We start from the raw sequence: 144,179 nt of genomic DNA, 5'->3' as shown, positions 1-144,179 counted from the left end.
TCAATGCAGCTAGCTATCAGGAGATTTTGGAGCACTTCATGCTTCCATCTGCTGAAAAGCTTTATGGAGATTAAGATTTCATTTTTCAGCACGACCTGGCACCTGCTCACAGTGCCAAAACCACTGGTAAATGGTTTACTGACCATGGTATCACTGTGCTCAATTGGCCTGACAACTCTCCTGACCTGAACCCCATAGAGAATCTGTGGGATATTGTGAAGAGAACGTTGAGAGACTCAAGACCCAACACTCTGGATGAGCTAAAGGCCGCTATCGAAGCATCCTGGGCCTCCATAAGACCTCAGCAGTGCCACAGGCTGATTGCCTCCATGCCACGCCGCATTGAAGCAGTCATTTCTGCAAAAGGATTCCCGACCAAGTATCGAGTGCATAACTGTACATGATTATTTGAAGGTTGACGTTTTTTTGTATTAAAAACACTTTTCTTTTATTGGTCGGATGAAATATGCTAATTTTGTGAGATAGGAATTTTGGGTTTTCATGAGCTGTAATCATCCGTATTAAGACAATAAAAGACCTGAAATATTTCAGTTAGTGTGCAATGAATCTAAAATACATGAATGTTAAATTTTCATCATTACATTATAGAAAATAATGAACTTTATCACAATATGCTAATATTTTGAGAAGGACCCGTATGTTCTGAATCAGTTGGATTTATAAAGAGTAGAAATCTAAAGAGACATGAAACCACACATCAGAACTTCAACCAAACTATCATCACTGTGAGTACAGTGGATTTTAGGTAAACACATAAAGCCTTTCACTGACTGGGAAATGATCAGAGTGCGTGGAAGCTGTGGTAGAAACTCCTTTAGATGGAAAATGAGGATAACTTAAGGTAAAGGTTAAGCAAATTACCATGCCTGCCACAAGCACAACAAGGAAAGCAGAACTGTTCTACCAAGATGTACAGACCCAGCTCCACTGTAGTATAAAGAGCATTGGTAGCTAAATTGGATTGCACCTTTCTGTTCAGCATAGGATTTCATGGGCGTATGAATGATTGATCCGTTGTTAAAAAAACATAAATTCTAGTGTATTTCTAATTTTTATGTTAAATTTAAAAAAAGAAAATATTTTTGTCAGTTGATTTAAAATGTTCGGACCCCAAAGTTTTTGGATGAGGGAGGTAGTGGACCTCCTGCTATTTTAGTTTGGGATCCCTGCTCTAGAAGCAGCACCCTCCAGAAACATATAGCGCATTCTCATAATGGTACACCTAATAAACTAACACTCATGAAGCCGATTCTGAATTACCTCCCATATCCTGTAAAAATGGCTCATTCGCTCCCAGCGTGCAGGCTGATGTAATGGCAATGAAAATAGATGCAGACTGAAGGCTGAGCACAGATAATGGGTTTAATGTTATTCAGGTGTACCGGCAGGACATTTCCTTTAGCCCAACATTCTTTATGTGGGTCCACCGGCCCTCCCACGCAGATCAGCTGAGAACCTATTTACAGACATCGGAACCTCAAGCTTTTCTCGCCATGCTAAAACAAATCTGAGCCAAGACCCAGTCATGCATAAACATGAGACCTCAAAGTGCTGCCACATTTTTTACGCATTGATACTGGAGTGGTGGAAAAACAACATCCCTCTGAGAGCTCCCCCCACCGTTTCTGACAGTTAGCCTGCGCGTGTCAGACATACAGAATGTGGTATATAGCATGGCGAGAGCTGGAGGTTAGTACGCTCCGATCCTAGACTTATGGGGAGGGTTATTCTAACTGTAATCATCTCATTCTAAACTTTGGAAATTTCCCTAGGTCACCATTTACATATAGGTCAGTTTAAGTGCACAAGTCAGAACTTCACAGGGGGAATAATATTACAACTCAAATAATCCTGAAATTAAGAATTTGACCCTCATTAACTTGCTGCTGTAGAATGCTGCAGTTCCTGTCAGTATTCTATTACCAGTCCCACATCACCACGAACAAAAGCTGCAAAACGGTTCCTTGAAAGTGGTATGAGTCAAAAGCAGCTTAGTGAGAGTAATTACAGGTATTGATTCCCAGCCCAATTACAGAGGGAAAATCTGACCCATGCATACTATGCTGCTTTTCTATTAATTCCCTCTCAGAGTTTGCTATTCCACAATATAAATGATTCATGAAGCAGTCACTAAACATTAGGCAAAGGCTTATTTTTATTGTCTCCTTTTACTTACTGTGAGAAATGCAACAAATCCTATACAACCTGAGCAAAAATATGAAATGACTACACTTAGAGGATCATCAGTCAGATGTTTTTTTTGTAGCTAGTAAAAAAAATCTTATATGCGACAAAAAACAATTTCCTTTATCAGCAGAATATTCTGGCTATGCAAAACTTCACTCAAAGATTACTTTACATTTTTGTAATTACTGCCTTGCAAATTCCTGAGACCTATTTACATTTTGTCATCTAACCAAAACAAAGCTCAATGTATTTGGGGGATGTTATGTGACAAGCAATATTAGGGCATCTTTATAAAATGTTTTCTTTTTCTTATTTTTTTTTACACTGAAAATCTGGAATGTGGCATGCATTTGTATTCAATCACCTTTACACTGATGAGCCTAATAAAATCAGGCACTACCAGTTGTTTTCTTAAGGACCCAAACAGAGTCCAACTATGTGTAATTTAATATCAGTATAAATGTAGCTGTTCTGTTAAGGGAGAAAGTTGTGGACAAGTTTAAAGCATGGTTAGGCTGGAAAACAAAATTCCCATCTGTGAACAGCTCACATGGCACAACTACAAGCTTACAAGACATGACTGTCCCCCTATACCAACAGGCAGGCAAGGAGAGCATTTATCACAAGAGCAACCAAGACAAAACGTGAAAAAGATGGATAAAACTATATCCACCGATGCTCACCCTCCAATCTGCCTGATCTTGAGTTATTTTGCACAGAACAATAGAGGAACATTTGTTTAAAGCTGGTAGAAGCCTGCCCCAATCCATTCTTAAATTGTCTTCACTTATCAGATTACCAGATTATCAGATTACAACTAAAAGCTGTAATCAGTTAGCAGTTTCAAAATTGTCATTATTAAAACAATTTTAAAAAGTTATATGTGGAAAGCTAAGTGCACCCTTGATGTTTCCACTACATTTAAGAGGGACAGAGGCAACAGGTGCTGCTGATCAAAGGCATATGGTTAACCAATCCTCATTGTGAGTACCTCTATTAAAGCAGCACTTTCAGCAGTTTACTGGTGTGGAAGGAAAAAGACTGTTGCAATGGCCCAGTCAAAGTCCAGACCTTAGTCTGATTGGAAAGCTAAGGCAGAACCTGATGACTGTGTCCACAACTCAATAAACTGAAACAAGGCTGAAAAGAGGAATGGGACAAAATTTCACCTCAACAAAATGAAAGAAATTTATTAAGAAAACAGCTAAGATTTGTAGCTACTAAATGTGTTTCCACAAGCTGTTGGATCAAGGGGTGTACTTACTTTTTAACTCATAGCTTTTTACAGTGTGAAATCTAAGGTGTATTTTTCTACACTTAAGGTTAGATTTAAATTGTTGTAGAAGCTGATAAAGACCAGAACAAAAAGGGTTGTACTTTCTTTCTGCTCAGCATATCCAGTGAGCGGCAGTTCTGTGGGCGCAAATGCCCTGTTGATGCCAGAGGTCAGAGGTGAATGGCCAGACTGGTTCGAACTGATAGAAAGGCAACAGTAACTCAAATAACCACTCGTCACAAGCAAGGCATGCAGAAGAGCATCTCTGAACGCGCAACACATCTAGCTTGAGGCGGATGTGCTACAGCAGCAGAAGACCACACCGGGTGCCACTCCTGTCAACTACAGGAAACTGAGGCTACAATTGTCAAGTCTCATCTGACCAACAAAATTGCTCACATGTGCATTAAAGATTTAAGAGCCTTTGCCACAGTAGAGGGGAAAGGCTTCATCAAGAGAAGATATTAAATAAATACGTTGTGAAATAGAAAAGAAATTGAATGTACCATTAAATGTACTATTTAATAAATACATCATTAAATATTAAGTGTACCACTAATTACGTCATGTCGTTTTTAAAATTATACTTAATTATTCAGTGGCACATTTAATTGCATAATAGTCCATTTCATGATATAATGATACATTTGTTGTTTCTAATGATGTATTAAATAAATAAATGGTACCTTTAATTTAATGGCACATTTAATGTTACATTTCTTTCATGTTACATTTACTTCACTTATGGGACATTCACAACATTTATTTATTTAACGATGATTTTATTGTTTTCATTTTGTCCAGTTTGACCCTCCATTCTTGATGCCTGTATAGGAGGTTATGTCAGAATTTGAATCAGGTGTTCTGGAGCAGACACACATCTAAAACTTGCAGGGAAGAGGTCCCTGAAGACCAGGGCTGTGAACCATTGAGGTACAGTTTCTAAATTGTGAAGGTAATGCCTTTTTGCACTTTTGTTCACCAAGTACAGTTCTCTAGGTGCATTTTTCTTTCGTTTCAGCAATTTGAAACATAAACGTAATGTCGTTGTTCAAAGGAAACAATCACTTAATAACTGAGTAAAATACAACTGTGTACATTTTGTTTATTCAACTAAGACAGGCATGGTCTGTTTCCTTGTTTGATATTTTATTATTTCTTAATTTCTTCATTATTATTCTTTTTACTTTAACTGGCCTTTACTACAGCTAAAACCAGGGAAACTAACTGGTCCTTCAAAGAAATTGCCAAAAGACTAAATGAAGAAAACAAAAATGGGAGTGGCACAGGAGAGTGGGAGTGGGAGTCCATTTACCAGGAGTGGGATGGGACAGGATTTTTTTTTATGCTGGCCTGGGATTGGAATGGACAAGACATTTTTCTCAGGGAGCAGGATGGGACAGGAGAGAAAATCCACCCTCTACATCGTACCTGAGTATTGTTGCTTATGACCACAGTGTACCCATCTTCTGATGGTTACTTCTAGCAGTACTATAACATGTCATGATATAAAGCACGAATCATCTCAGTCTGGTTTGTTGAACATGACAATGTACTCAAATGACCTCCACAGTCACCAGATCTCAATCCAATAGAAGCACCTTTGGGATGTGGTGGAACGGGAGATTCGCATCATGGATGTACAGCCGGCAGCATCTGTGTGATGCTATCATGTCAATACGGACCAAACTCTCAGAGGAATGTTTTCAGTACCTTGTTGAATCGTTGAATCTATGCCACGAAGGATTAAGACAGTTCTGAAGGCAAAAGGGGGTCCAACCTGGTGCTAGCAAGTTGTACCTAATAAAGTGGCCGGTGAATGTGTGTGTGTGTGTGTGTGTGTGTGTGTGTGTGTGTGTGTATGTATATATATATATATATATATATATATATATATATATATATATATATATATATATATAATATATACACACTCTCTTATATATGTATATATACACACATATATACACTCTCTTCAGATCTTGACATAATCTGAAGAGAGTGTGTTGTCACCTCTCATAATTTTGGAGAAATAAATTCCTGAAATTGACACAAAAGCATATACTGGATGAGCATTAGTAGGTACTTTGACCCGTCATTTCTTCAAAAATCGACAGTAAAATAATTGATTTTTTTTTTTTTTTTACATAAAACATGTATGTGAAAATTGTAAATAAGTCATTATTATAAATGTTCAGAAGGTTACTTTTGTTTTCCTCTTAATTTCTCAACCGTTGCCTGGATCGGCACCCCGCAGCAAAGTGTATAGCTCTGCCACCTGTGCTCCGTTGTGTTGCTTCCATGCTGGGAGAAGGAAAAACGCACTCCATTTGGGATACGTTTTCCACTCCGCTCATGAGACCGATTGTGGCAATTAATAACGCAACAACCATTTGCCATTGTATCGTTTTTTTAGAATGTTTAATCAAAACAAAACCGCACCGCTCCAACTCAATGCCTGCCTCTATTGGCGTCTTACACCAAAAAACCCGAAATGGATTGCGCTGTGGACGTCACATTCCCAAGCCCTATGATTAAAAATCCGACATTATTATTAAAACAAGAAATTACAGGCGCATATGATATTTTTAAATAAATGTTCCTCTAAAAATTCTAATATAGTGTCTTTAGATCTTGAATCATCCATTGTGTCTGCTGCTGCTGCTCCATGCTGCTCACTCAGCCTCCGGTTATTTCACTGTGCCATTTACTGTAACCTTGGATTTACACGGTATCTGGTCTAGTCCGATCCAGTCCGCTGCGTAGCCCATAGGAGCTCAAAGAACCATACGCAGATTTGGCACTAATTGCTGGTGATAAATGCGGTAGCTAGTCCAAAACAACTCATTCTGTGGAAGTTAAACTGCTTAATCTTTCATTTTATGCATCCAGATATTTTCATGTGTTTTGTTCCCTGAGTTCATTTGTTGCTCAATTTTTAATTTTCAGAAAGGTTAAATCATTGGCGTGCATCAAGCAGAGAAAACATCTAAGGAGATTGCAGAAACTACCAAAGTTGGGTTAAGAACTGTCCAACGCATTATTAAAAACTGGAAGGATAGTGGGGACCCTTCATCTTCGAAGAAGAAATGTGGCCGAATGATCATGTTCGGCGATCACTTAAACATTTGATGAAATCAAATCGAAGAAAACCAACAGTAGAACTCCAGGCTATGTTTAATAGTGAAAGTAAGAGCATTTCCACATGCACAATGCGGAGGGAACTCAAGGGATTGGGACTCAACAGCTGTGTAGCCTTAAGAAAACCACTAATCAGTGAGGCTAACCAGAAAAAAGGTTTCAATTTGCTAGGGTGCATAAAGATTGGACTCTGGAGCAATGGAAGAAGGTCAGATGGTCTGATGAGTCCAGATTTACCCTGTTCCAGAGTGATGGGCGCATCAGGGTAAGAAGAGAGCCAGGTGAAGTGATGCACCCATCATGCCTAGCGCCTACTGTACAAGCCTGTGGGGGCAGAGCTATGATCTGGGGTTGCTGCAGTTGGTCAGGTCTGGGTTCAGCAACAATATGTGTTCAAAGAATGAGGTCAGCTGACTCCCTTATTATATTGAATGACCAGGTTATTCCATCAATGGATTTTTTCTTCCCTGATGGCACGGCATATTCCAAGATGACAATGCCAGGATTTATTGGGCTCGAACTGTGAAAGAGTGGTTCAGGGAGTCTGAGACATCATTCTCACACATGGATTAGCCACCACAGTCCAGACCTTAACCCTATTGAGAATCTTTGGGATATGCTGGAGAAGGCTGTGCGCAGCGGTCAGACTACCATCATCAATGCAAGATCTTGGTGAAAAATTATTGCAACACTTGGTGGAAATAAATATTCTGACATTGGAGAAGCTTATCAAAACAATGCCACAGCGAATGAGTGCCGTAATCAAAGCTAAAGGCGGTCCAACGAAATATTAGAGTGTGTGACCTTTTTTTTTGGTGGCAACTTTTTCTTTGTCAGGCAGTATATGTGTGTATTTACTAATATAGCCAGATCTGGTCAGTCTTTAGTGAATTATTTAGAAAATCTGGATGTTGTGCTGGTTCTGTTTCCTCCTGATGTGGTATGATTCATGCAGATTGACTCTGGCCATGCTCCGGCATCCAATAGACTTTGGTCGACGTCCGCACGCCGCAGCGCTTGTGCTCTGCCATCTGATGAAAGCTGAAGTTTCTTCTCCTGACTCAACTGCGTCTCTTTGTGATAGTGACTGAAATCTATCTAAAGAAATATCAGATTCTTGCTGCTGTCTGTGTTGCTGCCATTGTAGCAGCAGTCAGTTTACCTTCAGGGTTCCTCTCTGACGTCATAAAAAAGCGCAACAAAAGTAGTCTGGAAATGCCTTTTTAGTGAAATTTATAACCATATATCTCAACAACCGTTCATTTTAGTGACATGCATTTACTTTTTAAAATATAGTATCAATGTTTCCTTTCCATAAATGTATTTGGATTTATCATGAAAATTTGATATCACAGGCACTTTAAGGCAGCATAAGGAAAAGGAAAATACTTTACAGGCATTTACCTGGTGCTGTAAGGGTAAATCAGCACAAGAACAGAAACAATCTAAAGAGACTTTATTGAGATTGTTATTGTCATAATGCTGACTTTACCAACTCTGAGTGTGGACACAATTACGGAGAACAACTAGCCGTTAAACGGTTTATTTGGTATATTTACAAAACAAGGTAGAAAACAGACTGGAGCTGTTGTTACTGAGGAGGAGAGGAGAATCTATCGGGCTGAAGAAGCAGGCCTTTAGGGCTCGGTTGTCCTTAAGGACACCTGAAGTAGCTGACAGGTACCAGGTGGCCTGAAGGCCAGCAACGTTTGTGGTTGTGGAGGCGAAAACTCAGGCATTGGAGGAATTTCTGGAAAACTGTTAGGTGACTTTGAAAGGGGAAACAGGGACCTGTGTATGCTGTAGGGGGGGAAACAATGGACTGAGGACATTATCAGGTGGTAGAAAGAGCACTTTGAGGATCTCCACAATCTGGTCACTTTTTCCTCCGCAGAGGAGGCAGAGCCTGAAGACTCGGGAGAATGCGATTCCATCACTGTTGCAGAGGTCATTGAGGTAGAGCATCAGGTGTGGATGAGATTCAGCCTGAGATTCTGAAGGCTCTGGACATTGTAGGGCTGTCATGGTTGACTCACTTCTTCAATGTTGCATGGACAACAAGGACAACACAGTTGGAGTGGCAGACTGGGGTGGTGGTCCCGATTTTTGAGAAAGAGAACTGGTGCGTGTGTTTCAATTAGAGAGGGATCACACTACTCAGCCTTCCCGGGAAAGCTATCTTTGCCATGTTTGAGAGGAAGCTCCAACTTATAGTCAAACCTCGGATCCAGGAGGTGCAACGAGGCTTTCGTCCAGGCCGTGGAACAATGGACCAGATCTGGTCTACATGGGTTTTGTGGATTTGGAGAGAGCCTATAACCGTGTCCTCCGAGGTATTTTGTGAGGGGTGATGCAAAAGTATGGGGTTTCTGGGTGGCTTTTAAGGGCTAACCAATCCTTGTATTCCCAAAGCAATAGCCGTGTTCGCATTCTCATCTCCTCATGAGTGTGCACTGGAGAGGTTTGCTGCTGAGTGTGAAGCAGACGGGATGAGAGTCAGCTCCTTTAGGTTTGAGGCCAGAGTTCTCAGACGGAAAAAGGTAAACTGCCCCTTCTGGGTTGGGGGCCCCTCTTTGCCTCAGGCAGTGTCCCCAAGGATGAGCCGGAGGATGTTGTTGGGGAGAGCAATGCCTTGGGATAAGCGCATGACGATGGATGGATGGATGGATGGATGGATGGATGGATGGATGGATGGATGGATTTAATGTGTGAAACTCCAAGTCATTATACACATTTTACAGTTCTTTCTTAGTGTTTTTATTTTCAGGAAGGTAAAAATGAAAATGGTTGTCCAGAATAAAAATATGACTATATTACAGAGTTTTTCAAACATAACAGATTCTTTCAGCTAAACAATACAATGATGGAGGCTGACAAGTGCAGCTTTTTCTTTTTTAGATTCATGGAAACATTAAAACATTGCTTTGACAAATTAGAACTAGAACCTTGATATGGTTCAATGGATACATTTTGAGCAGAACTGAGTCTGTACCCATAGAGTTATGTGAAATATACATCCAGAAATCACTAATGGTGATAGGCTGTGTTGTAAAAGAAAATACATATTCATTTAGAAATTATGGACTGTCTCATTATAAAATAGTTGTTTCAGACTAAGAGGTTGTTTTGGGCTTTTAAAATATTACTTTTAATTTGTATGTATTTTTATGTTAATTCAATCTGATTTACAGCAGATTTGAAATACTGATCTGGTTCTGTTGGTTTTTAGTAGAGTGCATGCTCCTTTATGTTCCTGTGTTTTTATTGGTTAATTACCATTTATCAGGAGCAGATAGTTTCAGTCCACTGATATTCTTGCTTTCTTCAAGCAGTTTCTTCTCTTTGCTTTAAACTTGCTATCTAGAAGGCCATATATGTGCCTGAATAAAATGCACCAATCATTCTAAGTCCCAAACCCACAAAAGTACCATGACGTCTGCTGATGGAATTTGTACCCTCTCTGGGCTGACTCATCCAAGCAATCTGTAGCCCCAGGACATGGGATGTAGAAGTTGCTATGGGGAGATGATGGACTCGTCCTCTCATGAATGAGGACTGAATGGACAAATCACATTTGAAACGGGATCCTGTGCTCTCAGAAGGAACTAAAAAAATCCAACATCTGCATATCTCTTAAAGGTCTGGGTGAAGAATCATAGAAAAGCACCATGAGACTCCAGAGACTCTCACAATAATCTACATTCAACTCTAAAGCCATCTATAATTGTGTGCTTCATTTTCTTTCTTTTTGTCTGTTAGACAACATAAGAAATGGGTGCTGAAGAAGTCTTGAAGCTGTTTTCATAGAAAGGCTTGTGGAGTGGATTGGTCCTTTGTGTCCACTGGATATTATGAACTTCTAAGAGCCACTTTTGCTCTTTGTTAAAGGGTCACGCAGTGTTTCTAATTAGCATCAAGCTTTTTTATGATGCTGAGTGGACTACTGGTCAGTGTGTAGCACTCCTATCCGACTTGGCAGCAACACCTTACCCATAATATTCTCCAGTAAGAAGAACTTGGACAGATTTCCTTTTCCTACTCCTCTCTCACATATTGTCTGGCTCACTTAAGCAGGCTGCTTCTCTTGCCAGCTACGGCTACCGCTTTGTCTGATTCATCATATTAACAAAGCAATAATTTAGCTAATTATACAGTATTTTTTCTGTTTATATATGGAACCTTAACATACCATTTTAAGTCTGTAATAATAACCCAAGGCTAAAGGCTCTCTGAGGGAGGTTGAATTGTTTTCAAACTCCAAACTGTCCTAACTTTGCTGTGTAGCCTTGGGGTAGCAAAATTTAGCATGGTGCTTTGAAGCTTATTAATGTGCCTAGATTTTTTTTAGGAATGACCCAAGGTTCTTATTAAAAAATAGGTTTTACAGAGGATTGCTCTTCATTGTTTTTTACTGAGTTTGTTCTGACTGCTTGGCTCAATAAACAAGTTCCACCTCCGTGTGGCCACCAACCGCTCTAATAACTGTCAGGGAGCCACTGTCACCTCCTACATCCACCCCCAGGAATCAGAGAGGGGTGAGGACTGAGGTGTTAGCAACGTTGGAAGGCAGGGAAAGTCAGAGAACCCTCCTGGAGCTGTCTGGTGTCAGTATCAGGCCCCATGCTAGCTCTACTTCTGTGTCTGCTGTATTTTTAGAAGGAGAAAAACAGGGCGTAGAATCAGTCAGATTAAACTCTCACTGCTTAACTGAACAGCCACTCACATTTTAAATGTGTTTATCTGTGTTCATTTACTGGAAACTAACTGAGGTTTAATTATTTTACTGACATTGTTAAAAACGGCTTGTCAGCAGTCTAAAATGCTGTGTCCTATGGTCCTGATGTTTAAACTAAAGAAGGAAGGCAGACATACTCCATAATGTCAAAACAATAGTGTACATAATCTTGATGACATCCCATTTTTAATACAAATGCTCTAATATGGCACTGGCCCAATCTTTGTTGCTTCAACTCCTCACGGAAGGCTTTTCACAAAGTTTAGGAATGTGTTTATGGGAATTTGGGACCATCTCCTAGGAAAGCATTTTTAAGGTCAAGCACTAATGTTGAACAAGATGGCTGGGCTCTCAGTCTGCACATTATTCATCTTAATGATGCTCTTTTAGGTTGAGTTCAGGGCTCTATGCGAGTCAGTCAAGTTCTTCCCCAACTGACTTGCTCATTTATTACCTTATGGATCTTGGAAGAATGGGCCGTCTTCAAACTGTTACCACAGAACCAAGAGCATGAACCTGGCCAAAATGTTTGGTAAGTCTTTGGAGTTTCATTTACTGGAACTATGGAGTCATGCTCAACTCCTGGAAAACAGTTCCACATTATAAGTGTGTCCAAATTCACCCATGAGGCAAGTGCCATTCTCCTTGCCAAAACCAGACTTGTCCACTGGATTGGCAGATACAGAGGCATGTTTTGTCATTCAAGAGAACATATCTCCGGTGCTCTAGAGTCCAGCAACAGTGTGCTTTACACTATTCCATCTGACGCTTTGTATTGCACTTGGTAATGTAAGGCTAGGATGCAGTGGACCAGCCTTGGAAACCCATTCAGAGGGTTTAGCGAATACTTTTGGCAACATAGAGGTAACCTCAAAACAGTCAATGATGTTGATCAACTTGGATCAAACACTTTTTATGGGTCCAGATATCCAAACTGCAGAGGGAAAAGGTCTATGCTGTATTTTGTTTTCTTTTAATGAAACATGAACAATGTCTGTAGGTAGGTAAATGTATGTGTTAGGGTTTGAAAACTTTTGTATTGTTTATCACTCATGTCTGCTCTAAGTGTCACAGAAAGGGAGATGGGGAGAGGAGTGAGTTATGCTTTTATCAGCAGCATCTGGGGGCTATTCGTAAGAGGTCCCCACTCTCCCTCTTTGTTTATAATCAAGACACATGAACCCTAACCTTTCTAACACCCCCCCCCCCCCCACACACACACACACACCCTGAATGTTTGTTGAATTGTGTGTGAACCAGCATGTATAAATAAAGAGAGAGGGGTGCCAACACTTTGTAGTCTGCACTGCAGAGTGTGAGCTACCCTTGCCGCAAGTAAAACTGACTCTGTATCGTTCCTTGCCTCTGAGTTGATTAAATAATACCTAACAGTATGCAACAGCCTCTTTCGCCGTAGGACAGCTACGTTTATTTCTAAATCAGTATTTCCAGTTTTTAATGGAGATAAGGGTAGCAATTCATGCTTGATGGAGGATGTTGAATGACTTGTTTTAGAAAACAGACAGAACAAGTGACTGTTGAGAGTACAGCCCAGTGCAAGAACAAACAGAATCCAGCAAGCTTAGATTAAGAGGTCAGGCAGCAGAGTAACAGAGCTTAGAATCAACCTCCAGGAACCAATGCTGCTTTTCACTGCCATTTTTTTCCCTTGGATAGCAGGATGGATTATTTATAGCTTAGAACATGCAATAAGCGAAGGCTGTATTTATATAAACTGTCACCAAAGCAGTATGTCTGAATCTAGCCAGAGTTACGAGCAGAAAGGCAGGTGACATCTATGTGCTGAGTTTACAATGAGATAGGACTCCTGTATAACCCATATCCTGACGCTGTGGTGCAAACTAATGAAAACTCAATGCAGTAATGGAAAAAGTGGAGACAACACCCACCCATCAGCAAGTACAACAACTGGGTACCTAGGAGAATAATTACAGGTGGACAGACATTGATAGCCAAAGAGTTATACAAGTTTCTTTGGCAACTTCTCTGCTGCTTGGGCATAAAGGGATGTGGCAGGTATTTCCCCCTTTCTAAGTCCTGTTTGATCTTCTACATCTGAATGAAGACTTCATCAAAATCCTCCGGACAAGAAAATCCCAATTTAATTTCAAACTGTTTTCACAGATATGAATGACAACAAATTAGATATTACTGATGAACCAGGTTTTTGAAAGAACACTTGAAATACAGGTCCTTCTCAAAAAATTAGCATATTGTGATAAAGTTCATTATTTTCTATAATGTAATGATGAAAATTTAACATTCATATATTTTAGATTCATTGCACACTAACTGAAATATTTCAGGTCTTTTATTGTCTTAATACAGATGATTTTGGCATACAGCTCATGAAAACCCAAAATTCCTATCTCACAAAATTAGCATATTTCATCCGACCAATAAAAGAAAAGTGTTTTTAATACAAACAACGTCAACCTTCAAATAATCATGTACAGTTATGCACTCAATACTTGGTCGGGAATCCTTTTGCAGAAATGACTGCTTCAATGCGGCGTGGCATGGAGGCAATCAGTCTGTGGCACTGCTGAGGTCTTATGGAGGCCCAGGATGCTTCGATAGCGGCCTTTAGCTCATCCAGAGTGTTGGGTCTTGAGTCTCTCAACGTTCTCTTCACAATATCCCACAGATTCTCTATGGGGTTCAGGTCAGGAGAGTTGTCAGGCAAATTGAGCACAGTGATACCATGGTCAGTAAACAATTTACCAGTGGTTTTGGCACTGTGAGCAGGTGCCAGGTCGTGCTGAAAAATGAAATCTTCATCTCCATAAAGCTTTTCAGCAGATGGAAGCATGAAGTGCTCCAAAATCTCCTGATAGCTAGCTGCATTGACCCTGCCCTTGATAAAACACAGTGGACCAACACCAGCAGCTGACACAGCACCCCAGACCATCACTGATTGTGGGTACTTGACACTAGACTTCTGGCATTTTGGCATTTCCTTCTCCCCAGTCTTCCTCCAGACTCTGGCACCTTGATTTCCGAATGACATGCAGAATTTGCTTTCATCCGAAAAAAGTACTTTGGACCACTGAGCAACAGTCCAGTGCTGCTTCTCTGTAGCCCAGGTCTGGGGAATGCGGCACCAGTAGCCCATTTCCTGCACACGCCTGTTCACGGTGGCTCTGTATGTTTCTACTCCAGACTCAGTCCACTGCTTCCGCAGGTCCCCCAAGGTCTGGAATCGGCCCTTCTCCACAATCTTCCTCAGGGTCCGGTCACCTCTTCTCGTTGTGCAGTGTTTTCTGCCACACTTTTTCCTTCCCACAGACTTCCCACTGAGGTGCCTTGATACAGCACTCTGGGAACAGCCTATTCGTTCAGAAATGTCTTTCTGTGTCTTACCCTCTTGCTTGAGGGTGTCAATAGTGGCCTTCTGGTCAGCAGTCAGGTCGGCAGTCTTACCCATGATTGGGGTTTTGAGTGATGAACCAGGCTGGGAGTTTTAAAGGCCTCAGGAATCTTTTGCAGGTGTTTAGAGTTAACTTGTTGATTCAGATGATTAGGTTCATAGCTCGTTTAGAGACCCTTTTAATGATATGCTAATTTTGTGAGATAGGAATTTTGGGTTTTCATGAGCTGTATGCCACAATCATCCGTATTAAGACAATAAAAGACCTGAAATATTTCAGTTAGTGTGCAATGAATCTAAAATATATGAATGTTAAATTTTCATCATGACATTATGGAAAATAATGAACTTTATCACAATATGCTAATATTTTGAGAAGGACCTGTAGATTGACCACACACCTAGTCTTTAAAGATAGTAGTGCAATACAAAAGTTAGTTCTTCAGGATATCAGGGTATAAATTTAGTTGGAGTATCCATGTTGACTCACTGTATGGTAGGCTGGCTAAAATATCTGAAGGTGAGTGTTATACAAGCAGCCTACTCTGAGTGGTAAATCAAATCCATAATAATCCTTGAGACATGTTGTTCTCTGAATCTGAACTGTTAGTTTCAGGCAGACAATGCAGAGCCAGGTCTAAAACCCAATGTCTCAAGCTTTCTTTCATTACCATTTCAATTATTTTATTCAATAAGATCAACCCTGGTTCCCCCATTTCCTCATCTTCCATGACTGAAAACTGTTTTCTTCTTCCTTTTGTTTTCAATTTTAGGAATGTTGTAATTTTATTTGCCTTACTTTTTTTCTTAATATTATTTGATAATGTTACTGTTTTGTTTATTATGTGCATGGTGTTTTTTCACACTTTTTTGCCCCAGAACAATTTCACTATAGGGAATAGAAAGTATCTTTGCTTTGATTTGATTTAAATTCATGAGCTGTCAGTGTTATCTAACAGGGCCCTATTTGGAGCTTTGTGTGATGGAATGGTGGTTGTTTTTAACTCCAGTATGTGACTTCAACAGGAAGCTGGCATTTATTTGCTCTTTTGCTTTACATGCCCCTTTTCTAACTTTAAGTAAGATTCCTCATCACCTTTTTTTGGTTTAGAAAATGATTTGTTTAAATAAAACCTGGTTCAAGATACTAAACCAAAGATTTGAATATGTTTTTTAAGAGAAAGTGCTGGATTAATTGGACTTTACTCCAACTGTAGCAGACACAAAAGGGTAACACACGCTAGCAATATAAGGTACGTACATCAAAAAGTACACCCCAATTATTTTCAATGAAAACAACCCACACCGGTAGCCTCTAGGAGGTGGAGTAAAATGTAAACACAAATGGCACAATGATTTTGTTCACGTAGCTGCTATTCTTCTGTGGTTGTTTAGTAATTATCATTTAATTGTATTGTTTCTGGTGGGAAATAGATGAAAACAAATGAGGTAAGATTATTTTTGAGGGTGAAATATATTTAGATTTTACTTTTAGTTCTGAAACTTTCCTGAAGGGAGGCGACTGTGGCTCAGTAGGAATCGTAGTTGTCTTGCAATCAGAAGGTTGTGGGTTTGTTTCCAGCTTACTCCTGCCATAGGTCAATGTGCCCCTGGGTAAGGCACTTAACCTCAAGTTGCCTACCGATCTGCATATAGGTGTATGAATGTGTGAGTGCAATTGGGTGAATGTGGCGCTAGTGTAAAGCGCTTTGAGCGGTCTGTATGACTGGAAAAGCGCTACATAAGTTCAGTCCATTTACCATTTATTTACCATCAGTTGAGCTATATAACTTCATGTTCTGCTTCTACAGATAATACACTTGGCCATGTCTTTCTGTGTTTAACCTTATCTCTGCCCTAGTCAGAGCCATTGGCTGAACGTTTACTGTGACTAAATGTATGTGCTCTTTTTCTTCTAATAGACTGGCAAACTGGCTCTGAGTTCACCTGCTTAGCTGTTTTTCTTTCCTAGAGGAAGCCACTTGAGGAGCTACTGCTGCCATTAACTCTTTACTTTTCTTTAACATACAAAGTACTCCTGCTCGGTGCTCAGTGTGTTTTCTATGTGTATGCTCTGTTCTCTCAAACCCCCAGTCGGTCGGGGCAGATGGATACTCACACTGAGCCTGGTTCTGGTTCTGCTGGAGGTTTCTTCCAGTTAAAGGTAAGTTTTCCTTTCCACTGTGATGACATGCATGCTCAGTGATGAGGGATTGCTGCAAAGTCAACCACACAATGCAGTCCAGTCTAGTGGACTGGGAGGAAAATGACTATACTGTAATCAACTGTCCTTTGGTTGCATATAGTTCTGGGCCATGGAGTCACATTTTCCATAATGGATGCAAAGTTCAAAATATACCAGCTTTAGTTAGCAAAGACAGACTTTTCAGTACAGTTAAATAGTTGTACAGCATTTTTTGAAGTGTAAGCCAGCATAACAAGAAACTAAAAATATGTTTTATTGAATAAATGATTATTATTTTTATGGGGTAAAATGGTGATGAGTTAGTCAACATTCACAACAAGATGGTGTTCATTTTGCTGTAAAAGCTTGTAAACAACACATTTCAACTCTTTAATTAGCCTAAGACAAACAGCTGCAACAAAACTGAACAAAGTCAGTTGTGTATATGAATTATATATGAATTATATGGCAAGGTAGTTGTTAGTGAACGACCACATGCTGACTTGAAGCAAACAATAGGGTCCTGTGTTCTTCCTTTTAGCATTAACATAGTATAAATTGTTCCATTTAGAAAGCAAAAAATGATTATTCTTAACAATCAGCAACAGTATCATAAGTTCAACTGTTTGAGATCACAAGGGAGAAGCGCTTGCTGCCACTGAGACAAGCATGTTTACTCACAGGCTTCAACTTGATTATTATTCATAGAGGCAGCCTCACAATGCTTATTCACTGTGGAAATGTGACCTAAATTTTGTCAGGGAAGCTGTGCTTTGAAGTTCGAAATTAGACCGGGGAACTTTTATTCTTCCTTTTAGATGGAGGCGTCTCATCAAACAAATTTTTTCCACTTAATTCTAAGTATCAAAGCTTTTTGAAGACTCAATTAGCTACATCTTGACTGTTGTCACAACACTGCTGGGGTCTTAGATTTAATAGAGGGTATAAGGGCCCCTGACATAAACAAGCTACTGGAGTTGTTTCACACAGCAGCATATTTCATGTATACACTCTCGCCTGTTTGTTAAGCTTTGCCGCTCTGTGAATGTCAAAACATGGCAACATAAAATGTAGAGTATTTTGTGGTTGGGAGCTGCAGAAAACCAATTTGTTAAAGGTAGAGCAGGGGCGGATAGATCTAGGCTCAGAAGAATGAAAGAAAAACCCAGCAGTAATAGTTTCAGATGTGATCTGTGCAAATAACCATTTTTGAAATTTGCAGCTACAACTAAACCAATTTAAAAAACTTTTATTTGAAAATATTATAGTCTGAAATCTATTATTTAGACTCTTGTGAACAATATTTAACCCCTCAAGTAGTAAGTAGTAATAAGTAAAGATTGTTAATTTAAATATAGCACCTCCAATAGATATAAATGTAGGTTGTAAGCATGTAAAATATCAAAATTGGGCACAATTGGGTCATAACTGTGTACATTATATGGCAGCAAAGTGTTCTAAGTGGGATCCTTGTTATGTGTGGGAACATGCATATACTGGCATTAGGCATCATTAACACTAAAAGTGGTTTGAGGCAAATTCACAACAATAGACTAAAAGAGGTTAAGATGTAGTTTGTCATTTATGAAACAACATGCCACAGTCATTTTTTCTACTGGCTTTGCAATTTTGTCCGCAATTGTTATTTAGTTGTGATAATATTACCCCATACAAGAACGTTTCGAATTCATCTGGTGATGTAACACGACAAAGTCGACTGAGAGAAGTATTGCTAACTAACTGAATTTGTTTTTTTCTCTGCTTTTTAAATCAAATTCATTGTCCAGCAGGATTAACTTCTACAGTATTCTGCAGGCTTCTCAGTGATATGTGAGGATGCTGATTTGATTTGTGTATATCTTGGCAACAAGAAACACATTGACGCAGACTGTAAGAAGGACTAGGGCAGATTGGAATGGCTGGATTTCTATATTTAACATCAGCAACAATTATTTCTGTTCACGTTGTTAACAGAACCATGTGGATTGACTGAAACATCCTATCATCAAGCTAAAACAGAAAGATAATGTTTATGTCTTAATGATATTCCCTACCTGGCTGTGGACCTCCTGCATCACCCATCACAACCACCACATGAGGCAGAGATTAGCATCTAATTCCCAGGTTCCGACTGAGCACTTGAGAAAGGAGCAGTTTAGGGTTATGTGACATAATGCAGTCAGTTTTAAGCAATGATAAACTTGTGATTATCTCAATCCTGACAGTTCACCCCCCTATGCCTCCACCTGCAGCATAGTCTGTCCTAACTGCCATACTTTCACTCAACACCATAAGGAAGAAGTAAGAAAATAAATCACCAGTAGAATTAGTCTGTCCCGGATTAAATTTGTATGTTTTTTAAAGCTGCATACACATAGCCACTGCACTGAAATGTTGCAGTACAAACAGAATATACAATTTACAAGTGACATACATGCAAAGAACACACCAAATGGTAAAATTCAAAAGTTAATATGATTAAACTTAAGTCCAACCTATGTCTTTCTTAGCCTCAGCATTACCATTCATATTATTGTCCATCACAGCTCGGAAATTGCAGAATAAAACTCTTACTAAACAAGTAAGTTGAACCCTTACAGCTTTATATGTTTTTTTCCTAAATTGGAGTTGTTTTCCTAAGGGAATAAGCTTGACAGACTACATGAAGTTACTACAGAATCTACTTTAGAAACTTAGACTTTGCTACCTATTGTTATTGATCAATATCTGCTGATCATCCTGCTTCTTACTGCATATTCGGACTGCTTACTGCTGATCCTTGCTGGCTAAGTCAATCCTAGCTGCACACGATCAAACTTTGCTTCTAACTGTGAACCTCAGTTCTTTACTGTTGATCCTTGCTGCAATTTTTTACCTTCTCTTGGCAAAACTCTGTCTACTGTTGATCCTTGTAGCCCAGTGTCAGTCTTTTCCGCCTACTGTCAAATATTAATGCCTACTGTCAAATATCATTGCCTATTGTCAATTTTCATTGCTTACTTTCAATATCGACTGCCTAATGTGTACCCCAGCAGCCTACATTCAAATATCGGTGCTTACTGGTAATCTCACTGCTTCCTGGCAAATATCACTGCCTAATGTCAGTTCTTGTAGATTACTGTTAATCCTTGCAGCATAAAGTAAATGCCTGATGCCTTCTTTCAATTCTCATTGCATACCGTCGATCCTCACTGCTGTTATTCCTGGCAGTTTACTGTTCAAATTTCACTTCCTACTGTAAATTCCCGTTGCATGCGATGAATCCCTTCTGCCTAATGTCAATCCTTGCTGCTAACTGTTGAACCTTACCGACAACAGCTTTTTGTCTTCGTCCTTGATACTTACTTTTTAAATTTTGTCTGAGGGAAATAATGAATTGTGTCATCTGGACGCCAAGCTGTCTGAAAGGTTTGTTGTCTGAACATACACTGTTCAAAAATTAAATGAAACCTTGCAAACACATCAGATCTCAAGTGAAAAAAAAAATCATACTGGATATCCATACAGATATGGAATTGGTAATGTTAGGTACAAAAGGTCGCTACATCATTTGATGAAAATGATGAACCTACAGAGAACTTAATCCAAAGTCACAGGTAACTCAAAACCTGATGCAGCAGGCTAGTCCATTTCGCTAAAATGTTATTGCAGCAATTTAAAATGGTGCTCAGTAGTTTGTATGACCTCCACGTGCTTGTATGCATGCCTGACAACATGGGGGCATGCTCCTTATTGTCGGGGCTGGAGTTTCTGTTGTATGTTTTTGTCTGTGTTTTTTGACTCCTAGTAGGCGCTAGTGCTCAGCAGTGGCAGAGACAGGTGTTTTCCATCTCGGTGATTGAGTCCTGGAGTACTTAAGCAGGAAGCAGCCAGCATCTCGTCGCTCGAGTATGCCTTCGACGTTTAACTTGTTCTTTGTTCTTCTTAGTGAACTGAACCGGCGACTACCTGGAGGTTACCCAGGCTGGCCCCGGTGGCTTCGTTCAGACACTAACTACGTTTTCAAGGACCTTCCAAGGATTATACCGACGACTACCTGGAGATTACCCAGGCTGGCCCTGGTGGCTTCGCAGACCCAGAGAAGGTTAAGGCTGTGCTGGAGTGGCCTGTTCCGGACTCACGGAAACAATTACAGATGTTTCTCGGCTTCGCCAATTTCTACCACTTCATCCGGAACTAGAGCCAGATGGCAGCACCTTTAATTTCCACTAAAGTGCACTTCCTTTGGAACTCCGCTGCGAATCAAGCCGTCCGTGTTCTTCAGGAGAAGTTCGCCCAGGCACCCATCTTAAAACATCCAGATCCCTCCAGACAATTCATTTTGGAAGTTGACGCCTCCGACACTGGGGTGGGAGCAGTACTCTCACAACGTTCCTCTGACAATGACAAACTGCACCCTTGTGGGTATTTTTTGCATCGGCTGAGCCAAGCCGAGCGGAATTATGATGTGGGTGACAGGGAACTCCTTGCTATTAAGCTAGCCTTAGGGGAGTGGAGACACTGGTTAGAGGGTGCTGTTCAGCCTATTTTAGTCTGGACCGACCACAAGAACTTGGCTTATTTACAGACTGCTAAAAGACTTAACCCAAGACAAGCCCGTTGGTCTCTTTATTTTTCTCGGTTTAATCTAACCATGTCTTTCAGACCTGGGATTAAGAACTCCAAGCCTGATGCTCTTTCCCAGCAGTTCGCACCAGATGACTGTGAGAAGCTACCTGAACCTATTGTGCCCCCTGCCTGGACCATCGGATATGTGTCTTGGGAGATTGAGGACCGAGGGCCCCAGTTTATTTCAAAGGTTTGGCAACAGTTTTGCTCAGTTTTAGGAGCCAAGGTATCACTGACTTCAGGCCACCATCCCCAATCTAACAATTAGAGAGACTCAACCAACAGCTCGAGTCCACACTTAGGTGTGTGACCCACTCTGCCCCGTTAGACTGGGCCAAGCATCTCCCTTGGGTTGAGTATGCTATCAACTCACAGGTCTCGTCTGCTACAGGAGTTTCCACCTTTGAAGCCTCATTAGGGTACCAGCCACCTCTGTTCGCGGCTGACGAGGTCGACGTGGCTGTACCCTCTGTTCGCCATCGTGTTCGCCGATGTGAACTGATGTGGAGACAAACAGGCGCTCAATCGGAATCGGGTAATGTCGGGGCTGGAGTTTCTGTTGTATGTTTTTGTCTGTATTTTTTGACTCCTAGTAGGCGCTAGTGCTCAGCAGTGGTGAAGACAGGTCTTTTCCATCTCGGTGATTGAGTCCTGGAGTACTTAAACAGGAAGCAGCCAGCATCTCGTCGCTCGAGTATTAGCCTCTGTGGTAGCTACTCAGCCAGCCTCATATTAATTAAGTTTATGTGTACTTTGCCTTCGACTACGTTTAACTTGTTCTTTGTTCTTCTTAGTGAACTGCACTGACGCTTCGCCTGCACTCCAAGCTCTAACCCAAGTAATTAAGAAATCATCGGACTTACCACTGTCTCCATATTCACTTCTTCTCCAGTCCAAATCCCTCTCCTCCCGGCAGATTGCCTACTCCCTCCTAGTAAGAGACATTTCACATTTAAGTTCCGGTTTTGTTTACTGTGCCACTTACCTGTCGTTTTTCCTTACAGTTGTTCCTGCACGCCATACCGATCCATTCCCCTTAAATGAACCTTTTTCAAACTTGTACCCATTTCTCTTGAGCGTGATTCTGCATGTGGGTCAGAGCCATACGTAACACTATGAGACGATAAATGGTGTCCTGGGGAATCTCCTCCCAGATCCTGACCAAGGTATCGCTGAGCTCCTGGACAGTCTTAGGTGCGAACTGGTAGCGTTGGATGGAACTAAACATGATGTCCCAGAGATGTTCTATTGAATTTAGGTTAGGGGAGCATGGAAGCCAGTCAATGGTAGCAGTTCCTTCATCTTCCAGAAACTGCCTGCATATTCTTGCCACATGAGGCCAGGCATTATCATGTACCAGGAGGAACCCAGGACCCCCTGCACCAGCAAAGGGTCTAACAGTGGGTCTAAGGATTGTATCCTGGTACATAGCAGTCAGTGTGCCATTGTTTTTCCTGTGCAGGTCTGTCCGTCCCTCCATGGATATGCTTCCCCATACCAACACTGAGCTACAACCAAACTAATCATGGTAAATAGTAGATGGCCTGAACATGTATAGCACTTAATCAAGTCCCCAGAGACCCGCGCTTTACACTGCAATCAGTCATTCACACACTGACAGTGGTGAGCTACAATGTAACCACAGCTGGCCTGGGCACACTGACAGAGGTGAGGCTGCCATACACAGTCACCACTGAGCCCTCTGACCACCATCAGAATGGTGCACAATGTTTCAGGCAGCATGACCTTCATCACAGCGTCTCCAGACCCTTTCACATGGGTCAAATGGGCTCAGAGTGAACATGTTCTCATGTGTCAAAAGACCAGTGTATCTTTCAGTGTTCTCTGGCAAATGCCAGTCAAGCTCTACAGTGCAAGGCAGTGAGCTCAGGGCATACTAGAGGACTTTGGGCCCTCAGGTTTCCCTCATGAAGTCTGTTTCTAATGATTTGGCCTGCTGGCCTGCTGGAGGCCACTTTGTAAGGTTCTTGTAGTACTCATCCTGTTCCTTCTTGCACAAAGGAGAAGATACTGGTCCTGCTGACGGGTTAAGGACCTCCAATGGCTCTGTCCAGCTCTCCTGGAGTAACTGCCTGTCTCCTGGAATCTTTTTCATGTTCTTGAGACCATGCAGGGAGAAACTGCAAACCTTTGTATTATTGTACCATCCTGGTGGAGTTGGACTGACTGTGCAACCTCTGTAGGGTTCAGGTATCGCCTCATGCTACCAGTAGGGACACTGATCAAGGTCAAATGCAAAACTACAGAAAAGATGTCAAAAAAGGCGGAGAGAAAAAATGTCTGTGGTCTCCACCTGCACACCCATTTCTACTTGTGAGGTCGTCTCATTGTCGCCCCTTTAGTTCAATTGTTAATTTCATTAACACCAAAACAGCTGACACTGATTAACAACCCCTTCTACTACAGCAGTGTACAACAACAGCAGCATCGTTTTGCCAAAAGTGGTGAAACTGCTTTGAAGATTCTTAAAGTAAATTACAACCAGGCACTTTTCACTATTCTTTCACATTCTGACATTTTTGGAAAGCTAATTCTGCATCGCGTTGTTTTTTTTCCTGTTTTTTGCCCTGCATCAAAGTTACCACCAGCTTACAGGAAATGGGAAATATAATACGCAAACCAAAGGTCACAACCAGCTGGCCTTTGATATGTTGGATCAGTTATATTAGAACACAGGTCCTTGAGTGAGTACGCCCTAGTATCAACATAAACTCAGTTGCCTTCTATGCCACCATTTAAAATGCATGACAATCACTGCAGCTCTACTTAAATATAGATGAATAGAAAATATGGATCCGTTGAAAAAGTATTATCTTAAGAATCATAGAGGAAGTAGATTCCTCATATTCTACCCTCACTGTACAGTTTGACCTTATAGCTTTTATGGTTTTTAAAGTTTATGTGATACAAGCATGCAGTACAAATATGTTTTTCACCTACATTCAGCTTCAAAACATAATCTGCTGTTCTTTTGGTTTGACCGTGCATTATTCTCTCAAATGTGACAATCTTACAAAAATGTGGATGCTCACAACTAGCTGAAATAACAGAGTTAGGGAGTTCTGTTGAACTCCCCGAACTCCAAAGTATGCATGTGTCAATGCAGAGAAACATTTTACTTGGCAACATAATCTTTTATGGCCTCAGCATAGGCCATAAGATGGTCAGGCAAACTGAGGGACACAGGAAGAATGTCCTTACAGCTTCCTAAATATATTACCAATCAATTGCCTAGCCTGTATAGCCATCAGAACCAACATAGTGATTAACTGAACAGATTGTTTCTGTACACGGTTTGGGCATTCCCTACCTAAAATACCAGGTGTGGGTTTAATGCCTGCACTGAGATGCTGAAGGGAGATGCTTATTAATCATCTGTATACACTGGGTCAAACATGCTCACAGTTGTTTAGACATTTCCATTAAGGGCTCCAACAGATATACTGTAAATGGTCTTTAAAAATTATTTAATATTCCAGTGATTCACAGGAGGACTTTTCCAGCACTCTTTTCTTAATATATAGGAAGACTGTATTCAACACACGCTTCAATGAAACCAGTGGGAAAAAAACTTTCTTTCCTTTGAGTGTTCACTCAAATCTCCTTTAAAGGGAGACAATATAAGCAGAGAGTAAAAAGCAGTAAAATAACATCAGCTGAAGTTTGAACAAATGTATTTAGAACTTTTTTCTCAAACTCAGCTTGAGGCTCCAGTTTAGATTCACCCACACCCATCATTGTCATCTAGCAACATCAAACTGGCAGATTAGGCTGCTGCAGTCTCGCTGTACGGTGACATACAGCATGAGCTTATGGATGTCTTATTATAAAAAACAAAAAGGGATGGCTGTCAACAAACACTTACCTTGTTGAATAAAACATTAATAAACACAATGAATTTTTAAAAAGCCTCCCATACTCCAAACTGTTCCACACAGAGAATAAATGACGTACAGTGGAGCTGCAGTATTTAACTCCTCACAGGTCTTCGCCCACAGGATGGAGTGCTTGATAAAAGAAACAGCACCATCTGCTATGCTTCTAATTAATGTTCTTCATGGCTTACTGTCTGCTGCTCTCAAGAGGTTAGAAGTTTGTATTACAACCTGTGCTTGTTCTATTGGCTTTGATTTTTATTTCACTGTACATAAAAGGCACAGTGACCCCTTTTGTCATTAAATATATACTATTTCCAGATTTTCCAACACACGGTGCCTTGCAAAAGATTTCATACCACTTGAACTCATTTACATTACAACCCCAAGCGTCAATTACCTTTAACTGGGATTTTATGTGTCCAATCAACACAAAGATGGAAGAAAAAGGAAACATGATATTTAGAATGTTTTACAAATAAAAATGTTTGTCATGAATACCACCTTCATCCAAACAACATGATGCTACCACCACCATGTTTTATTGTAGGGATGGTTTGTTCAGGGTTATGTACACTAATAATATCCCACCACACATAGTGCCTGATCTTCAAAGATCCCAAGTAGCAGGTGCTAATTTGCGTGTACTATAAATAAATTGCACGTGCAATAACAGGGCGTGTTGCATGCAGTTTTCGAAAATCCATTGCGCTCAGGCACAAAAGAGGTACAGACGGCCCTATTTAAATGAGGACATTGCATGTGCTCCTAGCTGGAACAAGAGGAAAAGCAAACAGATCCTCTGTTGTGTTGCTAGACATATGCAGGGATTGTTACGCTGCATCATTTAAAATGATCCAGTCACTGATTTTTTTCTTCTGCTCCATTCAGCCCTTGTTTTTCTGGAATTTTACAGTTAGTCATTTGTGCTGCTCACAGCAGCACAACAAATGACAAGATCAGGCCCATAGATCAGGCCCATATTGTTTTACACGTAGGCCAAAAAGTTCACTTTAGGTCTCATCTGACCCCAGCACTTTCTTCAGCATTGATGTGACCCCTGAATGGCTTGTGACAAACTGCTAATAAGACTCCTCATGGCAAGAGCTCTTTTTGTATTTGCTTTCTCCTGTAAAAACATCTGTAAAGAGCAGATTTGTGGAGTGTATAAGCAATTATTGTCTGGTCAGCTCAATTTCCCACATGAGCTGTAGAATTCTGAACCTCCTCCAGAGTTACTATGGGCCTGTTGGTTGCCTCTCTGTTTAATTGACTGTGTGACTGATTCCGTTCCCAACCTTTCAGTTTGGATTGATAATCATCACTGGTTAGGTTTGCAGCTGCGTCATATATTTTCCATTTTTAAATTGTGGATTAAACAGAGCTCTGTGAGATGTTCAAAGCTGGCGATTTTGCTATATAATCTAACCCGCTTTAAACTTCTCAACATCCTATTCCTCGACCTGTTTTTCATGTTCCTTGGTCTTCGTGATGTTGGTTGTTCACTAATGTTTTCTAACAAACCTCTAAGGTCTTCACAGAACAGCTGAATTAATACTGACATTAAATTACATAAAAATGTTTTTTTTAGAAAAAATGCCACAGAAAGCGAACGTGAGCATACTGTCTTTGAACGCACCATTCTGGGTGGTGAAAAAGAACATTTACCTAGTCACTGAACACTGCTCCACATTGAGGCTTCAGTTTCATTAGTGTGCATCTACTGAGAGAGTGGCAACATCTACATTGCCTCCAATTGTTCTGTTTTTTTGCACCAATGCTGGTGGAGCAGCAGAGTAGTTAGTGCCTACACTTAGGCCCTATTTGCATTATTGATCCATTGAAAGTGGGATTTTTTTTATGTGGAACAGCTAAATAAGGGCATGGATTTCCAGCTGATTTGCATAACCGTCATTTTTATTTCTCGCTGCAATTGTGTAGTCCAAACTCAAGTGGGCCTATGCTGAAAGAGGATAAATTTGGTTCGGTTGTTGGGTGTATTAACCCATACAATTAATTACACTGTCCCCCAGCATCAGAACCTCTTCAAAGTGCCGAATCGAAGTGAGTCAACAGTATTTAAAGAGACAGCACCAAAACGAGATGTTCTCAGATGCACCTCAGAACAGGGGTAAAAGAATTCAGACCAAAGCATTGCAGTTATACTTTATATAGACCTCAACTAAATGATTTAAGTGTGAAAAGGAGGAATTCAAAAGTATGATACAGTATTTCCCCTAAAGTCCCCAGAGTCTGGGTGAGGCTGGGTCGCATAAGGGATTCCACAAAAAACGTTGTTAAAACATATCCTCAAAAGTCATCAACAGTTAATGATTTCTCCAATACATGAACTGTTATGAAGACATGAATGGAACATTGAATGAAGATCATGAAAAGTTCCTCACAACATGGCTTCTCCAACTAACTCCTTGCTGCCAGAGACTAGACAACACTTCCTCTCACATATCTGAGCCACATTTGGCTTCAGAGAGGAGGCACTTAAGACTCTCGGTATGGCTCGAAGATGATCATCAGTAAGTCTGGACCTATACTTGGACTTGTTAAAGTTCATGGTGGAGAAGAACTTTTCGCACAAATATGTGCTCCCAAAAAGGCACATGGTCCGCTTAAACATTCAGGAAAGCTCAGGGAAGCTGTGGGACAATTCTCTCAAAAATTGCCCATGCTTGTCTGCTTTTCCACTCACCTCCCTAAATTTGGCCTTGAGGTCAGAGTTGCATTGCAGGTCAATAAGCTCCATTTGAAGCACATGAGGGGTATCTTGCACATCGAAGGTGAAGGGGTCTGCAAAAATTTGAAAAGTGGCTCTGTGCGTCTTGAAGTCTGCAAATCTGTGATCAAATTCCTTCTGCAACTTCAAAATAGCATCAACATACTTCTCATCACTGAATGGTGTGCTTGCATCCACAAGTGCCTTGCATGCTGGGAAATGGCAAGGTTTGTCTGAGAGAGCTGGGCTTTCCATAACACAAGTTTTGTGGAGAATGCTCTTATGTTGTCATAGGCAGCACAGAGAAGCTGCCCCTGGCCTTGTAACGTCTTGTTCAGTACATTCAGCTCATGTGTGATGTCGACAAGAAAAGTTAAGTCCATGAGTCATTTCTGATCATTCAACTCTGGAACAGCCATCCCATCCTTCTCCATGAAGGCTTTCACTTCTTCTCTCTGTTCAAAAAAATCTTTTCAAGACATTCCCCCTGCTGAGCCAACGTACCACAGTAAAATAGAGCACATCTTCATATTCTGACTCCATTTCCTCTAAAAAAGCATGGAACCTCCTATGCTTTAAGCCCCTGGATCTGATGTTGTTGATGCATTTCACAACAACAGCAATCACGTTGTCACACTTCAGGCATTTGCTGCCAAGGGCCTGCTGAGGGATAATGCAGTACAGAGCAATGGCCTCTTCTACACCCTCCTCCTCAAATTTTCTCTGAACAAATGCCACCAGTCCATTTTTCCTCCCCATCATTGATGGCGCTCCGTCGGTTGTTATTCCAACAAACCTATTCCATGGCAAACCGGCATTCTCAATGGCATCACACAGCTGGCGAAATATCTCATGAGCGGTGGTCTGGCCATGCATTGGAATTACTCTGAGCAACTCCTCTGTCACTTCAAAATTGCGATCAACACCACGGACATAAATTGAGAGCTGAGCAGTTATGTCTGTGCTCTCATTGAGAGCAACAGAATATGCATCAAAACATCTTTCTGCCACTGTGTTGGCAGAAAGGCTGATTTTGCTGAACTGGCTTTTCTTTTCCAGACAATCTTTACTTGCAGCCTGTAATATGCAATTTTTTACAAACTCTCCCTCTGTGAAGGGTTTTCCCGCCTTAGCAATCATCTTACTAACCATATAGCTAGCTTCGACTGCTGCAGCATTCTCTTTGGTTGCCTTCTTGAAGAAATCTTGTTGCCTCACTAGACTTGTTTTAAGGCTGGAAACCCGGTTGGCTCTCTCATTCCCCTGGTATTTTGCACATTCCTCAGCATGTTTAGTTGAATAATAACGTTTCAGGTTGTATTCCCTGGGCACTGCAACTTTTTCAATGCACATAAGGCATGTCGGGATGCCCCTATGCCCAACAAAGAAATACTGTGTCTCCCACCTTTGCTGAAATTGTCTGTGCTTGTCATCTATCTTTCTCTTCACTACAGGCTTTGGCTTTGACAAAGACATGATGAGGGTGTGACAAAATGTAGTTTATTCCACCTATTGTCGCTCTTGTTCCACGTTTTATAGAAGCCTTTAGCCAGCTAGCGACGCATGGGGTACGTCTCGACACGTGATGTCATTTCCGCTTCTACTTGTCACAACAGCGCGCCGGATGACAAACAGCCCGGTAGCAGTCGCCTTTCTACGCGTTTGATCGTACCATTTGTTGATGGTAGAATGTACCTGAATGGCGACTTCAAAAAAAGGTGACTGCTACCGGACTGTTCATCATCCGCCACACTGTTGTTACCAGCGTAATGTGCATAAAGTTGGTGTAGCTTAGCCTAGCACCGAATGTCAGCCACGACGAGGAACGGCAGGCGGGACTTCCTTCAGAGGTCCACTCCCCCTGTGGGCTGCACTAATATTATACTTTCATATCACGGTGGGGGCCACAAGATATCGTCCTGCGGGCGGCAATTGGCCACAAGAATGAGACCTCTGTTCTAAAGTAAAATATTATTCTTTTATGGTGCGTTCAGACTGCGATTTGAGCATCAGGGGAAACTGGTTTTCATGTAAAGTCAAGGTGGCCGCACGTGTCGGGGCCTTTCACGTGTCTCACGTGGCGTGCTTTCATGCATTTCGCTTAGGGGGCTGTGGGTTTTGAGATTTCAAGACACACAAAACAATACCACCATGAAACAATGTCTTTGGTTCAGAAATGTATTGACTGTCCTGCAGTGTCTGTAGGAGGAGGGAGCAGGCAGAGAGCAGCTGCCCGTAATCAGACTGTCTGCCTCGGATCAAACGGGAGGAAGACCCCACTGTATGTATCCAACTAACCTCAAAGCTGTCAAATGTCTGCAGTTTTGGCTTTAAAGTCCTTGTCCATATTATTGCCATGCCTGAAACAAAAATGTCCTTATAAAGTTTGACCAGAATATGGTCAAATGGTATGAAGTACATATCCTTTCCACCTCCTTTTGGATAGAATCGTGTGTTGGGCCTATGAGGGTGGAAAAACTCCACTTCCACATCTTGATGATGAGCGTCCACAGTGAAAGCCTTTGCTAACCACCTGTTCTGGTCATAAATGACTGCAATCCAATCTCTGCAATGAACAATGAACAATCTGCAGTGAATTACAGCAGAAAAATCCAAGCTCTTTACAATAAGCAAAATAGGACAGCCCCTCCTATAACAGATGTGGGGCCCGACGCAGGAGGGCTGCTTGGAGGATCCAAATTAAGAGAAGTAGAGCAATATCCCTTGTATAGGGATAGAGATTCTGAAACAAAAAAAACACAACTTAAGTTCCAGTACAATCAGCGTATCTGGGTTTACAGTGTAGCTGCTGATATCTGTGGGCAGGAAGGATCTCCTGTGCACAGAATGATTATGCATTGAGGTCCAGAATAGGTAAAAAAAAGAAAAAGAAAACCACTACATTCTAAAATGTGTTCTCTATATAATATTTTAAGTATATCAAAAAATACTAGACATCTAGTACAAGACGAATCTCAATCAAAATGAACAACAAAACAAACGGCAACAATTAGTGTAATGTCTTAATCCAAACAAGGATGAATTGTCCCATGAGCATAAATGTGTGTCACACACCAAGCTCATTTTTCAGCTTTTGAACCTTTGGTGGTAGCTCACCTAAATTTAGCATTATCTGCTGAATGAAGGTAAAAGTCTTCATCAAGCACTTACTGCAGGTGGTATGCATAGGTAAAATCAAACAAGAGGCACATTGCTTGAAGTAGGTTGGTGAGCATGTCCATTACAAGGCTGCCCTCAAGAATGATCCCCACTCTGGAGGGGTTTAGTTGTGGTGATGCTCGACTTGCAGCTCTATCACAAATCTGGTTTTCAGCTTATTTCAGCCTATTTCAAATATTTAAATAGGACTCCCAATGGAGTAGTGCGAGAAGGAAGAAGAAAAAGAGGATTTTTAAGTTAAAGTCAATTTGTCTATCAACTGTATGGCCACTTTACAAACCCTTAGAATTTTGTCCAAAGTACCCAGCTGCTCTACTTCACCCTGACCTTTATGAGGTACAGTGCCTTGCGAAAGTACTCGGCGACTTGAACTGGTCAACCTCTTGCCACATTTCAGGTTTCAAACATAAAGATATAAAAATTACAATTTTTTGTGAAGAATCAACAACAAGTGGGACACAATTGTGAAGTGGAATTAAATTTATTGGATGTGTCAAACTTTTTTAACAAATAAAAAACTGAAAAGGGGGGCGTGCAATATTATTCGGCCCCTTTACTTTGAGTGCAGCAAACTCAGTCCAGAAGTTCAGTGAGGATCTCTGAATGATCCAATGTTGTCACAAATGACTGATGATGATAAATAGAATCCACCTGTGTGTAATCAAGTCTCCGTATAAATGCACCTGCTTTGTGATAGTCTCAGGGTTCTGTTCAAAGCACAGAGAGCATCATGAAGACCAAGGAACACACCAGGCAGGTTCGAGATACTGTTGTGGAGAAGTTTAAAGCTGGATTTGGATACAAAAAGATTTCCCAAGCTTTAAACATCCCAAGGAGTACTGTGCAACCAATCATATTGAAATGGAAGGAGTATCAGACCACTGCAAATCTACCAAGACCCGGCCGTCCCTCTAAACTTTCATCTCGAACAAGGAGAAGACTGATCAGAGATGCAGCCAAGAGGCCCATGATCACTCTGGATGAACTGCAGAGATCAACAGCTGAGGTGGGAGAGTCTGTCCATAGGACAACAATCAGTCGTACACTGCACAAATCTGGCCTTTATGGAAGAGTGGCACAAAGAAAGCCATTTCTCTGAGATATCCATAAAAAGTCTCGTTTAACGTTTGCCACAAGCCACCTGGGAGATACACTAAACATGTGGAAGAAGGTGCTCTGGTCAGATGAAACCAAAATCAAACTGTTTGGCCACAATGCAAAACGATATGCTTGGCATAAAGCAACACAGCTCATCACCCTGAACACACCATCCCCACTGTCAAACATGGTGGTGGCAGCATTATGGTTTGGGCCTGCTTTTCGTCAGCAGGGACAGGGAAGATGGACAGGGACACTTCCAGCTGTTCAGAGCGGATCGCAGCGCGGAGCTATCGAGGAAGAGGCGAGGAGGCGGAATCTGCTTTTATATAAATGAAGGTTGGTGCAGAGACATAAAAGTGCTGGGGAAAACATGTAGTCCTGATCTGGAGTCATTTTCCATAAACTGTAAACCGTTTTATTCACCGAGAGTTTTCCTCGTTTAAAATAATTGGCTCATATTTTCCACTGCATGGCTGCACTTCTGCTGCGAAAAAACATCTTGCTGAGCTGATTACAGATGTGGAGAAAAAACACACAGACTCTTTCATCATAATACTGGGAAATTTTAACAGAGCAAACCTCTCCAATGAACTCCCCAAATACAGACAGCATATTAAGTGTACCACCAGAGACAAAAACAAACTGGACCATTGCTACACAGCTTTAAAGGACTCATATCATGCTGTTACCAGGGCTGCTCTGGGATTTTCGGATCATTCTCTTATCCACCTCATCCCAACCTACAGACAAAGACTAAGAGCTTCCAAACCCAAGGTTCACACTGTTAAGAAGTGGACTGAAGAATCAAAGCAGATGCTACAGGCCTGCTTTGAATGCACACACTGGACTGTTTTTGAAACTTCAGCCACTGACTTAAACCAACTAACTGATGTGGTGACATCATACATCAGTTTCTGTGAGGACATGTGTGTGCAGACCGAGACCTTCTGCACCTTTGGGAACAACAAGCCATGGTTTACTCCACATCTCAGGAATCTGAGCGAAGACAAGGAAGAAGCTCATAGCAGTGGAGATCGGGCGCGGTACAGGCAGGCCAGGAACAGACTAACAAAGGAGATCAAAGTAGCCAAGAGAAGCTTCAGTGAGAAGCTGAAGAACAGCTTTCTACTGGTGATACTTCGGCTGTATGGACTGGTCGGAGAAACCTGACTGCCTACAGGAGCCCCCCCCACCCATCCTGAACAGAACCCTCACCTGGCCAACCGTCTGAATGGCTTCTACTGCAGATATGACAGGAAGCCGTTCACGCCTCAAATCATCTCCTCCATATCCCATTAAGGAACAAGTTCCTCCCACAAAGCTACCAACCCCCTACCTTCAGATCCTCTGCCTGCACTAAAGATCTCCGAGGAAGATGTAAATAGGCTCTTTCAGCGCATGAAAACAAAGAAAGCTGGAGGACCTGATAACGTCTCCCCATCATGCCTGAAAGCCTGTGCAAATCAACTCGCTCTGATCTTCACCCAGATCTTCAACAAGTCACTGGAGACATGTGAGGTCCCCTCCTGCCTCAAATGATCCACCATCATCCCAGTGCCCAAGAAACCCACCATCCTAGGATTAAATGACTACAGGCCTGTAGCCCTGACGTCTGTGGTCATGAAATCCTTTGAGCAGCTGGTGTTGAAGCACCTGAAAGACATCACAGGCCCCCTGCTGGACCCCCTGCAGTTTACTTACCAAGCAAACTGGTCGGCAGATGATGTGTCAACTTAGGCCTACACTTCATCCTGCAACACTTCGACCGTCCAGGGACGTACGCCAGGATCCTGTTTGTAGACTTCAGCTCGGCCTTCAACACCATCATATCAGACATCCTCCACCAGACGCTCACCCAGCTCAACGTCCCAGCCTCCACCTGTCAGTGGATCAACAGCTTCCTGACAGAGCGACAGCAGCAGGTGAGACTGGGGAGCATCATCTCCCAAACCAGATCCATAAGTACTGGTGCCCCCCAGGGGTGTGTTCTATCCCCACTCCTCTTCTCCTTGTACACAAATGACTGCACCTCAGTGAGTCATGTGAAACTCCTGAAGTTTGCAGACGACAACACTGTCATTGGACTGATCCAGGACGGTGATGAGTCTGCATACAGACAGGAGGTGGATTCGCTGATACACTGGTTTAGTCAGAACTACCTTGAACTCAACCCACTCAAGACTGTGGAAATGGTGGTGGACTTTTGGAGAACACCACCCCCATACACCCCCCTCACCTTCCTCAACAACACCGTGCCGGCTGTGGAACACTTCAGGTTCTTAGGAACCACCATCTCTGAGGACATAGACACTGTTCGAAAGAAGGCTCAGCAGAGACTGTACTTCCTGAGGCAACTCAAGAAGTACAACCTTCCACAGGAGCTACTGGTCATCTTCTACACTGCCATCATTCAGTCTGTCCTGTCTTCATCCATCTCAGTGTGGTTTGGCTCATCCACAAAACAGGACAGGTCCAGAATGCAACGAATAATCAGGAATGCAGAGAGAATAATCAGGGCTGACCTTCCCTCCATCCGGGACTTATACAGGTCTAGGGTCAGGAAAATATCTGCTAAAATCTCTGCAGACCCAACACACCCTGCACATAAACTGTTTAGAGTTTTACCTTCAGGCCGCCGCTACAGAGCAGTGTTCACTAAAACCAGCCGCCACAGAGACAGTTTCTTCCCCCAGGCTGTTGAACATTTAATAGAGTACCAAACAACAGCATACATATGTTGCAAATGCACATTTTTATTTATATATGTGTATATTTGTATATTGTATATATGTATATTATTTAATGCAAAAAACAAAAACCAGAGAGCAAAGTGTACCGGACTCAGATTCCTTGTTTGTATGTACTGTACGATACAGCAATAAAGCTGATTCTGATTCTGATTCTGAACATAGGCCGCTAGGCATACGGAGGTCTCAACCCAAATGCCGGCCTCCACCCAAACAAAGTTCACACTAACACAAGCAACTGCTAAAATAAATATGTAAATATAAGCAATAGGAAAAACTGTCCAAAAAACCTAAAATCACCTGAAAAACATCCCAAAAAATAAATAAATAAATAAATAATTTTAAAAAAGACAAAAAACTGTTTAGAAACAGATATGCAAAAAAAACTTTGAAAAAAATCCAATACAAGAGGGGAAAAAAGAAGAGGAAAACAACAAAATGCAAACATAGAAAATGAAACAGCCCAACAAGACAAAAAAAAATAATTATTGTTTAATAATAATAATTCTTGCACTTACTTGCAACCATCATCACCCAGATCCTCAGGTTAGAGCTACACCTCAGCCCGTATCCAGAAATCAGAGGATGTACTTCCTGCAGCAGCTGAACAAATTTACCTTGCCAATAGAAATGATAGTATGTTTTTACAAGACCACCATTACTGTAGGTCCTTCTGCAAGTTCCTTACTTCTGATCCTCTAAATCTCTGTCAAGCACAATAGGACACTCCAGTGGGTCATTCAACCTGCAGAGAAGGTGACTGGCTGCAATATAACAGGCCATTGATGTCTTTCAGACTTGTAAACTGGACAGGAAAGATTGTGGTTAATCCCTTCCACCCTAGATGTAAAGTGTTCATCATCTTTCCAGATTGCCATGACAGGTTCATGGTCTCTTCCGGGATCCTTGGAACCTGGATCCTGGTCTAGGAGCATCACATAATGGTTAGGCACCATCCCTGCACAGAAACCACAAAGTCCTCCAGAGAATTACCAAAGCAGTCAAACATGGCATCAGATCTGATCTGTCCTCCCTGCAGGACAGCTATGATGGTTCCGCAGACTCAGTAGGAGCTTTTAACCTTACCGTATAAGGCTCCTCAAACAGGACATAACGCAGTATCTACTTTTGCTCCAGTAATCAACACAATGTTACTTTCACTAACATATAAGCTAGTTTCAACTTCCTTCTTACCTTACTTCTGTGTATATCTTTCATTACAGACATACGTATATACATATGAAAATGTTTCCTTCACTGACTCGTTTTTTCTTGTCCTCCGTGGAGAGGCAGCATTGGAGGTACAACCTGATACAATCTGATCTGTGTTTTGACAGTTTTATGCAGTTTAGATTTCTGAGTTATTAGTGTCATCTAAATCTTCAACCTGTAAGTTAGACCCAATCTTAACCAAATTATTTAAGGAAGTGTTCCGTTTGATTACCAGCCCCATTCTAGATATGATTAATCTATCCTTACTAAATGGATATGCACCACAGGCTTTTAGGGTAGCTGTAAGAAACCTTCTCTTGATCAAAATGACAGAATAAATTGTAGACCTATATCCAATCTTCCTTTCTTATCTAAAATTCTAGAGATAATAGATACTAATCAAGTGTGTGAGCATTTCTACAGTAATGATCTGTTTGAGGAGTTTCAGTCAGGTTTCAGAGCTCATTAGGTTTGTTTAAATCTTATTTGTTTGACAGATTCCAGTTTGTTCACATAAATAATAATACATTTTCTTTTCACAGTCCAGGGTTACTTGTGGAGTACCACAGGGTTCAGTGCTCGGGCCAGTTGTCTTTACCATATATATGTTTCCAATTGGTAAAATTATCAGGCAGCATGGGATAAATTTCCACTGTTATGCTGATGATACTCAGCTTTATTTATCCATAAATACTAATGAATCAAACTAGTTAGACAGACTATACCTTGACCTGGATAATTTAAATTTGTTGCTTTTAAATTCAGACAAGACAGAAGTTGACATCTTCAGACTAGTCTTTAAGAAAGAAACTAAAGAACATGGATGTTATCTTTGACATGAAGATGTCATTAAAATCCCATAGTGAACAGGTTTGTAGGATTTCCTTCCTTCACTGCTGGAATATAGTCAAAATTATTGTTAACCGAGTGTGTTAACTGTGTGTGTGTGTGTGTGTGTGTGTGTGTGTGTGTGTGTGTGTGTGTGTGTGTGTGTGTGTGTGTGTGTGTGTGTGTGTGTTCCTGTCTTGGCATCACAGTGAGAACCATTTTCCCGATTTCACCATCAAATTGAGGACCGTTTGTACCAAAGTGAGGACATTTTGCTGGTCCTCACGACCTATTTTGCTAACGGTTAGGTTTAAGACTAAGGTGTGAATTGACTTTAGGTTAAGCTTAGAGTTAGGCATGCACTGGTAATGGTTAGGTTTAGGGTTATTGTCAGGGTTAGGGCATAGAAAGGGTTGAAAATGACTGAAAATCAATGGAAGTCAATGGGAGTCAACACATGGTCGTCACTACATATAGCAAAACAAGAGTGTGTGTGTGTGTGTGTGTGTGTGTGTGTGTGTGTGACACTGTCAGGTGTTATAAATAATAACTTGTAACTTGAGGTGTTTTATTTACCTTAAAGCGATATCTGGCACTCGGAAGAGGATGCTAATTTGTCATGGTCAGGTGTGTAGCTGCTGGTGGCAAGTCTCAAGCTGGCAGAAAGATGCTCACCAAAAAGAGATGATAGGCAGTAGGCACACCTTATGTTACAGTACTTCTCTTCAGAAAGCAGGAACCAGAATGTCCCCTTGATGTTCGCAGATGCTCTGGCCTTGATCTGAATATCATTTTGGAGAGTGAGAATTTCATTCTCCATCGCAGCAGTATCCAGGAGAAAAAGTCCAGCCATTTTTGAAGCAATGTCATCCACATCAATGTGTGGGCCAAATGGGAAATGGGAAACACTTGAGAAAAGCCAAGTCCATCAGCCATTGTTCATCACACAGGCAGTTGTGCAAGACATCGTTACTCTGACTGAGAAAATCTTTCACTTCTGGCTGCAGCTAAAAAAATTGTGCCAAAAACTTGCCTCTGCTCAGCCCCCTTACATCAGTATGCAGCAATAATTCCGTGTGCTCCGTGTCACTCTTCTCTACATGTTCACGGAACATCCACCACCGAAATCTCTTTGCGCAGATAGAGTGAACAGTCCTTGTACTGACATTCATAATATCATCCATGTTCACTGCACAAAGCTTGTTGATAGACAATGCAGTGGTAGTGGATGAAGTTGGGGAAAGCATCATGTTTCTTACATAATGCTATGAAGCCATTTGTGCGACCCGCCATGGCTGGGGCTCCATCACTGGTAATAGAAACCAGTTTACAAACAGGCAGACCTATTCTGTCCACCAAACCTATAAATGATTAGAAAATATCCTCTCTTCTTAACTGCCCCTTTAAAGGCAAAGTTGCAAGTATCTTAAACACCATCCTGATGAAAATGCACAGTTTCAGTCACCTGAAATGGTTTTCACTTCACAGGTGTGCCCTGTCAGGTTTAATAAGTGGGATTTCAAACCATATAAATGGGGTTGGGACCATCAGTTGTGTTGTGCAGGAGGTGGATACAGTACACAGCTGATAGTCATACTGAAATAGACTGTTAGAATTTGTGTTATGGCAAGAAAAAAGCAGCTAAGGAAAGAAAAACGAGTGGCCATCATTACTTTAAGAAATGAAGGTTAGTCAGTCCGAACAATTGGGAAAACTTCCAAAGTGTCCCCAAGTGCAGTCGCAAAAACCATCAATCGCTACAAAGAAACTGGCTCACATGAGGACCGCCCCAGGAAGGGAAGACCAAGAGTCACCTCTGCTGCGGACAATAAGTTCATCCGAGTCACCAGCCTCAGAAATCGCAGGTTAACAGCAGCTCAGATTAGAGAACAGGTCAATGCCACACAGAGTTCTAGCAGCAGACACATCTCTAGAACAACTGTTAAGAGGAGACTGTGTGAATCAGGTCTTCATGGTAAAATAGCTGCTAGGAAACCACTGCTGAAGACAGGCAACAAGCAGAAGAGACTTGTTTGGGCTAAAGAACACAAGGAATGGACATTAGACCAGTGGAAATCTGTGCTTTGGTCTGATGAGTCCAAGTTTGAGATCTTTGGTTCCAACCACCATGTCTTTGTGCGGTGCAGAAGAGGTGAACAGATGGACTCTACATGCCTGGTTCCCACCGTGAAGCATGGAGGTGTGATGGTGTGGGGTTGCTTTGCTGGTGAAACTGTTGGGGATTTATTCAAACTTGAAGGCATACTGAACCAGCATGGCTACCACAGCATCTTGCAGCGGCATGCTATTCCATTCGGTTTGCGTTTAGTTGGACCATCATTTATTTTTCAACAGGACAATGACCCCAAATGCACCTCCAGGCTGTGTAAGGGCTATTTGACCAAGAAGGAGAGTGATGGGGTGCTGCGCCATATGACCTGGCCTCCACAGTCACCTAAACCCAATCGAGATGGTTTGGGGTGAGCTGGACCGCTGAGTGAAGGCAAAAGGGTCAACAAGTGCTAAGCATCTCTGGGAACTCCTTCAAGACTGTTGGAAAGCCATTTCAGGTGACTACCTCCTGAAGCTCATCAACAGAATGCCAAGAGTGTGCGGAGCAGTAATCAAAGCAAAAGGTGGCTACTTTGAAGAACCTAGAATATAAGAAATATTTTCAGTTGTTTCACACTTTTTTGTTCAGTATATAATTCCACGTGTTAATTCGTAGTTTTGATATCTTCAGTGTGAAGCTACAATATTTGTTGTCATGAAAATAGAGACAACTCTTTGGATGAGAAGGTGTGTCCAAACCTTTGGCCTGTACTGTATATATTACTCATAACTAAGAAATTGATTTATTTTGTTTTAGGACTTATAGGTTAAGAAATATATTTGGTTGTTAATTTCCTAATGTCTGATTTGGGAAAAGTGGCTTGATAGAGTTTCTGTTTGATTGTACAGGAAAGAGAATTTTATTAATTCAGGTATGCGTAACCTTGTTCTAACAAACCTTATCTAGAAAAATGAACGTCACTAATGTGAAGTGTAGGTTACACAGAAATATCTGAGTGTGAATTGGAGTGTTGGATTAACCTTATTACAGCATCGGGAATACCTCTGATTACCTCATTAAGTTGGCCTTGTGTGGAGACAATATTATATTTTTAGCAAAAGTCGTGGCAAGAGAGCCATGGTGTCCATGGTCAATTATAAAGTGGGTAATGGACCAGATATTTTTATCCATCCAATGTCGTAAAAAAAAGGGACTTTCTATTGCAGTTATCTGTTATTCTACATTGGGGTACAGTGAGGAGTAAAATTATGTGAGTACATGACTTTTCAAAATAATTGAGTCATTTCACAATGGGCCAAAGATTCCATCTTAGTTAAGTATTTCTTCCAAACACTGTCAGGTCTCTTTGTAGCCAGATATTTAGTTTGGATTTACATTTAAAAATTTGGTTTTATAAATTTAATATTTCACAATTCGCTTGATCCTTGGTTATATAGACCCCAAGATATTTCACAGACTGTTTGATGGGGATGTTATAGGCATTTCCTATGCTACGGTAATGTATTCACATTTATTACAGTTAAGAGATAGTACTGATACTTTGGTAAATGTATCAAGGAGATCGGAGATTTTTGGAAGTTCTAAGTTTTTTAGGAAAATAGTGGTGTCATCTGCTAGCTGACTTATAATGATCTGTTCATCAAAAACATCTAGTTTGGGAATATCTGAGTTTTTTTTTTACATAGGTTGCAAGCATTTCTACTGCCATAATGAACAAAAAATGGGAGATTTTACTGACACTTTTGTGGGTTTGGAGGCAAGACCAGAGCGCAGAACATGGCGAGGAGGCTGCATGGTGAATAGATGAAATTGTAATGATGAAGATCAGAATCAGAATCAGCTTTATTGCTACAAGTACACTCCGGTACACTTTGCTCTCTGTTTTTTGTTTTTTGCATTAAGAATATACATATAGTATACAATATACAAATATATAAATTAAAGGTGCATTTGCAAAATCTGTATGCTGTTGTTCTGTACTCTATTAAATGTTCAACAGAGAAACAACCTGCTCTGTTTTAGTAAACAGTGCTCTGTAGCGGCGGCCTGAAGGTAAAACTCTAAAACGTTTTTGTGCCCAGTGTGTGGGGTCTGCAGAGATTTATGCAGCTCTTTTTCTGACCCTAGACCTGCATAAGTCCTGGATGGAGGGAAGGTCAGCTCTGATTATTCTCTGTGCAGTCCTGATTATTTGTTGCAGTCTGGACCGGTCCTGTTTTGTGGATGAGACAAACCACACTGAGATGGATGAAGATGAACAGAGGCTACAGGCAGGCAGATTACAGAGCACGAAGCAAACAATCTTCTCAGACCAGGACCAGTAGAACAAAACCGGACTTGACAACTAGCAAACTCGCGGAGAACAGAGGGTAGTTAGTCACGAGGAACCAGCAGTGAACAATGAAAACAAACCAGCTTAAATACAAACGAGTACAGGGAATACAGGGAGAACCATAGAACAGAGGGACAGAGTAATCATGGGGAACAAGGAACAGGTGTGGAACAGGCTGCAGGGAGACAGAGGGGAATGTGTCTAATTAATGAGTATGAGTAACTGAGCAGCAAAGAAGACCAGACTAAATACCAAAACTAAAGGAAAGCAGGAGAACCAAGAACCAGAAAACAAAAACATAAAACTACCCAACCAGGGCAAGAACAAGAGTTCAGGTCGTTCATTGACTAAAAAGTCCAGGAGGCCAGCGACAAAGGAGCAGGCAGTCTGGAGGGCGGCGACGAAGGAGTTGGTGTTCTGGAGGCCAGAGACAGGACCAGGAGAACCTAAAAAGAGGCCTGTCAGGAGGCCGGTGGTGGCTGAGCAGAGTAGAGGACCCTCGGAGCAGACATTCTGGAGGTCTGCCTCAGTGGAGCTCGGGAGACTTGGAACCTCGGTGGAGCTCGGGAGACTTGGAACCTCGGTGGAGCTCGGGAGAGTTGGAACCTCGGAGGAGCTTGGGAGACTTGGCACCCCGGTGGGTCCCTGGAGACTTGGACTCTCGGTGAGGCCTTGTAAGGCAGTGCAGGAACTCTGGAGAGTGGTGCAGGAACTGCTGGAACCCTGGACGAGGCCATGAAGAGTCCTGAAGATCTGCGGCGGAGCCCTTGAGGTTCTAGGGAAGGGTGTAGTTCAGTCTCGAACCTCTCACGAAACTTTAAAACAGGAACTAGAGGCGATTCACCCTCGAACCTCTCACGAAACTTGGAAACAGGAGCTGGAGGCAGTTCACCCCCGAACCCCTCTCGGAACTCGGGAATAGGAACTGGAGCCAGTTGACCTTCAGCGAAGACTGGAGCCGAACTCTTTCGGCAGCGTCTTCTACACTGAGTGGAAGGGGTTTCAGTAGAGACTGAAGCAGGTGTTGAGGCATCTGGCTAATCTTCAGTGGAGACTGGAGCAGAGACTGAAGCTTCTGGTTGACCTTCAGCAGAGACAGAGACTGAAGCGTCTGGCTGACCTTCATCGGAGACTGGAGGTGAAGCACCTGGTCGACCTTCAGTGGAGACTGAAACTGAAGCATATGCAGAACCCACAGTGGAAGCTGAAGCTGGAGGTGATGATGAGGATGATGGCTGAGCAGCGGAAGACCATAACAGAGATTATGGCTGGCCTTCAGAGGATGGTCGACCCACCGAGACAGGAGCAGGAACACTGAAGATCTCTTAAAGGATCCCCTAGAGAAACCCAAGGAGATGTGCGGGGAGAAGAGGGTGAGCTGTTGTAACTGGTGGCTGAACTGGAAAGGCTGAAGCTGGCACAGAGGTGTCTGGCTGACCTCCAGCGAAGACAGGAGCTGGATTGTCCGACTGACCTCCAGCGGAGACAGAAGCTGGAGCGTCGGCAGAACCGTCAGAGAGGTCTGTAACAGGAGTTGAGGTGGCTGATGGACCTCCAGTGGAGACTGGAGCTGGAGAGTCGGTAGATCCCTCAATAAAAGCTGAGGTAGAAGCTGAAGCTAAAGCTGAAGCACGAGGCTGAGCTTCAGTGGATGCAAAGGCTGCTGATGTAGGTTTCTCCATACTGATTTGTAGAGCTGAAGCTAGACACACTACAGTCTCCTGGGATCGGGCTTCTAGATAAGCACAGAGGGAGCAGAGAGTGCCTCATTCTTACGCCAGGAGCCACTAGGGGGCGCTGAGTGATCGCTGGGACAAGGCGGGTTACTAGGAAACGAAGTTGGAGATGCCAGGGCCCTCCGGGAAGGACAAGCATCTCAACAATGGGGCGAAGAGAGTCCTTACGGCGGTGGCGTCTTCGGCAGGAGTTATTATTTTCTGGCGACACGGAGTCGGAAGGCTGGCAGAAAGGCTGTGGTGGAGGCATAGAGCTGTCCCGAACTGGGCCAACACAGGTTCCCATGATGAGGAGGAAGCTGTATGCCGGCCTGTGGACAGAGAGGAAGTATAGCGTCGCAGGCCGGTACCAAGTGGAGGGATTGCCAGTCTCGAGCCCAACAGCAATTGCATCTCCTCCGCTTCCTTGGCTTGGCGAGCGCTTCTCACCGCTGGACCAGAGATACACCCACAGAGTGATCATTTCCTCACCCACTGGTTGGTCCTTTTCTTGGCTGGTTCCTATTGACACGTTTGAGGGTTTGGCTGCAGGACCAGAGCGCAAAACATGGTGAGGAGGCTACATGGTGAGTAGATGAAAATGTAATGATGAGATGAACTAAGGCTTACAAGCAGGCAGAGTACAAACGGAAGTATAAAATCTCCTCCGAGCTTTGCTACTTCCGTTTGAACAATCTTCTTCGACCCGCCATGAATCATGGGATAGGGTGGGCCACGGAGGATACACCGGACCCATCCTTCAAATCTGAGGAAAAGAAGGACGCATTTGTCGGCCTCATTTGAAGGAACCTTCGATGTTGGATAGCCTTTGTTGCTTCACCATGGCATAATTGGCCTACAAATGCGACCTTCAAAGGATGCAGCCCCTGAATTTGAACACAGCAATAGTGAATGACATCCGATCAGTAAATCTGTGTTTGATTAAGCTGTTGCTATCCTCAAGGACCTGGATGTGTGGCACAAAAAAGATGAATTTTGGAACTGAAATTGAATTATAGAACTGAAAGTGAAAGTAATCAAAATGAATACAAAGCAAAGCCATTTTCAAAACAAACAAATTCAGTTTCAAACCAATGCATTTAATATTCAAATTACACGAATGCAGATTCAGTCTGAGCACTTCAAATTCAGTTTCTGATGGCAAAAGTTTCTTCCCATACAAGTCTGTTTTCTTTTAATTTAACAGCAATGGTTAACATCATCTCGCTGCAAAATAGTATGTTTACAGCACACAAAAATATATTCTCCTGGTGTAAAGCAGTTAAAACTGAAAGAAAATGGAATCTGAAAAAAACAGATATGATATTGCAATAGCGGACTAATGACAAAATGCATTTTTAATGGAAGTACATTTTGATGCAGGCCAGCTGAGGACATTTGGCCCGCTGTTTGATATTTGGACCTCAAGAGTTGCCGTCTTACGTCATTGTATGTTGACGTGTTGTTTTGGGCTAGAGCTAATTGTCAGTTAGCTGACGTCTGTGGACAGTGCGTGGTGAAGTGAAGCGCTGACAGCCGACTGTCTCCGTCCGCTCGTGTTTGGAGAATAATGGCGGCTGACTGGGAGGAAATCCGCCGGCTGGCCGCTGACTTCCAGCGGGCTCAGTTTGCGGACACCGTGCAGAGGTGAGACAGTTAGCTGCACAGCTAACAGGAGCTAACTCAGCTTGCCAGAGCAGCTCAGTGTGGAGACTAGTTTGATCTAATTGATAAATGTGTTAGTTTCTAAAGTCACTGCTGTGTTTCTAAACCTGTTTCCAGGCTGTCGGAGAGGAACTGCATAGAAATCATCACAAAGCTGGTTCAGGACAAGAAGCTGGATGTGGTGCACACCCTGGATGGGAAAGAGTACATCACTCCAGCTCAGATCAGCAGGGAAATCCGGGACGAGCTGTACGTCCATGGAGGTCGGTACAACACAGAAGGGTCTATTTGAACTATTTAGAATGAAATGTTACAGTCAGATAGCTTGGAAGCGCTGGAGATGGTGACTACATTTCCCTGTGTTCTGCAGGAAGAATCAACATTGTGGATCTCCAGCAGGTCTGTACTGTAACCTGTCTGCTCCATCCCTTATTAGTTCCTGGGACACCAGTTGCTTGTCGAGATGTCCTTTAAATAATGCAATGTTGTTCTTTCCTTTCAGATCATAAACGTGGATTGGGTCCATGTGGAAAACAGAGCTAGCGATATAGCGAAGTCAGATAAGGGGGTCCAGCTTGTCCTGGGACAGCTGATTGATGAGTGAGTGGGAGCTTTTTCCTCAGCAGGAGCAGAGCTCACATCTGATCGCTCTGAAAACACAAGCAGTGTAAGATGGCTTGCATACAGTGGGAGATGTTTGGTCTGATCCAGGATACTCATCTCCCTTAGTGTCAGTTTATCCTTCTGTGGGCGCTGTTCTTTAGGCTGTCAAAAGAGTTGACTGTAAATAAAATTATTTAGTTTTAGTTTTCAGTTATTTATGTATGAAATATTGTTATTGTCTTAAATCTTAAATTAGGCTTACTGAAACTACCACAAACTTGTCCTGGTTCTTCACAACATATTTTGTTGTTTCACTAAACTGTGATTTAGCCTAAACTATGTGAGAATGCAGAAGCAGTGTGTTAAAAAACAGTCCTGCTCATTTCAGAAGCCATTTCAAAGCAAGGTGAAGCCCATGATTCTGCACAGAAAAAACAATATTTACAAGTAGAAAACATTCAGACAGCTGCCAGTCTTCCCAGGAGTGGACATACCAGAGGGTTCGGTTACAGATCCTGGGGAAGTCATGGAGGTATGAGGAGATTCCTGGGAGGAAGCCTCTGAAAAGGCAGCACTGAATGAATGACCAATGAGCTGATGAGATCCAAGTTGAGATATGTATGGCTTAGAAACAAAGTGTTGCAGTAGACCTGTTGGAGTACACACCTAATATGTTGAAATGAAAAGCGTATCCCCCAAAAATCTCAAGGAAGTCCCAAATTATGTGAGAGACTGAAGCAGCTGCTGACAGTTACAGCTGCAACTGAAGAGGCTCCATGTTAAAATGAACAAAATATTGATTAATTGGGACTAAATATATATTTCATGAGAACTGGACTTGATCTTAGAGGGATTTGTTCACATTTTTTCTATAAATAAACCTGAAAGGCAGAAGTTAGAATAAACAGGACATGCAGGGATTGAGATGGTTTACACATCCTGTGTGCTCTGCAGCGCGTACCTGGACCGCTTGGCTGAGGAGGTGAATGACAAACTACAGGAGGCCGGGTTGATCACCATTGCAGAACTGTGTAAAAGCTACGACCTCCCAGGAGACTTCTTAACCGAGGTGAGTCCCTCTCCATGATGATTCATGCCTCTCCCCAGTCTTGTACTTAAGCCACGGTGGGTTTATTCCCGACTCAACCATTTGGGAAAAAAACTCACCAGGTTATGTTTTCTCACGTTTCAGGAACTGTTAAAGCGCCTCGGAAAACTCATCCAGGGAGAGATGGACCACTACAACAGAGGTGTCATCTTTACCAGAGCTTTTGTTGCACGCCACAAAGCCAGAATAAGAGGGCTGTTCAGTGCAGTCACAAGGTACACACACTGTCCTTGTCATAACAGTTAAAACCTACCACACTCAGAACCTTGTTTTCGTGTCAGAATCACATTCTGGCGTTTTGTTCTGTTCTGCAGGCCAACACCAGTCAGCAGCATGATTGCAGCATTTGGATTTCAGGAACACCTCCTGTATAGTAAGGAGACATTCTATGGATTGTTTAACGTCACAGCCAGATGCCGTGTTGCAGTGTGTCTTCATCTTCCTCCCAGCTGTGTTGGAGGAGTTGGTGAACAGCGGACGTCTGAAAGGAAGCGTGGTCGGAGGGCGACAGGACAAAGCCGTGTACATCCCCGACATCTACGCCAGAACGCAGAACGCCTGGGTGGACTCTTTCCTTCGGCAAAACGGCTACTTAGGTCTATGGTTTTCTCTTACTGTTGAAAGTCACCAGTTTTCAGTGCTAACTTTGCTTTGCTTGATGAAATCATCTGTCTGCAGCTAAGTGAAGGAGGAAAAGATCTCCATCATTTCCTCAAAGTTCATTCCCACTTTGGGACCTGATTTTGGTTTTTTTTAAGCACTAACAAGGAAACTGCCAGAGCTGGTGCTGTCTGTAGATGGAGGTCTCACCCACACTTAGTTACTTCTCTTAAGCCTTTTTCCTCGTGTTCCAGCTTTATCTTTGCAGATGTTTTGGGATTTTTGCTGCAGTGTTCTCTGACCATGCCCTCTGCAATGCGATACATCTGCTGCACACTCCAAGTTGAACTATGTTCTGATCTTCCTCCTGCAGAGTTTGATGCGCTGCTCAGGCTTGGGATCCCTGACCCTTCCAGCTACATTAAGAAGCGCTTCAAGTCCAATAAGCTGCTGTTCCTCCGAGCGGCCTGCGTGGGTCAGGCTCTGGTGGACCAGGTGGAGGCCTCTGTGGAGGAAGCTGTTAACTCCGCCACATGGACTGACCTCCAGGTTATCAGCCCAGCAACCCTGCTAATAGCTCAGATCAGCTGTAACATTATGAGAACACACCTACCAGCTTGTTCCAGTTAGAAACTGATGTTTTAAAAGAGGGAATAATTATATACTATATCTCTGTAAGGAGTTTCAAAAACAAGAATGAATACACTAGTTTGAGTTTATTCTGGATATTTTTCTCGCAGCAGTATCTGTACACCCCCTGAGCTGAGGTCAGGGGGTGTTTGGAAGCTAGTTTCACGCCAGGAGCTAAGTGGTGTTTCAATGTCTTCTGTAGAAACGTTTTATGGTCAAATAAGAAAGAATCAAGGTGAGGATTTTTAAACCGGATTTTTAAACATCTGTCAACCATGGTGGTGGCAGTGTCATGCTTTGGGGCTGTTTTGCTAGCTGTTGTACAGGTGCTTTCCACAAAGTAGATGGAACACTAAAGGATTACAGCCACCCAAGTTAAAAGAACTCCACCACTTTTTACCTAGAAGATTTACTAAACATTTAGTCAGGATTTGACCAGAAGCTTGTTGATGGGAACAAATATTGTGCAGACAAGCTAAATATAGTTATGGGTTTATGTAAATGTTCCGTTCGAATGTGTAATGTTGGTTGTGTGGATTAATGATTCAAACCTGTAGCTCCCACTTCTTATTTTAAGTCAATCAAATTATGACATAATTATTCAACAATAAGGTAGAAAGTAAATGAACTTATATAGCGCTTCTCCAGTCATGCAGACCACTCAAAGCACTTTACACGAGAGCCACATTCACCCAATCGCACTCATGCATTCATACTCCGATATGCAGATCGGTAGGCAACTTGAGGTTAAGTGCGACATATGGCAGGAGGAAGCTGGAATCAAACCCACAACCTTCTGATTGCAAGACGACTACTCTTCCTACTGAGCCACAGTCGCCTAAAGTGTTTCCAATAAATCGTTAGAAATGACTGACTTCTGCTCATCCTGTATTATTGTGTTGGTCTCCATTTTGCTGCTGAAATAAGACACAAAATAATGAAGGTTCCTCACCATCATCACAGGATGAGGAGTCTTCTTCATTTCAGCTGTCTGTGATGTCAGAGTTAGAGCTGATCAATATTAGATAATTATTACTGAAATGATTGAACGTAAATGCTTCGGCTGTTGTTGTTTCTCATTGGCTATTTCCGCTTTTGTTCCAGTCGGTTCTGCCCAGCTGTCTGTCCATGGAGGACATCGGGATGCTCATCAACCAGGCAATGAGGAACGCTAATGTCCAGTCCCGTGCCAGAGTGCTCGGAGGCACTGTGGTCGTCAGTGAGAAGTTCATCAGTAACTGCCAGTCGTTATTTGAAGAAGCGATGCAGCAGAAAGCTCAGAAGGTACAGTTTCCTTCCTCACTCCTCTGTTTTCCCACTCAGTGGAAAACCCCCGGGCCAATGTAGTTTTTGGTTATGTGCTTCTCAGGAGGTGAAAAACAACCCAGTGTTTCTGATAACTGAGGAGGATCTGAAGCAGGCATTCATTCTGACTGAGAGCTCTGCACCGTCCAAAAGGGAAAAGAGAGAAGCAGAGCGCAGGAAGAAGGCTACAGGTGTGTTTGCTGTCAGTACCAGTCGTATCTGTTGGTGTGCGATCTGCTGTCAGATCAGCTGTGATCTGTTGTCTCCCAGAGGGCAGTGGCAGCAGTAAATCAGGAGGAGGCAACGCCAGGGAGATCCGCATTCGGAAAACCAAGAAGAAGGGGAGGAGAGATGAGGACAGCGACGAGGAGACCGGATCTTCACAGCAAAGTACACCATGGCTGCAAAGCCGTTGTCTCTTTACAAGAATGTAACTGTGTCTCTGTGTGCACATTAAACCTGCTCTGTGAGGTTTATTGGCTGCTTGGCAAGGAGCTTTTCCCCCGGGTTGTTAAGCTTTTCTTTCTTTATGGATGAAGAAGTATCCCAGCGAGGCTCATTAGCTTGTGTTTTACCTTTGCCAAGATCGCAGCAAACAGAGCGAGGCTCCCTTTATGGCCCAGGAGGAGATAGCTGCTGTTATAGAGGAGAGAGTGAGTGACTGCCCTGAAGAAATCCTCTCTGAGCTGGCAGAGCAGTTAGTAAGGTAACACCAAGAGTTCTGTCTGAACTTAGTTTCCCTGTCTGACACTTTGCCCTGAAAAGTTTCCCAGCTCTCTTACTGTCGCTGCAGGCCTCTGACTAAAGCTTACCAGGAGGTGCTGCGGACAGTCTTCATGTCCTCTGGCAGCTCATCATCAGGGACCAACAAGAAGAAAAGCATGAAGGATCTGCAGGAGGAGATCACCAACCTGTACAACAACATCCGGCTGTTTGAGAAAGGCACCAAGATGTTCTCAGGTATGCTTCAGGGTTAAAGTGACACCATCTATAAATGATGCTGAAGGACGTCTATCAGTGTGAAAGCATTGCTAACATTTTTCATCAGGTCTGAATTAAGGAACCAGTGCAGAAAAGTCTGGAATTCCCTTTGAGAATGTTCAAGTAATAATGGAAAAAAGCAGAAATGAGTTGAAAAACATTTGTGTCTAAATATGGTTACTTATTCAATTCTATTGAATGATTAAAATAAACAATTTATTTTGTTTACAGGCATACTTCAAATACCTTGCAGTAGGTTTGATATTCCACCTCACAGCTTCGGTTAATATTTTTATGTATCAGAAGTTTTTCTGCTGAGTAATAAAACACATTTAAAAATCCAAAGAAGAATATTTACTTCCTTTTGACTTTTCTCCAACCTTAAACTCAACCTGTGCTTTTAAACTGAACATGATCAAAGGTAACTGAGGGAAGCATCAGAACGTTTTTATTTTTACTGACAGTAAAAAGGAATCAAAAATGGAAAATGAATCCTAGAATCAGCATCAGGTACCAGTTCTACTTAAATATCATTGGTGCAGATGAAACCCAGGTCCAGATCACCAAGCATGTCCTGAAGACTGTGTGTACTGATGTGACCAACATCTTGGTGAACTTCCTGGCTGCTGACCTGATGATGTCTGTGGAGAATCCCACCACCATCACCAATGAGGTCTGTTTCTGTATGTGTGAGATTCCCACTAGAACCACCCGTGGTTCTTATTGGTCATGGTCTGGTTCCTTCCTGTGTCGCTTCAGGTCAGAGTGAAGATTCTGGGCAAACTGTCAGAAGAGACCAAAGGGCCTCTCATGAAGCTGCACAACTGCCTGAATGGCAAAGTAAGTTGGAATTCCTGCTGATATCATTTTTCTGCCGCCTGAAGAATCTTCCTGAGCTCCTCTATTAACCAATCAGCTTGTAGGGTTGAATTTCCGATCACATTCCTTAGGTTTTATTATTTAGGAATTCAGTTAAATTCAGGTGTAGGTCACCCTAACACGCGGGCTTCAAACTGAAGCATTTTATTCTAGCTTATTCTGTATGGTCCAGGTGGTTGTCCTGCTGGAAGGTACATCTCCACTCAGCATCAGGTGTTCTGCAGCCTCTAACAGGTTTTCTCCCAGGATGTAGTTCCATCAACTCTGACCAGCCTATCCCTGCTGAATAAAAGCATCCCCACAGCACGATGCGGCCACCTTTCACTGTGAGGATGGTGTGTTAGGGTATTAGTTTTCCTCACACACATTGCAGTTTGCATGTAGGTCATAAAGTGAAGTTCTGGACTCATGTGACCAGAGCTCGTTCATCCACACGTTTGCTCGGTCCTCTGCGAGGGTTGTAGCAAACTGGGGGGAATTTTCTTGGCTTTCCTTCAGCCATTCAGTCTTGCCACTATTTCACAGAGGACACCATTTTCAGTTTGTCTCATCTGAGTTGTGCAGCTCCTCCAAAGTTATCATGAGCACCTGGGATTTGTTAGAGCACTGATCAGAATGGAATCCATCCATATCTCTGAACATTGGCTTTCAGCGCCTGTCCGTTTTCAGGGAATGTTTTTTGTTAAGCCACCTCTACCAAAAGCCACTTCCTTGATTGAACCTAAGCTGAACCAGTGAAATCCCACTTAAATAAAATCTGGAAACCATGTGTGAGGTTTTAAGGAACAGAATTATATACAGTAAATTGTGTAAGATGCCTTTGAATTTAGTGTTTAATGGTAAATTTAACCAGGATTTTGTCTCTCTGGACACAAGGAAGCAGGCAGTTGGGGGGTTTTAGAGAAGCTCAGCTGAATCCTTTCTATCATTGATCTTTAGTTAGAGTTCCATTTTTATATCAAGGTTTTCAGAAACATTCTGAGAACTGAAGGATTTGAGATGTCCCATCTTTTTTTTTTTTTTCCATTAGAGATTATGGTGATTATGGTGATGAAATACAATGCAGTGACCTAACCTCCTTCACTGTGTTTATTACAGACTGTTGAAGACTTTCTGAGCAACCTGGAAACCTGTGCAGAGGTCTGTGGGTTCATGCTCAAGAAAGGAGACAAGAAAAGGGAAAGGTGATGGGAACACTGGTTTATTACTGAGTTTGTGAACTGTATTTCCAGTTTATCAGAATCCCAGCCTGGATACTTTTAAAAATCAAAGGTGTGTAAATGTGTGCCATGCAGACAGGCTCAGTTCTTGCACTGCCAGGCTCTCACGGAGCAGCTGAAGGAGGTGGAGGATCCAGCTCTGGTGCTCCATCTGACCAGCGTGCTGCTGTTTCAGGCCAGCACCCACTGCATGCTGCACGCCCCGGGTCGCTGCGTCCCACAGATAATCGGCACGCTCACGGGCCGAATCCCCACGGTACGCCTAACACAGGTTGCTGGTACGATGCCACCATAGGGAACCAGCGATGGTTTTATAACTGGTTTCAAACACAGTGGCTGATGATGCTGTAGTTAGAGCTGCTTGGTGTGTGTGTGTGTTTACAGGAACAACAGCAGCTGTTGTCTGCCTACCAGGGCCTGGTGGTGAAGCAGCTGGTGAGTCAGAACCAGGGCAGGAAGCAGGAGGAGGCTGAAGGTGACGAGGCCGTGGAGCTGGATGAGGAGGCGAAGAATGTCCGCTCACAGCTCCTTGTCCTGACCCCCCAGGTGAAGGAGCTGGTGCTGTCCCAGAGGAAGACATCGGTCAATGAGGACTGAACGGTTCAAAAATATGGTCTTACATCTTCACATTAGAATAGAGTATAAGCTACTGATCCTGCATTTCATGATTTATAAATGTGGGCAAAATGTTTAATTATTAAATGAAATTCCTGTGTGGGATGTGCCTGGTAAACACCTAGGTTACATGGAAGGTCCTCAGTGAGGTTCTAATTTTCATACATTAATTAAACTGCTTGCTTTATCCTCGTGTGATCTGTTTATTCTGTGGCTGTCATCTGTGTGACGGATGCATGTTGAAGAGCAGGTACTTTATATAAAAACTTGTTTTACGTTACTCGGTTTTAATGTTCAACATGAGTAAAGACTGAAAGAAATGGCTTCACATGTATGCTTACATGAAAATGGATCCTAGTTTAAAACGAATCTTAGTGTTTGCAGTCCTTTTTAATGTTGGCTAAAATTATTCAAGAGTTATTAAATTAGAAATTTGAGTCTCACTTCTCTCCCAGCAACTCGGATAAAGGTTTCAGAAATGTTTAAGGAATGATTTGTCTCCCCCTGCTGGCAACCGATTGAAACATCAAACAACTATTAGACTAACGATGCATGTAAATCCTTTTGTAAGCACGTGGGGGCAGCAGAAGCAAACAAAACGTTTAGACCAAAGCTTCAAACATTAAACATGAATTGACCTTTCAACTAAATCCAGTATGCTGGTTGAACTTCACTACCAGACGTTGAAACCTACCAGCAGAATTTTGCCTGTAATTTCAGTTGAAGAGAAAGGGAAAGAAAATGAACCCTGTTGGCTCTCTGGCTTTCATTACAGCTTAAGGTTTTTATTTTCCTGGATTGAATGATTGCAAAGCAGCAAGTTTCTATAATTAAAAAATTATATTTTTTCAATTTATTGTGGATTTTATTAATTCACTCAGCATCAAAATTATACATACTCCCAACATTTGGTTAAATGTTTCTTAGGATGTTGCACCAACAGCACACAGATGTTATCTCCAACAACAAGCTCTTTCACATAGTTCTGCACAGATATTGAACTCAGAAATGATGAAGTGATTTCCTAGCAGGGGACGCGTTTTATAGCCAGGTCGGAGGTTTTTTGAAGGTCATTCCCAAAGCTGAATATAAACCGGTTTCATCTGTTCCAAAACCAGTCTGGATTTGTGTTTGGGATCATTGTCTGGTTGGAACCGGGTCCATGTACCAACAATCAAACTGAGGGGAACCTTCTGCCATGATCTCTGGCAGCAGAATAGCCACACATCATGATGCTACCACCATGTTTGACAGCTGGCACAATGTTCTTAGGTTTCAAAGCCTCCCGTTGACTCCTCCATATATATGTCTTGTTCTTGTTGTCAAACCACAAAATCTTTGTCATGTCTGGCAGTGAAGCCTTCATCCTGAGGGCATTTAGCTTGTCAATGGGGGAAGCTACCGTTTTGAAGGAGCGGCTTTTTTTTTTGTTCGTCCCCTCCATGTTGTTTCATTCTAGCAGTTTTCAGATGTGATAAAGCATGAATGGTGACCTGTAAAATGTTGTGCTTTTTGTGGCACTAGTGGCTTTTATTTTGCAAGTTGACTGACAGGAAATGGGTTGGTGAGAGAGAGAAGGGAAGACATGCAGCAAAAGTCAACGGGCTGGTACTTGGACCCGTGACAGCTGCATCGAGCACCGTAGCCCTCATTATGTGGGTTGCACGCTTTACCCCCGTGTCCCTGGCGCACCCAAAATGTTGCCCCTTGAAAACAAAAAAAATGCTCATAATATTCCTGTAGAAATTCCGCTATGATTGTTTGGAATATGAAGGAATCTTCATGTTGGAAAATGAGACTGTAATCTGCAATCCATGATAACAGAACATTGCAGCGAACAGAATACCTGAGTCAAATAGTAGGCAAGTAGCACACTGTTCTACTACAGGTTTTAATAACCCTGTTGTTTGAGTAAAGAAAAAGCTCCAGATGATGGTTCAGTTTAATGTAATTAAATCCCATGTTAACTGGAGCAGGTTTCCCAACACGAAGCTCAGCTCGACATGTGACTACAGCGCGTTTAGTGTGGAGGCAGACACATCGCATCCATGCAGAGGAGGAGGAAAAAGAGGAGGCAGTACAGAGCAGGGGTATGCATCCGTGAGGTCATTATACACAGGAGCACGTGCTCCAGATTGCCATGGAAACAAGCATCTCTCGTTGAAGGCCTTTTTCCCCTATCTCTTGCGGTTTGTTCTTTGACATCAAGTGAAAAATGTCTAAGGAGGAATTTCAATCTAAAAAAGATGAGTGGTTTAAAAACAGAGCCACCTACTCTCAGAATATGATTCATATACTAAAAACATCTGCAAACTATCCAGACTTTTCAAATGCAAGGATATTCTTCTGTTGATCTTTTTTCTTCAGATCCTAAAATGTACACAGAGCAGCACTCTAAGCCTTCATAATTACTTGTAAAAATCCTCAGATATATCAGAGGAGTTTAGGTGGTGGTCTTATTTAACAAATAAATAGTAAAACTCAGTGAACAGTGCCTGGCTAGTAGAGTCATATTCCCTCAAACGTTTACACATTGTGTTACATTGTTGAGATGTAGCCAATAATAAAGTGGAAGGGATTTTATTTTCTTTCACATTTGATCAGCCTCCTTTACTCTGATAACTTATAATTAAAGTCCGGTGCAATGAATGGCCTTCAGAAGTCTTCAGATTAGTAAATAGTCTAACTCTGTTTTTCTTATTATTGGTTGAAATGCAACTGTTCTGTTTCTGGCCTCATAGGTTTTTAGAGAACAAACATCATCATGAAGACCAAGGAACACACCAGACAAGTCAGAGAGAATGTTTAGGAGATGTTTAAAGGAGTGTAAGGTTATAAAACAACATCCCAAACTTTGGGCATCTCCCAGAGCTCTGTTCAATCCATCATTTGAAAATGGAAAGAGAATTCCAGACATACCAAGACATGGGTCTCCACTCAAACTTAGAGGTCCTTGGTAACTGGAGGAGCTGCAGGGATTCACAGCTCAGGATTGGGAGTTCTATTGAGCAGACAACTATTAGATGTGCACTCCACAAAACTGGCCTCAAGAGAGAAGTTGTGAGAAGAAACCATGTGATTGGAGTTTCTCATAAGCCATATAGAGGATACAGCAAACATGTCGATCTAGGTAATCTGGTCAGGTGAGGCTGAAATTAAGCTTTTTGCTCTACACATGCAGCAGTGAAAAATGAACCACATACTTTCATTCAATCTGGCTGAGCTTGAGCTACATTGCAATGAAAAAGGGGCAGAACTTCGGTACACATGTGCAAAGCAGGTAGACGTCTATAGCCAAAAGACTTGGAGCTGTAATTGCAGCAAAAGATTGTTCTACAAAGTAGGGACTCCTGTAAAATAAAAGGAGTATTTCAACTTTTGCACAGCCACTTTACACACCAGAGTCATGCTGAAATTTGACCCCTGGTCACTCATTTCTCATCAGTTTTTGTTGATGAAATTAAAAAAAAATTTGCCTTTCATGTCTTTCCTGTGGCAGCCTTCAGCGCTTGGAAATGAGATATCCCTCATTGCCTTTTGGTCTTGCATGCAGAACAGAAATCCAACTGCTATAAACCCCTTTGTTTGCTTCACTGTTGGGAGTCTTAACACCGTTTTGATCACATTTAGCCCCAGTGGGAATCATCCATTAGTAATAATAGCCCGTCACATTAAACTGCCCCCTTTTAATTAAACATGACTGTGTATGCGACTCATATATTCAGTATAATCTGTTTATCCAGTCAACAGAGCCAATGTTGTTTTTCAATAAAACCCTAAAAAGCCCCTTCAATGCTCGACTTTATACACAATGTACTAACGATTCTAGAAACACTGAATGACTTAGCCTGAGCATGGCAACAACATTATAAGTTACAATCATGCCTAAATGTTCTCACTGATTTAGGAGCTAACAGACATTTGTTCATATTGTGGAACCTTCATTTTTTTTGGCTTTAATGGATAATTAGGACCCTGCTAGACTGCCAGCAGGGTACCAAGATGAGGACTCAGCCGCTCCTACAGAGAGGAAACATAACTGTGTGAAGGAGCACCCAACATCCCCCAGGAATCCAAGTCCTTTTCTTCAACTGCAGTCTCTTGACACAGCGGGTGAGCACAGCCATAAGCAGCTTTCTTGTGAAACATCGCAGTCTGTGAGACAGCTTCAGGTTACAGTGGAAATGTGTCTGCAAGTTAGATGCTAACATGGCTCTACTTCTCACTCAATCAAGGTGTAAAAACTTTCTTGTTCCAGAACAAATGGAAAGAAAATAAGGAAGAGAAATAAATGGCAAATTATGTAAAATATTTATGTTGCTCACACATCTAAATGCATGTTTTAGATGGGTCTAATGATGAAGAAATAAAACATGTCTTGTGAAACAATGTTTCTGTCAATTCTGATCACATACATAACGTACGTCACTGCTGATGCGTCCCTGTTTTGTATGGGTGTATATTTTGATGAAGGTTAAGTAATAATTAGCTGAAATAATCAGAGTAGGTCGGGCTACAGTCAGTTGTGGTCACTTCAAGCATGCGTCATGTCAATGTGAGTGAATCTTCAACAGTGCCGACAGAGCATGTACATAGCATGAGATTATGTACCACATGCATAAATCCTGTAACAGTTGTGCGTATATTCAGTATAATTAGCATTTCTAAGTAGTTGCGCTCATACCATAGAATTGATCAACATGTACAACATGTATAAATATATATATATATATATATATATATACAAATATATATAAATGAGGTGGGGACCACAGACCACTTCTCAGTACCTATGATTTCTGGCTGATGTTTTGGTCACTTTTGAATGTTGGTGGTGCTTTCACACTCGTGGTAGCATGAGACGGACTCTACAACCCACACAACTGGCTCAGGTAGTGCAGCTCATCCAGGATGGCACATCAATGCGAGCTGTGGCAAGAAGGTTTGCTGTGTCTATCAGCGTAGTGTCCAGAGCCTGGAGCGCTACCAGGAGACAGGCCAGTACACCAGGAGACGTGGAGGAGACCGTAGGAGGACAATAACCCAGCAGCGGGACCGCTACCTCCGCCTTTGTGCGAGGAGGAACAGGAGGAGCACTGCCAGAGCCCTGCAAAATGACCTCCAGCAGACCACAAATGTGCATGTGTCTGCACAAACGGTTAGAAACCGACTCCATGAGGATGGTATGAGGGCTCGACGTCCACAAATGGGGGTTGTACTCACAGCCCAACACCGTGCAGGACGCTTGGCATTTATCAGAGACCACCAGGATTGGCAAATTGGCCACTGGCACCCTGTGCTCTTCACAGATGAAAGCAGGTTCACACTGAGCACATGTGACAGATGTGACAGAGTCTGGAGACACCGTGGAGAGCGATCTGCTGCCTGCAACATCCTTCAGCATGACCGGTTTGGCAGTGGGTCAGTAATGGTGTGGGATGGCATTTCTTTGGAGGGCCACAGAGCCCTCCATGTGCTCACCAGAGGTAGCCTGACTGCCATTAGGTACTGAGATAAGATCCTCAGACCCCTTGTGAGACCATATGCTGGTGCGGTTGCCCCTGGGTTCTTCCTAATGCAGGACAATGCTAGACCTCATGTGGCAGGGAGTGTGTCAGCAGTTCTTGCAAGATGAAGACATTGAAGCTATGGACTGGCCCGCCCGTTCCCCAGACCTGAATCCAATTGAGCACATCTGGGACATCATGTCTCGCTCCATCCACCAACGTCACGTTGCACCACAGACTGTCCAGGAGTTGGCGGATGCCTTAGTCCAGGTCTCTGAGGAGATCCCTCAGGAGACCATCCACCGTCTCATCAGAAGCATGCCCAGGCGTTGTAGGGAGGTCATACAGACACATGGAGGCCACACACAATACTGAGCCTCATTTTGACTTGATTTAGGGACATTACATCAAAGTTGGATCAGCCTGTAGTGTGTTTTTCTACTTTAATTTTGTGTGTGACTCCAAATCCAGGCCTCCATTGGTTAATAAATTTGAGAGGCAGGGTACACCCTGGACAGGTCGCCAGTCCCTAAAAGCCAAAAAGAAAGCGGTTATGCCATGATAAAGGTAAGCAGACAGTGGTGAATACAAAATGTCCCTGATTTCAGGATTGGAAGTTTTTAATTCACAACATTCAGAATGCTGATAGTAAAGCTATATGGGGAGATGAGAATCTCTTTGACTTTATCTGCGTGGTTAACATCACTCCACCAACCGTCACCTTGCATCCTCTGGAGACATCTGCAAGTTCCTGTTGCTTAGTAATCATCTTCAGAGCTCTGATTAAAGTGAGCTTCAAAGCTCAGGACACGCTCATTACTCTCTGCCGGGTGCATAATGAGTCCCACGGAGGAAAATGATTAACAACGCTATCCTTTCTAATCAGAAGTTAGGTGCAAATCAAACTCAGCTCAACTCTGTTCTGCCTCTTTCTTCCCCAACTTTCTGCAGCAGGTCACACAGGTCATGCAGGCTTCGGCCAATCAGGACTGTGACGGTATAAAAAGACATTTTCAACATGGGCTCTGTTCTCCATGGGATGCTATAAGCAGGCAGGCATCTCATTTGCCTGGCTTTCATGTCTCATAGTTCACACAGATTAACTTCTCTTTGATGTGTCTTTGGGATGACATTAAAGGTGGGGAGCTTTTAAAAGTGTTCTGCTTTAAATTAAATGCTGACTACAGAACAAGATGATGTAGGTGCCACCTGACTTTTTAAGTTGGTATTTATAAAAGTGTTGTTCTTTTCTGTTTTTCTTTTACCTAAATTCTTTTAAACTATCACATAGAATAGAAACTTAGAATGACAATAATATTCACAACACGGTTTGACATTCTGTGTATGCTAGTTCTGATAACTGTAGAGTACTTTTTCTTATGTTGTAAATGTGCCTTTACTGGACAGTCTCTTACATGAATTATGTCACTGTGGGACAATAAATGATATTTCTATTGTATTCTATTCTGTTCTAGTCTTTTAGGGACAGATGACATTTGCAGATCTGTGAAAAAAATAAAAACCTTTATCCAGCACTTTGCCATAACCATTTGGTAGCAGTCATCAATGTCAAGTCTTTATCACGTGGTTTTTAGTGAAGTAACAGACATAAGACAATATATCAGGGGAACCTATTCATTATGGTCTGTAGCGAATCAGAAGCAGACTAAGACACATTCTTGTAAGAATTTGTGTCATGGTTTTCTTTACAGAGTTGACCCACATGCAGAATGACACTCAGGAAGCAGGAGAAAAGTTTAACAAGTTTATTTTGACAGGTAATGGATGTTGAACTGGAACCAGGACTGGAGGCACAGCACTGTACAGCACTGAAAGGAGGACAGGTAAGTTCTCTGGAGACAAATGGGGGTTACTGGGAACTGGAGCAAGATATTTTGCTTACTGTTTGATGAAAGGTGGTTGGAGAGGAGGAATGATGTAGAGCCTGGGAGGACTGAACGGATGCTGCTGTGGAAACAATGAGTAATCCAGGATGATGGTGAGTACTCTGCTGAGGCTTTGGGTGAGTATTTGACAGTTGAATAATCCAGATCAATTTTACTGAGAAGAGGTTACCTGGTGAGGTTTTGGTGAACAATTGGTGGAGGGTGAGCAGGGTTCGCTTGCCTGGCGGAGTCGGTATTGAGCATTCAGCTGGAGCTTGAACCAAACTGGGTTTCTTCTGAGGCTTGAGTTCTTAGGCTGAGGCAGGATCCAAACTGAGGACTTAGAGCCAGAGCTGAAGGTCGCAGGGACGTGAGACCAGGACCTGAGGTTTCCTAGAAAGGAGGACAAAAAGGTAAGAAACTATGAACTTTAACTTTAGGCTGAGAACTCATAGCTTGGCCATTAGGAGTTACCACAGAGGTTAACACTCAGGCACTGGAGTGTTGACAGCTCCACCTTCTTATACTCCGGGTTGATGGAAGTGAGGAACACCTGCTACCCTCCAGACCAGAGGATCTTGGCAGCATCTAGTGGTGAGTAAGCGTTAGCAGCAGGCAAAAATCAATACATGAAAACTTCCCAGACTCCGACATCATCCCCCCCTCAACGGTCGCCTCCTGGCGGCCGAAAAGAGGAAGAAGGCAGAGAAGCAAGATAATCAGCAATTAAAGTGCTGGTGAAGACAGGCTTCAATTGGGAGACATGAAAGGTTGGATGAATGCGGAGGCTGGCAGGGAGACGGAAGTGGACTGAAGTGGGACTGACTATGGACTCAATCTGATAAGGGCCAATGTATCTGGGTGACAATTTTCTCGGCATGGATTTCAAGGGGATGTCTTTGGAGGATAGCCAAACCTTCTGTCCGGGTAGATACTGAGGAGCTGGTGATCGTTTTCTGTCTGCGTATACCTTGTATTGTTGGGCGGAGCGGTGGAGTGCTCGGATGGTTTATTGCCAGACCTGTTTACAACGGCGGATGTGATGATTAACAGAAGTGACTGCAATGTCCTTTTCGTCGGCAGGAAACAAAGGGGGCTGGTAACCTAGAGAGATTTCAAAAGGTTAAAATCCATTGGAAGAGGAGATGTGAGAATTGTGAGCGTATTCTACCCAAGGTAAGTATTTGTTGCATTCTGAAGGGTTAACGGATGTAAGGCATCTGAAGGTTGACTCAAGTTCCTGATTCATGCGTTCAGTTTGACCATTGGATTGTGGGTGGTAACCTGACGTGAGAGATACCTTGGCATTCAGCGCTGTACAAAAGTGTTTCCATCCTTGTGAAGTAAACTGTGGGCCACAATCTGAGAGGATCTCTTGAGGAATGCCGTGCAGACGAAAGACATGCTTGACCAGCAGCTGGGCCGTTTGGAGCGCAGAGGGGAATTTCCTGAGAGGCACAAGGTGACAGGATTTGGTGAAACGGTCTATAATGGTTAGGATGGTTGTCATACCTTGAGATCTTGGGAGGCCGGTGACAAAATCCAACGCGATGTAGAACCAAGGTCATTTTGGGATGCTGAGAGGTTGGAGCAAGCCAGCTGGGGGTTGGTTATTGGATTTGTTACGAGCACAAACAGAACAAGCTTTGACATACTCCTTCACATCTTTATGTACAGAGGGCCACCAAAACCAAAACTTTGGATGAATGAAACCAGTGGATGAGTTTTGAACGGACTGCAGAGGGGACATAGGTGCGGTTAGGTGGACCGGTTCCGGGGTCAAGTTCTGATCATTGGGCGTGGGTGACAATGCTCTCAATCTCCCAAGTTAGGGAACCAACTATGCAACTGGGGGGAAGTATAGTGGTTGGTTGTTTACCCGAGTCATCTGGTGAGTACTGGCGAGACAAGGCGTCAGGCTTCACATTTTTATCTCCAGGTCTGTATGAAATTGATAGGTTAAACCGGGAGAAGAACATAGACCAGCGAGCATGACAGGAGTTTAAACGTTTGGCTGATTGGATATAAGCAATTTTTTTGTGATCGGTCCATACCAGCACCGGGTGAACTGCACCCTCCAGTCAGCTGTGCCACTCTTCCAAAGCCAGCTTAATGGCTTGGAGTTCACGGTCCCCAACATCGTAGTTTTGCTCTGCATGGGACAGTCTGCGGGAAAAAAAAGCAAATGGGTGAATCTTGCCATCCAGATCTGAACATTGTGATATTACGGCCCCTATACCTGTGTCTGAGGCGTCCACCTCTAAGGTGAACTGTTTAGGGGAATCAGGGTGAACCAGAATGGGTGCCTGGGAGAAGCTTTCTTTGAGACGGGAAAAATCTGTGTCGGCTTCTGGAGTCCACTTGAATTGTGTTTGGTAGATGTAAGGGTGGTTAGAGGTGCTGCGACCAGGCTGAATTTTGTTATAAAATGTCAATAGAAGTTTGCAAATCCAAGAAAATGCTGAAGCTGTTTGCGAGAATCTGGAGTGGGCCATTCAAGTACTGCCTTGATTTTTTTCTGGATTAGACGGGAGTACGGAAGTTGTGAGACTGGAGGAGAAACTGGCGACACGACGGCTCCCTCTGGTGTCTGGGTGTCTGGGATGTCTGGATCTTCAGGGTGTGTTGCAGGAGTGAGGCCATCTGATCTAGCTGTTGACTTGAATGTCGTTGTTGTTCCAGGAGGGTCTGAAGTGTGGATCCGTGTGATTGTATCCTCCTGAGTGTCTCTGCCGGGTCAGATTGGCCTGAGTGTTCTGTCATAGTTTTCTTTACAGATTTGACCCACAGGCAGAATGACACTCAGGAGGCAGGAGAAAAGTTTAACAAGTTTATTTTGACAGGTAATGGATGTTGAACTGGAACCAGGACTGGAGGCACAGGAAAGGAGGACAGAAGACAAATGGGGGTTATTGGGAACTGGAGCAAGATCTTTTGCTTACTGTTTGATGAAAGGTGGTTTGAATGGTGGAATGATGTAGAGCCTGGGAGGACTGAACGGACGCTGCTGTGGAAATGGTGAGTTTTCCAGGATGACGGTGAGTACTCTGCTGAGGCTTTGGGTGAGTATTTGGCAGTTGAATAATCCAGATAAAATTTAGTGAGAAGAGGTTACCTGGTGAGGTTTTGGTGAACAATTCGTGGAGGGTGAGCAGGGTGAGCTTGCCTGGCAGAGTCCGTATTGAGCATTCAGCTGGAGCTTGAACTAAACTGGGTTTCTTCTGAGGCTTGAGTTCTTAGGCTATGAACTTTAACTTTAGGCTGAGAACTCATAGCTTGGCCATTAGGAGATACCACAGAGGTTAACACTTGGGCACTGGAGTGCTGACAGCTCCACCTTCTTATACTCCTCCAGGTTGATGGAAATGAGGAACACCTGCTCCCCTCCAGACCACAGGATCTTGGCGACATCTAGTGGTGAGTAAGTGTTAGCAGCAGGCAAAAAACAATACATGAAAACTTCTCAGACTCCGACAATTTGTAAGAAAAGTCAAAGTAGGTCATAATGAGATTTTAGAAGTACAGACCCATTCAGTAAATTAGAATATTGTTGAAAAGTTAATTTATTTTAGTAACTTAGCTGACTAAATGAAATGCATTATATAGATTAACTGTACGCAAACTGGTGTTATCAAGCCTTTATTTCTGTTAATTATGAGGATTCTCTGCTTACAACTAATGAAATCACGATATTTAAGATTACAATATTACATCAGACCAATAAAAAAACCTTTTTGATGTCAAATGTGAGCTTTTTCAAAGGTATGTTTTATACCTGCTTAAAGATAGTTATTTTCAAAAAATACTCTTAATCTGACAAACAATCCTCATTGGAGCACATATTCTAATTTATTAAATATGACTATATAGTTAAACAGGAACAGCAAAATATTTGTTTTTGGAAATTAGAACAAACACGGACACGTTTGCATCCTCAATAGGTAATTCTTCCTTTTTTAATTCCATAAAAGGAATAGGAAGCTGTCTTTGGTTGTTTGATTATTTGGCCGATGGAATAAGGATGATAAGGATCATGTTAGGCCTCCTTCACAACGGATTAAGACCTCACTTCACTATTGAAAATCTGCCAGACTGTTCCCCATCACACATGATGGAGCATCAGAGTTCACAAACTCACCTCGAGTACAAAACCCTTCTGGTAAGAACATTGGAAACACATCAGGGTCCTTGATCCTGCACAGAGTAGCCAAGTAGGGGAACTGTACAAAAAAAAAAAAGCAGGGGCAGAGCTAGCGAGGTGGCCAGGGTAGCGTTGGTCACCTCTGGAACCTGATTGGATGTCTCAGGTGCCACCCAAGGTGATAAACAGGTCACTACAGTTAGTGTCGAAAGATGGGAGAATAGAGTAAAAGACGAAGACAGACATGATTTTTGGTCGCTAGTCATTATACACCTGTGCGGGCTGCCTTCGGGGGAGCGTAGCCTGGCCCTTCGAACGGTTTTTGTAACAGCCCATTTGGCGCTTGCCAAGCTGGAAGAGCAGTGAGGTAGTCTGGAAGCACAACCATTTTTACCAGCATATTCAGAAAGGCCGACGACTTCTTTGAGCTCATCTGAGATGAACTGAGGCAAAGTGGATAAGTGTGCTGTGGTCTGATGAGTCCACATTTCAAATTTTTTGGGAAATCATGGACATAGTGTCCTCCGGGCCAAAGAGTAAAAGGACTATCTGGATTATTATCAGCAGAAAGTTCAAAAGCCAGCATTCACCCTATTATCAGTCTGTAAATCACTTCCCCTGGCGGAGCTTTCAACCAAAATGACCTTTTTACAATGTGTAAGGTGAATCCAGGTTGACCTCTCAGCTATTTTTACTGCTGTAGGAGTGGTTAGTAATACCTTATATGGGCCCTCCCACTTAGGTGAATACCAATGTTTCTTTTTTACACTCCTTATTAACACCCAGTCTCCTGGTTCCACTAGTTGGTTTTCTTGCTGGGAAATAGAACATTCCTCATTAGTTTGACTTTATTTCTGTTGGTTTTCTAACATACTCCTCATATAATCAGCTAGGTTAGCTTCTTTATCTAACTCCCACTGATTTTTGAACTGTGGTAATCTGTATGGTCTTCCAAATAACGTTTCATAGGGTGTTAGCCCTGAGGTGCTTGTAATGTTTATATATAGTTTTACTAGATCCATGGTCTACCTGTCTCTTCAATACACTTTTTCAGGCGGTTCTTTATAGTCCCATTCATTCTTTCCACTAATCCAGCACTTTGAGGGTGGTAAGCGCAATGGTTTCTTAGATCTATGTGAAACATAATTCCTATTTTCTTTATTATTTGATTTACAAAATGGGCTCCATTGTCACTATATATTTTCTCGGGAATCCCATATCTGGGAATGACATCTTTACACATTGGTTTTCTACAGTTAAGGCATCTGGATGTTTAGTTGGGAATAGTTCTATCCATTTAGAAAATGCATCTATAATGACTAAACAGAACCTTTTCCCTTCACTGTGGTTTAACTCAATAAAATCCATATGAATTGTTTGGAAAGGGTATTGTGGTTTTGGAAATTGTCCCCTTCGTGGTCTTAAATTCCTTTGTGGATTATGTTTTGCATGTTAAACATGTTCCACAAAACTTTTTTGAATAAGAATTAAATCTATATATTGTATAATATTTATGTATCTGTCCTACCATTCCTCCCTGTTGAGACATGTGAAACACGATGGCTCAATATTGCTGCCCATTTATATAGGTTCTTTGGTAGGACAGGTTTATTATCTGGTCAAATATAGATTTCATCTTTTAATGCAGCTCCATGTTTTTTGTTTTTGTTTTTTTCCACATTTCTATCTCCTGTGGTGGGCTTTGTTGTTGCATTTCTTTTAACACTGTATCTTTTGTCACCAATGCATATCCTGTTTGTGTCTTCCCTCTCTCATCTTTTCTGGAGGAACCATCCACATAAACTATTTCGCCCTGTACCAGAGGTTGATCCTGCAAATCACTTCTGGTTTTTGCTTCTTTTTCTGCTAATTCTTGACAATCATGTTGAATTCCATCTTCAGGCATGTTGCTGAGTTACCCTAACCCTAATGTTGCTGAGTTTAAAGTGGTGCACCTTTCTATAGTTAAGTGTGGTTGTGACAGTAAGGTTGACATGCAGGACAAATGTCTAGCAGGTGTTAGAAAGGTCATATTTGTTTGCAGTAATATTGCTGAAACTGCATGGGGAACTCTTAAAGTTAAAAGGTGAAACAACACTATTGTGGCACTGACTTCAACTGCCATTGAGGCTGCAATTACAACTCTCACACAATATGGTTGCGCACACGCAACACTATCTAGTTTTGAAGAGAAATAGGCTATTGGTTTCATTTTATCTCCATGTTGTTGAACCAGAACTGAAGTCATAAAATGTCCCTACCATCTGAACAAACGGTTTACTATAATCTTGTAATGCTATAGCAGTACTGGAAACTAGAACTTGTTTTATGTTGGTAAATGCTTCTTCAGCTTCTACACTCCATTTCAGTTCAGACGTCATTTTCAGCTCTTCCTCATACATTAGTTTGTTTAATGGAGCTACTATTTCTGCATAATTTGGCACCCAGTTTCTACAATAATTAGTTAGTCCAAGGAAGGACATCATTTGCTTTTTTGTTACTGATTTTGGAACTTGTAATGTTGCAGTCTTTCTTTCTTCTACTATTGTGCGTCCCCCTGCGCTAAGATTGTGGCCTAGGTATTTAACCTTATTTTTGCACAACTGAAGTTTCTTTTTACTGACTTTGTGTCCTTCTTCTGCTAAATGTTTTAATAATGTTATTGTGTCATTTTTACAGGTCTCCTCATCAGGAGAGGCTAATAGCACATCATCAACATATAGTAAAACCTGACTACCTCCTGGAGGGTCAAACTTGGCCATGCTTGCACTCATTACCTGAGAGTATTTAGTTGGACTTTCACAGTAGCCTTGAGGTAGTCTGGTATAAGTATATCTTTGTCCTTCAAAGGTGAATGCAAACCAGAACTGACTATTTTTATCTATAGGTACAGAGAAAAATGCATTGCTTATATCAACTACAGTAAATATTCTAGCATCTGGTCTTAGGGAATTTAATAATGTATAAGGATCAGGAACACACGGTGCTCTCTGAACAACTGCATTATTAACTGCCTGTAAGTCTTGTACCATGCGCCATCCTGTTGATGGAGCTTGTTTTTTAACTGGAAAAATGGGGGTGTTACATGGTGAATCCTCGCATTTTATTATCACCCCTGCAGTTATTAAATCCTTTATTACTGGTTTTATTCCGTCACGTGCATCATGTTTGAAAGGGTATTGTTTTACACTGGGCCTGTATTTTGTTTTTGCTCTAATTTGGACAGGTAACGCTCCTTTTACTAAGCCTACGTCAGTAGGATCTTTTGACCATAACTTATCAGGGACTTCACTCAAAAACTGTTCCTCCTGTTCAGTAAGGAATATTTCTCATTTTTGCTTTGTATGCAAATGTATCCTTCCTGCACTGTCTAGTTAATCCTGTGGACGCACTGATTTCTGTATTCATTATTGTTACAAACCAGTCTGTGGCATCTTTTCCCCTCTGCACTATTCTTCCCATATCATGCCACTTGAGTTCTTTATCCTTGAATAAAGATATGTGTGGAGGTGACCACATTTTGCAGAGCTTCCTAGTGTCTTCCGCTAATACTACTTCAGCAACTGACGTACTGTTCCCATCTGCATAAACATAAGTTACCATAACTTTTGTAGGGGTTACTTTAGTTAATGCTTCTTCATAAGTTTTATCTGGTCCAGGAGTATTTTTATACCACATGGTAATATGTAGATCATTTGGTGTCATCTGATCTTGTAGTCGAATAATGACATTTCTTCCTTCTGTTAATAAAGCTGTCCCTATGTCTAGGGGTGGTTTGTTTGGAACATTAGAATAGATAGCTGACATGACTGCCCATTGGGATCTCTTATCCAAACTGGTTCAGACTCACATACTCGTGTCAATTTCCCACTAGCTGTCCTTACTGTTATTTTCTGATCACTAAGTCTGGAATTTGGGATTGTTTCTCTACAGGTGGTCCTGCATGCTCCGGTATCACAAAGAAAAGTAATTGATTTTCCATTCAACAGTAAGGTAACTTCAGGTTTAATGCTATCTAGAGAGAGAAGGTCCTGGAAATTTAGGAGGACATCCTGCCCCTGTGTTTTTGGTTTTTTATTTTCATCAGTGCCTGAGGTACTAGGAACAATTTCACTTGTTTTCTGTCCTAGTCATGCTGAAAAAAGGTGTTAGCTATCTTTTTCTGTTTCTTGTCCTTCATTACGTTTTCTGCATGGAGGGCATGATTTACATAATCTTCTAGATTTGCTGTGGGGAACCCTATAAAATGTCTCCTTACCCAGGTATTAATTGCATCCCTGGAACCAGCATATAGTGCATTTTTTAACTGCTGTCGATAAGCTCCTTGCTCGTTTTCATCTTCTTGTAGACCACTATGTATTTTAAACACTTTTGTCAGTCTAATCCTATATTCTTCAAAAGGTTCTTCCTCTTTTGTTTCACTCTGGCTATTTCTGCGTAGTCAGCTCTGCGTTTGTATCTAACTGTAAGCCTATCGATTAATCCCCTCACTCTGTTTGTTTTGTTGTTAAAAAGAGTAAAATATTTTCTAAGGTTACACAGAAAAACCGTGTCATGCCATGAACCTCCGTGACAACCTGTATCAACAGCTTTCAGCGTCTCAAACAATAAAAAAAAATGAACACAAATAAAACATACATGAGGTACAGCCATGGGATGGATTTATTCACCAGGGACTCATTTTAGTCCATCCAATCCTGTCAAACCTCATCAGATCTTTGGTACAAAACAAAAACTTTCCACCTACTCACTTTATTTGTCCTGCTGTTCTACTTTGCAAGTCCATCAAAAATTACTACTTAGTACTCTGACCTTTTCTGCTTTCCACAACAAGGTCCATTCTTATCTCCTGCATCACATCTCTCTCTTTTTAGTTACTTTTAACCAATAATCTACATCCTCATAACCTTCTTTGTCCATTTTTCTTAAATCACGTTTTGTACTTTTAATTATTGCATCCTGTAGATTAACAAATTTTTTAGAGTTTAATTGACCATCATAATGATATGTGGTTATCCATTTATCTAAATATTTTAATTTTAATATTTTAATTTGATCCTGTGCTTCTACAAATTTATGATCTTTGCATTGTCAGTCAGTCAGTCATTTTCTACCATTTATTCCATAGTGGGTCACAGGTTGCCAGTCCATCGCAGGGCAACACACAAACAACCATGCACACATTCATTCATACACCTAAGGGCAATTTAGAGTGACCAATTAACCTATCAGGCATGTCTTCGGACTGTGGGAGGAAGGCGGAGTACCCGGTGAGAACCCACGCATGCACGGGGAGAACATGCAAACTCCATGCACAAAGACCCCAGGCCGGAAATTGAACCCAGGACCTTCTTGCTGCAAGGCAACAGTGCTACCAACTGCACCACCGTGCAGCCCCATCTTTGCATTGTAATTCATTTTTTAGTTTATTTTTACTCGCCCCTTTTCCCATTTTTTTTTTTTATTTGGTCCAGTATATAAATACCTAGGGTATTCTAAATACTGGATTATTCTGCTCAGTAGGGTGACAGAAAAATCTCCTTTTGTGGTAATTCTCACTTCAACTCTTTCGAGTGGAGAATTCTTGCCTTTGCATCCACAAAAGTTAGTCACTTACAATCCTACTGCTTTGGTATGAGGCAAACCTAGTGGTTTAAATCCTCCATTCATTTCTCACATGCACACATTTTTTAAACGCGGAATTTTCTTTGTATTTTTTTTAAATACGTAAACGTGGACTCCGCCGTCCTTGAAACACGGAATTTTTACTATTACTTCTTAATACTTCGAGGACTCCGCCGTCCATTAAACACGGAATTTTTAGTATTATTTCTTAATACTTTTTCAGGACTCCGCCGTCCTACTTTTACCTGTTTGGGCCTAGGATTCACAGGGTTTTATTTCACGCAATGACCCCCAGTCATTCGTCACACTTTTTAATGCAAACTCAAACTCACCACTTTGTCTTCTCCTCTCTCTCGGAGTTGCTTCAGCCGTCAGACCCCAGCGGGCAGGCGGAGATCCAGTCCCGGAAAGGGTCTGTGAGTCTCCCTGATGAAGACTGCCGTGCGCACGGTCTTTACTAGAGTCCACCAACCCGCTGGAATCCTCAGACGTATTTGGAATCCTGCTCGAAGGACCAAATAATGTCAGGTTCAAACAACCTAAAATACTTATAATCATCACAAAAAGTAGAGAAAGACAAAGAATTTGTTATTTTACTCGCTGCGAGAACGGACAGAGATGTGCTTTCAGTTACAAATCTCCTACCGCTCTGAAAACCATCTGTCCGCACCTCTTTTTTTATTATCTGTGGGGGCTCCCTAGTTACAATAAACGTTGCAGCTCTGAAGGGTGGGAAAAACAGCTGCAACGTAAACAGGTCATATACATCATTATCTTGTAACAGCACACTTCCACAGTCTCCCCCATCTTAAGATCAGTGTGTCTTCTGTTCAGCACAATCACCCACCCTCTTTATGACATCCTCAACTGTGACGGCTTCCTTCCCAGCTCCACCTTTGATCCTTGCCTGCAAACACTCATCATATCCTTACTCACACATATAGCATGAAAGGTTATAAAGATCAAATAGTAAAGTTAAAGAAATGAAAGGAAAAAAATTAAGATAAAACTATATACAATTATTCGAACAGCTTATGCATTTTAATTATTTTATTAATTGTATTTTAAAGTTACATGTGTGACTGTAAAGGAGTAGTAGCAAACTATGTTTCCTGTTAGCTCCAACCGCTAAGGTAACATGACTCGCCACCATCTTATGAGCCCATAGCCTTTGTCGTCACCAAGGTAAAGAGTATTTATCCAGAAAGGTTGTTGGTTTCCAATATAGGAAAATAGTATTTCCCTAAATAAATAAACTTACTAAATGTGGTAACTAATTAAACGCTAGTTAAGAATCATTTATCCAGGAAGGTTGTTGTTTATTTTTATTTTTTTTTCCTTGTTGCCCCCCAGCTCAGCCGTCTCGTGTTGGGTTTACCCCAGTGGATGAAAGGGTCGCATCCCTGCGCTTTCGGGTCTGGGACAGGTCTCTGAGTGTCGTTTCGGGCCTACGGGCCGAGTGGTATTGCAGAGTACCCGGCCTTCTTGGCATCCCTGTCGGGGGTGCTGCATAGTGTCCCTCTCGTTATTCTGCTGGGGGACTTCAACGACAAGTGGGAATCGACAGTGACACCTGGAGAGGCGTGATTGGGAGGAATGGCCTCCCCGATCTGAATCCAAGCGGTGTTTCATTATTGGACTTCTGTGCTAGCCACGGATTTTCCATAATGAACACCATGTTCAAGCATAAGGGTGTCCATCAGTGCACTTTGCACCAGGACACCCTAGGCAGGAGGTTGATGATCGACTTTTTTGTCATGTCTTCAGACCTTCGGCCGTTTGTCTCGGACACTCGGGTGAAGAGAGGGGCTGAGCTGTCCACTGATCACCACCTGGTGGTGAGTTGGATCTGCTGGAAGAGGAGAAAGCTGGACAGACGTGGCAGGCCCAAGCATATAGTGAGGGTCTGCTGGGAACATCTGGCGGAGCCCTCAGCCAGGGATGTATTCAACTCCCTCCTCCGGAAGAGCTTTGACCAGATTCTGGGGGAGGTTGGAGACATAGAGTCCGAGTGGACCATGTTCTCTGCGTCTATTATCGATGCTGTTGCGTGTAGCTGTGGCCGTAAGGTCTGTGATGCCTGACGTGGTGGCAATCCCAGAACCCGGTGGTGGACACCAGCAGTAAGGGATGCTGTCAAGCTGAAGAGGTCCTATCGGCTGTGGTTGGCTTGTGGGACTCCTGAGGTGGCTGACGGGTACAGTGAGGCCAAGCGTGCCGTGGCCCGTGCTGTGGCAGAGGCAAAAACCCGGGCCTGGGAGGAGTTCGGTGAGGCCATGGAGAAGGTTGGCCTCGGAGCGATTCTTGCAAAACAGCACCTCAAGAGGGGAAAGCAGTGCTTCGCCAACACCGATTACACTAGGGGTGGGGAGCTGCTGATCTTGACGGGAGACAATGTAGGGTGGTGGAAAGAGTACCTCGAGGATCTCCTCAATCCTGCTGTCACGCCTTCCCTGGTGGAAGCAGAAACTGAGGACTCAGGGTTGGACTCTTTCATCACCCAGGCTGAAGGTTAAAAAATTCCATGGTGGCAGGGCTTTGGGGGTGGATGAGATCTGCCTTGAGTACCTCAAGTCTCTGGTTGTTGTGGGGCTGTCGTGGCTGACACTCCACTTCAACATTGCATGGCGGTCGGGGACAGTGCTTCTGGACTGGCAGACTGAGGTGGTGGCCCCCCTTCACAAGAAGGGTGACAGGAGGGTGTGTTCCAACTATAGGGGGATCACACTCCTCAGCCTCCCTGTTAAGGCCTACGCCAGGGTATTGGAGAGGAGAGTCCGGCCGACAGTCAGGAGGACCAGTGTGGTTTTTATCCCGGCCGTGGAACACTGGACCAGCTCTATACCCTCTAGGGTTTATGGGAGTTTGCCCAACCGGTCCACATGTGTTTTGTGGATCTGGAGAAGGCATTCGACTGCGTTTCTGGTGGTGCCCTGGTCTCTGTACAAGTGGAGCAGGAGTTTGGTTCGCATTGCAGGCACTAAGTCGGACATGTTCTCGTTGCATGTTGGACTCCGGCAGGACTGCCCTTTGTCACCGGTCATGTTCATAACTTTTATGGACAGGATTTCTAGGCACAGCCAAGGGCCAAAGGGGATCTGGTTTGGGGAGCAGTGGATTTAATCTCTTCTTTTTGCAGATGATGTGGTCCTGCTGGCCCCCTCTAACTGGGGCCTACAGCATGCGCTGGGGCAGTTTGCAGCCGAGTGTGAAGTCTGAGGCCATGGTTCGAGGCTTGTCCTCTTCAAATTGGAGGGGAGTTCCTGCCTCAAGTAGAGGAGTTCAAGTATCTTGGGGTTTTGTTCACGAGTAAGGGGAGGATGGAGCAGGAGATCGACAGACGGATCGGTGTGGCCACAGTAGTGGGGACGCTGTGCAGGTCCATTGTGGTGAAAAGAGAGCTGAGCCGAAAAGCGAAGCTCTCTATTTACCGGTTGGTTATATTCCTACCCTCACCTATGGCCATGAACTCTGGGTCATGACCAAAAGAACAAGATCCCGGATACAAGCGGCTGAAATGAGCTTCCTTCGTAGGGTGGCCAGGCAATCCCTGGGTGAGGAGCTCGGCCATCCGGGAGGGGCTCGGAGTAGAGCCGCTTTTCCTCCATATCGAGAGGAGCCAGTTGAGGTGGCTCGGGCATCAATACCAGAAGCCTCCTAAATGCCAGGTGTTCCAGGCATGTCCCACCGGGAGGAGGCCCAGGGGATGGCCCAGGACACGCTGGAGGGACTATGTCTCTTGGCTGGCCTGGGAACAACTTGGGCCTCCCCTGGAGGAGCTGGAGGAGGTGTCTGGGGAGAGGGAAGTCTAGGTGTCTCTATGAGTCTGCCGACCGTGTTCTAGATAAAGCGGAAAACGTCGTGTACGAGTACAAGTATTTTTTTTATAATATTTACTTACATATTATTGTACTCAATAAAGACAGCTAATTAATTACCATTGCCAATTAGTTACCTGAAGGGTTGGTTTATTCAGCAACTCATTCTTTGAAATATTATTTCATTAAAATAATGTTTTGTCTGATGTTGCATTGGGATTGGTGGTTTAAATGTAACATTTATTACCTAGGTTGGTTCCAAGACTAACTTAACCTCATTTCCAGATTCCAGATAATCATTGGTTCTCAAACATAAATAACACTGAATGGTAATGTTGCATAACTCTTTTGGTCATGGTTAGGCATCTTTGATTCATTTGTTCATATTGTATATATGTTCATTGGTCTTACCTATTTCTTCATTTTGCTTGGTAGTTTTAGCTTTAACTTTACACATGAGTATATCCTTTACTTTGCTTTTTTCATGTTCATCTGTTTGAAGGTGAAAACCAATGTAAAATTGCATGAAGGCCTGGGGACAAACTGACTTAAAGAGCAGCTTTCTTTTCTATGATAATCCTGGAAACATAAACACTTATCACTGTAAACATTTATCATGAGAGCCATGTCACTTGTCTAGAGTATGTTATTAAACTAGGCCACACAGTCAGAATGAACATGTTATGTTTCAGTGCATTGGGTTCTGAGTCATTAATCCTAGTTTTCTAATGTTCTTAACTGCTTTGGAAAACAGATGTAGTTTGAAGTGAATTGATTTTGTGAGCAAAGAACTGAGCATACCCTATCTCCACAACAAACAGAGCTCAGTGACAGTAACTCAGCAGTTAACTCAGCTACCCAGAATGCCTGTTATCAGCTGCACAACAAGGTTGGCAGACCTGGTTAATGAGGGATGGTGGGAGGAAAATAATTGAGGAGAGGGATTATACATAAATGCATAGCGGGCACCTCCCACTCTCAGAAACAGACAGCAGTGATGACAGAAAGTGAAGTCCCAGAGTGGTAAAAGGGGCCACAAGTGACGCTGAGGGAGAAGGGTAATTAACACAAACTCCTTCACTAATAAACTTGATGATCTGCAAAACCCAAAACATTCATCTGCACAGAGAAATCCAAAGGTTTGCTTTAACTGAATGAAGGAGAAAGGGAAATGTTATTGGATCATTTTATCATTATGTTCTAACATGAGAAAAAAACTTGCCTTTACCTAAAGAATTCTGAAAATAATATGAATTTGTTTTCAATGTTACATTTCCAGATTCTTGTGTAAAAGTTCATTTTTAACAAAGGAAGAGCTTAATGGTCGTCACTCAGTCAGCTTTTTATTAATAACCTTTGCAAGGTAGAGCATTTATGATGTCAGACATGTCTTTAAGAGGTGCGCCGTATCTGCTCTAACTAGACAAAGAAAGAGCACTCTCCTGTAACAGCTTCAAGGGAATCCCAAACATTACCACAACCACTCAACGCATTAAAAAAGATGTATTACATTTAAAGAGTAAGAGATTTTATCCTGGATGAGCCCTAAGTGCTGCCATGTGGTCTGGCTGGGGTATCCTGCAAACCACGGGGAGAGCTATGATCCACAAATGGAGAAAAATTAGAACATTTGTGACACCTCCTCGTCATCATCCTCTTCATCATTCCTGAGTTAAAGTAAGAGTTACTGGTTCAACAATAGGAAAGAGAGACTGAGCAAAATGGGATCCATGGGAGAGTTCTAAGACCAGAACCACTGCTGACCAAAAAGAAGATAAAGGTCATCTCACAAAAAACATCTTTATGATCACCAAGACTCATGGATCAAATAAGGTTTTTGAAAAGCTTAGTCAAAGTCCATACTAAAATCTGACTGAAATGTTGTTGCTGAAGAACCATCAAGGGTTGCTGTAATAAAACAATTTAGCAAAGAGTGGGCCACAAATCCTTCACAGCGATGGAAAAGATTCATTTCCACTGATCTCTAACACTTGATTGCAGGTGTTGCTAGGTTAGCTTTTTTCCTTTAATTACATCATTTTAAAACAACATTTGATATATATTCAGGTTATCTGTGTGTGAAATTTGATTCTTCAGATTAAGAAACATTAGAATACAACAAAAAATCAAAAACCGAAGGAATGTGTAACAGGGCAAATTCTTTTTCACAGCACAGCATCTAGTTCAGGGAAGATCCTGGCTGCTCATAGCATCTCAACAGAGCCTCACATGAAAACCATGAACAAGCCAGGCATCCATCATAGAGTTTTAGTGGTGCAAAAAAACACTGAGCTTTTGCCTGTTCTGTTTAAACTATTAACTGAAATGTTATTAATATCAGCCTTTAGTCCAACTATTCTTTGCTTTCCTTTATTATGCCGTTGCAATGTACATTTCCTCTTTTAATTATGTAAAGTACTTTGAATTGACTTGTTGCTGAAATGTTCTAAATAAATAAAGTTGCTGTAATGTCAAGAACAAATCAGCTAGCATGAAATTCATAGCAGTAATCAACACGTTTTGTAAAATGAGAAACATGTAACCTTTGCATTGCTATTTTACGCAATACTGAACAGTCTGCTTCAATAACTTACCGTAGTTACAAGTCACCATAGCAACAGTGCTTGTTCATTTACTTCCAGCACTTCTCTTGTTTTAGTTTGCTTTATTTGATCTGTATTTCGACCCTCTGAAGGTCAATAATAGTAGATAAAACCCATCTCAGGATATCAGGACTACATAATCCAACATTGTCAATTAAATGCATATACAAATGAGATCGTTTGTAAAATAATGAAATACACACAACCAGAAATAGAAGCAAAAAGTTACTGAAGACAGTTTACCAATGTAAGAAATGTCTAGTTCTTTATTACATTCAACAGTACAGTACACCCAAATTGCACATTTTCACCAGATAATAGCAGCATTCTGACTGGCAACAGACTAATTAATAGGCACAATGAAAACATTAATATACAAATACATATTTCAAATGAGCTGTGGCCCCTACACCGCCACTTCAGCTGTTCATTTACATGCTTCTAAAAAATAATCCACACTATAATACACCGTTCTTTCCACAGGATTTACAAATTTTCAGTGCAAGAAAACAGGCGAGGTCATAAAAACTCAGCCTTTCCTTTTCTCTCAAAAATAAAAAAGGGAAATAAATTCTCCTTTTGATGCTCTCACACAGTACGTCATTTAGCGCATTCCAGGCGTAATAAAGTCATTTTATTTACTTATAAAAATCAAATTCTTCAGTAGAATTTTTTATAACATTACATGACTGTCCTGCATTCTGTCCCCAAAGAAGCTGTGTTGTGCAGCAAGCTGGGAGGATATTTAAATGGCTGCAGTAATAAAACCAAAACTTTATTCTATTTTTCCAATTCCAAGTGTACAGAGAAAGTCCCACTTGGTTCAATGTTCTGGCTGAGTAAATGTTCTACCTTATATGAACGCTGTGCTCAATTTTGTCTAAAATCTCATATGGCTTCAATGCAAATTTGGTCCAAAAATGTATTTGCCTGAAACCTGTACAAGGACTCCATTTGAATTCCTACTAGTATAAAGCCTCTCAACAACAGCAGCCACTGCAGGTGGAAATGAATTTGAATTAGGAGAGTATTTAATGGTTGTTTGGTTAAGTATTGAAGGCGAGAATAAAACAACCATCTGGTTCTCCTTGATGGCTTGAAAATGCTCAAAATGCAACTGTGCTTCCAACTTCGCCTACATGTTGAGTTGAAACTTCAGTGTTTAACGTTGGAGAAGGTGTCGACTTCAACAGCAGTTATAAAAGGAAATCCCAGGCAGGCTGATCAGCATGTCAATCATATGTGGACCATTGAAATCATATATCTGAAGTTAATGACACGGTGCAATAAATGGGAGAAAATTAAGACACCTGTGCAAACAGGAAATGGGACTGACTGGTGCTTTGACTGAGTGTTACCATGGCAGGCCTGGGATTTTAAATAAACCGACACCACCTTAACAACATGTCACTATGGCAGGGTTAAACAGGAGCATCTTTAGGACCAATGGAATTATACATCAATGAGACATGAGCCTGTTTCACAAATAAGTCCCTCTTCAAGTTGCCCGGATGTTCATACGTCACCCAACAAGCCGACCTGCGAAGATGTGAGCTTCCACAAATAAAGGTGGCAAGCTGGCATCACGTGTGGTGTAGAACCCATCAGGTTGGAAAACTCCCATTCTAAATGTGTCAATAAGCTGCTTGTAACGACACTCAGTACTGTGTCACATCCTCAGTCTGGGACCCTTTTATACGTATAACGTTATGGTGTTGTCAGTACCTTGCCCAGCATCTCGACTTTAACCCTTCATGCCACCTTGGTGCTTCTTAAATGTTCGTCTCGTCCTGAAGTGTTTTGTGAAAGGGATTATGATAAAAATTTAAACTACTCCTGGATTTGATCAGATACTTAGACATTAGCAGCTGTTGTAACCTGTTCCTATACTAATGTGAAATTGTAAGGATTTGTTATTTCATTGTGGACAGTATGAAGGGTTGTGGATGGAGGTGGAGTAATTTATGATGGTTTCCTTACTTCATCATGACTACATTATACAGTATTTGACTTCCTTTGCACATGTGGGAACTGGAAGAGAACTTGGATTGTTGGGGCTTCAAAGCACTATTGAGACAGGCTGGCCTGCATTTCCACAGTCCTGCTTCTCTCCTATCTCAGCATCAGTGGAGCAACTGTAACAAAATGAAAAATAACCCCATATGGAATAAATGGTCACCAACACTCAAACATGCTGCACCGTGTATAAATGTTTACAAGCACTCTGATTGGCTTGTTGTCTACCTTTATTTTCAGATTTGGTTAGAAATTAACAGTCATTTTCACCTTGAAAGAAATGCTTGGGCCTGAATAATACTTCTTCTTGCACAGTCACCAAGTAACAGACTGGTTGCCAATGACAACATCACAGATGTGATTTGAATTATATCTGATAGTCTTGAGCAACTGCAACCATCTTAGGACACAGCCTGTGGACAGAGGGCATCATTCTGATCATATGATAGGAAGCAAGCTGCAACTCCTCAGGTGTAACCGACATCTGCAGCTACTTTTTACTTCTAGAATGAGAAGCTAGTTAAATTAAGAAGAGCTGCTCAGATGATGACCAAGGGAAGCAGAAAAGGCTCCACCTGGCAGGTGTCATCATCTTAGACCTGCTGACTGACATGACTACAGTACAATACTGGGAGCTTTGGTTCAAACAGTCAAAACACAAATCAAACTGCAATGTACCCTTCAATCCAACACAAAGCACATACTGCTGGATTCTTCTCCCATTTAAGCAAAAATGCTTCCAGGGAGATGGGAATATGTTGCTGCTGGAATCTTTTTGCAAAGCAGAGGTTCCATCTAAAAGCTTATGTGAAGTCCATCCTACCAGAGGCTGCACAGGACTATAATGTTTGTTAAAGTTACAGAATATTTTACAGGGATACAGAAAACACTTTCTGATTTTAAAACACTGACTGAAGTCAAAGGGAATTTATGAATTATGAGGGCAGGAAAGAGATCTCGTTGGGCAAAGTCATATTTAAAAACGCAGTAGTATACCTTGGGTCAAAGTGACATCAGTCGTGAGAGCACTATCAACAAGTCTGAAATTAATCTAAGCTATTGTAATGGGTCCCGAATATGAAGGAGAGTGCTTTATGCTTGTGTCCATGTTTGAGACTCTTATTTACTCTAAGAGTCTCTAACACCCAGACCTCTCAAGTCTTCTGGCTCAAATCTGCTCTGCATACCCAGAACCAGAACCAAACACAGAGAAGCAGCTTTTAGTTCTTATGCTCCACTAATCTGGAATAAACTCCCAGAAAACTGTAAAAGCGCCAAAACCCTAAGTTGCTTTAAATCAAGATAAAAAACTTATTTGTTTAGAGTGGTCTTTGAATGTGCCATCTAAACATTATTAGTTACGTTTTCAGTCCAATTTTCCTTTCATTTTCTTATCCACCATTCTATTCTCTTTATTTTATTTGTATTTTTTAAAATGACCTCTGTTGTTTGATTTTCTGTATCACTGTAATGTTTTTTCTTGTGTACAGCACTTTGAGTGCCTTGTTGCTGAAGGGCGCTATATAAATAAACTTGACTTGACTAAATAATGATTTTGTGTTGAGCTGACTGGAACCACACTGAAGACGCTGACACCATTTTGAAATAGTTAAATGGTGACGGTGAAAACATGATTTGTAAGCTTTGTACGTATACCGCAACAAGCTAACAAGCTAACAACGCTCAAGATGGCGTCTGCTGCAGAACTTCTGATCTGGTGATAAAGGGCTATATCACATTTTTAATCAGTCTGGATGATCAGCTCTAGTTTGAAATCCAAAATCCTTAGACTGATCCAACCAGAGCAGGAGGGTTCTAGAACACCACCGACTCCCATTAGGAAATTTTCATTATGTTTGAGAAAAACAAAGAAGGGATTCTTTTGAGCACTTTATGGCATGAAGAACACTTTAAACTTAGATGTAAAAAAGCGTAAAAAGCATAATATATAAACAAGTCAAATCTGGGCTGAATTGTTCTACACTGATTATCATAATGGGGAATTCATTATTATGTTTCATCTCGTCTTGTGATTCAGATTTCTCATTACACACAATTTCTACTAAAGCATTCTGAATTAAAGTTTTAATCACAAAAGTTTTCTTTACCTTACATTACTACTAAAAATGAACCTATAAGATGCTGATGTAGGTCAGAGGGCTTGATGGCACCGATTGTATGGCAGCCTCACTTTTCCAGGTCCGGGCTCAGTTTGGGTTACGGCAAATAAAAACAAGGACTATGTAACCCAAAACATGACCGTTACGTCAAAAAGGTGTTTGGATCCCGGATTTCTTTAGGCCACATTCAGTCCTGAAAGACATAACTGAATCCCTACTAATTCATTTATTTCACATGTTATAAATGTCTTGCTTCTTTTAAAAATGTACAAGGTTTAAAATCCACCAGCAGTGTGTTAAAAGCTTTGTTTTGTGCCTAAACCTTGGTACTGGAACCAGAACAAATGACCAGTAGACAAATCCTATTTTTTTCCATAAAGGTTAAGCCCCAGGATATGTGCAGCATTCTGTCTTTTGACTATCTATAAAAATCATGAATGTTGGATTAAAACAGGATCTTCTATCTTAAATATACAAATCAGTCCCTTCATGAGCTCCTTTTACCAACTCGGCCCTCTGCCTGTTCAATGCAGTGCTACTTTCAGCCTGAGCTTCTACTGAGAAAAATAAAGAACCAAACAACAAATGAGGCCTTCGAATGCAAGGTAAAATAGATCAAAGTGGGTTTTAAACTATAGTGAAAGAGTGGATTTTCCATTTAAACCACAGAGCGATGCTCTCCACATACATACACAGCACTGGGCTGTATGCGTCTCTTCGTGTTGCCCGGCAGCTGAGGAAGAAACTTGAAGTATTTGGGCATCAGATCGAGGCAGGCATCTCGGAACTTTTTGATCCTCCAGTAGTAAATGAGAGGGTTCAGGGCAGACTTGAGGTAGCACAACCACAGGAGCCACGTGCTGATTTGGAAAAAGCTGTCTTTGTGGTAAAAGTCGAAGCTGAAGGTAGTCACCAGGCTGTAGGCAGTAAAGGGTGCCCAACATACTGTAAACACAGAGAAGAGGATGAGGATGGTGGTGAAGGCACGGGTCTTGAAGCTCATGTCTATGTTCATTTGGAAAGGCTTCTGCAGGCTCAGCAGGCCTAGTTTGCTGGCCTGGCTCAGACACATGCTGTCTGGGTGGCTGTGGATGCGGATGGCGTTATGGCGAATGGTGTTGAGGATCCCCATGAATGTGTACAGCATTACCATGAAAGGTATGAAGAAGAAAACTAGCATGAGGATTAACACATAGGCGTGGTATCCAGGGTCAGTGGTGTGACCAAATACACACTGAGGGGCCCTGGGGGGGGTCTGCAGGGGAGGGGAGCCTACAGCCAGAGGGAAGGAGAAAATCAAAGAGAGGACCCATGTGACCATGATGAGCAGCTTGGCTCTTTGTGGGCTGAGCTTGTCTTGTTTCTGGACAATAATCAGAAATCTATCTATGCTTATTATAAGCAATATAGCTCCTCCTTCAATCACAAACAACCAGAAGAGCATGGCTGAAACCCGACAGAAAGTGTCTCCAAAGATCCAGGTGGTGGTCATGACGGTAACTAAAGCGAACGGCATGTTCAGGATTGCCAGCATCATGTCTGCAAACGCCAGGTTAGCCAGCAGGATGTTGATGGCAGAGCGCATGGCAGATCTCTGGTACACCATGAGGCACACCACCACATTTCCTGCAAGGGCCACCAATAAGATCGTCACCATGACAAGGCTGAAGAAGACCTGTAGAGGAAGGCTGACACCTGGAGCGATTTCTAAGGACTTCGCCGTCGGGGTGACCAGCTCTGGTGGGGGCCTGGAGCCCAGGGAAACGTTCGCCACTAAGACGTCCTCCATCAGCAGTGTCTTTGATGGGTTAGAAGCCCCATGAGTCAGCAGAGACGGGTGTTAATGTCCCATGATTCTGGAAGGGAGAGAGTAGAATGAAGCCTTCCTTCCCAGAGTGAGTGTGCATCATCAGAGGAGAACTCCCGTAAAACATGATGCTGTAGATGCACATATTGTTCCTCCTCATGTCACGGGGCCATCTTCAAGACTGTGTGATCCTAGAACATAAAACACAAATGTGTGTTAATTCCAAGTAAATAACACAGAACACATCGGTGAGAAGCAGGTCACATGAAAAAAACATTAAAATGATGTTTCAGATTTTTTTAGAGGGTTTTTGTAAAGTTTTTTTCCAGTAGAGGAAACCTTACCTGTAACAGATGTTTTAAATAAGTACGTTTGTAGAAAAAGGGGGAAATTCACATACTGAAGGAAATCTAAAGACTAGACTTAGGCCAGTTTAAATCATTTTACTCAGAAAAGTAGACTATTTTACCAGGGTGTAAACCTATGTTTTCTTTACTAAACCAAACATTTATATTGATACATGAAATTACATGTGCTGATTAGGGCTGCGCAATTACCAATGGCCATACTATTGTTGAAAACTGTGTTGATGACATTAATTACTATCAAAACACATTTTAATGACTCTTTCCCACTACACAATATACTGTCACTAAACAGCGATTATTTTAAAACAGCAATAGGAGAGTTGGGTGATTTAGGGGGAGATATGAACATGTTGAGAGAAAAAGGTACACTTCTTCAGTGAACACTCCAGGGACAACACAGTTTAGTTCCAATAAAATGTGATAAGATATTTGTGTGAGTGTTTCCTGTCAGCCATTGTTCCCCTAAGCACAAGTCTAATGCTGCCATAAAACGCCTCAACAGTAAACATTGGAGGCTCTTTTTTCTTACAGTCAGAGGTCAATTCAATGGCTCACCTGCCAATGTAGCAGAAAAAGACTCCATTAGTTCATCAAATAATCTCCATGACAAGTGAAGCTTTATCATCTCCTTGTACTCTAGTGTAGGTGGAGCACAGTTCTGACCGCAGGGAGGAATAATGATGCATTGTGTTGCTTAGCTGCTGAGATACCTGGATATGAAGTCATTCAACAGTTTTTGGGGACAAAGTCTGAGTCGAGATGAAACTTTCAAGGAATAATATCACATTAGTGAGAATTCCTAGTTTCAGGAGACAGCTGTAAGCTTGTATGAGAACCACTTTCAGAGCTCAGCCAGATATATGGAAAACCCCCAACGCATATATTATGTTAAGGTTAAAGGATTTATGACGGTCTTGATAAACGGGTGTGTTTGTGAAAGCTGTGAGTGCATCAGTAGAGCAGCGGTGAAAAGATGCTGCTTTGGAGATTAATTCTAGATCCATCGGTTTTCACATCCTTACACTGACATAACTCCATCCATTTAATGAGGCACTCCACACGGTTATTTAGGAAAATGATCCACCAAGTTATCTGATTTTAAGCGTTATAGTGTGTTTTCTAACAAAGAAGACGTCAACAAAAGATATAACTAGAAGCTAAGGGGGCGGGGCAAAGGAGAATTAGGTGAAGATGTTGGAGGTGGTATAAGTACACACCAGCTAACATTTGAACACAGCTAACTGGAGATGAGGAGATAGACTACATGTGGAGGTCTGACAGCTCCTCAGCTTTACTGAGGAGCTGTCAGAACCTCAGGTTTGGATTTTTAGGTTCCACACTAACTGCTGGATGATGTCAATGTCAAAGTCATCCATAAGGGGATTCTTGGTTGCGGGTTTACTGCAGAACAATGAACTGAAAGGAGCACATGATACTTGAGCTCCTAAGCTTGAGGCAGAGACTCAGCATCTTCTCTCTTGTTCAAATCTCATCCTGTCTCTGTATTCTGAACCCAATAATGCCTAATGGCTCATCTCATGAGCTTAATGTACAGTAACACCCCTACTGTCTGATTGGCAAAGGTGCATCTGAGCAAGGCTTCTGGAATAAGACCTATCAGAATGACAAGATCATGAAGAAAACATTTTGGGAAAATGCAAACCTGTACATTTAAAGTAACCCAAGCACAGCATATGAGCACAAACACCTCTAACCAACTGTAAAGCACAGTGTGGTGAGGGTGATGATTTGGGCTTGTTTTGCAGCCACAGGACCAGATCACCTTAAATGTTAAAGGACAATAATCCTAAACACAGCAACTACAATCTACAGTAGCTTAGGAAGCTTAACTTAAGCAAATTTTAGCCAAACTTCAATTAACTGAATCTACATGGAGAAGAAGAGTGGGCGGAAATATCTCTAGAATATAGGAGGCGGAAAAAGGTCACACTGTGGGTTGTTGCCGCCAAAAATGTCTCAGCAAACTAGAGACTGTAGTCAACGATATCCTGCTATTCTCAGAAGGCCAACCCTGTGAGAAAGTCTGGTCAACCACAAGCTGTGCTGTGGGGTAGACAATGCCAGCCTTCTGTTGTAGCAGATCAGTTGTCCAGCAACTGAAACATACAGTCATGTTCAGTGACTTAGAAAATGTTTTTTGATAAGGCTGGTTGTCAGAATAAAAGTATATTTTCAAAATAACAACCTTAAACAAGGTACTAAACATACTAGTGGAACCAGCTCCCGGTTTTGGTCCGTGAGGCAGACACCCTGTCTACTTTTAAGGCTAGGCTTAAAACTTTCCTTTTTGATAAAGCTTATAGTTCAAGTGGCTTAGTTTATCAGGGAGGGAGCCTTCCTCCCTCCCTGTTGGTTGGAGTAAGGGGGAGTCAGGTTTAGCCTAAACAGGCTCAGTTATGGTTGAGTTGCAAACACCCCCTCCATTTCTGCTACCTGTATGACCACTTCTCTTTTCCAATGGTTATAATCAGTCTGACAGAGGGAGGTATCCCAATCCTTGTGGTTTTTAGTAGAACAATGACCATCAGTGGGACGCTTTGTGGGGTTCCTTGAGACGACATTGTTGTAAATAAGCGCCGTTTAATTAAATAATCTGAACTGAAACTATCTGTAGTTATGCTGCTATAGGCTTAGGCTGCTGGAGGACATAATGACCACTTTCACCCTCTTCGCTACATTCTCACACTACTCTCCAATTTTGCATTATTTGCTGTTATTTCAGCTTTTAACCTTATTCTCTCTTTTTTCTTCCTAGAAGCTACACCTGGCCTGACTCTGTCTACCTGTGACACCTTTCTGGAGAAGGGCATAGTCCAAGCTTTTGCTGGCAACAACTTAATGCTCACCTTCTACAGATGATCCACTTGGCCCTGTATTTTAGTGTTTAACCCTATTTTTCTCCTAGACATAGCTACTGACTGAGCTTAACTGTAACAAACTCTATGTGCTCTCTTTCAGACTCTAACCTTGAAAACTGGCTCAGAGTTTATCTGTTCTTTCTTTCTAGGTGAAACGACTAAAGGAGCTACATCCATTAACATTTACTTTTCCTTCCCATAGAAAGTACTCCTGGATCAGTGCTTCTTTGTTCTTTTTGTGTCTCTGCTCTGTTCTCTCAAACCCCCAGTCGGTCGTGGCAGATGGCCGCTCACACTGAGCCTGGTTCTGCTGGAGATTTCTTCCTGTTAAAAGGGAGTTTTTCCTCTCCACTGTCGCTACATGCATGCTCAGTATGAGGGATTGCTGCAAAGTCAACACCAGTGTCTGTCCACTGTCTCTACATGTTCATCTAGGAGGAGGGAATGCTGCAAGTCACTGACTGGATCTGCTGGGTTTCCTTAGACAGAAAAACTTTTTATCCAAATTGAATAAATAACTAACTTTGATTGCACTGGTTTGAACTAATTGGAATGTATGTACCTGACTGTTGTGAAGTGCCTTGAGACGACATGTGTTGTGAGGCGCTATATAAATAAACTGAATTGAACTAGTAATATACAAGCTAACATTTTCATATTAAACGTGTTTTTATTATTGGTCTGATGTAATATTTTAATCTTAAAATCATCAGAATTAACAGAAATAAAGACTTGAACACCAGTCAGGTTAATCTATATAATGTTTCACTTAGTGCACTGAGCTACTGAAATAATTGAACTTTCAATAATCTTCTAATTTATTGAATATGACTGCAGATACTAGAACTCTGAGGGCTCTTAACTTGGATTTACAGGTTTTTGGACCAAATCCATGCTCTACCAAACGCCCAGCCCAGAAACTCAGTCACTGGTACTATTAAACACCTTGATATTTATCTGGACCAACATTTACCAGCATAAATACTGGTACTTGCTCCTTATTTAGGCATAATACTGCCTAAATAAGGAGCAACCGGCCCAATAAGTGATGCAGAAACACTGTTCCATGCATTACCTGAAATTAACTGTGTTACTGCTGTCATATGGTGCTGTGTTTTATGTTTTATGTCAATCAGAGTGTGCAGGTGCCTCTTCCTGATTGGTGGACCCAGAAAATGGACAGAACGCTGATTGGTTACCAAAGTGGAGATGATGTATAAGATGATGCTGCCTGTCATTCATCTTCTGGTGCACTGTCTTTTTTTTTAATCCTAGTTTTCCCCTGATTAGGAAGGTTAGTTATAATCATTTGGTTTATTTATTCTGAATGAAACTGGTTAATATTCCATCTAGCTCCTTCTCAGAGTTAAAATTGAAATTATTATAACATCTTATAAATAAATCCTTGTATTATTGTAGAGCTGTGTGCTGTGACCGCAGTTTTTAGGGTTTGCAAACATAAAAGTTTAACCAATATTGCAGACGGACTCAATCAGTTCTGAACTCTTTCTCATTCATTTTTGAAATTCTACTTTATTTCTATGCTTGACATTTTGGGTCCTAAAACCAAACCTGCAAAAACAGAGTAATGCAAAACTATTCACACCCTTGAACATTTTCACATTTTGTCACGTTACAACCAAAAGCATAGCAGAATTGTAGAAGGGAAGAGGATACGTGTCTTTTTTCCTACCAGCTTTTTAAGCCACCGAATCTAGGGACTGGACTTTGACTGGGCCATTCTAACACATGAGTATGCTTTGATCTATAACCATTACATTGTACCCCTGGTTGTAGGTCGAAGGTCATCGCCAGGGTAGAAGGTGATTGTCTGTCCCCAGTCTCAAGTCTTTTCTGGCCTCGTAACAGGTTTTCTTTCTCTGTATTTAGCTCTACCATCTTCTTATCAACTCTGACCAGGTTCCCTGTTTCTGCTGGAGAAAGGCATCCCCACAGCATGATGCTGCCTCTGCCAAGTTGTTAATAGGTTAAAAGATTAAAGAGACACATTAATACACAGATTTAAAATGCAAATCTAAACCCAGATTTACTCTTCAGTCACACAGCAGTGATCAGGCAAACAGTTCATCAGTAAGCTCCAAACGGCTGCTATGCCACAAATGGTGAAAAGGTTCAAGAGGTGTGAATACTTTTGTATTAAAATAACTTTTAATAAAATAAAAAAGCAGCACTGGAGCAGTTTCACAATGTTAAACCTTCAGATGAGGTAAATAAACAGTTACAGATATGATCTCTTCTAATGTGGGTTAGAATTATATTTTGGATTTCTCATTTGGTCTGTCTTTAAAGTTGCTTTTACTGAAGGCTTTTGTCATGTTGTCTTATTTTATAAGGAAAGCAACAGTTTTCAGACTAGAGAAGCAGATCATAACAACCCATGTTAGACACATGATCCGTGGGGGGGGGGGGGGGTGCTCAGTGATATCTGTTGCATGAGCTGAACCTGACCCTGGTTCAGCTTTCGTGGAACACCAGGCCTGCAGTCTCTGCATCTCAATGCTGGAGAGGCTGTCCTGTCGGCAGTCATGGCAACCAGAGCAACGAGGGCTTTTTTCACCAAACATAGCGTGGTTAATCTATTTCATCCCATCCCTATAATCTGACCGAGTTCAGCGTGATCGAGATGATTACCTGCTGCTCCTTCCTCCCATGGTGGAGCTCAGGAGAGACTCCAGGGTTGAAGATCAGCCCTCCAAACGGAGCATCTGAGCGGCCAAACTCTCCGTCCAGCGTCGGTGTGGATTAAGATGCACAACAGATGTTCTGGATCACTGAACTTCCGCTGTGGATCCGAGCGATGAGCCTGTTAACGCTGCTTCACTAACAAGGCGACAGCCGCAGATGGACGACCTACACGGAGGCAGATGTGAAATCCCTACTCGCGTGTTGGTGGGGCTTTGTTTCCACCAACAGCCTCTTGTCCTGGATTTTAAAAAGCGATCCAAGTTCTATCATCGGGTTTCTCCGTCGCTTTTCATCGTCTAGATGTTCTCCAAAGCTAAAAGCTGCAGGATCAGAATGTTAGCAGCTCCTGCTGTTTGGGTGCCGACTCTTCTAAAACTACTCTCACTGAGGGGAGTGCGGCAAAGCGAGACCAGCCTCCACCACTTCCGGTTTGGCCTTTCAAAATAAAAGCCCATCCGGTGTTCCCCTGCAGAAATCCTATCGTTGCCCATCTCCAGCTGTCCAATGGCGAGAAGCGGAGAACAGTGTGGAACAACATGGAAACTCCACGCAAATAGGTCCTGCCTGGATTCAAACCCAGAACCTTCTTGCTGCAAGGCAGCAGCCCAATAAAAGCCCAAACATTATTGCATCTGGCCTTAATAGGATTAAATCTCATCTTGTGTTTGATATTTACCATCATTTTCTTATGACTACTGACAAGTTAACACATGAATAACTCATTTATTAACACACATTTAAGACCATACAGCGACTAACTGATCTTTTCACAGTGTTTTGTGGTAAGACTTTAGGCAGCTGGTGAAAGATATGTTCTTGACTAATGGAGCAGAAGCAAAAAGGCAAGGGGAGATTTTGACAGTGAAACAACGCTGACCCTTATGATGTCTACTATTTACTTTGTTCTCGGTAAAACCTAACAACAACCTGAAGATGCTTGTGTGGTCCATTAGACCTGAACTCAGAAGTTCAAATTTTCAACAGCATTAGATTTTTGAGAATGATGTGAGTGGGTGTGACAGGAGAAGCTGCTCTCTGGACTGGTGGAGCTCCAAAGTTTGCCTGAAGAAGTTAACATTTTGGGCTTTATGAGGAAGTTTTTGTCTTATCCAAGGCAATAACGGGGACAAAGACTTTAAAGTGAAACCACTGACTTTTGACCTTGGTGAAGTTAGTTTTAGTTTGGATATTTGATATTCGTGCTCCATGGATTCAGCGGGATCTTCCTCATGTTTGAACCGACACAGGCAGTCTGATTACAGGACATTGCTTACTGCCTGCTCCCTCCTCCTGCAAACATTGGTTCTCTTCAGGATAAATGCATTTCTGAACCAAACACTCTGTTTTATGGTGGTATTGTTTTGTGTGTCTTGGAGGAAATGTTTGTGCGTCTGAACAGCTGGTTTCACATGTGATCAGCTGATTTAGGATGTTTTTAAATACAGCGCCCCACCTGCCTGTAATTCAGAAGCTGATGTGTGATTTTTCTTTTCTTTCAGCCTTCAGGAATGGTTTATGATCTGTAAAAAGTAATGTTATATGTATGACATTACTGGCTATTGTGGTCCTTAATGTTATTGTGGTCACTCTTAAGTTTTAATAAATTTCCCTGCACTGTCTCAGCAGAAAGCTTCTCATTTCTCCTGGTCCCATGATCAATCAGTGAACAGCAGTCTGTTCATGTCACATGTAGTCTCAACACAGCCCAGATGGTACCTGCTCAGGAGCAGGGACCAAAAAAGTAGTACGGGAAAAAACTGTAATGAAACACTTGCAAAGCGAGCTGAGTGGAGTTGAGTAGGGCCAAATCGAGCCAATGGAAAAGGGGCATGTGTTTGATTGTCATCATGATGTACTTTACCTGAAATGTTAGATTTATATCCAACAGGCATCACAAGACACACCTTCTCTATACTTACACTTTACTTACACTTTTCTCTTGTTAGTCAACAGAATATTCTCCCAAGCGTTTTGGGAATCAGCAAAGTGTTTATTTTTTATTTTTTATTCTGAGACAGGCCTTCGTGTTCATTTTAGTAAGCAGTGGTCCTGGCCTTTGAACTCTCCCATGAATGCCATGTTTATCCATTCCCTTCTTTATTGTTGAATCATGAACTCTGACCTTAACTTAGCGAGGTAAGATATGCAGGGCTTTGTTGTTCTGGGGTTTTTGGTAACCTCCATGATGAGTCATGTATGTGCTCTTGGTTAACCTTGCCAGGAGTGTCTGGCCATTCCTGGGAAGGTTCCCCTCTGTACCACGTTTTCTCCTTTGGTGGATGCTAGTTCTCACTCTGGTTCTCTTGTGTCCTAAAGCCTTAGAAATGGTTTTACAACACTTCACAGACTGAAAGCTGTCAACAGCTTTGTTTCTCATTCAATCGTCCATCGCCTATTGGCATTCGGCAAGTGGCAAAGAGGCAGGGGACACCCTGGCCAGGTCGTCACAGGACTCGTCTCTCATCTATTCTTTAATTTTTTTAGATTGGAGCATAATGTGTCCTTTTTGAAATCCTTGAGCCTACTTCTTGATTTTACAGCTCAGACAGTAATTATGCCTAGCTGTATTCATTGAGATTGAAATCGGCTTTCCAAAGAATGTGGATAATTAAACACAGTTTAGCTATCACTTAACAATGCGGGTGATTAAGTTTGGTTGGTTTCTGCCTTGAATAAATGAAATCATGATTTCAGAACAGCATTTATATTTGTTCAGGTTATCTTTGTCCGTTTAGGGGAGAGGTGACCAAGTGGCAGGCGAGCAGGATGTTTACATCCTGGAGAGGCCACACCAGGTGACACCCACTACACAGTGACAGCCCACTGCTCCCTAAGGGATGGGTTAAATGCAGAGGACTAACTTTGTTGGAATGTACAATTGCACTGACAAATAAAGGGGAATATTATTATTATATTAACAGCACTGTATATTGCATGAGAACACAATATAAAAGTAAATAGTTTTAATTTAACATAGTAAAATAATCGAATATAAAGTAGCTTGCCTACACCAAAGGAATTCTTCATAACAAAAGCTGAAATGTAAAAATAAAATGTTTATTCACTGGTTAAGTTTTCTGATCTTACTGTGAAAGCAGATGAATTGTCTTCCGGAAGCAGCTGCGCGTGTGGCTAGCCTTACGTCCTTTGTGCTCAGTCATAACTGACACCCCCAGAAACCAGTGACATGGGCAAAGTGGTCTCCTAACGTGGTAGAGCTGACTTCAAATTTCGTCCAATAGGAGAGAAAGATGGCCGTATTATGGGCGGGTCCAGTTTCTAAGGAAATGCTTGTTTTGGGCATAAGAGGATTCTGGCTGTGGATGCATGGAAAATGCAACAACAGTGTCAATTTAATCAAGCACAGAACCAGAATCTTTTCTGAAACGTACATTTTAAATGTTTATTACGTTTATTTACATTTCTGTCTGAACTGTTCAAAAATGTTTAAGTTTGAATCTTTTCCAATATTTCTCAAACATCTGTAGATAGAAACCACAGCAGATGCCATCTGTGCAAAACCCCTTCCTGGTGTACACAAATGAACCAGAACCATTGGTTGAGTAGGGTCCAATGGCCGTGAAGAAACCAGCCTGACCCATCAAGGTTAAGACTCCTCTAGTTGTCTCAAAGTCTGTTTTTTTGCATATTCTACCAAACCCTCTGTATCTTTAAAGTCCTGGAGCAATTGAAGTGGGACGTCATTGGTAGAACTTGTTTGATCGGATGGAGACCTGGAAAATGTGAAAGTTAAAAAGTTAAAACAACAATTCTGTTTGCTCTGTTCCTTGGTCAGCTAAGACATTTTTAGCAGTCACATGATCCTGCTGAGAAAAGGGTCACTGCCATCAAGGAATATCATTCCCAAGGGGAATTGGAAGGATCCAAGGTTTTCCAAACCAAACTATCCCCTTCAGCTTGCATTGTCCCATACTGCATCCAGATGCCATGGAATATATGAAACATATACATACCCCATGAACATTTACACATTTTGTCTCGTTACAACTACCAACTACCGTGTATTTAATTGGATTTTATGTGAACCACACAAAGCAGTGAAGTGGAAGGAAAAAATCTATTATTTTTAGATTTTAATCTTATACCCTTAAATGAAATACACTGTAAACAATTTTCTTCAGAACTCATCAAATAGACATCTAGCAGTGTGTAATCTGAGTATAAATGCAGCTGTTCTGATTCTGGCCTCAAAGGTGTTTTAGAGAACAAACAGCAACATGAAGACTTAGGAACACAGCAGAAGGGGTCAGGGAGAGAGTTAGGGAGGGTTTTGACACAGTGAACATCACCCCAAACATCTCACCAGAAACGTCCTGGTGGCAGAATCATGCTGTGGGACAGCTTTTCTCCAGCACGGTCAGAACTTCAATGGAATAGTTTAGATTCAAACATTTTTGTGTGTTAGAATGGCCCAGTCAAAGTCTGGACCTACATTCAACTGAGAATCAGAGGCAAGACAGATGAGGGCAGCTGTGGCTCAGTGGGTGGAGTAAATATCTTGCAATCAGAAGGTTGTGGGTTTCATTCCAGCCTCTCTCTACCACATTCAATGTACCCGTGGGACTGGTAACCTTTCCCCTTTCATTTTGTAGTCTAATTCTCCAACTTATCCATTATTGGCCCTTTAAGTGACAAACATGCATCAGAATGATGATCCTGACCAGCCTGCAGAGACTCCAAAGAGCAGTGCAATAATCTATAATAACCAAGTGATTGTTAGCATTCAACTATTACAAAAACATGGCGATAATTTGTCATAAAAACAATTACACACATAGAGAATAAGAGGAATCAGTGATGTGACAATAAGAGATTACCTACCTGTGCATCAACATCACTTCTTTTATGATACATTGTAGGTGCAATGAGTACATTTTACAGGTCCTTCTCAAAAAATTAGCATATTGTGATAAAGTTCATTATTTTCTATAATGTAATGATGAAAATTTAACATTCATATATTTTAGATTCATTGCACACTAACTGAAATATTTCAGGTCTTTTATTGTCTTAATACGAATGATTTTGGCATACAGCTCATGAAAACCCAAAATTCCTATCTCACAAAATTAGCATATTTCATCCGACCAATAAAAGAAATGTGTTTTTAATACAAAAAAACGTCAACCTTCAAATAATCATGTACAGTTATGCACTCAATACTTGGTCAGGAATCCTTTGGCAGAAATGACTGCTTCAATGTGGCGTGGCATGGAGGCAATCAGCCTGTGGCACTGCTGAGGTCTTATGGAGGCCCAGGATGCTTCGATAGCGGCCTTTAGCTCATCCAGAGTGTTGGGTCTTGAGTCTCTCAACGTTCTCTTCACAATATCCCACAGATTCTCTATGGGGTTCAGGTCAGGAGAGTTGGCAGGCCAATTGAGCACAGTGATACCATGGTCAGTAAACCATTTACCAGTGGTTTTGGCACTGTGAGCAGGTGCCAGGTCGTGCTGAAAAATGAAATCTTCATCTCCATAAAGCTTTTCGGCAGATGGAAGCATGAAGTGCTCCAAAATCTCCTGATAGCTAGCTGCATTGACCCTGCCCTTGATAAAACACAGTGGACCAACACCAGCAGCTGACACGGCACCCCAGACCATCACTGACTGTGGGTACTTGACACTGGACTTCTGGCATTTTGGCATTTCCTTCTCCCCAGTCTTCCTCCAGATTCTGGCACCTTGATTTCCGAATGACATGCAGAATTTGCTTTCATCCGAAAAAGGTACTTTGGACCACTGAGCAACAGTCCAGTGCTGCTTCTCTGTAGCCCAGGTCAGGCGCTTCTGCTGCTGTTTCTGGTTCAAAAGTGGCTTGACCTGGGGAACGCGGCACCTGTAGCCCATTTCCTGCACACGCCTGTGCATGGTGGCTCTGGATGTTTCTACTCCAGACTCAGTCCACTGCTTCTGCAGGTCCCCCAAGGTCTGGAATCGGCCCTTCTCCACAATTTTCCTCAGGGTCCGGTCACCTCTTCTCGTTGTGCAGCGTTTTCTGCCACACTTTTTCCTTCCCACAGACTTCCCACTGAGGTGCCTTGATACAGCACTCTGGGAACAGCCTATTCGTTCAGAAATGTCTTTCTGTGTCTTACCCTCTTGCTTGAGGGTGTCAATAGTGGCCTTCTGGACAACAGTCAGGTCGGCAGTCTTACCCATGATTGGGGTTTTGAGTGATGAACCAGGCTGGGAGTTTTAAAGGCCTCAGGAATCTTTTGCAGGTGTTTAGAGTTAACTCGTTGATTCAGATGATTAGGTTCATAGCTCGTTTAGAGACCCTTTTAATGATATGCTAATTTTGTGAGATAGGAATTTTGGGTTTTCATGAGCTGTATGCCAAAATCATCCATATTAAGACAATAAAACACCTGAAATATTTCAGTTAGTGTGCAATGAATCTAAAATATATGAATGTTAAATTTTCATCATGACATTATGGAAAATAATGAACTTTATCACAATATGCTAATTTTTTTAGAAGGACCTGTATATTTACTGGTAAGACTTAAAATGATGAAAAATACCCTGGATAATTCTCAGCCCCTAAATGACCTGGATGCACAAGAGAATTAAAGCCAACACACGTGTGAGACAAAAATGATTTATTCTGAAAACGTGCATTTTTGCAGCGATATGATTCCACAGGTTCACTCTTATTCTGAATTTAACCCCCAGTCCTCTGAATTCCTCATGAACTGAAGAAAACCACACCTCTCTGCAGCAGTGTGCTGCCTTGACGATACAGCTGATAAAAAGCTGAATTATGATGGATGGAAATGAGCTTTAAAAGGACGGTTCATGTAGATCGGACATCTTCAGATGAAAAGTTAGTAATGAAAACCCATTGTTTTATTTCATTATAAACCATTTATTGTTAAATTTGAAGGTATTTTGTGATTTCTAGTTTGCAGAGAGAAACTGGAATCTTAGCTGTAAAGAATGTTTACACCAGTAATTGGACACAGAATCTCTGGGTGGTGCATCTCTATTTTGCACCACAGAGGGAGCTATGAACCACCATCAGAAGAGGGTCATGTCATAACTAGGTTGTCAAAGTTAGAGTCAATAAGTCTTTTATTTGAGGCTATCATAAAGAACTGGTTTACCTGACTAACATTTTAAATATCAGAGTTTTTGTGTTTATAAGTCCCGGCTGGACTTGTATATCCAGCCCATCACAGTACACCTAAACGCTCTACACCAATCACTGCAAACTTAACAGTCAGTTATCGGGTGTGTGGATTCCATTTGTTACGTCTTTAAGCCAGTTTGATCAGATCCTGACTTCAGCTGTTTGCCAAGAACACTCTGAGAAACTAGTCTGGGCGACCCTTTAATGAATGAAACTTCAGAGGTATCCTTAAACTTTCATTCTTTTCTGTTTAACATTTCATTTCTTCCTGATTCATTTAAATATGAGGCGTCTCGAAAGGACGGCTGTTTTCAGATATGTGGTTGTTTCCTGTAGGCATGTTAAAAATCTCCCATCATTCAATCTTAACACCACTGAACTCATGAAAAACTAGTCCCTCTCCCACTCAAACACTATAGAACATAAATAAGTGAGGTAATAGTTTCTCGCTCTCCATGACTCCAGTCCTAGGAAGCCTTTATCTGCTTGGCAGTTCTAGTCTTAGGAGGGATGACCTCCACCTTGAAAGGGATGAAGAATTCTACAACAGATTTTGTGTCTTTTAAGTCCAGAGAATAATCCTGAGCAATCTTTTCAGCCGTCCACGTCCGAGGCTGGTGCTGGTGACTGCCGAGGGCCTTCAGAGCCTCAGCAATGGTCAGTTTCCCTTTGGGAACATCTGTGAGCTCCGGCAGGCCAAACGTGTATCCTGGGAAACTGACTGTGAGGGGCCTCCGCTCCACTCCTTTATCCTTTATCACATTCTCTGATACCTGTGAGAAAACAGCACAAAGTCAGCGAAAATACCAAAACATATGCTCCAAATTACAAGTCTTGCCACAGATTATCAGTTGGATGTAGGTCTGGACTTTGACTGGGCCATTTTAATACAAGCATATGCTTTGATCTAGTGTGATCAATGTATCTAAAACCCTGTCCTCAAGTATACAGTCCTTCATGTTTTAGATGTGTTTCTATTACAGCACATGTGATTCACATGACTGCATTAACTGCACTACATACCACCAAATGCTTCAGAGGCCCAACAGCGGGCCCTGAGGAACAGGGTTGCCCTGTATTTAGCTCTATCCATCTTCCTAACAACTGGCCAGCTTCCCTGAGCTTGCAGAAGAAAAGCATCCCCAAAGCATTATGCTGCCACCACCATGTTTCACAGCAGAGTTCTGTGTTCATTGCATGTGGACCTAAAAGTTCCATTTTGGTCTCATCTGACCAGAGCACCTGGGTACACCTGTCTGCTGTGTCCCCTGCATGGCACACTGCCAGTAGGATTTCTTGTGGCATCTTTTCCAACTTTGCATAGTTGTCCTGACAACAGTTTGTCCCACTTGAGCTGTGGATTTCTGCAGCTCCTCCAGTATTGCCATGGAGGTCCTGGTTGTTTCCCTGAATAATACTCTCCTTGCCTGTCCTGTCTGGTTAAGGGTTCTAAAGCCTTCACAGAACACTTGTGTTTATGCTGAGATTAAATTACACACAGGTGGACTCCATTCACTTTGGCCATCTTTGCAGCCACCCAAAGTGATGTGTTGTTTCCATGGGAACATAATTCATCAGGAGGGCACGCCTCCACAACAAGCAGTTCCCCTCTGAAACAGATGGTGGCAGCAGTAATGCTCTCAACCACCAACACAATTATAAGAGAAGAAGTGGTTTTGGTTCAGGTTCTCAAGATCATTAAAAGCAACAACTACAGAAGGACTCTGTGGTGGAACTTTTCTCTCAATTTCCTCTGCTGCAGAAAAGGTCAGACTTTGAGTTAAGTTAAAAAGGCAACAACATTTATTCACTTGGAAAGTTTCCTATCTTAATTTAAAAGAAAATTCAAATAAAAATGTCTGGTTTCTTGTGAAAGAGAAAGAAATGAGACAAAGTTCACTAACATGTTCTGTGCGGTGCACAGAACTCCAATTATGAAAAGGCAATGTTTTATGTGTGATTGTTAGCTCATAAACAGCATCTGAACTAACAAATGGAAGGGGACTATTTTCTCTACTCTTTTGAAAGAGAAATAATGTGCCCATGTGCTGTGCTCCAGTATTACTTTTTATAATTTAAGGTGTTTTCCATAAAAGCTATAAACAGTTTCATGGGGTCACTGCTGTTTAGAAGCTTTTCAAGCCCGGTCTAACAGAACACTGAGCTCTTGCAGACAGAGACAGGAACAAGTAGGACTCAGTCTGACCTCTGTAGCTGCTGTTGGATCAGTAGACTCCACATACACAGACCTAAGGTGTTCCAACAACGACTCGTTCTTCTTCTTCACTGACTCCCTCGCTAGAACACAGCAAACAAACTGGTTAACACGGTGAACCTTGCGCAGATTCAGGAGAACTGAGCCTGTAATGGTAAATGACCCCCAGGTTACACAAGCAGCTCAGTCTCTCACCCTCAGAGCTAACGGCGGAAGGCGGCGCTTCGGTCTCGTGCCAGGGCGCTGCACTCGGCTTCTCTTTGGAGATCTCTCGCAGCGCGCGGTTCTCCAAGTTAAAGTTTCGGAATATCCGCGCGAGCCGAGCACCCATGCTGGATATGTTCCGTAAGTCCGCTGTCACTGTCAAACAGTCAACGGCGAGCCAGAAGGTTCATTTCTTTCGAGGAAGCGAGCAAAGAAACCAGCAGCGACACCGCGAGCTTGGAGGACTGTGATGCTTGTTAAAGAACTATGACCGAAAAACAACATTTTAGCGATGTTATTTCCCTACGGCTTATGAAACAACTTTTTCCATCCATCGTGGGAAACAGTAGAAATAGTTCATTTGTTTACTTTTAGTTTTTTATGTAATAAATATAAGAAATGATCAGGTCTTTGTCAATTGAAAGCCGAAAGTGCCACAATCCAATCCATAAATAATTTGTTTGATATATATTCATATATATATAAGTTTAAAACGGTAACAACTTAGCAAATAACTCTACAATTTCTTATAGAAATTCAAGAAATTATTATATTGTGAAAAAGTTAAATATTTGATGTTACTCATTTCAGAAAGTGCGACTCATATTTAGATTCATTACATAGAGTGAAATATTTAAAGCGCTAATTTTCTGTAGTCCTGATGATTATGGGTTACAGATAATGAAAACCCAAAATTCAATGTCTCAGAAAATTAGAATATTACATATGATTAATAAAAAAAATTATATTTTAAACAGAAATGCAGGGCTTCTGAATAGTATTTTCATTTCTATGCACTCAGTACTTAGTCGGGCTCCTTTTGCATGAATTACTGCCTTCAGATCATCTGCATTGTTGGGTCTGGTGTCTCTCATCTTCTTGACAATACTCCATAGATGTACTATGGGGTTCTGGTCAAGCCAGTTTTCTGGCCAATCAAGCACAGTAACACCATATTCATTAACCAGCTTTTGGTACCTTTGGCAGTGTGGGCCAGTACTATGTTCTGCTGGAAAATGAAGTGCTCTAACATTTCCTGGTAGATGGTTGGGTTGACTGTGGACTTCGGAAAACCCAGTGGACCAACACCAGCGGATGACATGGCACCCCAAATCATCACTGGCTGTGGAAACTTCACACTGGACTTCAACCAACATGGATTCTGTGCTGCAATCTTTGTCTAGACTCTGGGAGTTTGATTTTCAAATGAAATGCGAACTTTACCTTTATTTGAAAAAAGGACTTTGGACCACTGAACAATAGTTCAGTTCTATTTCTCCTTAGCCCAAATAAGATGCTTCTGGTTCAAACGTAGGTTGACACAAGGAATGCAACATTTGTAGTCCATGTTGAGAATCCATCTCTGTGTAGTGGATCTTGATGCTCTAACCCCCGCCTCAGTCTACTTCTTGTGAAGCTCCCCCACATTCTTGAATAGATTGTGATTGACAATCCTATCAAGGCTACGGTTATCCATGTTGCTGGTACACCTTTTCCTACCACACGTTCTCCTTCCACTCGACCTTCTATGAATATACATGGATACAGCAGTCTGTGAACAACCAGCTTCTTTAGCAATGCCATATTGTGTCACCCCTCCTCGTGGAGGGTGTCAACGACTGTCCTCCTAACATCTGTCCAGTCAGCAGTCTTCTCCCTGATTGTGTAGCCTCCTGACCCGGACTGAGGGACCATTTAGAGGCTCAGAAAACCAGATGTTTTGAGTTAATCATCTGATTAGGGTTGGACACCATGAGTTTCTAGTATTTAACTTTTTCCCAATTTTTCACAAACTAAATTTTCCGAGACACTACATTTTGTGTTTATCTGTGAGCCACAATCATCAAAATTAAAAACAAAATAGACTTGACAGATGTACCTGTAGATTATACATTACATATTGGATTCATACTGTTCACAATCAATCAAAAAAAGTCTGAACTTTATAAAATGTAAGTTCACAAACAAGTATTTTTGTTGTTCAAAATAGTCCTTATAAAGTGTTTTCCATCAGATCTGTTGAACATCAAATATGCCTCTGAACTCACTTAGCTGTTGATAAACTCACTTAATGTTCTGCATGGTGTTATAGATTGAAAAGTAATATTACTGTGGATGCTACATCATTATACAGGGCCCTACTGGACACACATGGATTTAACCAGTAGGTGGCAGCATTCAATGTTTATGTTAATGCCATTTTAAAGATAAATCAATGCAACAGAGCTGGTGACCCCTTCCCATGGTGTTTCAGATTGTCTCACACATCAGCCTGTCAAGGAGAAGTTCATAAACGACAGCACAAAGGTGACAGCAGATGCCAGCATGATGTTCATGTGAGGGGAGACTTTAGAGGCACATCCGGACTGGCTCAATCCCAAATGCACTCAGAGCCTTTTCTTATTTTCTTCTTCTTTTTTCCACAGAAAAGTCATGCAGGGATGGTTCCCAAATCCATCATAATTCTGCTCACAATCTGACACAAGTCTTCTCTCCAGACACAGACTTCAATCCACTGATGATGAAACACAGATCTTATCCCTGATGCCATATCTACTTGAGAGGGCCTCTGATGATTTAGCATTTCTATCCAGTTATATCTGGATACAACGGCTTTGTAAAGCCCCTAACCCCATCCCTCCTCTCTGCAGACTCTTAACACCACCCAGGTGTATGACGCCATGATGGGTGTTTCCTCTGTGGTTTGTGGGGGGAATTCTTTTAGTGATTTATACTTTGCAGTCATATCTTGGGTACAGTGGATAATGACATTTTCATATCTGACATTTTATTAGCTAATTTTATGTGCTAATATCAGAATTTTGTCAACCACTCTCTGATGACCTTCTCTTTGCAGCTGTATTGAGATATAGAGATTAGAAAGGGGGCTCTGTGATTGGCTGAATGTATATTTTTATTTATTTTTATTTATAAATCTATAAATGTCATTGTCACAAGTTTCACTGACGCCGATACCTCTGTGCAATCTGTAACCAGCTATAGCATAATAAATAAAGACAATGATATAACATGAAGCAGCTTTCAAAAGTCAACAGACCCCTGGTAAGATGCCCAGTTTGTGTGATGTAAAGAATGAGAGAATGATCAATCATTCCAAAAGTGTTTTGAACTTTAATCATCCATTTATCTGGCACAACTGAAAAATAAACCAATATGTTAGATTAAAATAAATAAAACAATCTGGTTCCAAAGGTGTGCACACCCTTAAACTAAAACTTTTCTGAAGCAACTTCTTCTGTTTTGGAGAGATTTAGTAGTCGCTGGTGATAACTGCCTACACTGTGCCATGGGTAATATATGTAAGACCATAGCTTTTTTGTACACTGCTCCTGACTGATACCTTTGCAAAATGATCTTTTTTGAACAACTGTAACCCATCTACAAACTGCGGCTGTAGCTAAAAGATGCAAAAGAGCAAATGTCAGGAAAGTCCTTTTAGGACAGCTGGAGTTTGTTTCATGTTGGCAGGTGTGAGCTCAACAAGACTGAGTGCTGGAATTGGTGGCAGTTTTTAACAGTTTTATTTATTAGAGTAAAAAATATTCAAGTTAGTTTTTATTTGAGATATACATATATACATATATATATATAGATAGATAGATAGATAGATAGATAGATAGATAGATAGATAGATAGATAGATAGATAGATAGATAGATAGATAGATAGATAGATAGATAGATAGATAGATAGATAGATAGATAGATAGATAGATAGATAGATAGATAGATAGATAGATATGGCATTTTAACTAGGGATGATGCAGACTTTAGGGAGCAATTGTACATCTTACTTTAACATGTATATATTTGCATGTGTCACTATAAACTACAGCATAGAAAGCAAGAATTGTGTCAAGTACACATGTGGTGATTGTGTTACAGTGGCTTAGCTTGAGACGTTTGCAACAGAGCAGGAGCACTGAATGCTGGGAACACAGACGTGGCTCTAAAGCTCCACAGAAGCTTCGTTTGTCTAAGCTGGTCTAGTTTCATCTCAGCTATTCATCAATTCCTACATGGAATCAGTTCTAGTTCCTGAACAAACACTCATATGGCAGATCCTGACAGAAGTAGTGACACTGTTACACAAATACTCTGGGATTTAAGGAATAGAGTCATACACAGTTTAGACTCTGGTATCAGGGTCACAGAAGCTAAACAGGGATTTTTTCACATAAAAACATTTGGAGCAAAATGCCAAAAGAAAAAAAAACTATTTTGAATAGTAAATGTCTGTCAAACAAGGTCAAAGGAAGTGTCAGGAAACTACAAATCAGATTAATATGAAATGTAAACCACTAATAGTGAAAATTGGGGGAAAAAACTCCTTCTTGGTCAAGTCATAGTTACAATGAGAACACAGATAGAGGTAACTAACTAGAGTGAATGTACAAAAATACAGTAAAGCAGAAACAAGAGCTCCAGTCAGAGGGCCCAGAAAATGTTCATTTAGGTAGTCAGTTTTCTTTAATAGAGCAGTTCATACTTAGAAAATCTGACCGACATAACCGAAGTACACCTTAAAGGCAGTTCTCTACAGTGCCTGGTAACAGATCATGTCTATGATCATGTGTAGATTAGTGTCTGTTGCACATTGATCATTTTAATTTTCTTTTGTGTGATTTAACAATCATATGATTTAATGTTTTAATCTTGGTCCATCAACCTGCCAAGAGCTGCATATTGAAATTAGTCCCTTTGGCTAAATCTCTAATACTCATGTCAATTAACGTGCATTGTCCCTTTAATTAAATTAATGAAATGAAAAATAACATACATGGAGATCTTACGGGGATCTATAGAATTCTCAGACAGGACCCAAAAATGTAAGAAAAGGAAATAATTATTAACGTTGGCAGAAAAAATGTGACTTTCAGCTGCTTCCATTTACCGTCGTTATGTTTTACACAATCACTGCAGGACTCACTAACAAAAGGTACGATGTATTCTGGTGCCATACTTCGACAACATCAGTATCAGGTTAGAACCAAAGCAGAAATTACATCTACCTGAATTTAGCTAAATTGTAGTTGTTTTGAAATTTAATTGAAGTTTAAACACAAGCAGCCCTTCGCTACTCTGGTGAATTAAAGGCTGACAGGGTGATTTACCACAGAGCGCTTTTAAATCCATGGGTAGGGTGCCAGTTCAAGCTACTGCTCTCAGTTATCATTTCTGATGACTTCCCCCCAAACATCTGTGGGTGGCGTCAGGTCAGGTACTGATGCCCAAATGTGATGAGATAAACATGCTTAATCACTTAATAAACAAGCAACGAATGGCAAAAGCTTCCTAGTTTTAACCCAACAAGAATTATGAGAAGTTCCTAACATAAGGAATGATTTTCAGAGGCTCAGTCAAGAAAGAAAATGATATTAAATTCATGGTAATGTGAACCAAAAGTAGGGCTCATTAAGCATGTATTGTCCACATACATTTAGTAATTTCTTTCATTTTAATTCCAAGACGTTTACTAATGAACTCTATCAAATCGCAATAAGTTTTTTTAAACAGTGGCCTTAATGGTCTGCCATTAGGTCTGGCTTGGACTTAAGTGTGAAATGTTTTCAGTTCACCCTGAACAGACAGGACATCCTGTCTTATAGAGTTGTTCAGGTTGTCAGCACTGCGTGTTGGAGCAGGAGGAGAAGAGGAACAGCAGGATGAAGCAGTCAATCAAGACGATGGTATAGAAGCACCTCTGCGTGTGCAGGCTCCGCCCTGTCTGAAAGCGAGTAAGAAGAACGGCCAGCAGTAAGAAGAAGGTGGCGGTGTTCAGGAGCAGGAACAGTCTAATGTAGGAGGCAGTAGCAGAGACTCCCTCATTCTTTGCAGTGGGCACCATGTGAACCTCTTTGAATCTGCGGCCCTTAACAAAGCCCCCCTTCCTATTTCTGTGACCATCTGAATAATCCATGAAGGCCCTTGAATCAGCGTCCCCTTCCTCTGGATTCTCCTCATAGGTACGCCTTGATGTCCTCTGTCTCTCATTCTTTTCGCTAATTTCAATCTGTGCAAAAATATCAGGCAGACTCTCAGACAGCTTCTCTCCAAGGTTTACCTTCTTTTCCCCTTTGTTCTGTTTCTTGGACATAGTGAACATCTTCTTGATGACCTCATCTGTCTTCTTCTTGTCAGAGAACTGGAGGAGGCGCTCAGCAGTCTTACGGAAGCTGGCAGTGTTAAGAACCCGTCCTAGGATGTGTCTCTCCATCTGCTGAAAGACAGGTTTAACATGCTGGAGATTATCCTCCATCACATTGACGTATTCTTCGACTTCCACAGGAGAACTGTCCACAACAGCTGCTGCTCTCTCGAACACAATCTTTTTGTGGTCCAGCAGTACCATGGCAAACAGAGGCTTGCTGCTGACCTTTCCTGTCAGAAGGTAGATGGTGTAGGTGTGGTCTTTGGTAGAGAGGTAAATATCCACCCGCTGATCATCTCCACGTAAGCTGAAGCTCTGTACATCCAGACCAGGTCCAAAGAAAATATAGGCCACCCTTGTGTGCGGGTACCTAAGGGGCATTGTAACATTCACATAGTTAGAGCCGTTATAGGGGTACCCGCGAGGGTAACTCCAGTAACCCACCATCCCTTTGTTACTGGAGTTTGTTTCATCCATCCAGAACATCTTATATTTCTCCTTCCCATGTGTTACAAATGCTCCATGAACACCATCTACCTTCGTACTCTGAAATGGTAGCTCTGTGTTGTGAAAAAAGGCACTCATGGCTCTGGTTGGGCTCCCTGACTCCAGGTGGATGTGGTCAACCATGAGCAGGAGCTGTGGGTGAAGAAGGAGCAGGTTTCTCTGGAAGTTCCTGATCTTCAGTTCTGGATTATAAGCTGAATGCCCCTCGCCTCGGATGAAGACCATCTCTCCTCTCTTTATAGCAACTTCTACTCTGCCCTGGGCATCGGCTGCAAGGCCCATCTTGTACTTTAACCACTTAGAGTCACAGGCTTCTGTTACTTGTCCAGCCCAAGGTTTAAAGCAGCTCCCTGAGAGGGTTGAGCCAAACAGCACCACATTGTTTAACAAAGTGTACTTGGGTCCATACAGTGCCTCTGTGATGAACGGGACACCATTGGGTGCAAAGGTGAAAGAGTTCTGATCAGGGTGCTCGTGACCAGCATTAAAGTTCCTCCAGCCTTTGATCCACTCTATATACTTGTTGTTGTGAACAATGTCAAAGATGGCGCGTCCGCCTAGTTTCCCAGACTTGAAGGAAAGAAAGGAGCTGTTGGTACCAGAAGGCAAAGCGCTGCCATACGTCACAACACCCCAGTCCTCAAAGTAGTGGAGCTCAGACTTTCCGAAATCTGCGGGGGGTTTGGGGATCAGGCCAGGGTCATACCTGCATTACAAAGAAAAGTAAATAATCAGATGGAGAAAAGAATAGAACCCAAACAAATAAGCACCTGTAACCAATTTTAAAAATCTGAGTTGTTCTTAACTCGACATAGTGCCCATCCATCCATTGTCTACCCTTTATCTGAGATCAGGTTGCTGAGGTAAACCCAAACACCTCTCTCCCAGCCACATCCTCTGGCTTCATTTGGGATATAACAAGGTATTCCCAGGACGGAAGCGATATATAATTGTTCCTCGAGTTCTAGATCTGCCTAGATCACGGGTGCGCAGCTCCAGTCCTGGAAAGAAACTTTGACCTAAATTGGGAAGGGGTGCATCTAAAAGTTGCAGGATGGTAGCTCTCCAGGACTGCAAGTGAGGACACCTGGCCTAGATGCATTCAGAAATCCTGAACCACCTCAGCTGATGGTTGCTCTACTCCAAACAATCTCTAGATGATGGAGTTCCCTCTCCTACTCCAAGCCCCCTAAAGAAATCTAATTTCAGCCGCTTGTATTCAGGATATCGGTGATAATCATTTCTTATGAACATTAGGTAAGGGTCCAGACTAGTAAAGTAGTGAATTACTGCATTTGTAGCTCAGCTTCTGTCACCATGAAAGACTGCAGACATGCCAGCATTATTGCAGATGAGACTTCAACCCATCTATCCATCTCCTGCTTCATCAGCCGTCATTCATAAACATGTCAACAAGAAATCCTGAACTCCTTCTGTTTAGATTCAGACTGTTTCACCACAATAACAGTCTATTAGTACAATGATAGTATAATACTATTCATTTGAGGTATCCAAAAATAGCAGCAGTAAAAATACTTCCAAAAAATTGCTGCAAAGTTAACGTCAGCTTTGCATAATTCAGTTGAACTTGTCACATTAGACTTGGTTAATGGTACTGCCCGCACAGTTCTGCTAGTGCAGGGGTGCCAACTCCAGTCCTCGAGGGCTGGTGTCCTGGAACTAATGTGTCTCTGGGCCTGAATCAGGTGGCTGAATGACCTCCTCAGCATACAGCCAAGTTCTACAAAGTCCTGCTAACTGATTGATTCAAGGGTGTTGAAAAATAGACACATCTAAAAGTTGCAGGACACTAGCCCTCGAGGACTGTAATTTGACCTTCCTGTTCTACTGCCACCATAGCTGCTTTGTAGTGGTATTTTTTGTCAAATGAAAAGAAAGTTCATCACGGCACCTCAAAATCTCTGTTACCAGTATGTGACTACATTCTAGAAATAACCTAAATAGTAAATAAAAACACAATGACAAAGGAAGCTAATGAAGACTGCTTATCACTCTGAATTGGAACACTGTTTGTTGGGAAGTTAAAAAGCCAAACATAGTAGTGACATATTTTTTAGAATTTTGTGAAATGAAGGTGACACAGAGAAAAGTGTGATTTAAAGTATCTGGATCTAATCTAGATTATTTCAGTCAAGACAGTATCATAGATTTTAACCAACCTACGTTTGCTTAAATGGTAAAAACGTAGAAGGCAGTTTTATGGCAATGTATCCACCATGTCATTAAAAAGGGACGGAAAACACCCAACATTAATAAGCTTGGGGAAATTAACTGAGGAAAGCAAGCAGCAGGGAAATTGTCAAAATACAGAAACAAAAATCTGCAGATCATGACAGAAGCTTAAAAATCTGAAGTACTATATACTTAAAATAGAAAATTCTACACTCAGAGATTATGTAATACACAGTATGGCATCTGTGAAATGTATACTCTATTTGTGAAACACAAGAGGAGCATTTATAATGCTTTTGTCCTTAGATTGAAACAATGATGAAAACTGCAACAAGCAGACTAGAAAATTCCTCACTGAAAACAGATTCTGCTTTTCTTTACTCTCATCCTGCGAGGCGACTGTGGCTCAGTAGGAAGAGTAGTCGTCTTGCAATCGGAAGGTTGTGGGTTCGATTCCAGTTCCCTCCTGCCATATGTTGATGTGCCACTGGGCAAGGCACTTAACCTCAAGTTGCCTACCGATCTGCGAATGTAAAGCGCTTTGAGTGGTCTGTATGACTGGAAAAGCGCTATATAAGTTCAGTCCATTTACCTTGTGAGCTTAATATATCATTATTCCTCCGCCACCCAACCCTAAGTCAGTATGGACTAGTAATACGAAGCATCTGAAACAGAATCAATGTATAGCTTAAATTATGGATGCATCAATCTGAATATCTGGGCTGATATTGATATCCGATATTAATATTGCTGTTATGGCCAATATATATAATATATTTCCTTACCTTTTGGGCACCGTAAAAAAAAAAGCAACACCCCACAGTTCTGTGCTTGATCACTATCACTTTCATATGACCCCACCTCCCCGAAACACATACACAAATGGCAACAAGATGAAAATAAACCTTGGTTATTATTATTGGCTCAGTTTCACTTTTGGGACTAATGCATCGGTATTATATTAAAAAAAGAATAACATGTGCCAATCTGCATGTTAATGCAGATATATCCTGCACCCCTACTTAATAAATAACTCAGTTTAGTTGAGGATTTCAACCTCTAACCTGAAGCAGATATGAGTGGTTTGTCAGTCCTAAAGACAGGAGCAACGATAGTAGATACTGATTCACAAATAATTTTAGGACAAGCGAGGTAATTCCTAACGAGCTGCTGAAAATTCCTCTCAGTATGGTGTATGCGCCTTAAAAAAAAAGATAACTCTCACCAAATAAAGGACACTAAAATAGAACATCTGAAAATGCTCATGTACTGTACAGAAAATAGGTGGGAAGCAAGTACTGAAAGCAAAACTGAAAACTTCCAGGAAGGCTGAAGAACTACAGATCAAATCCCTTTAAACGATGTAATCTGTCGCTGCTGAAGCAAAACATTGAGACATAGGGGATGAATCTGCAGTTTTGCAGAGTGGTGTATTTGAAAATGTATGTACTTATGGGTGGCAGCAAAGACTCCACTTCTCCAACAATGGCAAAATGCCACATTTAAGTCCTTCAGTTTCCTGACACCTTATGAGCTGGATGAAGCAGTCAATCAATCTGATGAAATGCAAAAAAGTCTTTATCCTAAACAGTTTTAAACCACGCGCATGAGATCATCTCATTTCTTACAGCTGAACGAGGAAAAGGGCTAGTATGAAAGCAACACTACCAACAGTTTTTATCCTGAAACAAAATGGAATAAGCGGTAGAAAATGACTGACTGACAAAATTCAGCAGCGTACCAAATGAACTCTGTGTGCAGCGTGCACCATCGCTGGCCCTTTCCAGCCTGGCCTGGGCCTTCCGTAATCCTGTTTTGATGAATAAGATCTGCGAGCCAATTCCCACTGCCGTTACGCAACACATAACGATCCAAGAAGACCAGCTGGCTCTCTGGCCCGTAAAACCAGTTGTAGTTGGAATCTGCAATGGCCACGGTCCGCTGAAATCCTGGTGAGACGATCAAAACAGAGGCAGAACTTCAGACGTAGAAGGCATCCTACATTTTGTATTTATTATTAAATGAAAGTAAACATGAGAGCCAAAATTGTCATGGGACAAAAAATTATTCAGCCATTTAAAAACCTCTTTAAACAATATGTGGATGCTTTGTATTTTACAACAGTGTGCCACACAGGGCTCCTTACAAAATATACGGCCTGTGATCACAAGTGTGATTTTGTTCACACTGTTCTGTTCTCTGTAATTATGTCAGGGAAACCCTGGATTCTGGTGCTGATGACTTTCTTTGAAACCAGTTATAACTACAGGTTATAAAGTACAGGTTCAACACTGATGTTCCTCTCTGACACATCCTTCAGGTAATGTCAGCTGACATGGACACACATACATGTGTTCCTTCATACACATGTTCATACATGTCATACATGCAAGTGTTCTTGCCACTAGAAGTTTTTTCATATTTATATGTGTTTTATTGGGATTTTATGTGACAGAGAAACACAAAACAGTGTGTCATGTATTGAAAATACAGTTACATTGAAGGCGGATGAAAACATTTATTATGGAACTGTACATACTGATCATTGATCATTCTTCAGCCTCTTTTGACTTTGTTCATCCTAACTTCAGAATGGCCCTCCAGTGCTCTACTGTAAGCCTGATAAGTTACCCATATACAGGGGTTGGACAATGAAACTGAAACACCTGTCATTTTAGTGTGGGAGGTTTCATGGCTAAATTGGACCAGCCTGGTAACCAGTCTTCATTGATTGCACATTGCACCAGTAAGAGCAGATTGTGAAGGTTCAATTAGCAGGGTAAGAGCAGTTTTCCTCAAAATATTGAAATGCACACATTATGGGTGACATACCAGAGTTCAAAAGAGGACAAATTGTTGGTGCACGTCTTGCTGGTGCATCTGTGACCGAGACAGCAAGTCTTTGTGATGTATCAAGAGCCACGGTATCCAGGGTAATGTCAGCATACCACCAAGAAGGACGAACCACATCCAACAGGATTAACTGTGGACGCAAGAGGAAGCTGTCTGAAAGGGATGTTCAGGTGCTAACCCGGATTGTATCCAAAAAACATAAAACCACGGCTGCCCAAATCACGGCAGAATTAAATGTGCACCTCAACTCTCCTGTTTCCACCAGAACTCTCCGTCAGGAGCTCCACAGGGTCAATATACACGGCCGGCTGCTATAGCCAAACCTTTGGTCACTCATGCCAATGCCAAACGTTGGTTTCAATGGTGCAAGGAGCGCAATTCTTGGGCTGTGGACAATGTGAAACATGTATTGTTCTCTGATGAATCCACCTTTACTGTTTTCCCCACATCCGGGAGAGTTACGGTGTAGAGAAGCCCCAAAGAAGCGTACCACCCAGACTGTTGCATGCCCAGAGTGAAGCATGGGGGTGTATCAGTGATGGTTTGGGCTGCCATATTATGGCATTCCCTTGGCCCAATACTTGTGCTAGATGGGCGCGTCACTGCCAAGGACTACCGAACCATTCTTGAGGACCATGTGCATCCAATGGTTCAAACATTGTATCCTGAAGGCGGTGCCGTGTATCAGGATGACAATGCACCAATACACAGCAAGACTGGTGAAAGATTGGTTTGATGAACATGAAAGTGAAGTTGAACATCTCTCATGGCCTGCACAGTCACCAGATCTAAATATTATTGAGCCACTTTGGGGTGTTTTGGAGGAGCGAGTCAGGAAACGTTTTCCTCCACCAGTATCACGTAGTGACCTGGCCACTATCCTGCAAGAAGAATGGCTTAAAATCCCTCTGACCACTGTGCAGGACTTGTATATTTAATTCCCAAGACAAATTGATGCTGTATTGGCCGCAAAAGGAGGCCCTACACCATACTAATAAATTATTGGGGTCTAAAACCAGGTGTTTCAGTTTCATTGTCCCACCCCTGTAAGTGTAAAACTAGGAAGAGCACTCAGTGAGTGAACAGAAACAATCCCTCTACCTGGAGAAGAACCCAGCCCCATAACTGTGTCTGATGGAAGGGAGGAAGTTGTTTTTGCTGCTCTACATCTGTAAGTAATTACAGGGTTTTTTTGGGGACAGCTGCTCAGTCACAACACACAAAATACCTGGTCTTCAAAGATTCCAAGTAGGGAGCGTTAAATTGCTTGTGCAAAAAAAAAAAAAAATGTCATCAGCGGACGTGTTGCGTACAATCTACAAAGATTTCGCACACAATGGATTACAGGTACAAAGGAGGAGCAGACCACCCTATTTAAATGAGGAAATCGCATGTGCTCCCTGCTGTCACTTTAGAGTGTTGGAGAGCAGAGCGGCTGTAAAAAAGATGTATATAATAATAATAAACATAAGTATCTAAAAGTGCTACAAAACAACAGCTCTAAACAGCTGTAGAGACCTCCGCCAAAACCAATACTCCCCTAGCTCGTGCTCCAACAACCCCTATGGCAACAAATTTGTCTTTCCTTCTATGTCCCTTTGGCTCTGGGATCGTTTTCTGGTCTCTGGTGGCTGTCAATGTTCACTTTTGATTGTTAAATAACGTGGCACTACATTTTGCATGACAGTTAGCACCTGTCTTTCAAAAGTGGTAAATCTAGACACAAAAACAGCACCGTAATCCGTTTCAGGTTTGATAAATCGCATTGTGGGTGGGAAGGATTAGATTAGCATATCCCCCTCCCTAAATTTGCACATTATTATTATATGTTTTGCATATTCATAAAGGCAAGCATGCTAAAAATGTGTGCCTGCTGTTCCGTGGATTTTTTACACACGTTATTCAATTTGCACCCGGGATGTAGATCAGAGTTGACCAGGCAAACAAGTTTGCGTGTGGTTTTGTACACGACGCAAAACTTTTGAAGATCAGGCCCTAAGTGTTGGTACCAGGCTGAGATAGGTCTGAGAAGCACTCAGCTACCCCTCCCATGCCCACCCGACTGAACAGCTAGAAGGACCTTTGATTGATTATGACTCAACTTCATTTTATTTGTTTCATTTATTTTTATTCTATTTGCTATTTCATTATTGTTGGTGTGATTGTGAAGCACTTTGGTCAACTCTTGTTGCTTTTTAAATCTACAATAGAAATAAATTTGACCCTGACATTGACATCCCCCAGAGGGTTATGACTCCATGTATACATACACTACCAATCAAAAGTTTTAGATACACTTTCCCACTTAATGGGTCTCCAGGATTTCAGTTTCAAATCCTTTTTTTACAGTTGAAAAAAAAAATGTTTTCGGACAAACTTTGTGGCCCCAATTTAGCTCCATATATAGCTCCATCAGAAGATGAGCTACTTTACAGTTCCAGCTGAGCAGCTGATGGATATGTTCATCTATTGTACAGCAAAGCGTACAGTAATTAGTATGGAACACCATAGCAGGAACTGACAGGATACACCCACAATTCACTGATACTGCTATCAGTATCCTAACATCTGCTTCATTACAAAGTGTCCCCCAGAATTTCACACAGTTACCTGGCAGGACTGTCCTGTACAGGAAGGCAAAGTGTTTCAGCAGCCAGGGATGGCTGAAGTGGCCAATGGCAAAGTGACGCTGCACCAGGAACATGTACTGGAACAAGGAGCGGGTGGTGTAGGTCCCATAAGCCACTCCTTCATACAGCGAGCCGTCTGTCACATCCTGCAGAAGGATCATAGACTTCTCCATGATGGACAGAACCTGCTTGGTCCAGAGATAGGCCTCCTGAAGGTAACCTGGAATACAACATTATGACATTGAGTCTGAGGTTGAACATAATCCATAGCCACAGTTCTTCCATGGTTTCATTTACTGCAATCGGATCAGATTTTCATTCTTACTGAACAGCATTCAGCTAAGTTCCTCTGTTCCTCAACCTAACCCTAACCACAGCTCTGCAGAACGCTGTAGTAGGCCATGTTTACTTCCGTTTTGTCAGAAGGTACAGTCTCTGCTGGGCCTGTTCTTTGACCCAGAGAGGTTCTCAGTTATTTGTATTCTGGGAAACATAATGTCATCGACTCTCTCTACTGCATGCTGCTGATGTTACATTTTCCTTCCAGCTGAAAATCTGCCTTTTTAGCTACTTTTGGAGTTTGTTTCAAAGTTATGTTACTGTTTCAGAAATCACCAAAGTGTTTTTCCTCTGTCTACATTTGCTATAAAATTCGGGCTCTTTAGGAACCCTCAGATCTTCTGGAAGCAGTCCTTAGATTAACTCCAAAGTAAAAATTTGCTTTCTTTTCCTGGATCATATCTGTAGAACACATTTCCCAAAGACTGAAGGGGCCCAGAGACTGTTGATGGTGTTAAAAGGAAATAAAGCTTTTAATTGAACCCTAGTTTTAGAAATTGATCTATTACTACTTGGTGTAATTTTAATTCAACTATACAAGTGGAATCTCTTATGTTTTTAGGTACTTTGGCAGGTGCTCATTATTTCGCTCCTTCACCATTTTGTACGTTTGTATTTCTGGTTGTTTCTTCTCCTGCCATTGGACATCGATTTAAACCCATCTTGGGGGATAGTTCACAGAACTGTCAAAGGAGCCTCTGAACTGAATGGACTTATAGGTACCAGAAAGACTGAACATCTGTTGTGGAACATCCTGGATTTAAGAAATGCTAGAAATATTGGCCGAGTTAAGATAAGATCTAAATCTCTAGGAAATGAAAACATACAGATGTTCAATAGTAGTAGTGCTAACTGTGCAAATCGCTAATATGAGATGTTGAATACAGTTTAAAATGTCATCCCCAGATCATTTTGTCTTTGTTTTAAATGAGAAAGTCTTCTTTTAGACTAGCTGCAATCTCTCTCTCACACATTGTGATATCACCTCTGCACCTAATATGAATATAGAATGACACATGTTATTTAGGCTCTAGTTCTTCAACACAAATCAAAATAATCGGTTTAACTCTTTGCCATTTTAAAGTAAGTGCCAAGTTATGGGAGTCGCCATAGGTGTAACTGTTGGTATTTCAACCTAGAAAGACTCACATAACGGAGAAACAAGAAGATGGTTAAATAATTTATTAATTAAAGATTCTTTCTTTGGCACTCGGACCCCTAAGGAAGACGTAAACGCTGAGGATGAAGTAGGTTTGAATAAACGTCTTAGGATTATGATTAAGTTTGTCTTCCCCCCCCTGGGATCCGATCCTGGTGGTGGTGTAGGCCTTGGTATGGAATGAGTTGGGAGCCTATGGTGGAGAAGGGGTGGATGAGGGTCGGAGCTCAGCAGAAGAGTGGTGTTTTCCATGCAGAAGGTCTTTGAAATGATGCCCTGGGAGATGATTGGCTGAGGAGGAGTGCGGACCTGCTGTTGATTCGTTTAAACTCCACAACACATAGAGCTTTAAAGAACCTGAAAGTGTTAATGATGTTTAGAATGCTTTAAGTTAAATACAGCATTACAGAAAAAGTATTCCTCTTCCACATGATTCCATGCATTCAGCTGAGGCTGTAGGAAGCATCCCCCTCTATGCTGCCTCTGTCACACACCGTTTACTATATGAACAAGTTAGCCCATAAACGCTCCGACCACATCTCACTGAGGATTCCGGGGAAGCCAGTGGGATCTAGACGACACCCACCCAGGCGGGCTGGTCCTCCCTGTGGATTCGTCCTGAACAGTGTTTGGTTTAGGGACTGCAGGCCCAGACAGAGCAGGTATTTACCACCAAACATGAACTGTAGTCCACACACACACGCACACGCACACACACACGCACACACACACACACACACACACACACACACAAAGAACACATTTATTGCAACAGAGCATCAGTGCTCACACAGTTTAAAGCACTCTGTTAAAATGTTAAACAGTATGTAAAGTCCACTTTTTTCACATTATAAAAATGTATTAATCTTCCATTCCAGTCAGGAGAAAATAGTTTGGGGGCCTGTTAAAGCCTAATTCATACCTCCCAGTCTGTTCTAGTGTCCACCTCATCACAAAGCCTCTGTGACCAAACTTTCAGAACCTGCATTAGGGTCCACTAAGAGTATATGTAGACGATTGTACGCCAGATTTTTGGGGATGTGAGCACCAACTGGTATAAAGATAACCTCAGTCATGGGATGGTTCCAGACAAAGCAGATAAAGAAAATGATGGGTCAAAATCTTTTACTAGAACTATAGATCTAGTCAAAACAAACACTTATACCAGGAGATGGTGCCCTGGGATGTTGAAATAATGAATGAGATTTTTCTGTATGCCTTACATGTCAAGTCCTTGTTAAAGTGAACAATCTTATGTAGACAATAATAAAGACAGAAAGCTTTGACTGAATTATTCCTAAATTTTGAATATTAACTATCATAATCCTGAAGAATTTGGTTTTGTATTGTGATCCTTTGGGTTTTCTTCTGCTGGTTCTGTTTCTGAACTTCTGTCACATCTCTTTGCCAGTATTTTGATTTATACTCGTGTTGTTTCCATATATGCCTGTGTATTCATTCTGTTTATCATTCAGTTTCCATCAGCCTAATATCAGCCTGCTCTCCTCACAGCGTCCAGTAATCCCTCCTCCACATTATGTATGCATTTAGGTTGCCTCCCTGGATTCCACTGCTTTTCAACTATCGTTCCTGGTTCTTCTCAACCTTTCACCCTCTGAGTTTGAGAACTCGACATTTTAAGGATTTTGAAATTGAATACCATTTTGCAATTTGCCTGCCATTGTACCTCCCAAATGACAAATCTGAAGCTAAATGCTATTCTGTAATGTAATTTTAGCATTTGAGTTAGAACTTGTAATGTGAAACCAAACTCAGTCAAGACTGGCAATCACGTTAACACATGTTTAGTTTTGATTTGCTCCTTCGTTTCTTGTGAGGACTCCTTCCCGAAAGTGCATGCTGCCGGGAAGTGTTTGTTTAACCTCCATACACAGAGGATTCTGTTTTAGTATGACTCAAAGATCAAAATCATTTAGCCTACGACCCGTGCTGGAAATGCCAACCTGCCTGCTCATCACAGCTGTTTGTGCTGAGATTTCCATGTTAGTCAAGCCAGCAGACAGTGGCTTGGAACCGCACACCTGCAGAGATCCAGCCCCTTCCCCTTTAATCTGTGGTTGTAGATATGCGTTTTTCATCTTTGTTTGTTAGCCTTTTTATTTGTTTTGAGTTTTTTCTTCTCTAATCAGAGCGCAGGTATCATTTTAGGCTATTAATAAATGACTGATTCCCCTGTGGATTCTTCTTATAACTTGTAGTTGAAGTTTCATTTTTAGTGCTGATTGTCAATACATAAAAATTGTGTGAAATGTAGAGAAAAAAAATCCTCTTCTGTTAATATATGCGGTGAAGGTCACTCTCTGGAAAAGTGGGATACACTCTTTAGATTGCTTTTTGAGATTGATTAGCTCATGAACAATAGTTTATAGTTTAAACAGGCTTATATTGCTACATATTTTACTTTACTACCCCTCTAGTTACTTTGCCCTTGTTTAGTTCCCCTTTAAAAGCAAGGCTCGTATCAATAGTGCAAAATCTAATGAAAGGAAGCAACTCAAAAAAAGCTCAGTTTTCTAAGTTATGCAACAACGCGTGCAGGATTTGCAAGTGAAGTGTAGAGTGTGTAGAGTGTGTCCACAGGAAATGGCTTACTTATCTGTATAGACACTAAACTCTCGTTTAAATTAGCAGTAAGACCACAGAAGTTATCTAACACCCTGAAACAGTTTCACATCAGAACCTGGGGAAAAATCCGACCAAGGTCAAATGTGGATGTAAGAGACAAAATAGTCATCTTAGAGCTGCCACTCTGCAGCTTAGACAGATGTTAGTTTTACTCTTAAAAAGGTAAAGCAGAAAATGCATGAAGCCCCACTCCATGCATAACTTCCTGCTGCTCCCTGCTAACAGGCTCTGCTGTTAAAAGACCAAAGGCATATTGAAACATAAAATCATAGACTTTCTTTAAAGTATTCTAAGATTTTATACTGAGGACTGAAGCCCACATATTTCGCTGCACATGCAGAGGCAGTAAACACAACACAACAACACTGACACCCGCAGAGAAGAAGGAAACAAACAAAACACAAACTCAAGAACCTAACACTGGCAGATCATAACATCTGCAGACCCCAAAGAAAGACTACTTTATCCAATAGCTTCAGTCGTGTGAAAAACATTATACCCACTACAACAGCCTGTGTTTGTCTAACATATTTGGACATCTGAATACCTAATACTGATTTCATCAATACTGAGTATCTTAATAAACAATAAAAATGGAAGAAAATACCTTTTACATTTTCTGTAAAATGCAATAAAAAGGTTAAACCAGAAAACCCCCACATTTATTCCTGTACAAAAAGATTAAAATGAACCACAGGCATATTGAATGATGAACATTTATTTAGATCTTTGTTAATCAAACTTGTCTATTTAGAGCTAAATAATAAACTAAATACAGCATTCCTGTGCAAAGAACCTCATACCAGCTGTGAAGCACACATAAATAATTTTTCTAATGGTCCCAACGAACTATTCAGTTCTAAATATATTGTGGTTCTAAAGATGATTGGGCATTCAGGCACTGATAACGTCTAAAGCTGGAATGCGGCAAAGACTCAGCAGACACCTACCTTGGGTCATGTAGACCAGACTTCCTGTGAGCAGAGCCACACAGTTGGTGGGCTGATGGTTGTGCAGGTACTGGAACCCCCAGCCTCTGACATAGGACTTCTCATACATCAAGCGTGATACGTTGCCTATCACCTGCAGGAAACGCTCCTGTTGGCCTTTGTTCAAGTACTCATACAGGAAGTCGTAGGCCGTGGCAAATCCAACCAACGAGTGCGCCAAAGGAACTTCATCCCAGGGGGCGTCTTTGACCAACCTGTAACACATGAACAGACTAAAGCTAAAGGAAAGCCATGAGACATGCAGGAGCACAAAGTAAACAAGAACACAGAGGTCATCAAGTTCGTTCTTTTTTCAATTAGGTCTTAGCAAATGATTTGACATAAACAGGAAACCTTCAACCATCAATTAACACTCTGAAAGCCGAAATAACCATGCAAGGAGCATTTTCATCCTACAGCTGCAGCTGCACCAATAAAGACACATATAAAGAGTGAATAAATGTGCAGCACAGGCAGAATTTCCCCTGCTTAACACAAGCTAGACTCAAAGAGTGCTGAATTGAGGGAATTTCAAAAGTGCTACCTGTGTGGTGTTAAAAAGTGAGAAGTGTTTGGTAATCATTATGCTCAGGCTAATTAAAAAGAAATGAACATCAGGTGTGGTGGTGAAAGCAGTGACCTCATATAAACAAACATTAAAGGACTAGACTGATTAATCTGGGACCCAGGCAAAGATTCTGTTAGGATGAACAAGGACACGGGTAATGGACTTATTTCTTTTATAGGCACTATTTTTATCTCTGGCTTCTGGTCTGTGAAAACTATCAAAAGGAGTCAGACACTGGTGCTTCTAAATAAAGCTTTATTTATTTCAGTAATTCAATTTAAAGAGTGAAAGTTGTAGATTTGTTTTTACACTCAGATTGACATATTTAATGTGTTTATTCCTGTCTTATTATTCCTGTGAATTATAAGACATCAAGACATTTGAAAAATATTAAATATTACATAAGACAAAAATAAAAACAAACATTTTTAACAAAGAAATGTTATGGTATAATCATGCTGAACGGACAAGGGGTAAAGCAGTCAGTCAACTGACCCCCTCCACAAGGAGGGCAAGCTACGAAAGGTCATTGCTACAGAAGCCAGCTGTTCACAGAGTGAAGGCCATTTAGGGGTTTCAGAGGAGATTCGCAAGCAGAGGACCTCAGCTGGTATCAGACCTTAAGGAACCACCACACAGATGTATTCAAGACATATCTCACTGTTTCTATTCCGTTCTGAACCAGAAACAATGTCTGCAGCATCTTATCTGGGCAAAGGAGAAAAGGATTGAACCATAGCTCGCTGGTCCAATGTCCTCCTCTCAGATCAAAATAAATAATTTGTTGTATGTGCAAATCAATGTCCAGGAATACAGAGGAAAAGTGAAGAGGCACAGAATCCAGGTTGCTTAAAGTGTGAAATTTAGTAATGATTTGGGGTGCCATGTCATCTGCTGGTGTTGGTCCACTGACTTTTAACAAGTCCAAAGTCAGTACAGCTGTCTATCAGGAACTCTTACAGCCCCTCATGCTTCCTTCTGCAGACAAGCTTCATGGAGATTATTTCATTTTCCAGCAGAACTTGACTCCCACCGACCATGACCATGGTACCAATGGGCTTGATTAACCAGCAAACCCCATAAAGATTCTATTATCAAGAGGAAAATGAAGGACACCAGAGATAACAACGCAGACAAGCTGAAGACTGGTTTTAAGAAACCTGGGCTTCCTGAATACCTTGGTAGGTCCACAGGCTCATTAGGTCCATGCCGCGCTCCATTGATGCAGTAACTCAAGTAAAAGGAGCACAGACCATGTAAGTAGTAGACACACATTTCGGTATCAAAAATGATTTTTCTTATCCATTTTCAGATCAGTGGAAAGTTATTTTTTCAGAATTATTCTGCTGATTCTTTAGGACATTTGCATTGCATTTGTGTGGAGAAGAAAAGATGACAACAATCATGAATGTCCTCTCGTGTCAATAGTGAAGACTCACAATTCTGTCCAAGAATAAGGTCAAAACTGAGAACCTCTTATTCCAGCAATTCTGGAACAATTTTGTGATGATCTGTGGATTCTTCAGAGCACTGTGCCATAAAAAAAGTTACAATAAATTGTCTCGAAGACCAGAACAGTGAAATTTTGGACCCAAGGACCCAAGGACATTGTGGTCAGCTCTTAAAAAGCAGGTGAAGATATAGAAGCCCAGAAACTTTGATCAAATCCAAGCACTAAGAGGATCAGGATGGGCCTCCATCATCGAGGATTTGGACCAGAGGTATATACAGCATGTCAGAAAGAATCACAGACAGTATGACAGAGAAGGGTCAACAATGTAAATACTGAAACTTAACACATTTGATGTACACACGTGAGACCAACAAAATCTCTTCATTGTTCTACAGTAAAACATACAAACATATAGGCTAAATAAAAAAACTAAACATTTTTGTCATTGCCAACATTTCTGGTCATAACTATATACTCTACTGAGTTTATTACAACCGTCAGTAACTTTGAAGTGTTAATGAAGAGGGAAGATGGAGTTTTAAGAAAATGTGTGACAGCTGAGATTTATTGGAAATGTCTCAGTTTGTCCTCTTGGTAAAAACAAACACACAGGCCTGTTGAGTCACTGCTGAACTGTAAATCAAACTGTATGAAAGCACACAAAACCTCACTCCTTGTATGTTTGCTTTGACCGTTTCAAAATGAGCGAGAGAAACACGAACCAATCTGTCCCAGAATAGAAGCTTTCCAATAAAATATGGTTCTTGAAGCAACTGCAGACATAATTGGAGGTCATGAATACCACAGCTGGCGGATCCTAGCGCCGCCCTAAGAGGTTTAGTGACCATAATAAAGTGCGGCCAAGGGGAAATACACAGTGTGCTCTTAAGATGTGAAAACACATGCTCAGTGGTTTTTCTTTTCTGCACTGATACAATGCAAAGTGGCATAGAAATTTCACTAATTTGACTCTGTCTGAACCCCACTGGCCCAAAACGACAACAAAAAACAAAGGCTGAGCTGTTGAGAAATCCCTTTGGTGCTTCTCTTTAAGGAGAACACAGCAGTTCATGTTGGAGATAAACTTCTCTTCCATCTGGATAATCTGTGTTAAGAGTTTAACTCATTTTTGGTTCAGTTCTAAACTCAAGGGTCTGTCCCTTTTAGAAACTGGAGAAACAGGCATGTTTCACATCTGTGCTGGTGAGTTCAAGTTAAGGGAAAAGTAGTGTCGACAGCAAAACATTCAGACTGGGAGCGAGACCTGGCTAGACACCAAACCAGTTCCTCCTTTTTTCTCTCCAACAGCGCAACACTCAACAAGAAACACCAAATTTTAATGATCTAATGTCTACAGGCTGTTCAGCTGAGAGTCCTGTAACAATGCTGAAAAATACTGACTGTCCATTGAAGGCATCCTGACACAGAGTCAGTTATTACACAGCATTTTCATAACTGCTTTGATGGTTCTAGAAAAATATAGTTGAAAACATTCAGACTTGCAAGTAACACTGATTATGGGCATTATTCCCCTGCCTCCTGCATCCTCCTGACCAACACTCATTACATGCAGAAACACCTGGAAAAGACAAACAACCAAGAACTCCATCCATCTATTTTCTATACTTGCTTCTTCCATAGTGGTTCGCGGGGGAGGTGGTGCATATCTCCAGCTGTCTACCGGCGAGAGTCGAGTACAGCCTGGACAGGTCACCAGTCCATCGCGGGGCAACACAGAGACACACAGGACAAACAACCATGCACACATCTATGGGCAATTGAGAGAGACCAATTAACCTGACTCTTATTGGACTATGGGAGGAAGCCAGAGTACCCAAAGAAAACCCACCCATGCAAACTCCATACAGAAAGACCCCCAGTCAGGAGTTGAACCGAGGACCTACTTGCTGCCAGGCAACAGCACCAAGAAATCAGTTAAACACTTTTTCAAACATTAATAAGACAGTCAGTAATTTTCTACTCCTTATTCCATAGTGGGTCACGGGGAAGCTGGTACCTGTCTCCAGCAATCTACGGGCGAGAGGCAGGGTACACCCTGGACAGGTCGCCAGTCCATCGCAGGGCAAAAATTAATCATTAAACTTCTTTTCTTTCAGTCTTTTTTGTCTAACATTAATGCACAGACTTTTTTTTAAACCAATACCATGAATTATTGAGAAATTTAGAAGTTTTTAAGTCAGCTGATCCAACCAAATCCTGGATATTCAGGTGTTGCGTCCGATGTTTGTTTGGGGTCAGTATCATTCTGAAAGGGCAGCCTTAGTAGAAAATCAGTTTTTTTAAGATAGGAACAGGTTTTCCTTCGATGAGGACCACTAATCATTTATTCCTTATGGAAGATCTTTGACATTAAATTATTGATGAAACACATCATGATACTACTTCTACCATGCTTCATTATAAGGATGGTGTCTTAGGCTAATGTTGAGTTGTGTCAAATGTTCTCTGTTGGCTAAAAAGTTTTTAGTTTAGTTAGAAAGATGCAACTATCATGTTTTTGTCGAATCATCTTTGGACTTTTTGTAACCTATTGCTTTTCTTTTTGCATTTCTTTTCCTTTCTCTTTTCTTGCCTTTTTGAAGCTCTCTAAATAATGCACCGATTCTCTGGTAATTGAGCTTTGGTGCTCTGCTTTTTTTCTGGTAGCCTTGGTACCAGATTGTTCTTATTTATATATTAGGGTATTTATTTACAAATAATAGACAGATGGATATACAAAATTTTGCAAATGTTTCTAACTGACAATACATAATTGTGATGAATGTCATGATCCTGGTGTGTGAGTGCTTCTGTGAGTCTCTTGTTGAGGGCATGGCTGGCCTGCTGCTGATGGCACTCCTGTCTGCAGTCCGCCTCAGTGACTGGGGATTTATGGAGCAGCAAGAGGACTCCTCTTTGCCTGATAATCAACTCTGTTGGTTTAGTCAGGCCCTCATGTAAACTTCATCTCTGTGTTTTTCCTAGTTATTTCTAGAAAGTACTTATTCCTGGCTCGCCGGATCTCCTGCTTTCTTTGCCTTTCTATGCAACATATGTCCATTCCAAGTTCCTTGGAGCCTGAAGAAAGCATGCGTGAGAGGAGCATTGGTTGACCCGGCCGGAGCAAGATGGACCAGAATGGAACAGAAAATTGGAGTTGTTCCGTAATTTGACAGAGAACGACGGGGAGAGGGTCTATCGACAGTGACGTTTGGAGTTGTTAGGTTGGAAAGAGTGATCAGCTCTGACCAACGATTGACCAACGATTGAGACAGAGACTCGAGTATACTCGCTGCGAGGGTAACTACACCAGTTACAAGGTGCGGTCCCTCGACAGGGTTTATTTATACAGCATGATTAACAACAGATCAGGTTACATAGTGGGTGTATATGACATCTACAGGTCCTTCTCAAAATATTAGCATATTGTGATAAAGTTCATTATTTTCCATAATGTCATGCTGAAAATTTTACATTCATATATTTTAGATTCATTGCACACTAACTGAAATATTTCAGGTGATTTATTGTCTTAATACGGATGATTTTGGCATACAGCTCATGAAAACCCAAAATTCCTATCTCACAAAATTAGCATATCATTAAAAGGGTCTCTAAACGAGCTATGAACCTAATCATCTGAATCAACGAGTTAACTCTAAACACCTGCAAAAGATTCCTGAGGCCTTTAAAACTCCCAGCCTGGTTCATCACTCAAAACTCCAATCATGGGTAAGACTGCCGACCTGACTGCTGTCCAGAAGGCCACTATTGACACCCCCAAGCAAGAGGGTAAGACACAGAAAGACATTTCTGAACGAATAGGCTGTTCCCAGAGTGCTGTATCAAGGCACCTCAGTGGGAAGTCTGTGGGAAGGAAAAAGTGTGGCAGAAAACGCTGCACAACAAGAAGAGGTGACCGGACGCTGAGGAAGATTGTGGAGAATGGCCGATTCCAGACCTTGGGGGACCTGCGGAAGCAGTGGACTGAGTCTGGAGTAGAAACATCCATAGCCACCGTGCACAGGTGTGTGCAGGAAATGGGCTACAGGTGCCGCATTCCCCAGGTCAAGCCACTTTTGAACCAGAAACAGCAGCAGAAGCGCCTGACCTGGGCTACAGAGAAGCAGCACTGGACTGTTGCTCAGTGGTCCAAAGTACTTTTTTCAGATGAAAGCAAATTCTGCATGTCATTCGGAAATCAAGGTGCCAGAGTCTGGAGGAAGACTGGGGAGAAGGAAATGCCAAAATGCCAGAAGTCCATTGTCAAGTACCCACAGTCAGTGATGGTCTGGGGTGCCGTGTCAGCTGCTGGTGTTGGTCCACTGTGTTTTATCAAGGGCAGGGTCAATGCAATGCAGCTAGCTATCAGGAGATTTTGGAGCACTTCATGCTTCCATCTGCTGAAAAGCTTTATGGAGATGAAGATTTCATTTTTCAGCACGACCTGGCACCTGCTCACAGTGCCAAAACCACTGGTAAATGGTTTACTGACCATGGTATCACTGTGCTCAATTAGCCTGACAACTCTCCTGACCTGAACCCCATAGAGAATCTGTGGGATATTGTGAAGAGAACGTTGAGAGACTCAAGACCCAACACTCTGGATGAGCTAAAGGCCGCTATCGAAGCATCCTGGGCCTCCATAAGACCTCAGCAGTGCCACAGGCTGATTGCCTCCATGCCACGCCGCATTGAAGCAGTCATTTCTGCAAAGGATTCCCGACCAAGTATTGAGTGCATAACTGTACATGATTATTTGAAGGTTGACGTTTTTTGTATTAAAAACACTTTTCTTTTATTGGTCGGATGAAATATGCTAATTTTGTGAGATAGGAATTTTGGGTTTTCATGAGCTGTATGCCAAAATCATCCGTATTAAGACAATAAAAGACCTGAAATATTTCAGTTAGTGTGCAATGAATCTCAAATATGTGAATGTTATCATCATGACATTATGGAAAATAATGAACTTTATCACAATATGCTAATATTTTGAGAAGGACCTGTATAGGGTTCAGTTGAGGAGGGGAAACAGGAAGTTCAGTTGAGGAGTGGAAACAGGAAGTTCAGTTGAGGAGTGGAAACAGGAACAGAGATTCTGCTTTTAGGTGTTGTGAGACCAGACACGTGAGTGATAAAAGTACATAGAAGCTTTGTACAGCACACTTTATCAGACATATCAACCCAACAGGAGTAGTCACGGAGAATGTGGAACCGTTCTCATTAATTAACATAACGGAGTTGCTCCGTCGGTCGGAACGGAACAGAGCAGGAACCGAGGATGTGGAATTCTTTCGCCTCTCTCTACGAACAACTGTAGCAGCTTCGCAGGCAGGAAATAGCAGGTGGTGTTGATTTTGTGAAATAAAGTAAATTTTAAGTTTTCATGATATTTAAATGACCTTTAAGAACATAATGTACAGCAAGGAAATGATCAAAACACAAACACCTGTGGATCATGACAGTCAGCACTAGATCCTCTTATAAAAGCTAGTCTTCAGGGAATATTATATATTTGGGTATTAATGTTTCTCCTAGATTGGCAGATTTAACAAACCTGAACCATGTCCTGCTTTTGTTTTTTTAAAGTGGAAGATGATCTTGCTAGATGGAAATCTCTACCCATATCACTCATGGGCCGGGTTGCTTCAATAAAAATTATGGTCTTGCCAAAAATCAATTACTTATTCTCAATGATCCAAACAAATCGTCATCTGACTGGTTTGAATCTCTGGACTCCTCCATCAGTAAATTTCTTTGGAAAGACAAATGCTACAAAGGACCAAAGATAAAGGAGAACTAAATCTGCCTAGCTTTCACCATTACTTTTTAGCCAATAGGCTACAATACATATCAAAATGGTTTAAACACAGTCCGCTAGATGAACCCTGGCTAGACGTAGAACAGACAATATGCAATATTAAGATTTCAGCTCAAATATCTCAATATAAATAGCTCAAATATAAAACAACATGTATGCTTTAAAAGCCTCAATATCAGATCCTCTCTGACAGCATTGTGGGAGTATCTAAAAATTACAGGGTCTTCACTAATCCCATGCAGACACACACCCATCTGGAACAACCCTGACATCCTGCAAAAAAATAATATGATAAACTATACAGATTGGAGGAGTAAAGGAATTGAATACCTGGAACATATATTTGAAGCAATTGAGTTTATCCCATTTAACAGATTAACTATACAACAAGAGAAGGACAAGAATACATTGTAAAATATCAACCAATTAAATCTATGATGAAATAACTATTTAAGCTCAATAACGTTGGGTTACATATGCCATCAAGTGTATTAAAGTTCCTTAATCTCACCCCCATTACTGTATAAAATACACAGGACACTTTCTCAAATAGATGAATCAATATCCCCTCCTATTACGAAATGGGAGGCAGATTTATCAGTCAACTTTGACCAAACATTCTGGTCTCAAATATGTTTAAGAACTTTTAAAATGACTGGTAACCCCAGTTTACAATTAATACAATATAAAATCCTTCATAGAGTATATTATACAGGTCAACAGATGTTCAGGATGGGTTTTGCACCGTTTAATACTTGCTTACACTGCGCAGGCAATATACCTGGCAATTACATCCACGCACTATGGTTATATACACCTGTTTAGAGGTTCTGGCGCCTGATATGTGAAGCCTTATCAAAGTGTCTGCGATGTAATATTTCACCTTCCCCCTCAGTTTGCTTGTTGAACAATTTAGATGATGTCACCATGGAGACAATTTCAGTTTACATGGTTTTCACTGCCTTATGTATCGCTAAGAAAACTATCCTCATGAATTGGAAAAATAAAAATGTTTTAGTATTAACCTGTATACAGACCTTTTGTTGGATTACTTAAGTCTGGACATACCCTCTACCTACACATCAATTCAATCTCTGGGTTCCTTTAATCAGCTCCATCACGTAGTGGGGGATCTTTGGTTTCTTCCTGTGGGCTGTTGTTGCTGATACGGGGGGGTTTCTGGGTTTGGGGCATCTGGGTTAGGGTCGCTGGGGGTTTGGTGCCGGGGGCTTTCGTGCATTGTTGGGCTTAGGGGCGGTGGTACCTACCCGCTTAGGGGCGGGTAGGTACCATCTCATTGCAGGTGCTCTCTCCTTCAAGGAGTGCATTCTGCTGGCAGCGCGAAGGGTCTGTGGGAGGGAGTGAGGCGAAGTCAACCTGGGTGTCCAATGTCTTATGTGTTCTGGGAGTTGTTCAAATGCTGGGATGGGTTGTTGTCCTTTGGTGGGTTGGTGGGTTGTCCTTTGTTTGGGTCTGTGCGCTTCTGGTTCAAATTCTGGTTCCTTGTTTTGGTTCCAGTACCTGACAGTTTGGAGGAGTGGTCAGAGGGGGTCTGCATGGTTTGGCCAAAGTTGTTCTCGGGGTGGAGCGGTCTCGGCTTCTTGGTGGTTTTTGGCTTTGGCTCTGTGGGCTCTCTGCCTTTTGTGGGCTTTGGTGTGGGGTTGCTTCAGGCTGGTGTATGGGTGGCATGAGTTCTTGGGTTTGAATACATTGGGTCTTATTTTCGCGGGGGTGCATGGAGGGGCTTATTTTTGGGAGGCTGGTGGGGGCGCATTTGCGCAGTACGAGCTTTGTGCACAACTTTTGCTCTGGGTGCTCTTTACTGTGGTTTCTTCTCGACTGTATGGCATGCTGTGAAGGTAGGTGGGCTCTGGGTTGCAGTAGTCCCAGCGGTGGTCCTCCCGGGTACCCGGCCTTTTGATGTGTGTGGCTCAGATCTCCTCCGTGTCCCCGTTCCAGGGGGGCAGGTCTGTAGCTCCTCACACTCACCATTGCATATTTTTATGGAGAAACGTTATATACACAAGCACACTCACAGTTACACACACAGGTGGTTGTGATTCAGGTGTTAACAGTTATACAGATGTTCTATATTGAGCTGCAGTTATCAGTAAATACACCTTGCATTCATTACTACCGTGCACATTTCGGTAACATTGCTGTTGTTATATATGCGTGTAAAAGAAATTTCTTCTAGGGTGTTATATTGTATTCTCTTCCCCCTTCTTTCTCTCTCTCTCTCCCTTTTTCCTTTTTCCCGACCTATCTCTCTTTGTTACTTCTCTTTTTCCTTTTCATTTCCATCTCTGTGTCCATTGCAATAAATAAAGTTACAAATAATAAAGTTTATATATATATATATACTTTACTTTATATGGTTTATATATATATATATATCTGTGATGGACTGGCGACCTGTCCAGGGTGTACCCCGCCTCTCGCCCATTGACTGCTGGAGATAGGCACCAGCTCCCCGTGACCCACTATGGAATAAGCGGTAGAAAATGACTGACTGACTGACTGACTATATATATATATATATATGTATATATATATATATATATATATACAGTACAGACCAATAGTTTGGACAATGAAAATATGTCATATTCTAGGTTCTTCACAGAAGCCACCTTTTGCTTCGATTACTGCTCCGCACACTCTTGGCATTCTGTTGATGAGCTTCAAGAAGTAGTCACCTGAAATGGTTTTCACTTCACAGGTGTGCCCTGTCAGGTTTAATAAGTGGGATTTCAAGCCTTATAAATGGGGTTGGGACCATCAGTTGTGTTGTGGAGGAGCTGGATACAGTACACAGCTGATAGTCTTACTGAATAGACTGTTAGAATTTGTATTATGGCAAGAAAAAAGCAGCTAAGTAAAGAAAAACGAGTGGCCTTCATTACTTTATGAAATAAAGGTCAGTCAGTCTGAACAATTGGGAAAACTTTGAAAGTGTCCCCAAGTGCAGTCGCAAAAACCATCAAGCGCTACAAAGAAACTGGCTCACATGAAGACCGCCCCAGGAAAGGAAGACCAAGAGTCACCTCTGTTGCGGACAATACGTTCATCCGAGTCACCAGCCTCAGAAATCGCAAGTTAACAGCAGCTCAGATTAGAGAACAGGTCAATGCCACACAGAGTTCTAGCAGCAGACACATCTCTAGAACAACTGTTAAGAGGAGACTGTGTGAATCAGGCCTTCATGGTAAAATAGCTGCAAGGAAACCAATGCTGGGGACAGGCAACAAGCAGAAGAGACTTGTTTGGGCTAAAGAACACAAGGAATGGACATTAGACCAGTGGAAATCTGTGCGTTGGGCTGATGAGTCCAAGTTTGAGATCTTTGGTTCCAACCACCATGTCTTTGTGCGGTGCAGAAGAGGTGAACGGATGGACTCTACATGCCTGGTTCCCACCGTGAAGCATGGAGGAGGAGGTGTGATGGTGTGGGGGTGCTTTGCTGGTTATCCAAAACTGAACCAGCATGGCTACCACAGCATCTTGCACCGGCATGCTATTACATCCGATTTGCGTTTAGTTGGACCATCATTTATTTTTCAACAAGACAATGACCCCAAACACACCTCCAGGCTGTGTAAGGGCTATTTGACCAAGAAGGAGAGTGATGGGGTGCTGCGCCAGATGACCTGGCCTCCACAGTCACCGGACCTGAACCCAATCGAGATGGTTTGGGGTGAGCTGGACCGGAGAGTGAAGGCAAAAGGACCAACAAGTGCTAAGCATCTCTGGGAACTCCTTCAAGACTGTTGGAAAACCATTTCAGGTGACGACCTCTTGAAGCTCATCAACAGAATGACAAGAGTGTGCGGAGCAGTAATCAAAGCAAAAGGTGGCTACTTTGAAGAACCTAGAATATAAGACATATTTTCAGTTGTTTCACACTTTTTTTGTTCAGTATATAATTCCACATGTGTTAATTCATAGTTTTGATGCCTTCAGTGTGAAGCTACAATATTCATTGTCATGAAAATAAAGAAAACTCTTTGAATGAGAAGGTGTGTCCAAACCTTTGGTCTGTACTGCATATATATACGTAAAAGTTTTAGGCAGGTGTGAAAAATGCTGTAAACAAACAATTCTTTCAGAAATATAAAGGATTTTTTATTTTTATCAATTTACAAAATGCTAAGTGAGCAAACCCAAACATACAGCCAAAGTCATTAAGAACTATCTTCAGCATAAAGAAGAACAAGAATTACTGGAAGTGATGGTATGGCCCCACAGAGCCCTGATCTCAACATCATGGATTGTGTCTGGGATTACATGAAGAGACAGAAGGATGTGAGAAACTCTACATTCACAGAAGATCTGTTGTTAGTTCTCCAAGATGTTTAGAACAACCTACCAGCCGAGTTCCTTCAAAAACTGTGTGCAAGTGTCCCTAGAAGAACTGATGCTGTTTTGAAGGCAAAGGGTGGTCACACCAAATATTGATTTGATTTAGATTTTTCTTTTGTTCATTCACTGCATTTGTTGATTGATGAAAATAAATGATTAACATTTCCAGTTTTGAAAGCATTTGTGTTTACAGCATTTTTTCACATCTGTCTAAAACTTTTGCATATATATATCAAGCGGAGCATTATAGCATTAGCCGTAATGCTCCACTTGTGAAAGTAAATCTGTAGGGCTTCTTCTTGGCATCAGACAACAATTCTGAGTGTTACTCTGCAGGACGGGACACGTTAAATAAATAAAAAAGTCTTCAAAGCTATTTGCAGTGGGTTCAGGAAGGCATAGAGAGACTACTCCTCCCATGTGGTTAAAGGTGGTTGAATAAATCTAATACCTTCTTCAGAATCAAACAGCACAAACAACAAACCATGCCAAAACATCTCTGTTCATGTCACACAGCAGTTAGTCACATCACATCTTCTTGATTGCACATTGTTTCTATTGGTGTTCAACCTGCAGTAATCATTGTAAATAGCCTGAGAACATAAAATACAGAAATTCTAGAAATATTCTGTAAATATTATCAGATTATCAAGTCTGTGTTTAGGATAAGCTTGATTTTAGATTTAAAAAAAAAAACATATTGTGATAAGCACTGAAATGTAATATAGTCCATTGTAAAAAAGCTTTTGATAGAAATTACCAATAACAGCAAATCAAAATGAAATTGCTGAAATAAATCTGCTTTTAAATGAAAGTTAAAGTTCAAAAAGGACCAAAATGATAAAAATGAGTAGTTAGAATACTCTGACACCAAAATACAAAATTAAAGCCTTCACCTGCAGACATAAGTGCTTACTGAGTGACAATTATCCTTTCAAAGGGGCTTAAACTAAGTAACAAGTCTGTTTCTCAAACACCCAAGTTCTCACTCTTAAGTACAGTAAATGCTGATTTTTTTCATTTGTCCCCTTTAAGAAGAAAATATTGAGTAATACCGCTCTACTGCTAACTTGTTCTTAGACATGAGGTTTAAAAATGCTTAAATATATGGGTAGCAGTTGTATTCAACTACTCTGACAGTAATATTTCTGACTCAAACCTCAACATCAAGTATTAAAGGGATGGCTTGTCCCAACATTAATTAGGAAGTAGTCTTTCTTGTAAAAAGTAAACCAAGCCATCACTGAAACACATTCTAAGACAAATCTTTGGTGGCCTGCATAGGCTATTTATTAATCAAGCTGTCATGTGACTGTTTTTTTTGCTGCGCAAGAACTGTTCTGTTCAACTGAACCCTGAGACTCAGACTTAACTATTCAGTTCAAATCTGAACATTTAATTTCCTCTCCCTGAGGGAGTGGGGGAGGGGATACTGCAGCAAACAGCTGCTCAACATATTTCCTGAACTACAGCTTTATCTGACCAAAAAATCTTAAAATCTAAACTTAACATCTAAAGTCCTAAACTTTATACCCACCCTGGCCGGCACCCTATAACCTTAACCCTGTACCTAAACACAAGCTATAGTGATAAGTGGTAAGTTTTACATTATTTTATAGCAGGGTTAGTCATGAACCTGAAGACAACTTGGACAAGTTTGCCTTTGCACATGTGCCAACTGGGAGGAATGTCCTTTATGAACCAGAAGTGGCTTCAGTCTGTGATGCTAAGAGGCTGTATCTAGTTATTATTGAATTAATGGGCAAATACACAGAGGTGGCCAAGAGAGTGGCCTTTACACATCAGGTCACATCTCATTGTGGCAAGTGAATTAAAACAGAAAATCTACCAACTAGGCTGAGCCGCCATCCTCTCCATGTAGTCCTTGGCCAGGTCGAGGGCCCCGGCCCTGTGCGGGTACAGCAGGCAGAACATAGACAGCACACCCAGATTGTTTCCATAGATCTCGTTCCAGCGGGCACTAAACTCAGCAGGGCTCCAGGGGGGCAGGTACTCCTCAGGGTGCTCCAGCATAGCTTCTCCAGCCTCCCGGATCCTCCTGGCCATCTCCCGATGAGACCCTGCCGCGGTGTACTGCAGCTCCTCCACATCCCCGCGGCCGAAGTATAGCATGGGATGACCATCATAGTTGCCTCCCATGAAAGGAATGCCCCCAGTGGGGTCCACTTCGGCTGCGGGCACTGGAGCGAGCAGGGGCCACAGCAGACTTATGAAGAAGACTGTGGGGGCCCCACGGGTGTGAGTTCTCATCGTCTCATCAGAGAAGGGACTGTTGCATTGCCGAAGGAGCTCAGCTGAGAGGGAGAAAAGAGGATTAGGGAAAGCCAGCCAGCATTTTGGTACAAAAGCCCTGCATTCCTTGAATAATGAAATCCAGCTGTAGGCCTGATGATGCAGGCTTTCCATATTCATATCTGCCATTACTGAGCAATGTTATAAATGGCTTAAAAGTGTTAAACAAAACTCCAGCACTTCACAGAGGGACACAACATGGTCCAAAAGTTCTGCTCTGAACTGGGCAATAAATTCTATGACTTCTTTTAAGTTTTGGCCCAAGCTCAGTGGAAAAGAGTTCAGTTGTGATCCAAAGGATTTTTAGACAGTAATCAGGTGCAACTAGCGGTACACATCGAGTTTTAACACAGGATGACACGTAAAACTGGTATTTCTCCACAAGCTAATTTGACATTTGACCCCTGAAGGGGTTACATTCCTGTGTGGTGAACACGAGGCTGGAAGACTCTGGACTAATTTATCACACTGAAACATGACTGGGAGGGTAATCGCCTTCAGCTAAAGTGATTTGAAACATCTCAAATTAGATCACTTTATAACAATTACGAACAACATAGTTTATCCTTCTAGAGTTTTATTAAAAAGACAGAAAGAAAAGACAGCTGTCTTGGGTATACAGGAAATACCACTATGAGTAATTTGCAGGCCTGGACAGTAAATGAAAAACAAAGGTTTCTTCAAAATGCGAAGGAGTAAACATTTAAGTAAAAAGCTAAAATGTGATCTGAGATTAGAGTCAAAAAGAAGTGTATTGAAAAATGATTCCCCAGTTTGAAGGTATACCTTAGGTTTTGTCACTCTGTTCAAAATAAATGTGTAAAACATGTGTTCAACCAATTTGTGGGCAGGAAAAAAACTAGGTTGTTATATAATCAGTTGCAGAGGGCTCCCAGTAAACCCCCCACACATTGTCATTTCATCCCTTCCTACTTCCATTTCGTAACCTGTATACAAACCATTTCAGAACCAAGTACTCAGACCACAGCATATGAGTGTATTTTTTGTTGTCCTGGAATTTCTTTCAAAATTATTGATAGAAATAATAATTAAAATGCTCAAATTTAACATGTTATAAATTTCATGTTTATATTACTACTTGCAAACTTTGTACAAGTATTATATGCCCATTTATTTTGGTTTCAATCCCAACTGGCCCAGATGATGACCCCTGATCAAACCAAAATGACTCTACTTGACATCCTGATAGTAGAAATTATTTACTGAAGCAATATCACAACATTTCCATTTATTATACCTTGAGTATAATATTAAAGAATACTTTGAATCTTTTTCTCAAAGCAGGTATGAAAAGACCCCTGGCATGTATAAAGTTGGCTCATGGTCAGTATGAAATGTCCTGTAGGAGAAGAGGTCGGACCTAGTTAATATTTCCCAAGTCTCTAGTCAAGTCATAAGTCAAGACTAACAAGTCCCATGTCTAGTCCAAGTCCTATGGTTTAAATTTCAAGTTAGTAACAAGTCATAATGACATATCCCTGAAACACAGGGTACATAAAAATAACATAACATAGGTACATAAAACAAAAACTAAAAAAGTGTTTGTTTAAATGTCACAAAGCATCTAAACAAATGTTTTCTATAAATGTGCTGTATAAATGTCTTCTTTCTTCTGTTTAACAGCCTTTTCTATGGCTTCACCCTGACTCTGGAATAAGCTTCATCTTCACCTCTGTTCAGTTACTGACATCTGCCTTTTTAAATCACGACTCCAGACTTTTTTATCCAGGCATCGCTTAATGTGGTGGCATTTTATTTTGCTTTGGAAAGGGCTATATAAATAAAGTGATTGATTGATTGATTGATTGATTGATTTCCTCTTTCTGGCTAATTCCCTGACTATGTTGGACAAAATACTGGAAAGAAATCTGCAATCTCACAGATAACTATTGATTGTGATTAAATCTCTTAAAAATGAATACGCAGAACAACTGAAACAGAAATAATGTTACACACACAAAAAGAAAGGAAATGATGCTCATTGGTAAGAGAGTTTAGCTTTCAGTGTAATGTAACTTTGGCTTACTGTTCTTTGTGTCTCAGCAATCCTTAAACCACATGTTTTACACACAGCACGTTTTTCATTGGATACCTTATAATTTTCGTATCAGAATGACATTATCTGAATCTTTTAACTCAGGGACTGCTTCGTGACATTCTCTCTGATTGGACAAGTTGATCAGCTGATTTCATGAAGGACGAGGAAAACCTCAATGACGTGAGGAAACAAATAAAGCAAATATTAAAATTTTACTATTATTATTTTGCATTGTAAATTTTTGACCTTTCTGAAACTATCAAGTCATTTCAAGTAAAAATACTCAAGTCCAAGTCAAATCACAAAGTCATGAGTACTCAAGCCAAAGCTGAGGCAAAAGTATTTTCTAATATAACTAAGTCAATTCTCAAGTCATCAAATCTCAAGTCAAATCTCAAGTCAAGTCATCAAGTCAAAGTCCACACATCTAAAGTAGAAGATTCAGACCTGAAAAAGTCAAGTACGAAAACACCAGAAATGCAAGAGTAGGGGCCAAATTAAACACACCCAATGAGCTTAGGCGCTGTGTAGAATAAAACTAGCACCATTTCATTTCAGCAAGGTATAAATACAAACAACAAAACCTAAATTAAATAATTTAATTAAGGCTTATTTTTTAATTTGAGGGTTTTTATTTTTTGCATGGAGTTTGCATGTTCTCCTTGTGCATGCGTGGGTTCTCACCAGGTACTCCGGCTTCCTCCCACAGTCCTAAAACATGACTGTTAGGTTAACTGGTCTCTCTAAATTGGCCTTAGGTATAAATGAGTGTGTGCATGGTTGTTTGTCCTGTATGCCTCTGTGTTGCCCTGCGGTGGACTGGCGACCTGTCCAGGGTGTACCCTGCCTCTCGCCCATAGACTGCTGGAGATAGGCACCAACTACCCTGCGACCCACTATAGAGTAAGCGGTACAGAAGATGAATGAATAATCTAAGTAGTCATGTTTGCAACAGCTTGCAAACAGTAATTTTAAACTGTGCAACCCTAATAAGAGAGATAGGTGGCGCTCCTTTAGCTTCCACACTGTGACAGTTTGAGGCTTTTGTAACCAAAAATATTTCCAAAAAGCTAAAGAAGTCCATTTTGTAAGCATAAAACAACCCCACTGGCCTTCTTTTAGCTACCTGGGTGGCAGTGTGCAGCAACACTCCAGTGCTGTATGCTCCATACAGCTGGAGAAAACTCTGGTCACTTCAGTACATCCTGTCATGTCATTAAATGGACTTTACCATTAGACAAGCATGATGGCATATTTTAGCAGTTCTAAAACATTACCTTTTAAAACGTCAGTTAACTGTGACACCACTAACTGGTCCATACCTACTGGACCTACACAAAGAAACCTGCAACCATCTGTCTCGGGTTTTAATACTAGCCTGGTTGTGTGGAAGCAAATATATGTCATGTTATTGCAGTTAAAACTATTTACTGTGTGACACCTTGGTCACACATTAGATAGAGCAGCATGACACAAAGAACCGCAGTCATCATTGCAAAGTCAATGTTATTGTTATTGGTTTATTTGTCATATTCAGGTTAAAACAAAGTCCACAATGCAATGAAATGCTTAAGAACCGTTCAACTTGCTACAGAAAAATCCAAGAAGTACTAATAGCGTGCAAAAGAAAAAAGTACATATAGTGCAGCAGCAATAACTAATAAGTTGCCACAAATGTGGCTAAGTGCAGTATTATTGTCAAGAGTTCAGTAGTCTAACAGCTTGTGGATAATAACCGTCTTTTTGTTGGTGCTGGCAGGCACCTGTACCGCCTGCCAGAAGGTAGCAGCCAGAAAAGTCCTTTTGTTGGGTGAGTGTGGTCCTTGATGATGCTGCATGCTTTATACAGACACCAGCTACGATAAATGCAGTAGATAGGGGGGAGACTGCTGCCAGTGATTACCTCTACCGTTGGCACCACCCTCTGTAGTGCTTTCCAGCTCTGACTGGTGGAGTTCCACACCGTGATACAACCCGTCAGCAGGCTATCAATAATGCACCTGTAAAAGTTGGGGAGGATGCTGGAGTTCATACCAAATTTCCTTAGCTTTCTCAGGAAATAGAGTCTGCTTCAGGCTTTCTTGACCAGAGTGTGTGCATATAGTGTCCTGGATAAGTCTTCAGTGATGTGAATGCTGAGGAACTTGAAGATGCTGACCTGCTCCACCTCGGCATTGTTAAAATATCAGAATCAAAATCAGCTTTATTGCCAAGTTTGTACAGACAAACAAGGAATTTGACTCTGGTACACTTCGGTACGCGCTCTCAAAAATAAAGAATATCTTTTTTAAATGTACATATATACACATTCACAAACATATAATGTGAGATCAGTCCAAGTATGCATAGTGTTGTTCTGGAACTCTGACTGTCAAGTGTTGATCAGAGAAACAGCCTGGGGGACGAAACTATCTTTGTGCGGCTGGTTTTAGCAGACAGTGCTCTGTAGCGCCAACCTGCAGTGAAAAGCCTAAACGGGTTGTGTGCAGGGTGTGTGGGGTTAGCTGCCCTTTTCCTGACCATAGACCTGTATAAATCTTGGATAGACAGAAGGTCAGTCCTGTCCTGTTTTGTGAATGAGCCACACTGAGATGGACGAAGACAGGACAGACTGAATGATGGCAGTGTAAAAGATGACCACCAGGTTCTATGAAAGGATGTTCTTCTTGAGTTGGTTCAGGAAGTACAGTCTCTTCTGGGCCTTCTGAACATTGTCTCCTAGTGAGGACCATCTCAGACACAGTGTTGTTTAGGATGGTGAGTGGGGTATGTGGGGGCGATGTTCTCTGAAGGTCCATTCTCATCTCCTCAGTCTTGAGTGAGTTGAGTTCGAGGTGGTTCTGACCACACCAGTGTACCAGCCGATCCACCACATCTGCATGCAGACTCATCACTGTACTGGATTAGTCCAAATACAGTGGTGTCATCTGCAAACTTCAGGAGTTTCACAGACAGGTCCGCTGAGGTGTAGTCATTTATGTAGACGGAGAAGAGGAGTGGGGAAAGAACACAACCCTGTGGGGCACCTATGCTGATGGTTCTTGTGCGAGAGGAGATGCTCCCCAGCCTCACCTTTGTTGGTCCTTCAGAAAGCTGGTGATCCACTGACAGGTGGATGCCGGGACTTTGAGCTGGATGAGCTTCTGGTGGAGGATGTCTGGGTTGATAGTGTTGAGGGCCGACCTGAATTCCACAAACAGGATTCTGGAGTACATCCGTGGGTGGTTGAGTAAGATGGTGGAGTGTTTGAAGCAGGAGGGAACTTCACACAGCTCCAGTGACTTGTTGAATATCTCAGTGAAGATGGGTGCCAGCTGGTCGGTGCAGGCTTCCCATCAGGCATGATGGGAAGACATTATCAGGACCTGAAGCCCTTTTTGTTTTCAGGCCCTGAAAGAGCCTATTTACATCTTCCTCTGAGATCCTTAGTGCAGGCAGGGGTCTGTACAGTCATACGTGAAGAGGGAGTAGAGGAGTGGACTGAGAACACAGCTCTGAGGTGCACCGGTGCTGAGAACTAGTGTGGAGGAGATGTCTGCCAATTCTCAATTTGGTCTATTGGTAAAGAAATCCAATATCCAGCAGCAGATGATGATTTCCAGGCCCAGGTCAATGAGCTTGGTGACCAGTTTGGAGGGTACTATGGTATCGAATGCTGAGCTGTAGTCAATAAAGAGCATTCTCACATAGATGTTTCCCCTCTCCAGGTGGTTGAGGGAGGTGTGTATTTCTAGAGGAAGGGAATCGTCTGTGGACCTGTTTGTTCTATATGCAAACTGTAGAGGGTCCAGGATGTAAGGAAGGTAGGCACAGATGTGGTTCTTGATGATTTGCTCAAAGAACTGCATGATGACAGATGCAAGTGCTATAGACCGAAAGTTATAAAGAGAGGTTGCAGCAGGGATCTTAGGAATGGCGACAACAGTTGAGGTCTTGAGGGTGGTGGGCACAATAGACAAGCTCAGTGACAAGTTAAAGATAATAGTAATCACCTGGTGATTGCCTTATGAGGGTTAACTTTCTTGAAAGCCCATCTCACTTTAGCCAAGTCTATGTAGAGTGTAGCATCCTCACTATCCATGTGTGGTCTTGTGACAGGTGTCTTAACTTAACAGTCTTTCCGAGGTTGTACTTGGCTGCTCCAGATTTAAAGAGCAGTGTGTGCTTTAAGTTTAGCATGTACTGCAGGTCCAGCCCATGGTTTCTGGTTGGGGTAACTGCAAATGGAGGATTTTGACACAACATCCTCAATGCTCTTCCCTATGTAGCCTATGACAGGGTCTGCGTACTCATTAATGTCTCCATCAGCTGAGTCAGCAAACATCTTCCAATTGTTAGCAACTGTTCCCAACGGTTGTTTCAAATCAGTCCTGTAGGGCCTCACCCAAAATGTCCCTGGGAACCAGTTTTTTCTGTTTGAGCCTTTGTTTGTATGCAGGCAGCAGCAAAATGGCACTGTGGCCTGCTTTATCAAAGGCAGGAGGGGTTTCTATCTGTCTTAGAATGGGGTGTAACAATAGTCCAAGGTCTGTTCCTCCCTGGTGGGGACAGATATGTGCTGATAGTATTTTGGCAAAAGTGCCTTCATGTGTGCAATATCAGAACACAAAGGACTGATAGATGCTATATTTGAAAGGATATTAGACATAGTATTTTAAATACATGTTTTCCTGATATTGTGCAGCCTTAATATTAAACTGTCCAATAAGTGGAAGGAGATTTTCTCTACACCTATGTCAACAAGGACAATTTCAACAAGACCATGTACTTCCAATATGGTTATATATTATTAAGCCATGAAACAAATCCAACCATTTATTGTGTGATGGGTATGGCTACCCTGCTCTTACTCAGAACATTTTAAACTGGTTTATCTTTGAAGCTCTCTTTCATTTTCCAAGAGCTAAAATACTCAATCTGGGCCTATCATCTAATCTGAAGCAGAAAAAAGCATTAGATCCCTTAGCTATCTTACTTTGATGCCATTAATAAATAGCACAATAAAAAAATAAAAACATGTTTTATTTACCTGCTGCATGTTCTGACTTGAAATAACACTGTTGTAACTGATGACCAATTAGCAGCTGGCTTTATTCAGTCATCTCCTTTTCTAATGTGGATTCAGGATTACTGACTGAATCCCACCTTCATCCATTCATCTACAGCAATGGCTGCTTCCCTTTAGCCCACTGGAACCTTGTTTCCTGTTAATGACGGTGTTAAATGCAATTTTCTGTTTAATTTCTTGGTTGTCTATTTTCTTTTTTAAGTAAATTGCTGAGGTTTAGTGACCCAGTATATTTTTTAGTCCACATTAAAGTTTCTTTTCTGCAATCTTAATTTTTATTTATGTTCGACCCAGCTGACTTGGAACAAGCAATGTCTTTTGCCGCATTCTGTTCTGATTTACCTGGAGGGTGTTTTTTATTCCACTCCATTGTTTCAGCTGACAGCTCAGCTGTTGAATGTTTCCAGTCAACCAGTTAAATGCTTCAGCTTTTTTAAGTCAGCAAGCATTCTCTGTTACCTAAACACTGTAGAATTGGACTTGTGCAAATGCTTGTTTTCAGAAATGCAAATTAGATTTTCTGACAAAAATGTTCCATTCATGACAACCTTATCATCTTTAGAGGAGTGTTTTAAAAAGCTGGAATATTCAGCTATGATTTGTTTTGATACTAAATGGCATGGAGTTTGCATGTTCTCCTTGTGCATGCGTGGGTTCTCACCAGGTACTCTGGCTTCCTCCCACAGTCCAAAGACATGCCTGTTAGGTTAATTGGTCACTCTAAATTGACCTTAGGTGTGTGCGTGGTTGTTTGTGTGTTGCCCTGCGATGGACTGGCGATCTGTCCAGGGTGTACCCTGCCTCTCACCCATAGACTGCTGGAGATAGGCACCAGCTCCCCCGTGACCCACTATGGAATAAGTGGTAGAAAATGACTGACTGACTGAATCAATTCCATGGTTTTCCTACTCAACATGAAGTGACTATAAATAGATTTTTCCTACCTGAGCAGACAGAAAATACAAGAAACAAAATGTCAATAACTGCAACAATGTCATTACTATTTTTAAAGGAATGTACTACAAGAACGCCCGAATATTCAGCTGTGATTTTTCTTTAAATCATCTGAATAAACTTTCACCAACAGTATTGATTCCATGTGTAAATAACAGCTGAATGCCATCATTTTCTACCAGAAGTTTAATCATAGTGACTGGAGAACCAACCAAAGTTCACTTAAAGTGTGCACAATAAAATATAGGATTTAAACCATGACCTATACGTCATTATTATTATTAGTATATTATTATTAGTAGTAGTATTTGTCTTTAATTGAGTTAAATATAGGGTTTTTAATTAGCTTTACGGAGAAATAAGGAAAACGAGAAGCAAAGCAAATAGAAGAACATGTCGCTGTAACGGCGTCGAGCGTCTAACCCTGAAAGCTGGAGACCATGTTCATGTATCTGTGCAGCTTCCTGTGAGCTGCTGGAACTCAGCGGTGGAACTTCTGACACATTTGAGGCAGTGAAGGAAAGCCATGTTTTACTGACCCTGATTAGAACTAAATCAATAAAACCACGCTAACCGCCATCGTTATTTAGCGGTTCCACTGTGGACCCGACCGGTACAACCAGAACTGCTTGTTCCCAATGAAGCCGTCCCTCGCCACCTTTACTTTCTCTTAACTTTCACCTACTTTTTCAGGCTCCCCGAGCCTCTCACGCTTTCATTCCTCCCTGACCTTTTACTGTAAAACTAACCACTCACTCAGAAATCAAAAGCCCGAGGCCGATATTAGGCATAAATATCACATATTGATGGTATTGATAAGCCGCATCGGCGCACGCAGGCAACCCTGTTCCTGTCGAAAATAAGGAGCCTCCGACTGGCTGCAGAGGAGAAGGAAAACTTGGTTAGTTTACCTGTCAGAAGAAATCCCAGAGCCCGACCTCAGAGACATTTTTCCCCGCCGTCCCAGATGGGACTCCGCTGGATCATCGATAGGTTTGATCGGCTTTTATTTGGATGCACGGAAACGAACCAAAGTTAGGGAGTAAAAGGAGAGTATGTGAAAGTGGGGTCGGAGCTTCACACTGGGGAACGAGGAGGGGCAGCAGGGTCTTAAAGAGGACCTGATGGAGGAGAGTTGGAGCCCTCCTCCCACGGCACACACGCACAACCCAAGCTGATCGCTGCGACATCCACAGAGATCTCAGCTCAAATAGATTTCCTCAAAACAACCAGACCTTGTTCAACAACAATAATTAACCTGTAAACTCGACCTGTGTTTATAATGTTATCATATAATCTGCGTTACCTGATATTAGTGTTGGACAGTTTATTGTTTTTCTTATTACAGCCTGAATAGAGGCAGAGCAGTGGACCAATAATGTCAAGAAATAGTATTCCGACACTGTTTTCTTTTTATAAAACTCTTTGCTTAAAAATATTTGAATCTTATTCGAATTTCCCCAGAAAATATACAAGAATATTCATTTTTACACAAACAAATTCACGTTTTCGTCGTGTAATCACATGTGGAGATATGAGATCACATGGAAAACAACATGTAATTACACAAAAAATAAATGTGCAACATGTCAAAAAAAGTCTTAGGAGTGGGGAAGATTTTACTTGGGGAAAGTTTTTGCACGAGTTTCACAGATTAGTGCACAATATATTTCCACATTATATTTCGTGGCAACATGGGAACTTCCATGATACTAAACAATAATTACAGTATCTTGCCAAAATATTCGCTCATCTGTTTTTAAGCAGATATGGACTTCAGTGACAACCCCTGAACCCATCAGGTTTAATACCTTAGCCAACTGTTTGCAGCTATAACTGTCATATTGTTTTTATCGGATTTGACCCACATGCAGAAAGCAATTCAGGAGACAAGAGTTTTATGGTAAAGTGTTTATTTACAGGGTAGTGACATGGGCAGGGAAACTGGAACCGGGAAACCAACTGTAAAAATAAACAGGATGGTAAGCAGGGAATACTCAGGGTCAAAACTAAAGAATGATAATTCAGCCTTACTGGGTTGATGGAATGATCCGCCAGAGGGTGGGGAGCGGAGAGACCAAATAGATGTTTACCCGTGAGACAGATGATTGTGGACAGATGGTGTGCCAGGATGATAAGATGGTCCACGGTTTTCAGAAGTAGGTACAGTGGAAGGAGGAGGGTGGACAGGGATCTTGAATGGTAAACCAAGGAGCGAAGAATTCAGGAGGCTGCCAACCGGTGTGGTCCAATGAAGTAACGAGAGGTTAGAGTCTTTGCTCATGGAGCTGGACAGCTTCTTTCCTGAAGTTGTTGATCCAGGCAGAGTTCCACACGAAAAGGCAAGGTCAGGTTCTGGTAATCCTGCAAGGTAACACAATTCAAATTACTAAAAGTTCAAGGGAAGAACAAGACAAGGTAATGTGGCTGGAGCTGTACCACTAAGGGACAACACGCTGGCAGTGAGTTGCTGGCAACCTCCTCCTAATATACTCCTCAGCAGGTGATCAAGGGAATGATGAACACCTGTCACCTCTCCTCCAGGTTCCATGCCATCTAGGGGCTAAGCACAGTAACAGCACCAAACAAACAGACAATGCACAGATCCTGACATTACCCCCCCCCCCCCCCCCCAACGACCGCCCCCTTGCAGTCCAGAAGATGTGGAAGGACGAGAAGAAACAAAGTCTGAGATCAATGATGGATCACAGATAAACGACCGGGGCACCCATGAACGATCCTCTGGACCATACCCCTCCCAGTCAACGAGATACTGCCATCCACAACCTCGTCGACGGGAGTCTATGATCCGTCGGACCGTCCAGACAGGGTGCTCCGACTGGTCCAGGGTGGGTGGTGGGGGTTCGGCCGGAAGGCAAGAAGTGCTGGCAACGAAAGGTTTGACTTGTGAGACATGAAACACAGGATGAATATGTAAACTGGAAGGCAGACGCAGACGTAGAGCAGAGGGGCTGATGACTGAAGTCGATAGTGTAAGGGCCAATGAAACGAGTAGACAGTTTTTTGGACATGGCCTTCAATGGAATGTCTTGGGAGGACAACCAAACCTTTTGGCCAGGATGGTACGTTGGCGCAGGCCACCGTCTGCGGTCAGCGTACTTCTTGTTCTGGTCTGCTGTACGAAGGAGAGCTCTGGTTGCATTTCCCCAGATCCGTTTACAACGGTGTATGTGGTGCTGAACGGATGCTACACCAATGTCTTTTTCATCAGCGGGAAATAAAGGAGGTTGATAACCCAGGGAAATCTCAAAGGGTGAGAGGCCTGTTGCGGATGAGATTTGTGAATTTATTGCATATTCTACCCAGGGAAGAAAAACACACCAGTCAAGTGGTTCGGTTGTGGTCATGCATCTGAGAACGGACTCCATCTGTTGGTTCATGCGTTCTGTGTGTCCATTAGATTGGGGATGATAACCAGAAGTCAGGGAGGTTTTGGCTCCAAGAGCCAAACAAAACTGTTTCCAAACATGAGAGATAAATTGAGGACCACGGTCTGACACAATGTCCTGAGGTATGCCATGAAGATGAAAAACATGCTGAACCAACAGCTGGGCAGTACGAAAAGCAGATGGGAGTTTCTTTAATGGTACAAATGGCAGGACTTGGAAAAACGGTCAACAATGGTGAGAATGACAGTATTCCCTTTTGATATGGGTAAACCTGTAACAAAATCCAGAACGATGTGGGACCAAGGGCGTTTGGGTGTACGGAGAGGCTGAAGTAAACCATAGGGAGGCTGGTTGTTCGATTTTTGTCTGGCACATACCGAACAAGCCTGTACATACTCAGTAACGTCCTTATGAAGAGATGGCCACCAAAATCGTCTTGAAATGAGTGATATGGTTCTGCTAACCCCTGGGTGAATTGAGAATTTGGCGGTGTGAAACCAGCGGATGAGCCTAAACCTAACAGAGGTAGGTACATACTTCCTGTTGGGAGGACCAGTACCAGGGTCCGTTTCGTTTCGTTGGGCATTGTCAATAAGGTCCTCTACCTCCCAAATTGAGGCTCCAAAGGTCCAATGGCACAGCACAATGGGTTCGGTCTCTTTTTCA

The 144,179-nt window shown here is 41.8% G+C and overlaps 4 protein-coding genes and 1 long non-coding RNA gene across 7 annotated transcripts; 2 read left to right on the top strand and 3 right to left on the bottom strand.

Annotated features, from left to right (window-relative positions):
• The first annotated feature begins 44,805 nt into the window (after window positions 1–44,805).
• On the top strand, window positions 44,806–53,153 carry ufl1 (UFM1-specific ligase 1). Its single transcript, XM_047388961.1, has 19 exons — window positions 44,806–45,007; window positions 45,143–45,288; window positions 45,396–45,424; window positions 45,528–45,625; window positions 46,583–46,697; window positions 46,821–46,951; window positions 47,051–47,109; window positions 47,186–47,332; window positions 47,710–47,885; window positions 49,071–49,250; window positions 49,336–49,462; window positions 49,542–49,661; window positions 49,857–49,977; window positions 50,065–50,231; window positions 50,795–50,925; window positions 51,012–51,092; window positions 52,230–52,315; window positions 52,427–52,607; window positions 52,736–53,153. The coding sequence occupies exons 1-19, from the start codon at window positions 44,931–44,933 to the stop codon at window positions 52,946–52,948; spliced, it is 2,385 nt and encodes a 794-aa protein (XP_047244917.1). The 5' UTR covers window positions 44,806–44,930; the 3' UTR covers window positions 52,949–53,153.
• Window positions 53,154–80,439: 27,286 nt separating this feature from the next.
• On the bottom strand, window positions 80,440–89,130 carry gpr63 (G protein-coupled receptor 63). Its single transcript, XM_047388293.1, has 2 exons — window positions 88,389–89,130; window positions 80,440–82,680 (listed from the first exon to the last, which is right to left on the bottom strand). The coding sequence occupies exon 2, from the start codon at window positions 82,469–82,471 to the stop codon at window positions 81,341–81,343; it is 1,131 nt and encodes a 376-aa protein (XP_047244249.1). The 5' UTR covers window positions 82,472–82,680; window positions 88,389–89,130; the 3' UTR covers window positions 80,440–81,340.
• Window positions 89,131–95,052: 5,922 nt separating this feature from the next.
• ndufaf4 (NADH:ubiquinone oxidoreductase complex assembly factor 4) lies at window positions 95,053–98,236 on the bottom strand. The gene is made up of 3 exons (XM_047388046.1): window positions 98,008–98,236; window positions 97,804–97,895; window positions 95,053–96,370 (listed from the first exon to the last, which is right to left on the bottom strand). The coding sequence occupies exons 1-3, from the start codon at window positions 98,141–98,143 to the stop codon at window positions 96,065–96,067; spliced, it is 534 nt and encodes a 177-aa protein (XP_047244002.1). The 5' UTR covers window positions 98,144–98,236; the 3' UTR covers window positions 95,053–96,064.
• Window positions 96,381–101,051, top strand: LOC124881994. The gene is made up of 4 exons (XR_007041792.1): window positions 96,381–97,364; window positions 100,151–100,180; window positions 100,271–100,352; window positions 100,443–101,051. It is a non-coding gene; the product is annotated as an uncharacterized LOC124881994 (long non-coding RNA).
• A 914-nt stretch (window positions 101,052–101,965) lies between these two features.
• On the bottom strand, window positions 101,966–141,250 carry dse (dermatan sulfate epimerase). 3 transcript variants are annotated; one of them, XM_047388043.1, is made up of 6 exons: window positions 141,015–141,210; window positions 131,559–132,024; window positions 117,464–117,717; window positions 112,350–112,589; window positions 108,628–108,835; window positions 101,966–105,399 (listed from the first exon to the last, which is right to left on the bottom strand). In XM_047388043.1, exons 2-6 carry the CDS (start codon window positions 131,978–131,980, stop codon window positions 103,659–103,661), a joined length of 2,865 nt encoding a protein of 954 aa, XP_047243999.1. In that variant the 5' UTR covers window positions 131,981–132,024; window positions 141,015–141,210; the 3' UTR covers window positions 101,966–103,658. The 3 variants fall into 3 exon arrangements, with proteins under 3 accessions (XP_047243999.1, XP_047244000.1, XP_047244001.1); XM_047388044.1 differs by lacking the exon at window positions 141,015–141,210 and having other exon boundaries at window positions 131,563–131,676; XM_047388045.1 differs by lacking the exons at window positions 101,966–105,399; window positions 108,628–108,835; window positions 112,350–112,589 and adding an exon at window positions 112,596–114,550 and having other exon boundaries at window positions 141,015–141,250.
• Between the last annotated feature and the right edge of the window lie 2,929 nt (window positions 141,251–144,179).

This window comes from Girardinichthys multiradiatus, chromosome 15 (assembly GCF_021462225.1).
Source record: "Girardinichthys multiradiatus isolate DD_20200921_A chromosome 15, DD_fGirMul_XY1, whole genome shotgun sequence".
Classification (NCBI taxonomy): Eukaryota; Metazoa; Chordata; class Actinopteri; order Cyprinodontiformes; family Goodeidae; genus Girardinichthys; species Girardinichthys multiradiatus.
This window is presented reverse-complemented; position numbering and strand designations above follow the sequence as displayed.

Excerpts from the sequence above, each read along its gene's own strand:
- ufl1 (XM_047388961.1), top strand. The coding sequence starts at position 44,931 with ATGGCGGCTGACTGGGAGGAAATCCGCCGGCTGGCCGCTGACTTCCAG. Across the intron at positions 45,425-45,527 it reads ACATTGTGGATCTCCAGCAG|ATCATAAACGTGGATTGGGT; the intron begins GTCTGTACTGTA and ends CTTTCCTTTCAG. Across the intron at positions 49,251-49,335 it reads TGCAGCAGAAAGCTCAGAAG|GAGGTGAAAAACAACCCAGT; the intron begins GTACAGTTTCCT and ends TGTGCTTCTCAG.
- gpr63 (XM_047388293.1), bottom strand. The coding sequence starts at position 82,471 with ATGGAGGACGTCTTAGTGGCGAACGTTTCCCTGGGCTCCAGGCCCCCA.
- ndufaf4 (XM_047388046.1), bottom strand. The coding sequence starts at position 98,143 with ATGGGTGCTCGGCTCGCGCGGATATTCCGAAACTTTAACTTGGAGAAC. Across the intron at positions 97,896-98,007 it reads TTCCGCCGTTAGCTCTGAGG|CGAGGGAGTCAGTGAAGAAG; the intron begins GTGAGAGACTGA and ends GCTGTGTTCTAG. Across the intron at positions 96,371-97,803 it reads ATCCAACAGCAGCTACAGAG|GTATCAGAGAATGTGATAAA; the intron begins GTCAGACTGAGT and ends GTTTTCTCACAG.
- dse (XM_047388043.1), bottom strand. The coding sequence starts at position 131,980 with ATGAGAACTCACACCCGTGGGGCCCCCACAGTCTTCTTCATAAGTCTG. Across the intron at positions 117,718-131,558 it reads ATGGCGGCTCAGCCTAGTTG|GTTGGTCAAAGACGCCCCCT; the intron begins GTAGATTTTCTG and ends CATGTGTTACAG. Across the intron at positions 108,836-112,349 it reads GTACAGGACAGTCCTGCCAG|GATTTCAGCGGACCGTGGCC; the intron begins GTAACTGTGTGA and ends TCGTCTCACCAG.